Source organism: Augochlora pura, chromosome 2, assembly GCF_028453695.1.
Source record: "Augochlora pura isolate Apur16 chromosome 2, APUR_v2.2.1, whole genome shotgun sequence".
Classification (NCBI taxonomy): Eukaryota; Metazoa; Arthropoda; class Insecta; order Hymenoptera; family Halictidae; genus Augochlora; species Augochlora pura.
Window position 1 is genome coordinate 5,310,921 of NC_135773.1, and position 144,179 is coordinate 5,455,099.

A 144,179-nucleotide genomic window follows, 5' to 3' on the forward strand; every position below is an offset into this window, starting at 1 on the left:
AGGTGCAATAACTAGCAAGAAATACCTTTCCTCGTGTACGTGTTCCGTGCATTTCGGTGAACGCTCCAACAAATTTGAACAACTGCCCCTAGCTCGCCTATATCGCCTATCTCGCCGCGTCTCGACGAATTCGCACGTACCGGCTCGTTCCGGATTATCCGCAGGAAATGTTAATCTATCGGCCGGTCGTTCCCGGAAATATAATTTCACTCGGAATATCTAGTTTCGCGGCGTATCGCGTCGCAATCGCGAATTGGAGTGTTTAAGAAATCAAACTAAGTGGAAGACCATTTTCTCGTGGAATGGAGATGTAACCGGAGAACGAGCCCCCTTTGCCAAGACGCTCCCGTCAATTTCCTAAATTGTAGGTTCGCGTACACAGTTTTATGCACGATGACGGGGAAATATTCTATGTACCAAGAGGCAACACGTTTATTAATTTTTTAAAGTACGATTTCAAAAGTCGGACACCCGATCGATAATACGTACGGACGCAGCAGATATTTTGTTTGTTTGTTCACGCAGCAGATCTTTTGCGCAATATAAGAATTTTCTATCCAGGTGCAATAAAAAGGAGAAAATTGAAAAATTGAAAATAATCGAGCAGTGTCGTATCATTTGTTCATAGACGTTTTTATTGTTTTGCCAATTCACTTTTGTTACAAATTTTGTTACAATGATTTGAAGTTTAACACGTTGAGTGCCGCGTCAGTCATCGGTGACTGACACTGAACACTCTGTACAGGCCGCGTCAGTCGCCGGCGACTGACAATGGGAAATATGATATAAAACTAAAAAATTTACATTGCTTTAAGTTGTTACTTAAAATTTATTTAAAGTCCTCTTAATTTTTATTTAATACTGGATTCTATTACTAATGTATTATTTTAGAAAATTTTAATGGATTTAATGCATCGAGTAAATTCTAATTGGCAAGTATGTAGTTAATAGTAATAATATTTAATAATAAGTAGGCTGAGGATTCTATTAACCCTTCGCGGTCGAATGGCGACTCTCAGGCGCCTCTAAAAATGATCATGCCGCGTTTTAAAATAATCTTTATCAAATCTACTAATATTTAAAAAATTGTTAAGAGCTATTATCTGTTACATAAGTCACAAAATTCAATTTTACAATGTATATAATGCTCCAGGTTATTTAAAATGGAAACACTGTAAGTCTGAAGAAATATTTTGGATTTCCAATTAAAATGGCCCCGACTGCAAGGGTTAATTCATGCGAAAATTAGATAGTCGCAATTACAAATAGGAACAAAATTAAAACAATTTAAAAGTGCTAATGTATTATATTCAGGCTATCCTAGTTCCCCGAGGAAGAGAGAACAACGCGCCATTTATTTTGAACTCGCGTAAAAATCCGCGAGGCTGGTAATAACATTCCCAGACGAGACAGGAGGACTACATCTCGTCCGGACAAAGGAGCAAACCCGAAATCCGTGGGAAGGTTAAAGCGCAGAGTCACGGGCGACAAGAGGCCTTTTTCCACGCGCGTCGAAACATCCGCTGCTTTATCACTCGCCGGTGGCAACAGGGCACTAACAATGACCTCGCGAAGAACCGCGCGAAGTGGCGTGCCTGAGGATGTCAAGGACAAATGAGGCGACCAGAGGTATATGTATAGAGAGGGAGATAGAGAGATAGAGAGAGAGAGAGGCTGGGGATAATCTCGAAACCACCACGTATGAATAGAGAAAGAAAGAAAGAGTCGGAGTTATCGGCGAGACACCGAGCAAGAGCGAGACGAAAATAATAGAGCGGAATGCTAGCTAGGCAGAGAGGCTGCCGGAGTCGGACAGAGACGCGTACAGAGTAACATGACTGGATGGCGGAGAATAGTAGCGGGATAAGGGATGCAGGGATGGGTCGGAAGGGAGGGAGGCACGTTGCCGCGTTTATTAGTGTCCAATTGTGACGAGAGAGGCGCGGGGCAACACGAAAGCGAGCGCGTGAACTCGCTCATTTGCGTGCCTGTTAATTTGCCACGTTTGTGTGAGCACCGTGCCGCGCCGCGCCGCGCGTACCTAGGGTCGCCGACGGACAGAGAGAAAATTAGCGCTTTGAGTGTGGGTGCCTGACCGCCTGCCTGCCTGCCTGCCTCTATCTCTCTCTCTCTCTATCTCTCTCTCTATGCCTACCTCTGCCTCCGACTGCCAGCACACGCTGCCTCTATGCCTCGCAACTCGCAGCGCGCGGACGCGTGTACGGCGGGGTACGTGCGTGTCGGCCCGCGCGTATCAACGCCTGGGTGGTCTCTCTGTACCAGAGGCCCCCGATAAAAATCGACCGGCATTCGAAGCATCGTTTTTCCCGCCGCGACGAAAGCATAAGTAGAGTGCTGCACGCAGCCTCTCGTCGGGCTAATCGATGTTCCCCGCGCGCGGGGCCCCGGCGAACGCGGCGGCCACCGACGAATTAGGATCTTCGACGGACAGTCGTTCGCAGGCTACTCGTAAAACTGAACTACCCCGAGGGTGCTCGTTGGCGAAGAGATAAGGCCCGACAAGGACCCCGTGCCGCGCGCGCACCTCCGTACAGCTCGCTTGTTCCGACGGATTTGAAATTATAGAGCGTTCCGCGGCGATTTCGCCGATGCGACTCGTCCATTATCTCGAGTTGCGCGATACTACGGACGGTTCGCGTTCGCGTAAAATTTTAAACCCCTTTGCCGTATTTTCACGAGTCTGGCTCGTCATACAGGTTTCTACTAATATCATGTTAAGTGGAAATGTTTTTCCGTTTTCTTAAAAAAATTCTGTCCTCATTGGTATTTAACCATTTCAGTAAATGTAGACAAACGCAATAAATATTAGGTAAGTGAATATATGAAACTGTATATCTTTCATCAGAAGTTGTTGATTTAATGAAAATATACCCCGTTTGCTTTGTTACACCTTTTTCTCAACGAAATTTCAATACAGAAATGCCTGTCTTAAACAAATTCTGGTCGGTTGGCGAAAGAGATCTGTATTTTATAAAATTTTATATTTTGCTTCGTTTAATTTCGCAATTGTTTTTGTACGACGTATGCATAGTTTTATAGGCTAAACTGTATCTAAATGGGGACAGTCTGAAAAATTCCGTATTATAGTTTATTGATCCGAAAAATCAGAATTTCTTAAAAACAGACATCTATGAATTAAACTCGCGTTGGGAAAATTGTATTGAAACAAATGGGCAGGTATAGCAGGTAATATCGAGTTCAATTCTGTGCGCTCGCGCACACGCGTTTTAAGAATATCCACCGAAGCTATCGGATTAATTCTCGGAAGTATTAGTTATTCAAATCGGGTAAGATGAATCCACGGCTGCCACTTTCCTTATTAATAACACTTTAATAAATGAGGACCGCCGAGTAAAACTTCCACAGCGGTGTTCAGACATTCAGAGTGATCACTTTGTGGCATTTTAAAGAATTAAGAAGACCGTCCCAATTAGCAATTGATAGATTTAATATATTTTCGACGAGATTCGCTGGATCGAAGGCGAAACTGCAATGACGTTATTAGAGGATTTTGAGAGTATTTCTGTATCATCTTACGTTGTTATATCATAACTCTATTGGTAACATAAATCCATAGTAAAAAAAGGTACATAATTCTTAAAGTCTGTAAGCAGTCGACGAATTTTATCAGAAATTATTATAATTATTATTCGTGAGTCTACTCGAGCGCGAAATGTTAAACCAATTAAAGAGAAAAAGGCGTTTTGCTTTACACAAAAATCTACCGTCTTGTGACGAATTGCCGCGGAGACGTTTGTCGGAAACGCGAGCCAGCCCCGCGTGTTGTAACTGCACCGTCCCGCAAGAGTAACACCCAACGAGGTATCGCGTCGACGGTAACGCAGCGTCGCGGGGCAGAAGCTCGTTTTCTCGGTTACCCTTCATAAATGAGTTCCAGGTAGTAGCCGGGGCAGGCCTCGAACGGGTCCCGATTCGTCGCGCGCGGAGTCTCTGAAAATATCCGAAACGGTTGCAACTCACGCGTCCGTGTTTCGTTACACGGTTGGATAGCTTGTCGGGAACGGTGATAGAAAGCGCGAGGAACAGGACGGGGAGGCGAGGGGAGAGGAGCGAGGAGCGAGGAGCGAGGAGCGAGGAGGGCACGAACGATGGAACGCGTGACCAACATACGACACGGTACACGGCCCGTAAAAGGTACACGGCTCTCCGCGAAATTGGACATCGGCCGCGCGGCGGCGTAATAGGCTCGCGGAACGGAAAGTTCAAGTTACCGTCTCCCCGCTAACGATCCCGAATGATAGCGCTACGCTTCGCTTATTACGCCGTTACGTATTTTTACGCGCGAAATGGAAATTACACGGTGTCAGGGCTTGATCACGATCGATCAAACACGGCTCGCCGCATCCGCTCGCGGCGACGATGGAAAACGGGGGACGGAGGGGGGTGCGCCCCGCGCCGACACGGTCGGCTCGCGGACGGAACGCGCGAGCCTCGCGCGGAAAACGTTGCTCCTAATGAAATAAAACGCTACCGGCCGCGAAGGAGAGGCAGGGCCGCCGTTCGCCGTTCGCCGGGCCCGACCCGACCCGGATCGGATCGGATCGGATCGCGGGCCGGACCGGCCCGCCCCGGCCCGATTAAGTCGTTGCGCCGCGTTCGCCGATCGAACCGGACGCGGAGAGACTCCGCTCGTTAATCCTCTTACCGCAGAACAAACTACGCCGGTGTAAACGATTAAAGCGATGACGCAAAGAACCAGCTGACCGACGGCGCTGATCACCGAGCAAGGACATGTCTCGGCGCGGCGTTGCGGAGACTCCCTGCTGCGACTGGTTAACAAAAATCGATCACTTTTTGCGGTTTTAAGTAGCACCGCGCGGCTCCGGCCAGTTCCCCGACATTTTTCCGAACCGATTCGTCCGTCGGTGTCACCGAAACGTCGTAAACAATCGACTATGGTGATTCGTTTTTTTTTTTTTTTCGAAACGGACAACTAATTGCCTGAAATTATTCGACCTTTGTCGGTAGCTCGTAGGAACGCCGCTGACGCGATTCCTTCGACGGAGACGTCCGGTTTGATGACTCAACTTTGAATGGGTCCCGAGGCCCGTTCCTCGTCTTTTACGACTCGTAACTTTCGTTATAAATGTTACTTATTTGGGCGGATTAAATGGGATCTCTGGTGTAACGGTTTCGGAACGACACGCGCGCTTCGATGTAACCACACGGAGGCGTTCTACTAATTTTGTATCGCTCTTTGCGTGATGAAATCGTTCCGTTGCGTTTCTGTTCTTCAATTCGTTTATAGTGCTTCGAGGTTACGTAACACAGTCTTGTAATAAGTTTTTATAAGTTTATTAATTATCACCTGATTGAAGTCACGATCGACTGTCGTTTACGAGTTATTAATCCTTTGTACTCGAGTGGCGACTCTGAGGCACCACTGCAATTGTTACATCGCGTTCCAAAATAATATTTTTTTACGAAAATTTATATTTATAAAATTATTAAACGGGTAACTGTTCTTGCATCAATGACAAGATTCAATTTCAATTACACACAATATACTTTGCCATATAAAATGGAAATGCTGCATGTCAGAAATGTTACAGTTAAAATTGCACCGAGTGCAAAGGGTTAACAAAATATTCTGACCAATAAGAGGCGAGAAATGCTGACGCTAGGCAGGCGAGTCGAGTGGTTGCAGCCCACTCCCGCTCATTGGCTCGCTCGCTGCGCGCCAGCTGATCTCGCCCCTCATTGGTCACTGCTTTTCATTAATAACTCGTAAACGAAGCCGCGGATTGCAATTGCACTAAGGAAGAAGTTACTTCAAATGACTTCAGAAAGCCCTCAATTCACGGAAACAACAATTTTGAAACATTCTGTAGTATATTGTTACTAATTTTAACTTTCAAACTTAATTCCCTATAAAATGACTTGTTGATGATATTTATTATATTTAGTAATATCATTTTACTTTCTAAAATACGAAAATTTATAATTATAATTTATTTTTCTAAATATTCTAGTCAACCGTTTGTTAATTAACAAAAGTATCTTATGTAAAGTATGGAATAAAAGTATATAATATGGTATGATATACAAGTACTTATATAAATGGTCATTCGTCGAGGGATGTATACATACGCCCCACGGAGCGAAAGGGTTAAAGTTCATCGAGCGCGCGTTCGCCGCGAAAGGCTCCGCCGTCGTTCCATTTGTCGTTCCGACGGAAGGCTCGCGCTGGTCCGAATAAAACCTCGGCGCGGCAAACAGGTGCGCTAAGATAAATAAAGCCGCGGAACCGGCTGTTCGCTTTTCCGCCGACTGAATTAACCAGTAATAACCGATGCATTTAGCCGCGACATTCAAAACTTGTGCGTGAAATACCGTCGGCGTTCCGCTGGCCACCCCCCTCGGGCCAATTCCCCCGGCCCGTTCGTTTTACCAGCGCCGCCCGCCCCGTTCCACCGGGCCTGCCGCGTCGCATATCATTACCATGCAAATACGCGCGGCGTGCGGCGAAGCCCCGTGTAAAATCGTCCGGCGCACACCCCCTGCGCGCTTCCGCGGCCCCCTTCCTCTACCGCAGCGTTCGTCTTCTCCCAGCACGAGAGCGGCCCGGGTTCTCTGTCCGCCTCCTGCCACGCCGATGTCCACTCGTCCACCCTCTCCCCCGCGGCCTCCGCCGTCCTCTCTCTCTCTCTCTCTCTCTCTCCTCCACCATCCTCCCCCACCTTCTCCGCCTCTATAAACCCCCATCGTCCACCCACCCACCACTTTGCACCCGCGCTACCCAGTCACATATGCAAAACGCGCCACTATTATAATAACATTACGCCGATGAACCTTCCATTGAATATGCGCTCCGCAAGCGTGGATTGCATCGCTAATTACGTACCGGGTGGTGCGATTCGCACGGGGCCTAGGTCCGCACGGATTCATCCGGCTCACGGATGTACGCGGGGCGGTTCTCCGGCGCACCGGTGAACAGGTGTAAAAAGACGGTGTCCGCGCGAGTTATGCTTCCGTTTTGCGCGAGCCGTAATTGCCCCGCCCCCGAAGAACTGATATTTAGCATTTTGCTAATTCGCGGCCGGGCTTTTTTGCCGGTCGCTCGCGCCCGGCCGCCGCGGCTTCGACGTTAACGTCTTCGGAGTTTTATGCGGCCGGCTTCGAATTTATGTTTCGACGAATCCCTGTAAATTTTAATTGCTTCCCGCGGCGAGGACGGTTTTTGTCAAACGCCGCGCGAAAACACTCGGCCGCGTTGCTTTTGTTTCTTGGAATGGCACTTTCCAATTGGAATTTTCTTTCTTTTCCGGGACGCGTGGGTCTCCGGAAACGCGCGCTTTGTCTTTTGTCTGTAGATTATTTGTTTGAAGGATATGTATGCCTGTTTATTATATTCTGATAGATATTTGTTGTGATATATCGCGATATATATCGTAAAAGTCGTATATCTATCGAAAAATCATACATCTATCGAATATATGATTTTTATGAAGTCACTATAATGTCATGGAAAGACAACTTTTGTTTATTTAATAACGAGTATACTGTCAAAGAATACTTCAAGACGAGGAAAAGATAATCTACAAGGCACATGTTCACAACCTGCTCTTAGCATGCACTGTACAGTATACTTTATTGAGTATATGAAAAGAAATTAACGCTGCATAGTCAGACATTTTTCTATAAGTTAAAAATAATTACTGCAACATGAAACTCTTTGGATATATATTAACAACGAATTTACAATTTCTATAAAAAGAAATATGTATTTAATGTGTAATAGGATGTTCCTTATCGGACTCTATGGAGGAAAAGTTAGATGAAAATGTGATCCTTCTTCGATAATTCTGATGAAGTATAACTAGTGTGACGGTATTCTTAAAATCCTCTTAAATCTTCGCTATTCTTTCTCTAAAAAGTCTAAAAAGATCGAAATCAAATTTTATTCCCTTCTTTACCAATATTTAAACATTGAAGTAGATATACAAAATAAATATAGAGTATCTTTTTCTTTCAAGAAATTATTGCGACCGAAGAAAATTCTAATATTAATTGTAAAGAAAATAGTACAGCAAAGGGTTGAATCAGTATGGAACTTCAAAATCGCACTTAGAGGACTGCGCGCAGAAATGGACGGCCTCAAAATAAAATAGAAAATTCCCAGTGTCGAAGCACAAAGCGTCGAGCGAAATTAACCGCCGGCGGTGCACCGGCGTCAAATAAATGAATTCGATTTGGTGGAATTTTTCTGGTCGACGCTCCACCCGGCCAACGCGTGTCGTAGGTTAAATATTGGCCTGAAAGTTTAAGGCGCCGGGGACGCCCAGTTTCGTGCGACTCTCGGTCTCGCCACTTTTTTTCACCTGTTCCCGCTGGTAAGCTGTTTCGGGTACACCGGCATTTGCACGACACCGCCGTCATCGCGTTCGCCGCAATTTGTTTCCGGTGGGAATCGCATGCGTCGCGCGCGGCGTCCGACACGTAGTCCGCGGTTTTTTTTTTTTTTTTTATTGTCGGAACGGTGTCGTGATTTTCGTGACACGATCCCCCTAGCGCCCGGGACTAAATATTGTCGACCCTCCCTCCCTCTCCCCCCGTATCTTTTTCCCACTGACGGCCGGGCGCGGGCTCGCGTCGCTCCGTCGCTCGGAACGCTGACACGTTTATGGGACGCCGGCAGCTAACGCGGATGGGGTGACGCCCTTGTTTTATAGTTTTGGTGACGGGCCGCGGCGGTCACCGCGTTCGAATTTCTGCGGCGCGAAATGCTCACCGCTGTTCATCGGTTTTTATGTTACTACAGCGGCGGGATAATATTTGCCCGCGGTCTCCTTTTTTTTTTTTCCACGTCGACGAGCACAGCTGAACTACCCGTCCGGCCGCGCGCGCGCTTCGTCTTTTCGACCGGGATACTGTATTACACGCTGTGACGCCGCGCGTTCAACCCTTTGCGCTCGCGGAACTTTTTCGGATCGCCTGCCAACGCGTTTAATCGCGGTCCCGTGGCCGACGCTTTGTAGAAAATAATTATTCTATTTGACGCGTCCACCGACTTGTCAGCCGCGTGTGTCGGCGACGTAATCGTTTGTTAAAAGTGTATTTATTTTTGGTAAATTTGGATTTGCTTGGACGGTAGAAGTTTTAAGTAAAATTTGGTATTTAGTCGTATCGAAAAGAATTTTAAATTTAGAGTACAGGAAATCTGATTATACCTGAGAAGTCTTTAAAATAATTTTCGAATACAGTTGTATTATTTCCGATATTTTTGATATCAATATTAAATGAAGAAATACAGTTTTTATCACTTCTTATTTTAATAATATTTTATCTTGCGTTTTTGATGCTTCATTTGAAATTTCTCAAGTTGATTATATTTGCATCTACTTTTTCATTTTAATAAATATTTTTGCCGCGAAAATTGAACAAGACAAGTTGTCTTAGACAAAGCTAAATAAAAATATAAAACCGCAAACTTCTATATAAAACCGCAAAATATAAGTTGAACACTTTTATTTCATTTAGTATTCCTTTCACGATTTTTTAAATGTGAAAACGAGTTTCTCAATTTTATGATTATAAAACCAGAAACTCCATCTTTAACCATCGTTCCATTAACTGTATCAATATAATATTTTCTTGATATATTTACAGATATATATTGTTTAACACTAGGTTTACGTAGTAATAAAAGCAACCGTTTCATATTTGTTTATGAAAGTAACGATCTATTCTAATCGTTAATGTAATCGATAAATAAATAAATATAAATAATTATAGTAAATATAATCGATAAATAAGCAATAAATGTATCTTTAAAATCTGAATAATAGTACGTTAACAAATCAGTGACCCGTCATTTTGACGGATTCCGGAAATCTAGTGTTAATATAATAAACTAGAATAAATAAATATTCTTACCTTTGTCGTGGCTGGTCCTCTTTCACCTGAACGAAAGGAGACTCTCGCCGTAGAAAGTCATTGAGTTACACGCAATTAGGACGTAGGTTCCGGATAGTAGAACGAATCAACACCGCTGCTTAATCTCGAGTATCACTTTTTATTTAATCTTCTCTCGCCTCGATTCTCTTATATCTTCTAAGCCTGACAATATTTACACGATTCATTTCATTAGCTCGCCTCTCGTCTCACTTTTAGGGGACGTAGAAAAATATGACGGTATGCTTAAAGACTGAAATATAATATTTATATATACATATAATATGTATACGTATATACAAAATGTACACAAGGGTTTGTGGGGCCTGAGGGGAGGGGAGGGGGAGGTGGGGATTCGAGGGGCGGGGTGGAGGGGGATACGCGATTACGAATGCCAGCGTTTATTCTAATTAACACGCGGTCTCGCCGCCGAGAGGAAATTTATGCGGGCAACGAGCGGAACGAAACAGATTTCCCAGACTGCCGGCGAGAAAAAAAATATTTCATCTTGGGGGGGGGGGGGGAAAAACTCGATCGGTCCCGGCATATTAAGAGATCAATTCGGACAGGAAAGAGAACGGATTCCCCCACTTCGTCGCCGGTCGCCGGTTGTTGCTCAACGTCGAATTAACAAACGATTTATTCGACCGAGCGTGTTCGACGATTTCTCGCGTCGCGCGGTTTTCCGACTAACGCCCCGGCCGCGGCGACGCGTTCGCTCGGCGTTTATCACCGGTTTGAAACGCAACAGTGAAAACGCTTCCGGGTTCGTTCGGCTCGTTCGCTCGCGTCGATCATTGCCTCGCCAAGAGTAACAACAACAACAATAACAAGAACAACGGCAACAAACGTCTCTCATAATGTTGTATAAGAACTATGTACACCCACGCTGCGGAGAGCCATCTCGAGCGAGTCAGTCTTCCGTCTTCCGGTCGCGGCGACGGCCGCGTTCAGTACATCACCTCGTAGACGGTCGCCTTCTTATCGCCGGAGCCTGTCACGATGTACCTGTCGTCCGCGGATATGTCGCAGCTGAGCACCGACGAGGATTCCTTCGACTGCGAACAACAAACAACACAGGGCCGTGTGAACGATCTGTCGCCACTGCGCGCGCCGAAAAACGTGATCGACGAAACTTTCGTTGGTCGTGTTCTCGTCTGATGGATTTCATCTTGGATGCAAACATACGGTGGGATATTTAGTTTAAGCGATAAAGGGGGAGCGAATTTTTGTAGATAATTTGTGATCTTTGATGGTCGACATTTTTTGTTCTAATTCTGATGAAATCTGATAGCGCGGAACGTATTCCATTGTCAGGTGGAGAGATTGATTTCTATTTGCAGAGCGAGAGGTTTAGGTATGAATATTCTAACGATAATTTAATTTTCTTAAATAATCTATAGACAATTATTAGAGAGAAAAAGGAATCCAATAAGTTATCTGAGATAATATTGATACGGTTATACATTTTTTCAAAAATTACAGAATTATCGTCATCGCGTGTCGTTAAAAACATAATAACGTTTCATAATTTTAAAAAACTGTCATTGTAAGTGTATTTCTAATTTCAATCCATTTGTATTTTATTCTTCGAATAGTTAAGAAATTTAAATTTAATCATCCATCTTAAATTATAAATGTGTGCTTTTTAAAATCTGGATCTTAATTACGTGTATTTAAAAATAGATCTGTCATATCATAGTTAATAATTATACTTGTCCAATTTTTGTCAGCCCTGAAATATTAACAAAACCCTCCGCCATGCTCGATATAATTCAAGATAGGGTACATGATGGGACAGTGACTTTAATTATACAGAATCCTTATCTGCAAAGACCGAGATATAAACCTCGCCGAAGATGTAACACTGTTTCCGCTTATTATAACCTTTCGAAACTCTTAATATAAGAAAATTGAATTTCCGTCCCGATCGTTTCACTGTTCCCATTCGTTTCTTTCTAAATCCGTGGCAAGTTAGAGAAACCAATATCCGACGTCGAATAATTAACATCTAGCCTCTCTCTGATTGATGCATTTAACTGTTATCTCCGTGTCGGGTATCTTCAAGAATTTCTGGCTTCCGGCTAATATTGGACACACTAAAAATAGTAAGAGGCTAATGGAATACGAAATAGACTCGCGAGAGGATTGTTAAGTTGCCGGGGTACACTTGCACAAGATATGTACCGCGTATACTTCCGTAGACGAGAGAACTCTAAGGAGGCTCGTGCAATTACCGGAGTAAAAAAAAACTGCGATGCAAAGTAGCAAACTTTCTACAATCGCATCTTTTAGCGCGCGCCGCGGATATCCTACGATTTACGAACGAAAGTCGATAACGTAGATATTTAAGACCAAATTAATCCGCGAGATAAGTGTAACATACATTCACTGGGAAGCACGATGGTTCTCAAAGATATTTTGTTATAATATTATTGTGATATCTAATGTGGGATATAGAATTTAGAATATAGAATGTAGAATGTAAAATTTAGAATGTAGAATATAAAATATAGAATGTAGAATGTGAAGAATAGAATGTGGAATATACAATGTAAAATACAGAATGTCGAATACAGAATGAGGAATACAAAATGTGAAATACAGAATGTGTAATATACAATGTGAAATACAGAATGTGAAATATACAATGTGAAATACAGAATGTGGAATATCGAATGAGGAATACAAAATGTGGAATACAAAATGAGGAATATAAATTGTGGAATACAAAATGTGGAATATAGAATGTGGAATACAAAATGTGAAATATAGAATGTGGAATACAGAATGTGGAATGCAGAATGTGGAATTTGAAATATAGAATGTGGAATATGGAATGTAGAATGTGTAATATGGAATATAGAATGTGGAATATGAAATGCAAAATGTGGAATATAGAATGTTGAATATAAAATATAGAATATAGCATGTGGAATATGGAGTATAGAATGTGGAATCTGGAATATAAAGTGGGGAATATAGAATATAGAACATGAAATATAGAACATAGAATGCAGAATACAGTGTCACGCAAGAAAATCGAACAATTTCGATTTCACGAAAAAGATCAATTCTTACCTGGAATATCGATGCTCCGTAAGGTGTGCGCCACGCGTTCAGCAGGTTGTCCTTGCCGGTGGAGACGAACCACTTGCCGCAGGACGCGAATCTCAGCGACAGGACGCAGGACTCGTGCAAGTGTAGCTGATACTTGTCCGGCTTGGTGGCGTGCAGGACCTCGACGTTCGAGTTCTCCATGCCGACCGCGAGCCACTCCCCTGTGGGACAGTAGCCGAGGGAGAATATCTGCGAGGTGAAGTCGTGTTGCTGGAGCTGCCTGCCTTCCCGGAGGTCCCACGAGCGGACCGTGTTGTCCAGCCCGCCGGTCCAGAGCTTCGACCCGTCCGCGGAGATGTCGATGCAAGACGCGCCGTCCGTGTGACCTTGGAACTGTCTGACCAGAGACTGATTCTGCAGATCCCAGACAGCGATGTTGCCGTCGCTGCAGCAGCTGAAGCAGACTTTCGAGTCCGGCGAGATGGCCAGCGCGTAACAGGCGGGGGCAGAAGAGATTAGCTCGGCCTTGATCCTCGGCGTTGGACTGGCCAGATCCCAGATGCTCAGCCGACTGGCCTCACCGCCGACTATCAGGGTCCTGCCGTCCGGTAGCAGCTTCACCGACCTGGACATACGACGTTTCAAGACTTTTGTTAGACTTACTTTTGTCTTCGATCAATTTTGTCTTCGCTTCGTCTACTGCGTCGTCGCTATGCGAATAACAGAATTATTTGCTCATATCTGGAAATTAATTTTTACCAGGATCCTTTACATAAACGTCTCAGAAACCAATCCGGATAAATACTTTAATCTTAAAATTGAATTAAAAATTTTGTAAATTTGCTATACAAAAATGACAACGCTGCAATGGTTATTGCAAGATGACATACAAATGAACTTATTCGGAAGGGAAACAGAACGTTTTATAGGAAAGAATAATCCTATCTGAACAATTTTGTTTTATCGTTCCACGATCAATAGAACTACCGTTATCTAATGTTTATTCGCGAAGAAATCGACTACATTGATTTATCGGCCGAAAGATTCTGCGATAAAGACGTGTTTGCACTGCGTCACTCATTTTCAAACACGATAACTAGATTGGTTCCCGAGCCGCGTCCATCTGTATTCGAAACAACGTTGAAGGCGTAATTAATGTCGTACAAGTTTGCTCTTCACTTTTAATTCGATTAGATAAAGACCTTCGATCCGATGAAATTCTTTCAGCCAGTCGAAGTGACACTACGAAGTCTCGGAGGCATCACGTGATTCTTGAGCCTAGGCGCGTATCTCAACATCGTTCTTATAAACGATCATTTCCTATTATTAGTGATTCTATCCGAACCTAATACATCAAAGTTATCGAAACGTCCGATTGAAATTTATCGTCGAACCCCTCGAACGGTTCGAAAACTGTACGCGTAACATGGTGTATATCTTTATTTAAACGAACCGCTCTTAGGAACAGGTAATATAAAACGGCGTACAAAGTATTCGATTTGCATACGATTAAATTTTTCTTAATAAACGTTATTAGGCAACGCAACAGAACCGTCACGGTCTAGTCACTTAAAGGGTTAAATGTAAATCGTCGCGACACCGGTCGGCAGAACGATATCCCGGCGGGAATTTACGATATTTTCGCGGCAGCGCAAAAAGCAGCCCGGTTGTCCACGTAACGTTAATTAACCCGAGGCTACTACTATGTTCCTGTGTTTTTGTGCCACGGTATATCGCCGCGAGGATCTTAAGAACGAGAGTTCAACAAACACGTAAAAGGAAAGAATAAAAAAAAGAACTCGCATCCTTTTTGTTTAAAACTTAACGACCGAGACGCTCCGAAATCGCCTCGGTTTTTTTTATACATTGTAAAGACGGTTTCCTCCTTTAATTTTCTGTTCTTAACTGCGAGATCCTGGCGCGCGCGCGCGTGTTTCTACGGTAGAGAACGGAACCCCGTCCACGTTTTAATGTTCGCCGTCTGTGTTTCGGCGATCGGAACCGCTTTTAAAAAAGCAATTAGAGATCGAAGACGATTTCTACACGGCAGGGAACAGCGCGTTCGGTAGTTGGAGAGGATTCGAGTGAGCCGTAATTCGCCGGGAACGGTCGGTCGCCGTTCGCGTGTTACAAAACCCGAGATAAACAAAGAATTTCACGATCCTCGTTTAATATGCAACGGTGCGTCATAAAATCGAGAGAGGCCCGTTCGCTCGGTTTCACCGGTTATAAAAATGATAATTATTTTTGCGCATCCGCGCGTGGCTAGATCGAGCGTGATCGCGATCGCGAGAGCGCGAGCACCGGCCGTGATTAGCAACTGTGACTGATGGATGGATCATAAAGTACCTTTTAATGCGGGGAAGCGTGCATTACCGGAGGGGGGAGAAATGTATTGAATTTGCCGGTGGACTGGACACGCCGGTGTTCAAAAAACCCGCTGGAGGTTCAATTACCGGCCGTATCGGCGGGGCATTAACAGTCATACGAGACCGATATTATTCCGTTCCCGCGACGGTGAAACGTGCAACGCTCGCAAATGCATCGTAAAAATGCCGAACATCCCGTTTATTCTATCACCGACACTTCCACGTGATTTTTCAACGTTCCACACACCACGGTGCGCGCGCGCGCCCCCGGAATACCGAAATACTCTCGAATACGCGCGATCGCGATGTTTCACGCGCGGCCGCACGCTTTCTGCTCATAACCCCGTTTCACCCTTGCGCTTTCGAAAATAAAAGGAAATTGGCAAAAAAACGTTGTGAATATTGTCGACTCGAAAATATCACGTAATACCTCGCCGCTCCGCGAAATTCAATTTGCAATTCATTGCTTCTTCGTAATGTTTAACATCGAAAGCGCGCGCGCGCTTGTGCGCTGCTTTTATTTATGTTGCCCTGCAACCGTTGCGATTTTTATCGAACCGATACCAAACTACGATGAGTAATCAACTATTGCGTCGTCGCCTCGGCGGGTATCGCGCGGCGATTTTGCAAGACAAATTTCTCAGACGTTGTTGCGTCAATATTTGGCGACGAATTTTTTCTGTATCGTTTGCTCGTTGTTTTGGTGGCTATAGAGACCCGTTAACACATTAAAGGCGGGAATCGTAGTAATACGATTTATTAGTTTTTAGTTCCTTTTTAATATTTCTTGTAGTTTTGAGAGTTTAAATAAACTTTTGTAAGACTAAATTGATGATTACACAAAATAGCGTCCGCTCTAGGACGAAAAACGAGTCAAGATCCCCCGCCTTTATTATGTTAACATGATTCAAACGGGCGAGATAATAAAGATCGAACGTTTCTAACAAAATGTTAACTTCGACCGGGCTACGAAATAAATCATCGTCGCAGCGTGCCATAATTGTTACATTGCGAATTTTTCTATATTTATAAGAAACATTTAAAGGAACACAGAGACTAAAAATGTATACAAAGGTAAACGAAAGCGATTCAGACGTTGAAACATCTCTAAACAATTAGACAAGATTTTAACGAAACTCCTAAACGCTTCCGTTTCGCTAATCTCGGACACGGGAATGTAAATTTGTACAAACTTGCTAAACCCGAACGCGATAAGATCGCGCGTACGAGCGTCGAACTGAACGACGACGGCGGCGGCTGGAAAACCCTCGCGTTTCGCATCAAGATTCGTTTATGAAAATCTCGCTCAATTATCTGCGCCACCAACTCGAAAAGATGCGACTCAATGATACGCGTTCGGCTCTAGGTAGGATACGGACGCGCGTAACGCGCGTATTCCGCGCGGAAGAATCGACGAGGCGGGGAGGGGGGGACGACTTCGTGCTCAGGTGTATCACGAGTAAACACACTCCGGGGTCTCCCTAGCGTTAAATTGAGTAATGAGAGAACCGTCGGTACTGCGAACCGAATTACCATTGCGCAGACAGGATCTGTCGTTATCGCGAATGAATAATATATGAGCGTCGACGCGGGTTCGAAAGTTTGCCAGTCCCGACCCCCTTTGTCTCATAATATGGGGATCTGAAGGGGGGAGGGGGAGGGGGGGGGGGCAGGCAGCCGCCGTTTTCATTTCGACTCGACTTCGTACACATATAGAAATTTTGCTTCGTTCGAAGCCGCGAACGCGCGCGATCCTGTTTCTGCTCTAGTAAACTCTTCGTCGCTTCTTTTTTTTTCTCTCTCTCTCGATAAGCTGCTGAAATCGTTTCACTTTCAATCGTTTACCCAGTTTTCTCTTTAAACACATTTAACACCGCCGTATCATAAAACGGACACGACTGATAATAAAATATTGGAGCGTGTCCACATCGCGGGCATTTCTAATTTATGTTTGCTTCGCAATATACCATTTCGAAAGCGAACACGCCGCTCTTTCGTTCGTAACTTGCGACACGGCGAAACAGATTCGTATTATTTGTAAAACGGTATGAACCGCGATCGGCTTTGAACCACAAAGGAGAAGCAATTTGTTGTACGAGAAAAAAATTGCTCGCGACACACGTAGATTTATTTTTAGTATAATTACTGATATCTTTTATATTCGAATGATATTTAGAGAAAACAGATGGTTAAATTTTAACACCTGTTTTGATACAGCGCTACGAGCGTGCTCGAAAACCGATAAAAATGTATTATAACCGAACAGTTGGTTTTCAGCATTTATAACAAAATTAATACATTAAATGCATATTAAGAGACACGTCAATTTCAATTTCATATAATAAAATATTTTAATTTAACCCTTTGCACTCGATGCCATTTTAGTTGTAAATCTGAGACAATTTTTCTGGTACACGGTATTTCCATTTTAAGCGACAAAATGCATTTTATATATACCAAATTAAATCTCGCGATTCATGCCAACAGTTTCACGTTCCACAACTTTTTAAAAATTGATCTTTGTTGCTATAAAAATGATTTCAGAAGGTGACAGAATAATTTTAGTGGTGCCTCAGAGTCACCAATCGATTGATTGGTAAAAAATTGTGAAACGTGAAATAATATATAAAATGCACTCGCAAAGGGTGAAAATATATTATAAATATATAACATGATTCTAAGAACAAATGATTTTGCAGAGACAGTTTAAGAAACACGAGATCGCTGAAACGTTCTTTTCCTTTCCCACCACCGTTGCGAGCCTCGCACTTGACAAATTGCAGACTCCGTAGCATCTTATCGATGCATAAAGATTCGAAGGGGTTGACGAATCAAGATAGCAGCGAAAAAGGGGCGACGGTGCTGAGAAAGGAGAGAAAAAAAAAAAGAGAAGCGAGAAGAAATCCGGAAAGGAGAGAACCACTGACCTGATGTAGTTATCAGGCTGCAGACAGTCGAGCTGCGATACCGACTTGGTGCTTCCTGTGCCGCCCTGCCCGATGTCCCAGACCTTGACGCATCCTTTGCCGCCGGTGTACACGTACTTGGTCGGATTCGAGATCGTGACGGCGCACACGACCTCCCCGTGACTGAGGGTATTAATTTGCCGCGCATGACGCGGTATCCCCTGCGCGATCAGCGCGTCCGGTGGGAAGGGCACCGGCTGCATCTGGCCCTCGCTCGACACGTGGAAGCTGTACGCACTGGAACACAGATCGGGAGAAAAAAATGCGACTCGTGCGGCGAACAGGCGTGTTTACCACCGGCGAATAGGCTGGCTTCCCCACAAGGCAGATCGCTAGCTGGCAAGCTAGTCGCGCGCGGCCCCGCATAACTCGATGGCTTGTTCGGTAATGAATCGTGAACTTCCTTATGGGGTTACGCCTACCCAGAAACTGAAAAATTTCAGATCTTTCGGTATTCACATTTCCTCGGACAGCATCAGTCAGTTGTCAAACATTCATTGAGAGAGGGTAGCCTGGTTTCGACATGGATCTCTAATCGTAGTAGTCGAATATATTTCACATGGAGATTGTACAGTCGTCTGTATAGATCGGTAAAGATCTAGCACTGAAATTAATTAACACTGAAACTAGCAAAGCAGTCAATATGTGATTGGTATCTATAATCTCGCAGAGTTATTAATATTGCAGGCTATGAATCATGAGTCGCCAAGCTAGATGCTAGTCCAAACCAGGCTACCCTCTCGCGCACATGCGAGAAATCTCAAACATTTGATACAAAAAGAACAAGAACCCGCTGAACGCACCATAAATAAAATTTATCCGATTATCGTTTCGTGCAATCATTTCAACGAGAATTGATCGACTAGTTCGGTGACCGAGTTCTTGTTGCTTTTTAATAAAACGTTGATCAACCCGAAACCAGGGAAGAGCCGACCCGCGTGTCTAGTATTGTCTTTGAAATTACAATGATTACAAATACGTTTCTATCGAGCCAGCTCGTATTAATCGTGAATCATAAATGACAAGGTGGACGCGGATTCAACGGTGCAATAATGATAACGTAACAAACAGAATAATATTCCCTCCCTATGATCGCATCGTCCTGTATGATAACGCGATTTCAAAGAGCAGCCAGCGCGCGATATTCTCAACCGTTTATCGATGTTCCATTGTGCCGCGGGGTCCGAGGATGAGCCACGCGTTATAACCAGCTTTATAAAATCATAACCTGGCAGGGCGGGGATCATTAAAAAGGGACGACGACTGGACCGGGCCAGCATTATGCTACGTACATCCGCGCGTCTCCGCGATTTATTTAAAATCCTTGCCCTCGGTCCGCGAATAACTGCGAAAGGTTTGACGACCGCGCGCGGGTCGTGCAGCCCCCGGTGGTCCCGTTCCCCGATACCGGAAGTCGGAATCCATTATTCACTCGATCAGCTCGCTAAAATATCGCTTACACATCGGGCGACATCGTAACGAAAATATATCCGGATAGCCGGAATAAATAATGGGCTGATTAATTGGCGGGCATCGATCGAAACGCGAGCGCGCGCGTGTCCCCCCGTTTTCCTATCGCGTCCATCTATGCAGTTTTCGAAGTCGTATATTATCTTGTACATTAATGGACGTCCAGGAAAAAAAAAGTGAACGAGGGGAAGGGGGAGAGGGGAAAAAAAAAGGTGAGAGAGACGCTGTTACACGCATCCGTTGTGTGCAACATTTCATGCCGGCTATCGCTCTTTATCTTGACCGTTAATCTCGTCGCGCAGACATTTGCTTTAAACTAAAAAATATTGATAACGCCGCGAGCGCGCGCGCGCCCGCTCTGACCGCTCGCAGCCACAATAAACAATAGAGACGCGGAATTTTCATAGTAAACGGAAATCCCGGATAAATCGTGGCTCGGCCCGCTCGCCGGGCATTAACAAAAATATTATTGAACCGGTCCGCCGGAACATTTTATGATCCTGTACGAGAGAGCACAGAGCGCGGCGGCGGCGTTTCAGGTTTTCCATCCTTTCTTCTCGGTTTTCTGCGCGCCGTTTCCGTTCGCGATACCCTTTTTGTTAGTTATGGTTCGGTTTCGCGAAAGTGGATATCTGAAGATATATTAATAGATACACGCTCGCGCTGTTACTTTGGATTTTGATCGTATACGAGCAACTGGTATGACGTATTTTCTTTTGATATACGGTTATTCAGTTATTTTTTTATTTTACTTTTACGATTCGCGAAGACAGAAGGAAGGATCTTAAGAAATATGTCTATTATATGATAAATCGTATATTGTGTGATAGATTTGAACAATCGAAGTAATTTTTGTTCGAAGATTTTAAGGAAATAAAATCGAAAACAGCGAGGGTTAATTTCCACCCCATAAAGTGAATTTGCTATCCGAGTAAAAGAAATGTAAATTAGCAGATAGATTAAATAAATATGTTATTTAAAATCCGTTAAAGTTAATAGCAGTAAAAAGATGTCGGTATATCTATCTCTCGTCACTGATGCAAATGATTTTAATTTTACATACCGACGGTATAATCATTGTTACGTACAAGCTCGTCGAATATGATTTCTATAGTTAACTAATTATTATCGTGATCGCGTAGAGAAACAAGTCTATTAATAGTTCATAGTTTTCGTACTTTCCAACAATAAATCGGTAATCTTTTTGCGTGAAACGCGACCGCTCGAATCGACGCAGAAAAACCTGGAAAACCTATGTAAACGTTCCCGCTTCTTTGGACAACAGAAAAACCGCGAAAAAAAAGAAGAACGATCGAATCCGTATGAATATGCGATTTCGTCCCTGAGAGCGCGAAATATTCTTCCATCTACTGGAATCTTCCACACGGTCTGCGTAGAGAGAGAGAGAGAGATTCGCGGGAGACGACGATTCATTCGGTTCGGTTTCGGTCGCGTCTATAAACGCGCTAAATATATTTAATATCCTTCGTCCAATATTATACGACGCGCAGTCGAAAGGTCTTATCTTAAGGCACCGACGCATTTTCGATCTACAGGAAAGCAAACAGCTTGTAGTTACTTAGCCTTCGTTCAATTTAGATTTGTTTGGAGAACTGGTTACGAGTCTCGGGACGCGCACGTCACTTGCCAAACCCGAGAGATATCGTCCGCATTGAACGACAAGGTAAACGGAACACCTTCGCGTGTATGTATAGCCGAGGAAAATGATCTACATTCTCGCGTAGAGAAGCGTTCGGTCGCGGGACTTGAAATAGACGACGAACGGCTACCGTTGTCCGATCGGCAACCGTGCCGCTACTTGCGAATTGCGACGCGCGGATCGAGCTTGAAAAGCTGCGAAATTTCGTTCGCGACAATCAATTATTAAATTCCCTGCGCGAACGTGTATCTCGGTATAATCTTACATCGATCATCTCTACCATTTATAAGAATTACTAAGCATCAAGTCAACGCTTTATCGACCGATAGCCTCTAAATCGACTTCCCCCCCGATCGGTAGCCTGTGAATCGGTTGCCATAGTAACCCTTAATTTGTTATCTATTATTGAGATAAATATGTTAAATAGGACTACAAGCTTCAATATTATTACATAAATTTTTAAATATCAAATACCTTTCGCGATTAATAAGATAAATAAAATCAAAATAGAAACGAAAATTTTTACGACCGGTCGATAAAGTGTTAAAAATAAACGGCAGATCTTTGCGTAAAATGAAAAGCGCGTAATCGAAAGTCGAACAATAGAGATAGAAGTTAAATAAAAGCGTATTTTTCAATTTTTAACGAAGAGCGACAATTTTGCACTTTGCCACCTGACTTTTCCCACTAAGCTACGCAGTTATAAATATTGTATATACTAAACGCGATATACGCGAAGGAAAGTACGAGGCTGGTGTCTCGTCGAGATCGAAATAGACGTCGATTATACGACGGGAAACGTGGCTCACCGTCGTCGCGCGTTACACGACCGACACCGAAAGACGGCCGCACAGAGAGGGAATACTATCCGCGACTTCGCCGACGCGCTTATCAAATCCAACACCGGCGAAGCCCACGGCAAATAACGCGAAGATCGCACACAATGTTTCACAATGCGCGAGCTTGTGGCTGAGAGCCCGACGACGAATCGGGTGGCTATTATTGCAGTAGGCAACACGGATCGTTTAACAACGACACTTTTTTTCGCGCAGCTATTTGAGACGTACAGAGCGCGCACGAGAGAATCTCATCGTCGCCGTCTGGTATCGAAGGGGTTTCGCTCGGAATCAGGCTGGCCGAACGGACCGGCGACGAGAGCCGAGTTTGAATCCGAAGGATGACGGGGGTTCTAAAGAGCGTGTCGAGGATGTGTACTCACGGTTTGCCTCCGGGTACTCCGACGGATCCCATGGGAGTCCTCATGGCCACGTGGGGATCGTAGAGCTGCGAAGGTGGTGCTCTAGGCGCCACGTAGCCGTTATAGCCCATCATGTCGACATGAGGATGTTGGCCACCTGGTGCCAGATGGTGGGACGGTGGCCCGGGAGGATAGTGCTGGAGATAGGCGCTCGGCACACCGGGAGGCGGCGGCCCCTGAAGCAGTTTCCCCGAACCGGAGGGTTTCAGACCGGCTCCGCCGATCGCCGAGCCAGAAGTCGGCGTCAAAGGCTTCGAGATCGGCGTGGTCGGCTTCTCGCGCTCCTCCATCTTCTTCGCCGACGGTGTGCTCGCGTTGCTGCTCGTTCCGCTCCTAGGCGAATGGGGCGGCACGTCTTTTTTCGTTTGAATGCTGGCGCTCATCGCGGGCACCTTGTCCAGCCCGTTCTCCCGGGGCGACGTCGTGCCGTTTACCACCGGGCTGGTTGGTCCCTCGCTCGCGTCGTCCACCACCAGGTCCTGATCACTTTTTTCGCCGTCGCTCTAGGATGGAAACGACAATTTATTAACATTTCTGGAGGATAGCTAGAAGATTTAGTAATAACTCTACCGTTGCCGTTCAAGTGACCAGTTCAACGATTCTTATTCACCGTTTAATAAATTTATTCGTCGCAATAGATACAGATATAAGAATTGGAAAATATCTAAATAAATTCGATACTGTAATTTGGATAACGTAACATAGTTTGGTCACTTTTAACCGACCGGTATGTTAATCTTAACCCTAAATTTATCATAAAGCTCAGAATGACTCGTATCACAGTTTCTATTTTAAAGTCGCTGATATTTTTTAATTTTCTTAATATATTTTATGATTCAAATACAATATATATTGTAATAAACAGACGGAAAGTTTATATAAATTAGACGATCGTATGGCGTAAGTTGTGTTATTATTATAATACTCGGTAGGTTTAGTGTGAAGACCAAATGCACCCCTTGTCGCATCAACTAATAATCACTCGTACGTTTTAACCTTTTCCTTCGAGGAGTCTGACACCTGATCGAGGTTATAATATTAACTAGTAATAAAATTTCTGATACTTAATTTCTAATTATTAATAATAATTTCTAGTACAAATGTTGCTCCGCTCTTTTGAGTTGGAATTCAAGTAAACGTAAGTACACGATAAATATAAATATAATTAATTGTTTCTATTACAGGTAGGAGCAAATCTCATTGCACAAATTTGCAATATTATAAAGCCGTATCGTGCAACATAATTTAATATTTTTAGAGTAATAAGAATTAACAGTTTAATCGGTGTTTCATAGTATGCTTGTTTATGGACACTTTTCGATTTCTGTTTTCATATTTGCATCACATATCATAAACATGTAAAAAATATTGTTATAAATAGATTTCATCTCATGTCTAATCTCGCGAGTCTTTTTACCAATGTATACACAGATAAATATACAAGCACGACAGCACATACAGATAAGGTGAGATTACGGTACACAAGAGTACATTGTGTTTTCTGCATTCATATTTCTAGCGTAAAATATCACAATCTGCCGGACAATATTGAATCGTGCAGCACTGGAGAAATTATCTTCGCTTTTCCCGAATCGCGGGAGATAAAGCGCGCACCGTGCTCGATGGCGATGTTGGCATAACTTGCGATAATTTTTGCAGATAGCGCCGCTTCCCACTCGAAAACCTTGGTCTAATAGCACGCCTTTTCAATATTTCTGATTACATGTTTTCGGTAATCCCGGGCGGAGTTCTTGAAAATTAATCGAATAGATTCTACGAAATGCTCTACGATTCTAACTGAAGGGTATCGAATCATAGTCATTTCTATATGTTTGTAATACGGATAATCAGAAATTGCGTTCGAATGCTTTACGTAAATCGAAATTAATTTCGGTGTTTAAGGTCAATTTAAGTTTATTTTACTTTAATGCAATGAATAATATAAATTTTATTTAATATAGTGAATAATATAAATTTAATTTAATGTAGTGAATAATATAAATTTAATTTAATATAGTGAATAATATGAATTTAATTTTATGTAATGGATAATATAAATTTAATTTAATGTAATGGATAACAGAAATTTAATTTAATATAATGAATAATACAAGTTTAATTTTAAATAATGAATAATATTGATTTAATTCAATATAATTAATATTATAAATTTAAGTCAATGTAATGAATAATTTAAATTTAATTTAAATAATGAATAATGTATATTTAATTCAATATAATGGTTAATATAAATTTAGTTAATGATAAATTTATGATATACAGATATATAATATTGCATTAAAGAACGAAGAACAAATTACAAGTTACCGGTATGTTCTTAGTTTTTTATTCACTTTTATTGAGTTTCGAGTATCCAGAAATCTTCGATTGTTTCAGCGTCGTCCGACAGCGAATAAAACGCGAAGAGCGATCGATTTCATCGTCCAACGCGTAAATTTCTAAAATCTGCACCGAGTTTTCTGATTCCCGAAGCCCGATTGCGTTAGCATAGACTTAACGGAACGAAGGATTTACTACCGCCGGAGAATGTTTGTCGAATACACATCGCGGGGTTTGCATATCAAAGTTACATATTGGTTAAGCTAATCAGCGTTATCTTATTTAACGTCTCGGATACAGTTCAACGCTTCTTTCGCGTTAGTGTTCTATCAAAATAATGATAATTACATCATCGTTGTTGTACGATAGTGGTTTAATTAAAACACCTTGTCAGTCGTTATCTACGGTAAACACGAACGGCTCAAGAGGAGAATGGAGGCGACGACATCCGAGGGAAATTCGTTACAATTTACGTCTTACTGCGCGCGCGGCTCACGATCCTTCGGTGTCTCCGCGTCGTTCGCGACGATTCCGCTGAAACATTGTTCCGAACGCTGTAATCTCGCTCCGATAATCGAGAGACCTATTCACACGAACAGAAATTAGAATCGCGCTGGGAAGAAAAGCTGCCTGTCCGGCAAACAAACCTACACTTATAGTTTCTGATAAAAATTGCGGCAGCTTGTTGTGTTAACGATTTCTGACGTTAACGCGAGTCCTGTGACTTTAGCGTGACACAGCTCTCGATTAAATTAATCGACCGTCCGCACAAGGGTTATCAGCCGACTATCTTTGGCCAAGTTTGAAAAATTAATTCTTACAGATACGCGTTCGAGTGAATGGCATTTGATTGAAACTTGCGAGATGCATTTTATCGTTTCAGATACGATCCCGGTACGTTGATTTCATTTAACCGGTTAACTGTTTCCGACGAGTATGCTCGTCGCGAAGACATGGCAATATTTTGTGTTATTGCACGTGTAATTTTCATTATGCAACTTGTTGTTGCGATTTTATCGAAGACGAAAATTTATTCCTAAATTTTAAATTGTTTCGAGTGTTTCGAAGGTCAAAAAGACATGAAACGAATCGAAATAATAGTGAGACAAAAATGTACACCTTGTTCTATAACCTATGGTATTCGCTTCAGGAATAGATTTCGCAAATATAAATAAAAAAAAAATTGTGCAAACACGCGTTCTATTCGACTTTGTTTTCGAGTTATGACGAGTTGTTTTGAACGCGAGCAAATACAACGCGTTCAGAATGAAACTGGCTCTAACTGGAAAAAAAAACAAGGTCAAATAAGGCATATGTTTATACTTTTTTTCATTGTTTCCATGTGCAGAAAATATACTCCTGATGTGGGTCCCGCATGCTACGGGCACCCTGTATAGCGTCGGGGTTAGATAATATGCTCGTTATCGCTTACTTTTTGCGATAATAATAATAATAATTATTATTATTATTAACGACAGCCAGAGGTAAGCGAAATAAAATTCAGATCTTCGATAATGGTCGGTCGTAATCAGTTGCATAATTCTGGTTCTCCGTAATGGTCATTCATAAACAAAAACTGTTTTCGACGAATTATAATGGTCATCCGCGACGAAAGTTAACATTCTCATCTTGGATAATCGGTATTTGTAATAAAAAAAAAAAATAAGAATTTTCGTTATTGATAACAGTTATTTGTAATAAAAAATTACTACTGTTATTTATAGTATAATAGTTATTGATAAGTAATGATGATTTTAGTCATTTCTAATGGTCATTGATAACCGCAGCACATAGAAGTCTAGTTCTTCTGGTTATATCAGTTTTAAAAAATTCCTTTTTTTAATGACGACTACCCTTTGTATCGATAAAAATAAAATTTCTGTCGATGGTGTTTTTTTTTTCAATTTTTGGCGCAATCGTTAGTCTCGGTCTCTGGATGAATGAAAGGAAGCCAGCGAGTACTCACGTGGCCGATGTCTTTATCCTGTTCCTTTTTCATTTTCTTGATGTGCATGGGGTGGTCGTGGTGATTCTGTGAGTGATGGGAATGGTGGGTCTCCTGCGGTGTTCGCGGCCGACTGTATTTATCACCGGGCGATATCGAACTCCTCTGTAACGTGACGAAAATTACGTTTCGCGCGAAGCCGTAGACACGAACCGCGAAGCGGATAGATCGCGGCTGATCGGCTCCGGCTCCGACCCGGCTTGGCACGGCGCGCGCGCCTCGATCGTATCGGGCCCGCCGGGAAAATACGTTCCGCCGGGGTACACACACACGCATACACATACACAGAGAGAGGCGGCCGTCGGGAAACGAGTTTTTGATTTATACGGGCGATTAAACGCGGGGCCCCGCGCGGCCCGACGAAGAAGCGTGCTAACGACGGCCGAGCAAGAAGACACGCGTTTGCCCGAACGGCGCGCAACAACCGCCGCCGCTCGCAAGCCTCGTTAATCTCTAGTTAAATAACAGAGAACCAGCGCGGACCGAAACAACGGGTTACCCGTGTGTTTCCTGCGGTCCGATCAACGTGACAAAACCGTAATTACCTGCGTCGACGGTTATTATCAATTGTCACGCGAGCCCGTTCGCGATAATCGATTTCGACTTCGCTGCGCGCCCCGCGCCGAGCCGAGCCGCGCCCGTTTCAATGCCACCGGAACAGGATTTTCAGCGTTTCGCGTTCTTGAATGGCGTATCGACGAGACGAAGCCACTGAATACGACCGCGATCATTTCGAAACCGGCTATAACGATGCTCGATGGTTTAACCGTTGCTTTAGCCGCGGTTAATTTAATTAACCCGAGGAACACTCGGCAAAACCGGACGAATATTTTCCGAAAAACATTTCCATGCCTGTTTCGTATTGAATTACTTATCGCGCGTTCAACCCCCCTGTCGCAACACTCGCATTGCGGTTACAACGACTGCACCGTTTTCCATTCTAATAATTTCTTAGACGAAACAGAAAATTTATAATTTTCCGCGTAATCAAATTTACCCGAATGCTTAACCTTTTCCTATATGCTCGTGGACGTATAGTTTAAACAGATGGTATATATTGTCTTGTATGCATTTACGAATAATTTCATCGATTTTTATAAATAAAAATTAATCATTTACAACTCCACTTTGTTCGTATCAAAATAACGTAACCACGTTTATGAAATAAATTTAAATAAGAACGTAGACATTTTTTCAACCCTTTGACTACTGTTGGCGCCTATTGGCGTCCGAAACGTGTTGGCTTCCCGGTACTGTAGGCGCCGATAGGCGTCAAGATCAAATTTCGCCCCCGTTTATTATTAAATCTGATTAATTATATATTGTGTAATGTTTATGTTATATATTGTAAAGAAAATGCTTACAATTATTGTTCACTTCAACTAATATTGGTTTAATGTAATAGAAAACAATATTTTGAATATTTCAATATACTTCCTCGAAAATGCATGTCTAACGAAAAACTACGGCCGTGGCAAAGTCTGCCGTAGCCAAAGGGTTAACCGATTTCGTTACACTTGCAGAATTTGCAAGGGGTTGAATATCGATGACAAAATGAAAAAGAACGAGGTTAAAATTGAACCTTAACAGACTACTAGAGATCATCGCGGCGAATTATATTCATCAAAGTACGACAAGTGATTGTAATCGCTGAACAAGAATATCATTAAAATAAGTAAAATCTCGTTCTGAACTAAATCTTTCGCCTGATATAACGAAGCCTCTACCGTCGCAAGGAATTTACAAACTCGACCGTTTGTCTCTTCGCTACGCTTCTCGTCATCGTGCCAATTCCACGGCAAAGAGCGAATTAAATAGCCGGCGTCGCAGCGTCACAAGTTTCAAAGCCAATAAATCTGAACTTATCGCCCGTAAACCCGTCAACCGAGCATCGATCTCGAAAGCAAGACGAACCAATCGAAACGCGCGCACACGAATCGACATCCTTGGAATCGAATCGCGAACGGGCTATTTCGAAAACGCGCTGCCGTCGAACAACCGAACTCGGACAAGGCCGTGCGCGTCCGATCGAGGGGGAGGACCGGACCGAGTACCGAACAGAATCTCGCGGGGCATCTCCGGGTCGCGCGGAGAATCGTTTGTCGTTTATCCGGGAGCGAGGCTCGCGTGAATCGGTCGTTTCGCCGTTCGAACCCGGGACTCGCGCTGAAATTTGCATTTTTATGCGACCGGCACGCGACGTTTACCGGGGCGCGCACCGTTCGATTCCCGGGGGTCGCGCGGCGAATGTAATCAGCGGTGGACAACAGCTTGTCACGACTGCGAGAGGCGCAGAGCCCGGGAGAACGGGGGATATGGCATTAGAGGGTTGGCCCGAGGCGTCCACGGGAATACCACGCGCGGCGCGTAGAGAGAGAATTAAAGGAAGCGTGATACCGAGGAGGAGGCGGTGGAACGGTCGGACGAAAAAAGGGAGGGACGGAAAAGAAAAGAAAAGAAAAGAAGAGAAAAGAAGAGAAGAGAGATGAGAGGAGGGAAGAGGATAGAAGAAGAAAGGAGAAGAGAGAAGAGAGAAGGGACAGGAGGTGGATGCTTTGAGAAGAGGTCGATAATGATTATAGAGTCGGCGGAGCGCGGGAGAGAACGAAACGAGGAGACACGCTTCTATACACGTACACACACACGCGCGCGCGGGAGAGGCTCGGCCCGGCAAACACACAAAGAGCGAACAGAGGGACGAGAAAGAACCGAGGAAACTGCCCGAGGATAGGTCGAATAAGGAGAGAGGAAAATAGAATGGCGAGAGGTAGAATGAGAGGGCGTCGATGGGCGTTTCGCGGTCCCGCGATGATTACAGGCTCGGCAAACCTATAATACACGCTGCTATCTTCCCCTCCTCCCCCGTTTCCACCACCCCTTCTTTATGGCTGCTCGGGTCTTTCCATTATTTTTTTCTGCCTACCACTCCTCTCGTCGGGTCCCTCTGTCCGTCGTCTTCGTTCGCAACCGGGCCGCTCCGTTCCTCCCGGCCGCGCGAGACCCGGAGCCTCGCAAGAAGATCGTTACTTGCATTTTCTACGGGCGAGAGAGCCGTGCCCCTTCCCCCCCACCGACGGCCACGAGAAAACTTTCTGAACGAGGATCGTCCGAGGTGGACCGGGACCCCGCCGACACGCGGACCTTATCCCCGCTAGCCCGATACCATCGAGAGTCTAGCATTCGCCCGTAATTACTTTCCTAACTTTATTGCTGTCCGATCCCGATCTGCCTTCCATCCCTATCCACCCCTCCCCCTTTTGCCATCGCTGCGCTACGATTTACCGGCTGGCTTTTTAATTGACCAACAAGCGATCCAGTATTTTACCGGCGGAGTTTCCCTCTGTAACGTCGCGCGAGACGGGAGACGCTCCGGAGGATTGGGTACGGTGATTTTTGAACTTGCGTGGTACGGCCGCTGATCACTGAGAAGGGTTCGACAGAGCTACGGCTCGTTCGTGTTCGATCGTTTCTTTTCTTTTGTAGATTGTAGAGATTTTTTATTCCGTTGAAAAATTAATTATTAACAACTCCAAGAAAATAGCGAAAGAATAAAACAAGGCGACGAAAAATGTGAAGCGGAAAGAGAGAACGTATTTGTAAGTAATAAGATGGTGATCGTTTGTGGGGTGTTCCTGTGCGCGCATAATTCTGGCAAAAATGCATTCCAAAATAAAATGCAAATATATTTCAAAAATAAAATAGTATAGAAATAATAAATTCTAGTTTAATAGACACATGTTTGTGAAATTCATTTCCGTTTTATATCACCGAATTATTCAGCGGCCACCCTCCCCGCCCCTGTAATTTCTACGATTCTTTGTTCTAATTATTATGCTCCCGCCGCTTCGTCGTTTCAAAATGTTATTTTTTCCGGCGCGGGGGATGGAGAAGCTAAACCGTGCCGGCGTTTCCCCGGGGAAAGGAAGAGCGCCGTAGGTGTTCTTAGCGGCGGTTAGGGTTTTTTCCTCGCTGCCCTCTTTTCCCGTCGCCACTTTATGCTATTCTCTCTCTCTCTCTCTGTCTCTCTCTCTCTCCCCGCGTTCGTCGAAAACATAATTGCGCGTACATAGTAGACACTCGCGAGCGAAGCACGCTGAAGCACTCGTTGTACCCTTCACGCGCACGAAAAGTTACACGCGTGTAACGTACCTGTAATACACGGGGCGCGGGAGGGGGTGGGGGGGGAGAGAGAGGTCACGTCGCGAGTACTCGTGCCGGCGTCGAGCACCTTGTACGTGCGTTAAGTTGCGTTACGCGCGGCTCCACCGTACATACGCGAGCCGCGACCGGGATTAGGAATAGTTACGAGTGGACGATTTGGAGCGAACCGAGCCGGGGGGAAAGAATAATTTTCTACGCTGAACCAAGCGGGATATCGTGCTTCGCGAGAGCGTGTAGCCTGCTCACGGAACGAGCACCGAGCTTCGGACTCGACGGGCACCGCCGCTCGAAAATGTTGCAACGGGGGTCTGTTGGGATCGCTGGGAAGTAATATTGCTTCTCGCGGCTGTACTTCACCTATGGGATAGTCGCGTTTGGTTCTTTTGTAATAGATTGTGGATCCGATGCATTTATGACAGAAATAGGATGGTGATGTTTTAAATATTTATATGTTATTATCTAATAATATTAGGGACTCGCTGAAGCGATTGAACAAAGAACGAAGATTACAAGTTTTTCCATTTTACAATTTATGATATAATCGTTATATCGAAATGAAAATATAAATTGTTGACGGTTTGTTTGTAGCACAGTGGTGTGAATAATTATAAACTCGATGTAATTTATATTTTGTGTAATATTTAAATAAAGGGACTATACACTTCTGTCTATCTGGACATATGAAAAGCTGAACACGTTTTTGAATATTTAGGGCAATATTAGGCCCGCCAATAACGATTGCTAACAAAGATTTGGAAACTATTTTAATCTCTTTCGTTCAAAAGTCCCAAAATTGTGCCTGAATGGACTCGGAAAATTAATTTATAGACGAGAGAACGAGAATTAAAAACGATGGTCGGATAGATCAGCGATGATCGTACGATTGCAAAAAACTATTAAAAAATCATTTACGATCGGCTCGGCGGATTTACGTTTTTGCTTGGCGTAATACGAGCTCGGTTATTGATAGTCTGTTAAGGCACTAGAGATCGAGGCACTGCGTCCGTATCGGAAACGAACGGCCGGCGCGCATTGTTTTTGCGTAATTTCGCGTGGCCGTGATACCGGCGAGACGGTTTTTGTATCTCGTCGATTCGATGCGATTGGATTATTTATCTACGTCATTAAATCCTTCGAAATCCCCGCGGGGGGGGGGAAACGGGCCAGCGGAAACGGATAAACGGCGAAAAAATGCCCATCCGCGTTCATTTGTTTATTTATACCGATAGATTGCGCGTAGAAGTTCGACGGATAATCCGATTGTTAACTCGACATTTCGATAAATGATTTGTCTGCGCTCCCAGCGGAGAAATATTTACCGGCGCGCAAAATACGAGAACCATAAATCGCGGCGCGTATTATTGTTTCATCCGTGATAAAACAGCGCCGCGCTGACATAATTTCATTTGCGTAGTAAACCTTAATTACGACACGCGAAAAATAACAGCAGGCGACCGGGCGCCCCCCCCCCCCCCCCCCCTTCTCTCTCTCGCCCCGCGCCGCCAGCCCGCGTCCACCGAACGAGAGAACACCCTCGACACGCTCTCGCCGAGCCACGGCTGCACACCCTCTCGCCACCCCTCCCGGCCATCCCCGCGGCAACGTCGATTAATAATTTAATCCGAGCCGACGATGTCATCGTCGAGCGCGATTACCGCGCGGCCGCGCCTCCGGAAAGGCTTCAATTATTCGTTCAAAGCGAAAGAACAACGCGGAAAAACGACGGGCGAACGGGACGCGCACCGTGGCCGGCTACAAAACTCTCATTAACGTCCCCCGATCCCGGAATACCGGAATCCCCACGGCGAGCCGGGCAAATCGGTTTTCATAACTCCGGGACTCCCCCGCCTCCGTTCCACTCAAAATCGCTAAAACTATCCGCTTCGAAAACACTGCCACCCGGGGACCAACAAACAAAACGAAACGAAAAAAAAAGAATAGGAAGGAAGAAACAAGAGAGAGAGAGAGAGAGAGAGAGAGAGAGAGAAAAGAGAGAGCGGAAAAAAATCACAACAAAATATTTCTACTCACGTGTCTCTCCTCGGTGGAGCTGAGACCTGTAACGAGACAAATGCAAACAGTCGTCAGTCAAAAGCCCATCCGGTGTCCGCGAGTAGAGGGTTGCGCGGGTGAGAGGCCCGACGGGGGGGGGGGCAGCTTTGGGGTGGGACGAAAATGATTTTCATGCATGAGGTCACGGTGCGTGCAGTCGGGGCGCGTCGACGGAGGACAGAGAGGACAGGGCGAGAGCGGAGGAAAAATTGTCAAAATTCCGGCCACCGCGCGTCGATAAAATGTTAATAACGTGCACATAAAAGGGAGAGAGACGTGGGGAGGGGGCGGGGGCGGGGATGGACGAGCGCGCGGCCGAGGGCGCGGAGGGCGTGGATGGCGAAAGAGCGAGCTGCGCCCGTATAAATGATCTTCATGCATATTTATGCGCTTTTCGCTCAAAACCGCCGGTGTCCGCTAACAGGGTGACGCAAACACGCTCACCCCTGCCGAAAGCGGATACCCGAAAAGCGCTTTGAAAATTTCCAGTCGAGCGAGTTCCGAACCGCACGCTCACGCCACGTCGGCTACATATTTTTTTTCCACCCTCGCTGCCCCCCCTCCCATCGTCGGTCCACACCTAGCCAACCCCCTCCGATTCCGCTCTCGGACAGCATTTTCGGTGGCGCGCGCGCGCACACACACACACCACCACCCTCTTTCTCTCGCGCTCTCTGTGCGCGCTGCTTTTTTCCCCGCGGCCGGGCCAGGTCGGGGGTGTCGGGTCGGATCGGGCCGGGTCGGGCCGAGCCCGACCGAGTCGAGCCCCCGGTATCACAAAAGCAGGATCAAACGGATGACGGTGACAAAAAGAGGGAAATCCAGGCCGATGGTCGGCGTTCGCGCGCTCTCTCGCAGGTGAGATTCGTTATATCGTGTCGCTTGTGGAATGGGGGGAGAGGTCGGCCGGGGTCGCGCTGGAACAGTGGCGGCCGCGGGGACCGGGAACGCAGGACGGGGGGCACTCGACGTGACCAAAGGCCGGAATTTCGTTAATTTCTTTTCCGGCCGCGCTCGCCGCAGCGGTGGCAATTAAAATCGTGTGAAAGGGCGAAAGATATGCGTATAACGAGTACCGCGAGGTTTTACGATTCTCGTGGAGCCGGCTTCTCCCCCGGTCTCTCTTTATCTTCCCCTCTCCCTCTATCTCCCTTTCCATCTCTATCTTTCTCTTTCTATCTCTATCTCATTCTATCTGTATCTCTCTCTTTCAACCTCTGTCTTCCTCTCTCTTTCTCTTTCTATCTCTATTCTCCCCTCTCTTTCTCTCTCCATCTCTATCTCTACCGCTTTCCCTCCCTCGCCCTCCTTCACCCTTTTTTCTCGTCCTCTTTCTCCCGTTGGAGGAATTCGACCGTGAAGGGAAGGGGGCGCGTAGGGCTTCTGCGGTTTTTCGAATGGCCGTCGGGGAGACGGGAGGGAGGAGGGGTGGGAGGGGGGGGGGGGTTTGGGGGGCGGTGGGGCGTGGGATGATAACGCGATACCAAAGGAAGCGTGGAAATTAACAGGCAGCGGTAATTTGAATTGATGTCGGCCCGAGCTTAAATGGAATTTGAACGAGACCCGGAGATCTGATTTTTATTCGGCGATGCGCGCGGTTTTTCACCGCGGGGATTATTACGCGCCGAGTTTTCATGCGCCGCGAGTGCCGCGTGCGGCGGTTCGCCGTAGACTGATAAAAATTGATTATGTTTTCGCTACGAATTATAATGAAGCTGAAATTTATGCGGCGAGGCTCGAAATCGTTGGCTCGGAGGTGTGGTCGAATCGGTGGACGTATCATTTGTTCATCGCGCATAGTATCGTTCGTTTGCGATGTTTGGTTATCTTAAAATGTGATTTGGGTTAGCAAATAGGTATCGGAGGTGCGTCATTTCGTGTAGCCCTATTGTCGACGAGTGTATCTTGTAAATTTCGGGGAATTTGATGTCGAGGAATTGTTGTTCCTCGTTTTATAGTTGACGCAAGTTTATTGTATTTTCTATTGACCTAGGAAATCGTGTAATTTCGTGAGGCATAAAAGATCTATAGTGTACGAAAACAGCTTGATTTATGAAACCAGGAGAACTCAGCGATTACATGACAGACTTTACTTGTACGTTTATGTAATCCTAATTAGGTTAATTGATTTTCTAAATCCTTCTCTTAACCCTTGCACGGCCTTCGTTTCAAGTGGCCACGAAAGTCTTCGTTGTTACGTATGCCAACTTATGTGTGCCATTTATTAATATATCTTAATATGAGTTAATTAATGTGTATTAATACGTATTAATTATTATGTATTTATTAGTCGATGCGCAAGGGTGCATTAGTATCTCATAACAGGTTACATAAGTATTTTATTCCGAATTATTAGTGCCTCACTTTTTAACTGTGCTTTGAAATTAATTTTGATTACAATATACATTATGGAAAACTGGGCATTAATAGAATTATTTAGACTAGGAAATAATTAATCTAGCGTTTGTTATAGTAAATTTCAACTTTATAGTTTCAGTTTTATCAATTATACGATTATGTACGATATTTAATAAAGTTTTTATTCAGCGTTTATTCAGAAAGGAAAACCGATAATTGTCTTCCAGTTTCTAGTCATTTAAGGCTTAAGGTTTCTCGAGAACTAATTTCACAGAAAAAAAAAGTAACGGTTGGCCAGGAACGACCATAAGACCGTAAGACCGTAAGAGGGTTTAGTCGAGTGTAAATAAAACAAAGAAAAGAAAAACAATCACTCACCGCCATTGCTCTTTAAATCATCGGGCTGACCGCGATGCAGTTCCGGTTTACCGAGCATCGAAAGCGGATGTGCCGCCGTTGTACCGGGTGCTGTGGCAGCTCCCGGCGTCAGACCAAGGCCAAGGAGAGCCGTCGAAGCGGAAGTCGGCACCGGAAGTCCAGCACCTGGCCCTAGTCCCGGAAGTCCGGGTAGTCCGGGATGAGCACCTAACGGTGTCCCTGCTGGCAGTTGTTGAGCATGCATTTGCTGCAATAATCTCGATATGTCGGGTCTCTGTTGCTGGAAACAGAAAACATGGTTCTCAACGTCACTGGACCTGGATGATTCGCATCGAATGCAATTACGATCGCAGATAGACGCAAACTATGAGACCAATATCGTGACCGGCTACCTGCTGAACTGATACTCAAACTTATCTCGCTCTTCTGTCGCAAAGATCATATTCGAATGATTTCTATCTGGGCAAGCACAGTTCGACCCTAAATCGACGACATGTTCACCAGCACGCAAACTAACACGCAATTTAAGTATTTATGGGACCGGCGTCGAGTTCATAGACTTTTTATTTGTGGCGACAATTAATTAATTTGCCACTCGTTTTAATCGAGAATAAGAAGAAGAAAGAAGATAAAAATTGTAATTACACCTGCGGACCTTTCTTGTACGATTAAACAACCTCCACATGATATACCACTCTCGCATTCTCTATTAACCCTTTGACATAGGAATGGAACGAAATATAAATAAAAATGCTATTAACTTCTCATTATTTCCGTAAACTTATGACAGTGAGAAATCGAGACAATAAAAGTTTTATTTCTGTCGAAACGAAAACAAGAAGACAGGTAAAAGATGTCAAAGGGTAAACCTCGATTTTCATTTCCGTTGCCATCGTCGTTTGTAAAACGAACTGATATTTTCGACAACTGCTGCATCGTTTTCGAACGCTTCTACGACAAAGTTCGTAACATCTCTGATCCGTGAGAACTAGAACTGTCCCAGGAATCATCAAGGAGGCGTGCAGTCAACGTCGCCGTGATCGCAGCCTCGATTTCAGGCGCACTCCGCCCATGCGACTTCCCGATTCGTCATCGGAGAGAAGAACCGTCTCGTCGTCCCCAAAGAAAATCGGCGGTTGGAAGCGCGGTTCTAACGAGGGTGGAAGGGAAGCTGGGCGTTCAAGGACCCTCGCAAACCACTAGCGATAGCCAGGCGGTGTGCTGGCGGCTCGAAAAGCCGCACAAGGAGCGACGGGAGAGTAATGGGGACGAATAGAGCCGCGAGAAGTCGGGGAGAGATGGAAGACTGGGCTCAGGAAACGATAACACTGACCAACAATTTTTAAGTATTTTCAGATCTTGTAATATCCAATGGGTGACTCTTTTAGAACATCACTTCGTACAAGTATAGACGAATATAAAAATGGTAATGTTGCCTATCACTTTTTATGAATTTTGTAGAAGCTTTCTCAAAGTTTGAAAATTAACACTTTAGTATAATATTCTACTAAAGCTAAAAAATTCTTATCAAAATGAAGTGATAACTAAGATGTGTTACAAATATGCTATATGGAATGTATTGTACGTATATAAATATGTAAATATGGAAGTTGAGAAATTGACGTTTGACCAGAAATGACCGCTTCCCGGGCTGCCCCGCCGTGGGGGATGAGAGCGAAAGGGAAATATCGAATGTAAGATCAAGAGGGGATAACAGAGGCGGTAAACTCGTTACGTGCGCGAATCATGCTTATCGTGGATTTCACTTAGGTATTTAGGGTGCGGACGGAGCATGGGGAGGAGGCGAAAGTAACACACTGCTCGGCGAACGAGGGGTCGCGGTCTCGTCTCCGAGGGGTGGATTATGCGAAATAACCCCTCTCGGGCTACGCGCCGCCGATTGTGTACGATAGTTATTTTCCTGTACTGTCGCTGAATGGGGCAACACGACGGCGACGGGGCCCGAGAGGGGGGAAAGAAAGGAGGGCGTAGCGTGTGCATACGGCTCGTATGGTCTTCCCGCAGCACAGTTTACCCCCCGGGGACGTATTTGCGGCGCCGTACGCACGTGCACGTACTCCACGGATGTAGCTTGCAATTTGCCTTGCGGCCACTCGACTTCCGGCGAGGGGCTTTTGACGCGCTACAATTTTTTCCGTCGCGAGACCGCTCGGCGAAATGGAAGGTTTCGAGGCGCGTCGTCGACGGCGGCAGCGGCGGCGGTTCTTTTCTCTTTCAGGCACGCATCGATTTTTTTTTTTATCCTACGCAACTCTTTCTGGGACGGGGCTGAATCTGCTGGCGAATCTTTTCACATTTTAATAACGTCCGATGAATTTTTCTGTGGAAACACGAGTTGACTTTGTGATATTGGGTTTAGGGTAGTGGAACCGGAATATACGAAATATAGACGGAATAAAAGAATAAGTAAAAATAATTTAATATAAGTTAACTAGGATGTATATTTGTTTTATTTTTATGTCAAAAAAAATCTGCGAACGTTTAGCATTAAATCCACTACCAATACGGATATTTTAATATTAATTAATGTACTTATATATGCATAATCAGCGATCTTTACTTAAATTATAAAAAATTTGGTGAATTAGGTAAGCAATTTATAAAAATATAAAACTAATATCATTCTATATTCTATATTTTCAACCTATCAAGATTACGTTAACATAAATTCCCTTTCCCTCTTCGCGGCGAACAAGTCTATCCGGCGAAGCAACGAAAGAAACACCATGAAAAGAAACCAAGCAAAGCGCGAGCAAAATTTAACCCTTTGCGCTCGAGCGGTGACTTTGAGGCACCACTCAAAATTTTCTATCACGTTCTAAAATAATCCTTGTACTAATAGAGTTTGGATTTGAAATATTGTTATAGGTCGAACTGTTAGCATGAATCACAAGAATCAATTACGTATGCATGAAATACGCTTTGTTATATAAAATGGAAATATTAGAAGCCAGAGAAATTATTTTACATTTGCTGTTCAAATGACTTCGAGTGCAAAGGGTTGAACTTTCCCCGAAAAAATTTAGATAACCGGAGATACGCACAAATCGTTGCAACGGAGCCGCGGCCGCCCTTTCGGCGTCAACAAATTCACTTCAAGCCCGGTCAACACAGTGGAAGTCCGTTCTCGCCGGTCGCCGAACAATGGCCTCCAGACTTCATGCAATTTCCTCTGTCGAATTTTCCGGCGCAGTTTTTCGCGCGATACGCGGCATTTTTTATCTCCGGCATTACAAAACAACGTTATCGTTTCCGCGCGATACCGCCGCCGCCGCCGCCGCGCATTTCGCTCGCGGTGGCAAAAAAAAAAAAAAGAAAAAAAGAAAATAAAAAAGCAGTCTGATTATAATTCGCCGCGTGGGTTCAACGACGCCCCTTTGCCGGCGCCGGCAAACAAGCGACGAGCCGTGAATACGGTTTTTTTTTCGTTGTGCGCTGCGTGTATCTCTGCAGGCAGAGAGAAAGAGAGGGGTAAAGAGAGAGAGAGAGAGAGAGAGAGAGAACATTCACGGTTCGGGCGTCGAGCGAGCAATAATTGTATAATGTACCAATGGCGAGCGGAAAATGCATCGCACGGTTATTTTCGTCGGAAATCGCGTTTCACCGGGAACAATTACTCGAGTCCACCCCACCCCCCGTCCCCCCGGGCCGCCGCTACCCGAGCTCTGCCCTCCTCCGGCTCGCGGGGGCTGAAACCCGGCTGGAAAAAAGCCAGGCGAAGTACGTAAGCGAGGCATCGATAAATACAATAGATACAAAGCGAAAATCGTCGCTGACCGGCTGAACGGACGCGATTCGGCGCGACGCGACGCGACGCGACGCGACGCGACGGTCCCCGACGGTATTCAATTCGTATTCGAAGCAACGAGCGGGTCCGCCGTCATTCGTGCAGTGCCAAACGAAACGTAATAGTCCCAAACGAGGTTTAACGCGCCGTGAATAATACGCGGGAACAGGGTGGAGAAAGAGCGCGAGAGCGAGAAAGAGAAACAGAGAGAGAGAGAGAGAGAGAGAGTGAGAGAGGGGGAGAGGGTGCGCTGCCGGGTCGTGTCCGAGGGGTGGATTGGTCCGGGGTGGCATCGGCGTTGCCCCGAGGTGCGACTCGTCCATACCTGTGCGTTTAAATACGTGTCAGGGAATATAGCCCACGCGGCTCTACAAACGCACCCCCCGCGATGCGTGCACGGTATAACGAGGGGTGGAAAGAAGAGGAAAAGAGGGGCGGCAGCAGCGGAACGACGGGGATATAACAGAGAGGTCCAATCAGGAGACCAGCCGTGGGGACATCGAGCGAGAGAAGGGACGTGCCCACGTTCCATCGTTCCACACAGTGTTATTAAACGAAATATTGATTCAACCCCTGTTTACCGAGTAATACATATTCATGGGGGTTGGCGCTTATGTCTATTTGCCTCCGTCGGTCCCTTCAGCCTTTGGCCCCTCGCTCCGCTATTTATATTTCGCCCTCTCCGTTCCGCCAACGGACTCTCTCCGGCCGTACCCTCTATCTCCATCTGGCTGACTCTTTGTTAACCTCCCCCCACCGTCTTACTCTATTTAGTGTTTCCAGCGCTACGGGGAGAGAACCGGAATCCTCCCGACGCCCCTGTTTTTGTGCCCTTCGCCCCCCCCCCCCCCCCCCCCCCCCCCCTCCCCCGTGTTTCGAGCTCATCCTGCGACGACGGAGTGTGTGCGAGCACGAGCGAGGAGTTGCGGTGCATGTGCACGTGTCGCGCACCCGGCTTCACCTTGTACCCTACTATTCGGTGCGCGGAGTGCACGCACTGATTATGTCCCCGCATGCCGATGACGCGTATTACGCAACTGCAGATTGCGGTACGTGTCGCGACCTCGATCGGACGATTTGCAGCGGTCAGGATTGCGCGCGCTCGTTAAATCGAGGGCACGCACGACGGGGACCTCTGGTTCCGTCTAGACCGATCGAAAGCCGCTTCTTAGTCTCTGCGTGCCACGGATTGTCGCTCTCTTTTGTCATTGTCGCGGTTGTCTCCGCGACGGGGGTAACGGAACGGTGAGCTACCGTCCCTGTTTATAACCAGTTTGCTGTCGCGACCTCTTTAGAAAGTGTGCACCTAGAATGTGCCGCGAAACGTAAGCGACGTAACGGTGACGACCGAGGTACTATTACACTTTCTTCACAGTATATATGTAAGGAAATCATCCTAACTTATATTAAATTCACCGCGTAAATAGGTCGATAAGTTAGATCTTCAATAGTATTAAAATAATTGAACGAATAGACATGTGACGTCAGTGCGACAATATAAACCGAAGTAGAAAGAACTGAAATTAAATATAAGAAAGCTAATACAGAAAGATAGTGTGAATAATAACATTGAATGTTGTTTCTTTGTTATTACAGGTAGGATAAGTAATTAGTATTGTATATCCAATTTTTTTAGAATGATTATATCTATTCTTTTACTTATTCCTATTAAAAAGTGTATCGGATAAAAAATGATGAAAAAGTTTCAGACAAAACCGAAAATTGTTATTACAAGTAAAATACGAATAACGTTTCATTTTGTATATTTTCGTGTTCAAATATTGGTATAATACTACGAATTTTCGTGCATCGTTAACCTAAACGCCTGCAAAGCCGAAACCTCGAAGATCTGCCTACGGCAAAGAAAACTTTGCAGCCACGTAAGAATAAAATTGCGCAAAGATGTTTCCACCATTTAGCGTTGGTTAACAGAACGAATCCGTGTACACTGTGGACAAGACGTTGGATCCCGGTTTAGCAAAGTCTCGGATCCATCCTGAATAGAAATCGTCGAAAAATGCGAGGCTACACAGTGACGTTCGAATATCAATGGGTGTAACTGTTCGGCTAAGAGTAATCGAAGCACGCCTTTAACCCAGTGACGAGCACACACACCGTGGCTTTTGTTTAGGCCGCAGGATCGTCGCCCGTTGGAATTATTCAAGTCGCGCCTACGAGGAACCAACTTGGAACTCAGCAATACGGGTCGCGACGGTCGAATACCAATATCGTCCGCACCCATCCAGCCCCCCGGGCGGCGATCGTGCCGCAGAATACGGCGGCCATAAGTATGAGAAAAACGTTTTCCGCCGGAAGTCCGTCGCAGGCGACACCCGATCGAAGAAAAGAAAGGATGTAGCCCGTCTAACCCGACGGGACAGCTACAGCCGACGTCCGTTTTCGAAGTCTGTTATGCAAATCGGAATTTCGCTCGACGCCCGTCGCTCGACACCGGCGAAAAGGAAAAAAAAAACTGTCCATCGAAAACGCTTCGACGACGCTTGTAAGATTCGTCTTTGTTGTCACCGGCGAATCGTTTCTCGCATTACAGCGGTTCTCTGTACGCGACGCGCGGCAATTAATGTTTTTTTTTTTTTTTTGTAGATCATGTTTTAAAGATGCGCCGACATTCGGTTTCTCGGATAATCGTGTACTTCGCGAAACATCGAGCGAGGCATCGAATACGAGGAGGAGAAGAACAAGCGGATGACAAATGAGATGCAAAGTGGAAGTGAGTCATCGGATCGTTGGAACATTCGATTCGGTTTCAGACGCGCGCGCGTTTAGGCGTACCCGATGCAACGATGTTTTCAAGCACGTGGAATATCTATCCTAGCCAAGAGGCGTACAGATCGCTCGGGAACTGGAGCCGTTGTGTCCGTCGAAGACGATTTATAAAGTCGTTAAACCGCATTCGAAGCACACGACGACTTTTTTCCCGACGACTGTTATTACCAACTGGCAAATGACTTGCAGCGGCTCCTTATAATACGCGGCATCGGCGGTGTTATGTAAATGTTTAAGTATCAATTAGTGATTAGCGGCAGTACACGGAATCGCGTCGCGTCGCGTCGCGTCGTATGCGAACATGGATGTCGGTAATCGTTCTGATTGTTGACAAAAAACATCCGTGCGGTTCCGCGGTGCCGCGGGGGAATAAGTTGATTTTATCACGTTACGTGCACTTACCCCTATTATGGAGTTCAACTCCGTCATTGTGACCTGTTTGGCTCTGTCGACGGCGCTCGCGACTTGCTGTTGATGTTCTTGTGATAGAAATGGCAGGATTTGGCCGATGATGGCGTTCAGTCTCTTCGAAATTTCAGCCTGAAAAAGAAACGGACGATCGACCTTAGTGCTGTTCGAATGCTTGGTCGAACGGAATACTAATTAAAATTACGTTCAAGCCTATACAAAAATCCGTTCATTCTTATTATAAATATTCTATGTATAAAAAGTATGCTTCACAAAATGTTCACACTAAAAAATGAATTTACAAAGACGTTCTATCCACTTTTTTGTCGCGTTATTTCTGCTAGCGTTCCAAGAAGGGATTATAATTCTGGCGGTGTTTCACGATAGGTCGTCTCTCACCTAAATCGCAAATCTATATGTAACAATTATACGTATTAAAATCCTATCGAATTCTCTAGCTTCGCGTAAAATCGCGTTTAATTCCCGGAAATAATTCGATGAATTTCCTCGTTACCGTGGGACGCCTTCGCTCGTTAAATCGGCGGCGAGCGCGCAGCGGAATCGTAAACGTGTACGGGACAAAGATGAAAATTAATCAGAGAGAAACCGAACGCGATTAAAAAGTTTGTTGAAACCGAAACGTACGCGCTTGAAAACAAGCGTCGCGAATGACCGTTTAAACGCTTCCTCCGGTCGTAATTCCTTGTTCGAATAATAGCTTGCCTATTTCTACCCACGAGTGGCATTCCGGGGTTAACACGGTGGGTGATCGGTCGACGCGTGAGAGCCCGCGTAGTAAAACGTTTCGTTAACAAAGTGCATAACACGGGAGAGGGAAGAGATGGTTTTATTTCGTTTTCGGTGGCACGCACATGCCTCCCAGCTGGCCCGAGATCGAAAATATTTTCGGCCCCTTTCCGTGAGCGAAATATTTAAGCGAGAACACTTTTAACGGACATCCGGCTAAATTTAGCCGCGCGAAAGAAACTGAACAGGGCCGCCGCCGCCGCCGCCCGCCGGTCGAATTACTTTTAAACGTACTACCATTTATCATGCGCCGCCGTCCGCCGTGCCCGAGTAATTGTTGAGTAATTCATGGGGGACGGTATTAATGGACGAAGTTACCGAAACTGTATATATAATCGAATCGCGCCGCTTGTTCGTAGATAATAACGGTAAAACCCGAGTTAGATGCCGCTTCCATTCGGTATTAACCTGTTAGCTGTTTCCGACGAGTGTACTCGTCATGGATGTATTGCGATATTTTATGTAATGACTTTGTACAATATAAAAACTGTCTGCGTCGATTGCAAGATGTAAAGACTAATCGCGTTTCTCTTTTAAATAATTCTAATTAATTGAAATGAATGTATTAATATTCTTGACCAAGAAAAATTCATCTGTGCAAAACTTTCGACTCTGTAACTTGTGATAGAAATAAGTAATAATAAGTAAATAAAAATAAATAAAAATAAATAATCCATGGTACGAACAACAACGATTTCTCTCGTTCTTGCGGACTACGAGCGCACCTTCCTTAAAAATTGCATTCAAACAATTTTCAATGCTAATACAGAAAAGCTACCGTAACAACAAAAAGAGAAGCGCATTTGCGATGAATCGAGATGGAAAAATGGATATTCGATTGCGCAACGTTACGAAGTACAAGGACGTGATTAAATGCTAAACTTTTGCCAGCGCCGAGAGCTAATTTCCAGTGAAAAAACCGAGTCGCGCGGCAATCGGCGGGATGCGAGTTATTTGTGAAAAGAGCGCGCGCTCGCCGGTTCGAGGATCACAGAAAGGCATCGGTCTGGTGAACGCGAAAACTTTTCGCCGGGCGCCGCGGCGGCAACAGCCGGCGAACAAATTGCGGGGGAGGGAAAAATGTAGCCCGTCGACGCGACGGAACAAAATACACAAGCAGCCCCAGAAATCCCCAGGCCTCGCCGGCGCGAGTTCTCCTCCGTATTTCTAGCGTGGATCCCTCGTCGACGCGGCGCGTCTCTATTTTTGTCGCACCTCGTAAGAATCCCGGAGCGCCGCGGAAATAAGTGACGCGAGCGGACATAAGGTGGATGATTAACGAGACACGGAGGGATAAAGCGGTGCCACGGCCTACGTTCCGCCGGTTTAACGAGCGATCTCGAAAAGGTCCCCGCCGTCCGCGCCGCGCCGCGCCTTGCCTCGCCTCGCCGACGAGATCGCGGAAACGACGCGGAGCGGGAACGGCGAGGCGAGGCGAGGCGAGGCGAGAACGACGAGCAGCAGCTCTCCCGCGCGTGGAACGGTGTGTATTTTCGAGCCCGGCCGCGCGGATAATAACTCGAAAAAGTTTACGAGCCGGCGAATTCGCCGCGTGAGACGACACCTTTGACCGAACACATTGTGCGCAGACGTTTCTTATTGCTCGGTTCATTACGCGGAATAGCAACGACGCACCGATCCTCCTGACGTACACGTCCGGCTAACTTGCGAGCACCGCGAGCGTATTTGACACTCTGCTTGTTTACCGCGACGTCCGCGTTTCAGGAACGAAATTGATAACCGGCGTGGGACCGAGGAATTACGATAGCTCGAATGATTTAACGGTCCGCGGCTTTGGCTACTTTCGTTTCAAACCGCGGTCTGACGTGAGCTGCTGTTGCAGGTTTTCTTTGAACGGTTCCGCTATTCTTCGCCCAACATTGAAAAGCTCGCGTGTTAAACCTGCCGTGGTATTTCTATCCATTTATCAGAACGATCTTGAATCGGTTGCGCACCAAGATGGAAAAGTTTTAAAGCAATCCGTAATCGCATTGATCTCGGGTAGAATAAGTAATAACATCGCGGGATTGCGAGTGAACCAAGTCATACAAATTCAGATATTATTCATCATTTTCGAAATAAGATAAAACGAAAAATTCAATGCAAGGAATCTTTTTTTACGTAAGCAAAATTTGCTACAAGTGCTAACTCGAATCTCCGGATCTGCTCTACTAACTTCCGAATGAATCATGTGACTCGGTGTAAAATAAAATCTCTCCTTGCTGAATGATCGCGATTGAAATCCGTCAATCTCGGAACGGATTGTTCGGAATTCGTCTGGCCCGCATAGTCCGGGATCGAGTACTCGAATTAGCAGCTAACAGCAGCTCGTACACCGTCGACCATAGTATCCTGGGCTCTCCCATTCTTTCGCAAGCTCGCCCCGTCTGTCAAGCGTTTCCCGCGCGGCCGCCGCTCCTAAATACGAGAAAATTACGCTAACCGAACCGCGAATCGCTGACAGGTGCTGTATATATGCACACACGGCTACCGGTTTATCGAACAGACAGAGAACGCCGTCTTCTCGGAACACGGCGTTTCTCGGCGGCGTCGAAAGTGCCAGCTCCTCTCGCGCGGCTGTGGATTTTCTCGGAGCCTCGTTCCGTGTCGGCGAGTCATCGTGGCAAATGTTTATTCGTCCGTGTACACGGGACAAACTTATCCTCTCCTTAATGACTTCGGCAAACACGAGACGTTAACCGACGCGCGCGTCTCGCGCCGAGCGAAGAAAGAGTGTTGAACGAGGAGATCGCCGGACGAGGAGGAGGAGGAGGAGCGGGAAATTGTTCGGCCGAGGGGAGAGACGGGGAGGGGAGGATCGCGCGCGCGGGCGCGGGCGCGGGCGCGGGCGCGGGCGCGTTCCTCTCTCGTTCTGCGTGCGAAATTGGCGCACGAAAATTGGCAGAACAATGTTGCCCGGCGCGAGAGACAGCTGCGACGAGAGGCTCGCTCGCTCGCTCGCTCGCGCGCCGTTAGATTCTACGTCTGTACGAGGATTTGAAACTTACCTGTTTGTGCATCTCCACGTTTAGGCCGTAGGACATCTCGTAGTACTGCAACAGAGAAATTAAACTTTGTTGGAGTGGAAACGGGCGCGCGAGTTCGTGTGCGCATAGTTGCAACACGTGAGTGGAAACTGGGTTGGTTAGGGTGTAGAACGATTGCGTGATTTTAGATGGCACACAGCTGCGGGCGTTCCGGACCGTTGCTGCGTGAAGGAATCTTGAGCCACGAACATTGTTTTCTCGGGTTTGAGCAAAGTAAACGTCGCTTGTACAATTTTTCAGAAATTTATATATACATTATTATATTACACTTGAAAAGAATTTGAAAAATCAAAGTAGAATGGCAATAGACTTTCACGCAACGTCTACCGACGTGGATGAATTTATTTATAACTAAGTAATTTTTATTAATCAAATCCGGATAGCTTGCCTGGTAGATTTAGTGTTAATTAGAAGGGCGCGGTGGAAAAATAAAATGTTACACCAAGTTCTAATGACGTATGACTTTCAAAAAGCAAGCGATAGCACAAGATAAACGCCAACACTTGTTCGTCTTTTCTCGAGACGTGTCAAAACGAGGAACAAGCGAATGCTTTAAAGATACACAGCATAATAGAGGGTGGAATGAGACAGAGCTATTGAAGAAGTACGCTTAGGATAATTTCGAAAGATTGGAACAGCAACAACGTTAGTTGTTCAAGGAGGAACTGACGCATCCGATAGTACTACGGAGGAGTCTTACTATACGGGCTGAGCATCTTTGCAAGCCTTACCTTTCGAAGAATGAGAACCGACATCGTCCGAAGACGATAATACGCGAACGAACGAAGAGGAAGAAACGATCGAGCGTTTGAAACGCCGCGTAGTTTGCCGTTTGCCGTTGCAGCCTGGAGATGGAAACTCGGAAAGTTCCCGATGCCTTCCATTGGCTATTATCAACGGCCGGTCGTTAGCCAGACCGCGAGGATGCGGTTATAATTGCGGTAAACGATCATTTTACCGAAGAGACCGTTTTGTAGCGTCATTACTTAACAGTCAACTTCTCCGGCCTCGCCGGTGGTCATTTAGCATCGCGGCGCCCTCGAGCCGCTCTCGGCGTCTCTGTTCACCGACGCGCCGCGGCAATTTACCATCATTTGCCAGATTTGTCCGTGTCTTGCTTCGTTATTCCGGCATTTTTTCTTCCTGTCCGGCCCTTCCGCCGCCGACGTCGCGTCATTAACATTCCGGCTACCATTAATCCTCGGAACGAGGCGCCGCGCGCACGAACGGACGGACGAACGGACGAACGGTGAGAGACCGAACGAACGAACGGCCGAGTCTGTTGCCCCCCTCTCGCACTGTCGGCACGCAGCTCTGCACTTTCCGCGGTAACGCGTTATTAATTATCGTTAATCGCGATAAAGTTAATCGAGTCTGTTCGAGTACACTCGAGAGACAAGAGCGAGCCGGAGGCTGGCGTGTAACGGTGGCAACTCGAGGGAACGAGCGAAAGGAGACCAGACGACGAAGGCTCCGGAGAAAGCAGGTGTAAGGGCGAGGAAGGTCGAGGGATCGAGGAAAGGGAGGGACGAGGAGGGAAGAGGAGAGCGATGAGATAGTGAAGGCGGAGGAGGAAGATGAGGAGGAGGAGGAGAAGGAGGAGGGGGAGGAGATGAAGGTGAAGAAGAAGGAGGAGGAACAGGAAGGGTAGTAGAACGCGTGCAACACGCTCGAGAGCCAGGTACAGGTTCTTAATTTTACGGGCCATTAGCCCCGTAATTACACGGGCGAATTAATTGCGTCGTAAGTAAGTTATTCCACCCGTGGGAGAAGGAGGCAGAAGCGAGCCAACAACGGGAAGGAAGGGGAGAAAGAGCCGGAGGAGGAGGAGAGCGACGCGACGAGGAGGCGGAGAGGGCAGGAGGCAGAGGTTGTTAAGATCAACTGTACCAGCAGGAACCGGCAGCGGTGATCACCGGCACTGCCAGCAGAGCCGGGAACAGCAACTGCAACGGCAACGGCGGCGGCGGCACCAGAAAGCAGCCCTTAGCAGTAGCACACTCTGGACCAACTTCTGCGACTCATTATGGCTTGCACAACAAATTAACGTGGCGGGCCTCGACCCCTGTGCACCAGCGTCCTTAACGTGGCGCTTGTTAATGAACTCGACAAAGAGAACGAGAAAAAGCACGCGATCTCCCTCGATTCACCGCCAGCATCGCTGCTACCACCACCACCACCACCACCGCCTCCTCCTCCTCCTCCTCCTCCTCCTTCTCTTCCTCATCCTTATCCACATCCTTCTCTTGCCTCGCCTTTCGCTCCGGCTTGACTCTGACACCCCACCGCGATGTACTCTGTACACGTCGTTTAAGCGAGTTAACAAGCGGTCTTTTGTTAGAGACCTGGCCTTTTTTACTGCCGCCGGGTACTATTGCTCGAACAGCTCCGGGAAAGATCTTGTTATGAGAGGAAGGGATAAATGATCGGGAGGGGGCCGGAGCCGGACCGGAGTGTAATTCGGTCCGACAAATTTTTATTGACCGACCAAATACTAGCGTGCCTCGGTTATCGATGGCCGTCCATTGTCGTGAAATACGTACGTACACGACGACGGCCGGCAGCGCGCCGATCCCTCTGGAACCGTACACACCGAAACCTTTGTGCCCGAGAGATGCCGAGACAAATAGAAACTGACCGAGAGAGCTCCGTGGCTCCGGAAGGCTATCAAAGCACTTCCAAAGCCCTCCAAAAACAATCGATAGCTCGGACCGACCGCTAAGAACTGCCTAAGGACCCTGAGGGCCATCCTCTCGCGCTGCCTAAAACGTTTCCAGCCAAGTTCCAAAGATCACCCAGCGTCTTCGACGCGCGGCAAGATCGGTCTCTGCCAACCACCGACGGTTGTCGAAGACCTTCGAAAGCTTCCCGCGGCTACGAAGAATAGGGCCGCGCCGTTGTCGAGGAACTTCGTGAAGATCAACCGAAGATACTCGGGGCTGTTATAACGGTACGTCTCGTGACGGAGATTTCGAACAGAAACCCAGTAACTGTGAACAATTTATTCCACCGTTGCCATTATTCGACCGTTGCTGCGATTCTACTAGAAAATTGTTAACACCGAACAGGTTCGGTCAATCTAGCTGCGAAGCTACAATGTACTGATACTTTAAGACAGTAATAATAATTAAATAAAATACAATAACATAAAATGTAATAAAATAAAATACTGAACCAGGAATCGCGTGTTTCCCAGGCAAGAACTCCGCTCGATTTCCCGCGACTAATAAATTATTCAGAGCTTGTATATTCGAGCGGCAAAAATATTTGTCTCTAGCGGGAACAATTTGCGTTCGAAAAACGCGGCAAGTTCGCGAAGATGTTGCGCGGCGAGCGAGGAAATAAATGTAACAGTGCGGCTCCATTTACCCGGTCGTTCGCTGAACCGAGTATCGTTTAACGGGCAACAATGCGTTTAGCTCAGGCTACACGCAATAATAACGTCCCGGGGGACAACGAAATCTACATTCCACGGGAACAGAAATTATGAGACAGGACGCGTCGGGAGGGACTTGCTAGCAGCGTGGCCCCGTGTCGATAAATCTCCGGAGTCTCTCCACCGGCAACTTCCTACGGCGCAGCGGCGGCGGCGGCGGCGGCGGCGGCCGTGTCGGCTCGTTCGCTTGATTAATCGTGTTTAAACTAGTCGCCTCCGCGCCAATTAAGACTGTACAACGCACGGCGCAAGAAGAGCAAGAACGGCCGGGGCCGGAGAGACGCTCTCCCCCTCGTATCCGAGAGCCCAGCCAGAGAAAACCGGGAACGTCCCCAACGGCATAACCGAGGCAACGCGTGCTGCCAAACCACTCGACGGACAACGGTGAATTGGTATGGGACCGATGCCCGATTCGAACAAGACACGCTGGCACTCTTTGACTGATTGGCAGCTTGTTAATTCGGGGAACCGTGGCTTAATCCACTCGTAAATAACCCGCTACTTATAAATTAAGCGGCGAACATTCTACGAAATGATTAACAATCGAGGCAGGCCGCCTTTTCCACGAAAATATAACGGAGCCTGGCCCAAGACCGTTTATCATTTTATTTATCAATCTTTTGCATTCCATCATAGAAACGGCAGCTCTCCTGTAGCTGAAGATCAATGTATTAATATTAACGGAGCCTCGTCGTACAAGCGTTTAAAGAATATCGAAGTAACGATAAACACTGGCATTTTCTTACCGAAAGAAGACGGTACAAATGAACGTCGCGCGAACTGCACGAACAGATTGAAACCGCAACAACAATTTGCCATGTTTCATTTGAACGAATCCGTTTAAAAAAAAGAAGTTTAAGAATCCGTTTAAGAAGATCGTGCAGCAAATAACAGAGTGACGAAGAGGTTCGCGCGGAACAAGCGAGCGTCGCATACACCCGTGTGTACACACCGACACAGCCGCCGGCAAGGCGCGCGACTCGATGCAAGCTTTTAGCATAAAATGGTAGTCGTCCCCCCGATCATCGCGAGATTCAGGCGCGGATGAAAAAGAAACGGAGGATCGGGTAACAAGAACCGGGCCGAACGATCCCCGGAGCGCCGCGTTTTCGCAACTGTCCAAGTAAACGATAGCCCCCGTGTATCGGAGTCAATTAATTATGTCACCGGGTTCGCGATAAACTGTTCCCCGTGCAGCCTCGCCTGCCTTGCCCTGCCCCCCCCTTTCTCCCTTCCACCGCCGGTTCCCACCGTTTCTCCCGCAGTCCAATTTTGCGAGGGTTAACTGCGGGGCATTTACCATGAAAACACCCGGCAGTAAATCGCATCTTGCGTGCGGCGGGGCAACGCGGTTCGGATTTCCTCGCGGGACACGCGGATCGGTATAATTAGACTGGTTTACGGCGGTCGATCGTCGACGGGCATTCGGTGTACAAGCCAACGAGGGCAGCTGGCTGCATTATCCTTCGGCGTTGCTCGCGTTACGGCCGTGTTACTTTGTCGTTAGGTTGTACGAAGACGCCGGCCGCGGCTACGGGGATCGTAACCAGGCATCGTAACCACCGCCTTGCGCCCGGGTCAGAACCCAATTTAACCTGGATTCTCTGCTCGGCCGATGAAACGGCCCGGGTTGCTAACCGCCGTCAAAATACTCCCCGATAGGTCTTGCATGCTGATCTTCGCAAGAATGTTTCATCGGAGGCTAACGATCGACCGCAACCGACTGATAGTTAGAAGCAGCCCCCCCCCCCCCCCCCCACGGCGGAGAAACCTCGCCACGACCCGTAACAACCGCGAATCGCGGGCACTTCAACTTAGCTATGAGCGTTATCACGGATCGCTATTACGCGGGTTCAACGGCGGATTTCGTTCACGTTGTTTCGTTATTACGGTGGGAATTGATGGCTACGGTAGATGTCCTAATTGTCGTGTCACGGATTAGAAACTTATAAAGAGAATAGATATAGCTTCATGAATTTTAACAGATTGATAGGTACACATAATAAAAGGATAAAGATCGTCGATTTATACGTGTCAGAAAATCGTGCGTTCTATAGTTGAAAGTGACGCGTTCGAGTTGTCGTCGATTTAATTCTGTCTTTTTCTCGTGACGTTTTGTCCGTTGTCGACTCCGTTGATTCTTGATTTATTACCAATGAAACTTGGTAGAGGACTCTCGCATTTTCTAAATCAACAGGGGTGTGTCTTTAGAAATTTAAGCCGACGAGTTGGAAGCTCTAAAGATCTTCTTACTATTGTTTCGGTCGTTAATGGCGCGATTTGTGCCTATTATTCATTTTATTGGTCACATCTGTTGTCTGTCCGTCGAAGTCGTCCTGGTCATAAAGTAATTAAATACTTAGAGGTGTGTCCCGGATTTCCAGGTATATCGTCTAATATGTTAACTACCGAATATTTCAATATACAACCGTGTAGTATTCGTATTAAAACATTGTTCTATACATTGCACGTATATTTCTAAGCCACGTGAAACGGTTACCTCCAATTTAACCAAATGCGAGACCCTTCGGCCAGCTACCTGCGCCCTTCCTGTTCTTAATTCAGGGACGATTATTCTCGGAACGACTTCCACGATGAGAATAGGATCTCCAGCTTGTTAGACGCCAGTTTCAATGAAGCGGCGATCCTCCGCCGTGTTCATACACCGGCCAATAACTCGGGATCGTTACCCAGACCTAACAAAGGCCAACGACAGTCGTAAAAGACAGAAACCTCGACGACTCTTGCGTTCGCTGCGTGCCACGCGATGGCGTCCCGGTTTCCTAGACAACCGTGGCAGTGGTGGTGGTGGTGGTGTATAGCACCCTGCTAGCTAAGCTTGACTCGCCGGTGAATCGAAATTGTCCCTACCTCTGTCCTCGTCGTCAAGGAAACTCGGACGACAGAGCTCGAAGCCGTCTACTGTCATCCGTGCCGACCGCGGGAATTCTCTTTTGTTGTTACCGCTGTCCTTCGTTAGCGGCGACGGAGCGAGAGCCCCGAGGGCCTGGACCGTGAGCAAACCCGATTTGCCCGCGGGCAGGGCGCGGAGGGGGGGACACCGCTGCACCGCATCCAAGAGGAACATTAATCTTCGGTTGCCGCGGTGTCGACATAAATAGTGTGAAATTACACAGGTCGAAGCACACCCGCTCGTATTTCCGAAGCGAGAGAGAGAGAGAGAGAGAGGTGGTCAACAACTCCGGCCGGGAAAGCGAGCGCAACCGGTCGATTCTTTCGGCCAGATTGCGGGCAAAGCAAGAAGCAAATCTGGTTCGGGTTACGACAGCGCAATCCTGTACGGGCGTGGAACGCGGCGTACGCTTTCTGTGACCAAAATTATTTCACCGTTGCGTCGAAGTTTAAGGTTATCGTGTAATAGGTAGGTGTTTAATTCGTCAGGATATCGGCTGGGATATTATATACACATTTCGATGTGTATTAACCCTTTGTACTCGAGTAATGATTCTGAGATACCAGTAAAATTTCTCTACCAATTCGTCTCAAAATAATTTTTATTATCAATGGTATAAATAATTTCTATACCAACGAAGAACTTTTTGTACCAAGAAACGTCCCAGATTGAAGATATTAAATTGTTAAGCTTGTCTACATTTTTTCCAAGCGAAATAAAAAATGCTTTTCAGACGTAGAAACAGTCGAAATATAGACGCTTCGATGCATGAGAACGCATCAAATCGCATTCTTATATGTTCTATCGAATAATCGAAAGAATTAGTTGCAAGCTCAAATTTATACTGTTACTTTCACATCGCAGTATCGAATCACAAAGACTGTTAATATTCTCGATTTCTGCGTCCACGCATAAGAGAATAGTGTTCATGCACGGATTTTGAAGAAACGAGTTTCGACCACAGATTATTGTTCCCAGAATCCACAGTGCGCGCTGCGCGACAATCGAGTCGATGAGAACCGCTGTGCTCTTAGAGCCATTAGCTATGCACAGTAGGTGCGCAAGATAAATATACGGATACACGTGCATCGGCTGCGGTCGCCTGTGTACGTGAAGGACGTATACAGGTGCACGGGCGGCCGCGCGAGCGCGGGGTAACAGGCCAATGTAAAGTCGGTGCGGCGAGGATGCAATTAATGCTAAGAAGCCAAGCTGGTTTAGCGGTCGAGCGAGCATGATTATCCTGGATGGGGAAAACGAGGGACTGGGGCGGCAGCCGGAGGAAGACGGCGAACGAACCGTGCGGACGGAGACATAGGCAGAGAGAAAGAGAGAGAGAGAGAGAGAGAGAGAGGCTGTACGGCGAATAGAGAAAGGGAGGGCACGGACTTAACCGGAATTAGTGTTACGGAATGGTGATTCCTTACCATCACGTAATGTCGTTGAATCTCGATCTTCTCCGTGGCCAGTTTCTCGCACTCAAGTTTCAACCTGCGAACAGAGGCAAAAAAGCAGCTCGGATTAAATGATTTCCCACTGGATACCTGTGCGCACGATAGACGTCCCGATGCGCACGGTTCTTTATCGGTCCCGAACGTTAAGCCGATGTGTACAGTTAGGCGAAACACGTTAAATTCGTGCGGTAGGTTTACGACGACCTTTACGTACGCCGCGTTGGTATAATGTTAATATTAATTATCGACGCCTGCGCGTACATAATCGCGAGCAACCGCGCCGACCGTTTATGCCGTATTCTAACCGCTTCGCAATCGTTTAAATTGTGTGCACTTTATCCAGCCATGGATGGATGGCTTCCGGAGTAGCGATGGCATCGAACCGATCGCGCGCGTCCCTTCTACGAGACGCGCACAAAGTTTTCGCTCGATTTCTTCGGTTTTTATATTCGATAAATGTCTGTTAAGTAGGACACTCGTGACGGAAATTCGGAAAGAAACTTACTGAATTGTTTAAAGGAACAGCGAGGTTGACATCATCATATTAAGTAAATAATCTAAAATGTGTGAGAAAGTTATTTAATTTTCATTTAGTTAATTTTTAGTTTTAAAAAAGTGAACTTTGAAACAGAATAATAATAACGTGAAAAATAATAATAACATGAATATGGTTATTAAAAGAATAATTTGAGCGTTGATTACGAGACACATTATTGATTATGTATGATAGTACAGTGAACGATGTTCAGAAAAACAGATTAACGTTCTCGACGTTCTATCAAATATCCAAAGAAACGCATTATCTGTCGTTGTATATGCGTTATAAAGTAATTGTAACAGCAATACAGAGCTTTAGATGAGTTAGTAATATATTCGATGATGGTAATGGAGACCGCCAAAGAATTTTCCATAACAATTAGGAACGATTACGTTGCACCTTAGTGCGTACGTATAAACAAGCGTATTCGCTTTTACGTAATAAATGTACGCTATTTAACTTCAATCTGCCGCTGTCGTTTATATTTATAACAAAAGTTTCGATCGTATTCGCCGCAGTAGTGTTCCATCATTTATTTTTAATTCCAGTAATTTTATCTTACGATTACATGAAATAAAGCTTTATATCATGAACCTTGAAATTTGCGGACAAAAAAATAATTATTAACAGAAAATTTTCTGTTCGATAAATTGATTCGAATAATAATTCTCTGTTCGATAAATTGATTCGAATAATAATTCTCTGTTCGACAAATTGATTTGAATAATAATTCTCTATTCAACAAATTTATTCGAATAACAATTCCTTATTCGAATAAATATTTAGAATAACTTATAACGAATAACGAACAAATTATTCGACGAAAACGAGTGCACTCGGATAATACTCTTGTAACCATCTATGTATATTCATTCGAAAGAATTCGATCAGTGACATAGGTTTAAGTGCACAGCTTCGTGATCGTAATAATAAGTGGAAATAGTAACCGATACGAAGCAAGTATAATTTCCAGGTGGGAGTTTCGAACGTTCGGAGCGCAACTCGCCCCTAAATCGTTCCCCGAGCTAATATCGAGGAATCGGGGCCGGATCTCGCTTTCCACGGTGCCCTGAATGGTCGCGAGCGTTTCCATCGTCTGAACTTTTAAATCATCGACTGGGAGAACTATAGGCTCCCACGTCTGGGAACTTCAAAGGGGGCAGGGAACCTGCGGAGGAAAAAAACGGAAGACGGGGGGTGGGAGGGCGCGAGACGCGACGACGGTGGCAGGCGTAAAAGGAAAGAGCTTGAAACTTCCGGTAGGGGTCTGACGTACAAGTTCCACGTAGAAGCAATGAAAGTTTCGATCCGCGGGACGTTGAAAAATGCAGCCACCGCGCGGGGGCTCTTTCTTAATTCCGTATTCGCGTTGGTTACGGGCGCACGGGTGTCATTACGCGTCTGCCAATAGCCCGCGCTGTCGTAAATCACTTATGGCTTTTGCAGATCGCGTGCAGCCGAGGGAACCAGCTGCGTCGGTTCCCAGGCTATTCCGATCCGCGGCTTCTATCACGGTTACGTATGCAGGTCCGAGACAAAAGACGCGGTAAGCCGCGACGATCGTGCAGGTGATGCGCTCAATCGTGTTTCACCGAGAGATGCTTTTCACCTTGACGCCGACGCGAGTGCCAATTTTTCGCGTCCGTCGCCTTTTCAACGCTCTTCACAGACACGTCGCGGGCCGGCATCACACTTTGATTGCGGGGTTTGTTCACGAACTTGTCGATGATTTTTCAAGGCACGACGCTTCAATGAGCTATCTTGAAAATATGTTTACTTTATAATATTGTTGTGAATTACGCGGTCATTTCAGAATCTTGACATAAGCGGTTGATCGAAGAATTAACTTTTCAACTCGTTTCACAACAGGGATTCTGTTTTGCGAAGTGAGAAGCTTCATCGTCGTGCTTCAAATAATGTATTATTTACTTTGAGGAAATATTATAAGATACATTCTTTAAGACGTCCCTTGGAAATATGATTTATACATTTTAAAATATATTCACATTTCAATATTAATCGAATGTGTACATGTATATTCAAATGCTACTTTATATATTTGCGATTTATTTGTTTTAATAATCTACAATCAACAAGAATTATTTCCTCCTTCAGGATGAAAATACTTTTATTAACATCTATAATAAATATAAATTTATCATATAATATCGCCGACAGAGAAACATTCAACAAACTGCATTGCAAGGGATGATATGTCCTCCTTCTCAATGTATCGCAGTTTGTTCATCTCGTTCCCCATACACAGCCATCGAATTCTTTTCTTACTCTTATTAGCTGGTCTTATTGCCGGCTATTCAGATCGTTTGATCAGGGACGCTTGAATTTTAATTCGCCCAAGGTGTATGTTTTGCTCTCTTTGTTTGGAACACCTTGCATATAATCGATCCTGTAAACCTATACCACGGATAGCTTCGTTGGGATTAGCTGCACGCGGCACTCCGCCTCTTTAAATATTAATTCCAGAAGGGGACGTTCGAGACTACTAAAGGGAACGACGACTCCGTTCAACTTGAAACCTCTAAGGGCGACGTCGGTTTTTATGCGTCGTTTCTCAGCCCTTTGGCAGCTCGCCGTCACAGGTGCGCGCGATTTTTAAATCGATTTCGTTGGAATTTTATCCAAGAACCGTTTGGGATGCACAGGGTGTTCATCTTAGCTTTTTATACCATATCGTGTCGAACTCCTCTCGAAGATTTCGGACAAGATTTGCGAAGTTTCGCGTGCTAACCAAGAGTGTAAATAGTTTATATCTCGATTGTAATAAACGCGAGTTAAATAGAAATTTAATTTCATTAACACTTTATCTACTGGCAGTTTTCTAGAAGCCCTTCTCGAACTGTGGAACAACAGTTGACGTTGTAACAATATTCTAACGTTGTTCTATTAACGCGATGATAAATTTCATACTACAATGTAAAATAAGTAGCGACGTAAATATATATTAAAATAAATAATATTAAATTACGAACTTTACAAAGTATATAAAATATTTTAAAATACTCTAGAAAGTATCTTCGTAGAGATTTGAAAACCGTTTTACGATTACCGATTGGTAAAAAAATTGTCTTATACTTACGCGTGACATTGATTCTGTAGAAAATTGAACTCCTCTTTGATCCTGTCGCAGGACTCGCCGACAGTGAATTTAATTTGTTGTCCCGGTTGTGGTGGACCCTGCAACAGACAATCGAAATTCACGTTAACAAAATAGACATTTCCCTTCCAACGATGATCGCGCATTGTTAAAAAGTCGCGCGTGCTATCGACAACAGTTACGACATATATGAAAGAAACATAAAGTCTCCTCCAATACCAAATTCATTGAAATTCCCTTTGGCGGAGTATTCCCCCGCCAACATTTGATCTTCGTAATACGCTCCGGACGTAATTTAAGTTTCCACCATCCCTTTTCTCTTCGCATCGCAGGAACCGCGTTTAAATATTCGAATTACGTTTTTTTTCTCCACTTCGAATTCCTTCATTAACAAGAATACGCGCGCTTCGCTCTCGGGGGTTTCTTTATTAATCCTTCTACGGGTCTTGTTGTAATTAGCGCTACGTGCTTCCATGTCGGGAACATTAAAACGTCGTATCGCCAGATATTGCGCTTCGTTCAACTTAATCGCGTATAAACGCGCACGATAAGGAAATAATAGAACGTTAAATAACACGGAGGAGTTCGGATAATGAGGGGCTCGGTGAGAACGGCTCATCGGTGTAATAATATTTGAGCTACCATAATACGCGGCGTTACCCGGGCCGAAATAAAAATTCACGTGTTTCCGTGATAAACAATTTAATAAGGGAGCGCGCGCGGTGTTTCGACGACGAACAGTCTTCTACGCGCGAAAGAAACATTGCGCCGCTTATTTCGCACAGATTTGTTTAATGGCATACATCAGCCACCGCCCGTTACCAAATTACAGCTTACGAGCCGGAAAACAGTGGGTGTGCGGCGGCAGCTCGACTGTCTAACTACGCCGTGCATGATATCACGTTGTGACGCAGCAGCCTGTGAACCCCGCCGACAAACTTTTCGATCTAAACTCTGTTCTATTTATCGAAGCATGTGGCCACACGGAAACTGTCGACAGAAGATAATAAATACATCATTATCTTTTTACTCGGGCCGCTCGATGATAGGACGTTATCAATACACAACGGGGAGAGGCGCGCATTATAGTCTTCTCTAAACATCAATTTCGCTGAAATCACACTTCTACCCACACACACACACACCGACGACGGTATTTATTCCGACGTTTCCCCGAAATTCTGTAAACCTCGACAACCCTCCTCGAAATAATTTCATCGAATCCGGTTGTTTTTTCTTCGTATTTCTCCGGGTACATATTGGCCAGTTTTAATTATACGAAAATGTTGGCGCCAAGCGACGATATTTATAAATAAAAATAGACGAGGAAGCGTCGACGATCGACAGATTAAATTTCTGAATAGATATACATATGTGTTAACAACCAATCGATGTCGCCGGTGTCAGTGCAAAATACTATATTTCGTTGCGTTTCATTTGAACTTTTTGTGTAGGATCGGTATAAGAAATCGTATCAGAAATATCGAGCCATTACCGTATTTAAATTCAATAGAAATAATTTAGCGTACAGATTTTTGTATAAATCTATAATAAATGTAGATACATTTATATTATAATGCTTCGTTAAGAATTTGTGACAAAAATAGAAAATATAATTTAAACGCTGTTATAGATAGCTATAGTCCTCACGCGACAAGAAGACACCTTTGCGCATACATTCCCCCCCCTCTACCGCTTCGTCGACGGTAGCAGGGCAGCTAGTAAGAGGGGGAACAGAAAGGTGCTGTTTTGTCGCGCGCGGACTGTACATCTCCATTTGAGTCGACTTCTAAAATTAATTCGTCTCTTTTACCGTAGCCTTATCATATCTCCCACATTTCCCAGAAAACCCGGTATATATAAAATTAATTATCCCAGATCATCCCTAAACGTTCATACAAGAGTATACGTTTTTTGACACGTAGTGTACGATTTCGGCAATGACCGTATCTTATCAATATCTATTCGTAGTACAGTCGATAATTAAAATATTCCATCGCGGCCGTGCAATAAGATTCGTCATTGTTCCGCGCAGCGGGGTTGGGTCGGAGACGATCAGACAGTAACTCGGACTAAATAAAACAATGTCGAAGTTTCGAGGAACGAGGAACGCCTCCAACAAATCCACGCCCGTCGAGAACAAGAAAAGAGACCGCGGGAGAGCGCGAGCGCGCGTCAAATCTCGCCGCGCTCTAAGTATTGTAATTAATTTCGCGCAGCTGTTCGCCGTGATGGAGAGGAATGGATGCAGGAAGTAATGCGTTAGTCGATTCGCGGCTCGACGATGAAAAGGGAATGAGGAGGAAGAGGAGGAGGAGGGGGAGGAGGATGATGGGTAGAAGAGGAAGAGAGGTGGAGCAGGAGGAGGCGGAGAAGAGCAATGGTCGTCGACGGCGCGGAGGCGTTCGCAAGCCGCGCGCGAGCAGCCGGTAAACAGTAAAAGACATTTAAACGCCATCGGCAATCGTGCACGCGTGGATGAACACACAATGTAACGCGTAACATAACGCGATAACAAGATTGCTGCTGGCAGGTGGATCCCGGCAGCCTCCGGCGCGGCTCGAGGATTCCGAGCGAATCATTCCGCTCGGCGAAATTCTAGTCTTTCGAGAGGTTGACGATTCGCGCTGCTGCTGCCGCCCCTCAATCAATCCGCAAGCTGCATTGTACGGATCAAGTTACGAACGCGTTCACTTCGAATTCCACAAACCCTGCGCTCCCCGAACTGACGCAAAATTAACACTTGCAGGGGGCCGAATAACTGTTAAACTCCTTCCTTTCCCCACCCCACCACCAACTCGCTATTTTCAAGTTTCGGAATATACTATTTTGCTACGCTTTCAAGAAAATTAATCTCAGACTTTATAACCCTTTTATTTGCTCAATATCATCGATATAGCATCAGTTTAACATACGTTAACCCCTTATCATACATTGACAAGTCTGACACGTGACGGAGATTTTTAGTAACAATCCGTTCAGTTTTTTTTAGTCTGAATAAAATTATGATTTCTTACCGTCAATATTTAAATATTTTAGTAAACGACGACACACAAGTAATATAGATCGTCTCTTTTATTCTTTGAAATGATTGCAACCAAGAAACTTCTAATCGTAGTAACTATGAAGATAATGATACAGCAAAGGGTTAATTTCACCGATATGTTACTCACATAGCCGTTTCAATTGAAGTGATTTTTTGTTTTTAATAACTATATGTCCGATTAAATATCTTTGTAAATAATGCCCATTCACGCAAGCGATCGAACACGACTCGAACGATTTCCAACCTCGATTTGTCGACAAAAATTTCATTGAAATCGATGACTCTTCTCTAGCCATTTCATGTACACATGTATCGGCGGATACAACCGCCGTGACGTCGCTTATATAAAACTGTGCCTATCTACTGAACCGCCGACAATAGACGACCGCAGGTACACGCCACGCGAGAAATGATTCCTTACGCTCGGCGATGGTTACACGTAAAGAACATTCCGCCCTCGAAGGGTCGGACAGATCTGCTCCGAGAGATTTTTGATGGGCCACCGGCTGGTCTGACGACGCCGCGTCGGTGGTGTCGTCTGACGAATTTATCAGGCCGTAACTTTCACGGTGCTGTCCTTTTGACGTCGATCGATTTCCGTGAGAGTTCAACAGAGATACAGGCCGGTTAACGCGGTCTCGGTTGTAGGGAGCGTATCCGACACGATCTACAGGTCGGTCGAAGGACGAGGCTTGCGTAGGCAGGGCTGCGAACGTAGTTAACAGTGCCCTCCTCCTCCTCCTCCTCCTCCTCCTCCTCCTCCTCCTCCCGCGTCCTCTCTGCCCGTGTGCACACGTGCACACCGATCGGCGGTGCTCACGTGCATTTGCACGCCCACGTTCGAGGGCGAGAGAGGGCGAGGGCGAGGGCGTGTGCGTGTGAGCGCCGCTCGCAAGTTCATAGTTTCGGTTGTAGCGTGTAATCCTCGCGGACACCGCAAACATGTAATTAACACTTGCTCTCTCTCTACGAGCCGTTCCAGTCAGTCGAGATCGTGTTGACTGTACCCTGGCCCTGACTGTATGCCCCGTGCAAACGTGTGCGTTCGCTCGTGCGCGCGCGCGCACGCGCTCGCTCGCTCGCCCGATGTAACGAACGAGAGACCATTGGCACCGAGGTGTCTAGGGACGCAATGCAAATGTTTTCGCCGGCAAAATTTTGTATTGATTTTCCGCCGAATTAATGCGGAGATACGTGGACGACGACGACGCGCGGGAACTCGCGGAGAAGAATTTTCTCCGGCCGCGAATAAACTATTCCGCGTTCGCGGTGTCGGCCGGCTGCGAGTCTTCGCGCGGTTATGGTAGGCCGCGAATTTACGAGATCAACGAAGTCTTGTATTTTTAACAGGTGGAGCCGCGCGTTGCCTCGGCTAAATCAATTTCTGGCTTCGTTTTATTCCGGCGAACCGACCGGCGTAAACAGGAATACGCGCGAAGTGCCCCGCTAACTAATTGTTGTTTACGTGATTTATCAAGCTCCGCTTGTTTGCTCTGGCGCGTATTTTTCAATGATATTTTTTTTTTTTTCGTTTTAACTTAGTCAACTTTATTATTGCCAGCTCTTAAATTCCACGCGCACGATATTATAGGCAGACGTACGATAAAGATACGAGCGATTTTTCCGCCGGGAAATTATTGACGAGGCGGTTCGAATCGCGATAGCTGCGACCGCGATAACACGGCAGGGGGTTAACGCTAATAAACATCTGTATTGTGCAACCATTCTGCACAGCGATAAGTACGGAGACCGGCGCTCGCGCTGTCCTCAGTTGAGTCATAACTAATTAGCACCAGTGACGCGAAGGAGATGCGATTTGCTTGAAACAAACTGTGCGACTCGTTTGAGATCAATGAATGTATGGGTCGTGAAGATTTTAAATAAAAATATTAGTGGTTCGTGCGCAGTTGAGAATAACAAGTGTGTGCGTGCGTGTATGTAGCAATCTCGAGACTAGTGGAATAACATCGTCGATGGAAGAAGTACACGATCGTTCGCAATAAAGTCATTATTCTCTTCTAGCTAAAGCCCAAGTGCCGAAATTTCAGAATCGTGACAATCTCGGGAAATTTTCCAGGTACGACTCCCTAATTGCTTTACAGACGAGAAAGTAGTAATTCCTCGGATATCGGCAAAAAATTTAAATGACATTTATAGATGATTATCCTGATTATGCTTCGTTATTAAAATTTGCAGTCATTTATAACGTATTATGTATTAAATATAAGTGTATATAAATAAATAAATTATATATGCCATTCCTTTCAGTTTTCAATATTCTTCTATTTATTCCTTTCGATTATACTAATTTATACGCTAAAAACCAGCTTTACTATTTTATAACCGATGCGCGTCGATGAAAGTTAGTTTAATCGAGAGCAGTAATCTCGAAATTCAATTTTCTGAGAAAAAATATATTTCTCGCAATTTAAAAGTTAACCAAAAAAATTAATTCGGCCCTAAATTCATGATCATTAACCTCCGGCAACCGTAATATAAATCGTTTCGAGCGGCATTTTTAACAGTCGGAAAACGGACGGTCGAAAGGCGAGTCACGTCCGACCCAAGCTAAATTAGCCTACCTCGGGCATTATTAAAAGAAAAAGGGGAAAAAGGTTTTATTGCCCGGAGTGACGCGACCCGGCACCGCCGACGAACCGTTAAAACATTTCTGATATTTCCAATGCTTGTCCAGCGGTTCCCGGCCGTCTCGGCTCGCGGCAACGTCCTATATTTCCGTCGGCGCTACACATTCGCATTGTGCAACAAATTCACGTGAACGGAGTGAATTATCTCGGCGAAGAACCGGCCGAGAGAGAAGAAGAAAAAAAAAACAGGAACGCTGACGAAACACGGTTATTTTCGGTGGTGGTTCTCCGTCGGCGACCGGATTCCGGGGCATCCCAGCGCGCGGGCATTATAATCCACGATTCTTCCGCGGCCGTTTTAACAAACATAAATCAGATTTCTCCGAGCAGATACTCTTCCGTTCGTGGAAGCCAGCGGGAAACGAACGCGGCTTAATCGCGTCAATTATTCCGCGAAGCTCGACGCCGGCTCATAAATCTCGCCGAGCTGCTGGAACGTTCGAACCCGAGCGGATCGCTCGCTAGCTCGCTCGCTCGTTCGCTAGCTCGCGCCACGACCCGATAATTTGCGAAACTCGGTTGATTACTTCTCCGATGAAGACGGCCGGGGTCGGAGGGATGGGCGCCGGAGAGTGGGGAGGGAACAAAAAGGTTGCTGATTAATCAACCGCCGCGCGAGTTCCTTGGGCTCGAGCGTGTATTCACGGGTAAGGAGCATCATCGATGAGCAAGAACGAAGAAGGCCAACAGGCACCGAGTTATCTCGGGTTAAGTTGTAAGTGCGCCGGCTACCTCCTGACCTCGATCACAATCGAGCCGTTGTAATCGAATGAACCGGCGGAGAGTCCCTCGCGTCGGCTCCGCCACCGACCGATCGGAATCGATCCCGGAATCCGTTCGGATCCCCCACCGTGAAACGTCCTCGCGCGATCTCCGTATTATATATATATATATATCAACCGATCGCAGACGTCGTCCGTTCAATATCTGCATTTTTTATTCTTTTCTTAACGCTTTGTCTACTGGCAGTTTTCTAATAGTTCGTTTTAAAAACAAGAAATTGTTCGAAAATTGTAATAGTCTCATTCGTGATTTGTCGATTCAATATAGATCGCTCGAAGTGATCTGCTTTTTATATTGAAAATATAAACAATATCTAAAAATCATAGGACACAATTTTTGCATAGCCACGGAAGTTACTTGTCAATATTTATACTTATCTCTCGACGTTAAGTGCTAATATTGAAAATATTTAAGTATAAATGTTGACAAGTAACTTCCGTGGCTAGGCAAAAATTGTGTCCTATGATTTTTAGATATCGTTTAGTCGAAGCTATAACAACTGAACAGCCGATTTTGTGTATTATGACAGAATTAACTGTAGCACAAAAAAAAACGAAATTTTAAAGGTATTAAAAGAATTTTTGAATATTCTTTTTCTAAATTTTTGCAAGAAAAGGGTTATTGCCATCTGACTTAGGTTTTTCACAGTCTAGTCACGATCTGAAATGTAAACTTGTTTTTGGTATTTTAGAGGAGATTTTTAAAAGCGATGTGTACTATTTCATCACTATTCTGCACTTTTTGTGTAACGGAGTGAACCGATTTGGAAAATGAGCGGCTCATTTCACGTTTCGCTTAAGCAATTAGGTGGGTCGTGTAACCCTCGTCGATGAAAAAATTGCGAACGTCAAGAATGAAACTACCATACGATTTTAATTGCAGGTCGGTCATTTTATTTTTTAAATTTATGTTGCCATCACTCGTGAAACGAAATTCTCTACTTTATTTCCTGGCATTTCCATCCTTAAATTTGTAGAAAATTGCTGTATTATACAAGAAAATATTTCAAATGAACGAACAATGCATCGCAACGGTAGAGATTTCACGATTAATTTACCAAGTTTGAAAACTAGTTTCTGACAAATAATTCCACATGCTTCATTAAAAATTCTACAAAAATACTAACGCGTAGAGAAAGAATATACATGTTAAAAAGAACATGAAATAAAATTATAAACACTCTAAAGAATCCTAAGCGTACTCAGAACTACTTTTATTAGAAAGTAACTTCAATATTAACCCGTTCAGTCCTACTAAAAAAGAGTAAAATTTGTTCTCAAGCCAACAGAATATCGTAATTTGATTAATATAGCATGCTTAAAAAGTTACAAAAGTTTTCTAAAATCTACTAGTTTGAATATTTAAAATAATACATAAATAAAGAAATAAAGACTAGAATATATAAAAAGAAATCTTTAAAGAAGGGAATTTTAGACAAAATAAAAGTTTATCGTTGCTCGATTTTTCTTCACGAGATCAGAACAATTTGAATATCAACCGTTCACTCGAGAATAAGAAATCTTTTAATCCAAGCGGTGAATAGAAGGCTTTTCGAGAGTGCCGACGTTGGTAAGACCGAGGAGTAATCGAAAGGAAACAATGACGCGGGTAGAAACGCGTCAATAGAATAAATTGAATCCGGCGTGCAGCAGCAGCAACAGCAGCAACAGCAGCAGCGGCAGCGGCGGCGGCGGACGTCTAATTTACTCCGGGTGGATTTCTCGTCGGTGCTCGCGAGCTCGCGGTCGGTGATCGCGGAATTTCTAATTTCGGTGGACGGCGTGCGAATGCGGAACGAGAGGAACGCCGACCATCCCAAAGGCGAAATCGGCGCAAAGAGGCGAGAGAGTGGGCGTGTGCTCGCGGCGCGTAACGCAAGCGGCACTTTGCGGCTGTTAGAGCGTTTCGGCTAATGCGCTAAAATGCACTTCGTTACGCCGTGCACCGCAATGCAAACCGGCCGGCACACGGTGCATTCACTCCGCGCCCGCTGCGGTGGAAATAACGTATAGTTACCGGCACCGGGGATTTTCGCAATCCGCCGGCAAATTCGTCGTCCGGCAATCCGGCACCGCGATAAGTTTACAAACAGATGTCCGCGATCGATTCGGGCCGATTCAAGAACGCGCGCCCCGCAGTCATATTTCAGCCGCCGCGGTTCCACCGTTTTACGCGCCGTGATTTGTGAATTTGCTCTCTCTCTCTCTTCGCGCAAAGTCGAAATCGACAACTTTGTCGAGCATCGAAACGGCACGAAAGTTGTAATTCTTTCTTCTCTTTTTTTGCGTACAGCAGTTTTATACGTTGTGCAACGCACGGAAAAAAATGATCGCGCTTTTTTTACGCAAAATTCGGTAGCTTCCGTTTCTGTTTACCACAAAGGCGTGAAACGAAGCGGCGGATGTTATTCATGCCGAAAACAAATCTCGGCATCGTTGCGAACGTGGCCGTGTATTAAGCTGGACAATATTATATTTACGAAGAAATTATTGATTTAGTGCGGTTTTTCGGTAGAATATACGATTTGCGTAATTGATAATTGCGAATTACAAAGTGCAGAGAGAGAGAGAGAGTTCGGTCGAGCGGCGTAATGAAATTATGAAAAATATCATTCTCGATGTTGACAATGTCGTCGAAAATTGGGATATCGTTTGATGGACAATGAACTGCAGTTATCAATTATCTCTTCGTGCGTAATTAATTGAGTCAATCGATAACCGACACGATAGCGAAATGCTTTTTAATACATTTAATACGTTGCAAAATCAATGCACTCGACATCATCGATCAGTTAAGACGGTTGTCAAGAGCGACCACCGCTACGCGACGATTAATTTCTCGCAGACGATGGAATTAAAAATTGCCGGGGAAAAATACAAATGTGCACTGAATCGTAAAGAATGATTTACGAATTTTATTGTTTGTTAATAAAAAGTATTACGATAATGCAATCGTGCTATCGAAGACCAGAATAAGTGATCGATCGAAGCATAAGAAAACATTCTTCCATCGAAATTACAGGATTTCTATTCTGCTCCGATTTTCTAAAAATTCCTTTCGACAATGGGGACATCGAGATTCAGTTTTAACCAATGCAAATAAGGTTTCGACCTTAAATTCAAATCGGCGAACTGATATCTTCGGCTCCAAATAGGTCAAACGCGAGTTTGACAACTGATATTTAAATAGCTCGCGATCCGTGGTGAAACTAATTCGTTGAAACTAGAATTTCATCGTTGAATTACATCCGCGAACGTATGGATATTGATGCCGATTAACAAAATTCCAGCACGCATGGAAGAAACGAATGCGATAATTCTGCTCCAAACAAATACGATAATTTCGTTGCGAAATAAACGCGCGAATGACAACCGATTGATCCGCGTATCATTATAATATCTTTATAGCAATTCGAGAGCGGGATCAGTTCCCGATGAAACCGACGTTCGATTTTCGATTACCGGCGCGTCGCCCACCTTTTATCGGAATCAAAACACACTTTTCGCTCGACTACCTTTCCCGCGGCACGGCATAAATCGGTTTTACGCGAGCCATGCTTCCCAAAATTTGACGATACCTTTGCGGTAAACATCCGCTCGCTCTCGAACGGAATGCATTCTGCTCGCGGCGAAATGTAGGATTATCGCTCCTTCTGCACACCGCGAATCGCGTTCATCGCGGCAAAGGTGTCTGCAAACTCTTAGGATAGATGTCCCTGTGTTATCGCGTTCCCGGACTAAAAACGTTTAGAAAGATTAAAAAAATTAAAATCTTATGTATAAATCGATGATCTATCTTTTTCTTACTATATTTATTCAATATACTAATATATAAGCAAATGATATTACCTATTAACGTAATAAAAAAAAAATAGGTATAAAATAGCTGGTAAGTAGTATATTAAAATATTAGATAAAAATAATTTCAAAAATCAGATCGTCAATTTATATATAAGACTTTTTCATACGTTTTTAACTCGGGTGTACTATAATAGGGACACATCTACCCTGATATGAATTCTCTCGATTTTAAAATTGTTGCCAGACTGCGGATTTTTGCATACGCGAAATAACTAAATTAATATTAATGAAGAACCGAAGGATAAACATTTTCGTACTGTTTCTCGTAATTGTGGCAGAACGTTCTTTAGTATACTTATCATAGTCGACCATGTTCACCTTGTGCTTTGTATTCCATTCTGGATTGATATCGATATCAGTACCGTCCGTCAGCAGACTGTGGATTTTACGCACTTGTGGCTAGACCGTAGATTTTATCCATTTAGGGCGAAATTGGATAGTCGTCTTTCGAAATGGAACAAAGGTTGACCGAATTTAAAAATGCCAATTATATTTTAACCAATTCGCTGCCAAGCCTAAATTATACGAAGTCATTCCCATTGCCATTTATATTTCATCATTTATATTTTATCCATTCTCTATAAGAAATAAAGTATTATTTTTGTAAAAAATTTTATTTCTAGTATTTTTTCAAGTTTTTTACATATTTATATTTATGTTTGTGGCCACAAAAAATTTGCAAAAACGAGTATACTCGTCCTTGGCAGCGAATGGGTTAATCCATTAAAATTACTAGAAAAAGAACGAATTTGCCGAAATGTATCTGCAACGAGAATAAATAGGGAAAATATAAAATAGCAGAAGCATCTAGCTTAAAGTACAGTTAAAGAAATTTCACTCGCCACTTAATTTCCATCTTCGTCGTTCAAAGAATTAAAATGCGTTCTATCGATTGTCACTGTTCTCTGAATACTTTTCAAACACCATTAAACAACCCTACACAACTACACGTACTTTCTACGATTAGCATACCAAATAATTCTTTCGACGATCACATTCCAACCACGAGCGGCTACTTTCATCCGAAGCAAGTAGTACACCCGCATCTCTCTACCTAAATCGTCGCCGCGTAGATCGCCGCGTAGATCGTCGATCACTCGAGAATGCAACTCTCCAAAAACTCTTTCACTCTCTCTCTCTCTCTCTCTTTCTCTGCCGGCCAGCGAACATCGGCTTTGTCACCGACCGTGGAACACGCTTTTCCCAGTCGCGTTACTCATCGCGTGGCAATCACGCGGCACTAACAATCTCGGCGGAGTCCATCAGAAAAGTGGGTCTCCGCTGATTACAGATCTTAGAGGTAGCCGGTGAGCGCGGCATCAGAAACCAATTTCCACGGGGGGGATCACCGAAATCATCATGCCAGCAAAGTCGAAAGCCGAGACGAGACCGAGGCCGAGTCGAGTCGAGTCAATCGCAGGAAAAAGAATGCGATTGCTGCTTTGTCTAGCAATTCCAGACGCAATCATACGTTTCCCTGGCCAGGGCGAAGAGCGTGTGCGGTCGCGCCGGGGCCGACCCTCGGCGGAATCTCGAGCACGTTGGACAGTGTCTCCTCGCCTATGGTATCATTAAAATCGCTCGACCTTAGGGGACAAAGTACACAGGCGGTGTCGTTCTCTCGGGCGCGAAGGTCTGCGGTCAAAGGTTACGCCGTCGGAGAGAGACTGGTAGTTGCTAAATTCTCGAGATGGTGCACCTGAGAGCGGCCGCGAGAGAGGGGGAGGGGGGAGGGGGGAATGTCGGGCGGTGGAAGCGAGAGAGAGAGAGAGAGAGGAGAGACGACGATGAAAGAGAATACGACGACGGCGCGCGAGCGAGACCCGCTGAAATTGCGGAGGAAAGAGGGGCAAAGGTGGCCACGGACGAGGGAAGCTGCGGTTCCCGCGGTCACCGCGGTTGCGGCTTAGGCAAATTGAGATAGTTCGCAAACCGCCGACCAGCTGACCTAACCGTCACGCCAGGTTGCAGCGAGCCGGGACGACGCCGTTGCTTCTGGGAGTGAATTTCGCAGTTCGAAACGAAACGGTGAATGCGAGCGCAGCTTGAGTTCTCTCTCTCTCTCTCTCTCTCTCTTGCTCTGTCTCTTCTCTTTTCCTCTTTATCTCTTCATGCGCTCGGGCATGCGGTTTTGCGGCAAAAAATATGGGCGAGCTTGTTCACGCGGAATCATCTGATTCGCAGAGATGTTTCCCCACCTTTGAATCGGACGGAACGGTTTCCGAAACGATTCGCGGAACCAGTCTTTGTCTTGCTGATCGAGTGGCTCCCTGGAAAATGATCATGGTTTTTCCGTAGCGCTGTTGCAATGGAATGTTTCGCTTTGAACCAGTCGGACGGCTTTGTAAATAAAAGTATAGTTCATTGAACGTGATTTCACATTTTCTAATTAAAAATTGTTGGTAACGCATAGAGACACAATGTCGTATAAAATGATTCGATACAAATTTTATATTAGATTTAAGTACGTTATTCACTTTTATCAATCGGTAGGTTTAGTGGTAATTAGTTCCGCGATTAGTATTATTGGAATACCACGAGTATTAGTACTCAATATAATATCTTTTCATTGTGATAAGTAGCTACATCGGACTCAAAGCTTAATCCTTAATTAATACTATCGAGCAAGATAAGATCATAGGTTTCACGTTGTTTGTTTCATAGCTGCTGGAATTGAAATGTATATTATAATAAAAAAAATTCCGTAATTTTCCGTTCGCGCATGGCATTAAATAGTAACGCTGCAAAGAATATTCAGAAGCATAACAGGAATTACTGTTACAACTACAGCAGTCTTCGAAGAGTTTCCGATTCCTAGAATCGAAATCGACGCAAAGATTTTTTCGCATATTCAATGTTCTAGCTGTTGGCTCTGTCTCTTCGCCTATCTGTTGTTCTGGTTGTACAAACAACATAAGCCTCGTGTTTTCACTTTCAAGATATTCGGGATTAAAGCGTGAAGTATGCATCGATAACCGTTCGTTTCGCCGTTGACGCTGCACAAATTCTTCGTGCTTAGCTCTTGAACTCTACTTTCATCGTACATCGCCAGATTTCTTTGCAAAGTTATGCAAGTCTGATCTGTATCCCCATAAATCTTCGATTTAATATAATGTCAGTCCTTTCTAATTCTTCAAAAGTGTCGTAGATTTTTCGAAATATTCCCAAAGTAAACTCGTCGACCGTTACCGACAAGGAAGAATGATTAAAGTGTCGCCGGAGAAAGATCAATTGCACCGCGCGTAGCGATGATTTGTTGCTGCCGGATCCTGGTTACACGATAAACAACGAATAAATTTTCGTTACGTTCGCTGTATTTGTTTTGCATTACCAGCGCGCGCCAGGCAATCTCGCCGTTCATTGTATTCCAAGGAATCCGTTCCTCTCGGTCAACATACATAGCCGGCCTATTGTTCGGACTTCGTAATACACTCCGTTAATGCGTTTCTGGCAGTTTGTCAACGACCGCGAAAATAACCGAAGTCTCCCTCTCCCTCTCTCTCTCTCTCTCTCTCTTGAAGAGTTTATTCAGGAGTTTGCTCGGTGACTATTTTAAGCGAACGCTGAATTAGCATGCATGGAAAAATTCTTAATATACAAATCGATACGGTTATCGGTGAGCTACACACTTCGAAAAACATGTTAACACAAAACCGCGGACACTCAACGTTTATCGTTATCGCAAATGCCGAGTCTCCTCTCGATATTCTATACAAAATGAACGTTATCGATGTTAACGTTGATCAGCGTCATCAGCCGGTGTTAAATTCACCGAGTCATCGAACATACACACAGAGACAGACACACACGCGTACATAAATACGTACATACGTATCGACGCGATAACGCCACTACAAAAATCATGACCGGAAAACGCTTTATCGTAGCATCGATATCGCGATAATGCTTGTTCTACAAATACCGAAAATCGATCTTGATCGCCTATCGCTTATCTTGAGTACGTCCTTTCGGCGGCCGTGTCGATAAGAGAGAGACTCGGTTCGCCGACTAGACGTTGGAAGCTCGGTTACACGAGCACACTTCGTACTCCTATCGATGTACGATTTCCCGTTGTAATTCAACCGATAACAACGCGGACTGAAGGACAATTAATAATCGTGCCGGCACGACGAAAATAATATGTTAAATGCCGGGAATCTTGTACGTGGATTTCGATCGTCTGCGGCTGAAGTGTGACAATCGAGTGACATGGTCTTATCGTATTGTTCTAAGAGTTTGAACGAAAGTCTTCTGCTGGACAAATACGTGTACGTACTGGGGCCCGGTATCAGCCGCGATCGCACGATCGATATTACAAATGATCGAAATACTTGGCAGCTCGCACGTACAGCACCCGAAATTTCCATATAGCCGCCCGATATCTTCATCGGATCTTATAATTATTTCATATCAATGAAGAAAAAAATTGTGCGCGGATAGGATTTCAGATATAAGATACAAGACGCGTTATGAAAAAATTGTTAACTAAAACTAGAAACGTTCTTAAAGGTGAGAATGATAACGGAACAGCGAAAATAGCCAGATGATTCATTCATAATCAATTACGTTAAACTGCATAATAGCCGCAAAGAAATAAACGCTACATCGAAGAATTGTATGTACGAGAGAACGTGGCTTATAAATTTGAATGTTATATCATTCGTATAATTCTGCATCGCAATGAGCATGAATGCCACAACGTTCACTTGTATTCATGTATGAACTCACGTTCACCCGCTTAATATTGTGATAATTTCTGGAATTAATACGTTCACCAACAATTGAATATTCCTTAAGACAGAACTTAATATGACCAATCGATGAATCGACGAACATGCAAAATATGACCGACCGTCTTCCAGAATCCTTCCCAGTCCGCCATGATAGCAAACCTAGCAAAGCAGGAGGTGGCTTGAGCAAAAGACTGGATCGATCGTCGGCGACACACGCGGTTTCCGTTTCGAATCGACGTCGAACGGCGAAACGTTGGTCTCGGTTGAGGAGAGAGGGAGAGGGCGTGGGTGAGAGGAGAGGAGATGAGAGGAGAGAGAGAGAGAGAGAGAGAGAGAGCCAAAGCAATTGCAAACGGGCCGGTAGTATCTCGGCGTCGATCAAAACCGAGTGAGCGCCACTGGCGGTAGGTAAACAGAACTGTATTGTATTTGTGTGCTTAGCCCGGCAAATATTAGCCACCATATCGCTTATGGTGCTTGTTGAGCGAGGGTGATGGTCGATAGTTTCCGTGGTGGGAGCGGTGAAGAGGCTCGGTTCCGTGAGCGAGCGAGCAAGCGGGTTGCGCGCGTGTACGCGTCGCGGACGGCTCCGCAGGCTTAGCCGTGTCCATGGAGAGCGCGATGGTGTGCGATGGTGTACGCATGTCGGCGAGGGTGGTGGTGCGCGGTGTGTGATTCGTGGCTGAGTGTGCTTGTCCATCCGTCCATATAGGACTGTTTGTCCTTGCTCTCCTTGTTTGAAGAACGTCGGGATCCCAGTCTGTGCAAACTCCTCATTATTGCGAACAATGTACACACACCGTTCGAAACGCGTGCATGCGTGCGTGAGTGCGTGCTTGCGTGCGTGCGTGCGTGCTCGAGTGCGTGAGCTGTACGTTTCCGCGCGCGCTGTCACGGCATCACATGCGCGATGCGTTCCGCGCGTGTGAACGCTACACGTGTTGCGAACCGCGTGAACATCGCGTGCGTGTTGTCGTCGTGGCTCCAACGAATTCTCGTTTTTTTTTCCTGCGCGGCGAGAATGATGGACACGTTCACGGACGGTAAAACGTTCCGAGAGGAAAGCGTGAAAATGAGCACCATCCACCGTGAAACTATACTTCATGTTTTCTAGAAAAAGAAGAACGGTTTAATGAGAACCATTTTTCAAAGTTCCCGCCGAAGAGCGACCAGGTCCGTCTTCCTCGAATATATTTCGCTCAGACGCGAACCGGAGAGTTGTCCCTGCGAGCCAATTCGCGAGGCTTCGTTGCAGTTCGGGGCGACGAAACCACGCCTAGGGGCACTCGAAGCGGAGAGAGCAAGATACATACGTATTAGGTGGTTGGAAAGGTAATTTGAATTTTCGAAACGTCGAAGACAATTTAATAGCTCTTGAATATAGTCCTGTTACCTTTTTTTCTTTTTCGTTGACGAGTAGGATCCATTTCATTGTCAAGGCAGTATTTTCCCAACAATTTATTAGTACACTTTTTTTATTTTCAACTACCTATCTTTGTAGATAGTTTTCTTTCTTTAGTTTAACATAGGCATCGTGCAAGAAATAATCTAATCAGTGGTTAGCGATTCTAACTCTGCAGCTATTATAAATAATTACAGATTAGTTACAATTCCTAACGAGGTATAATAGACAATCATTAATCGATCCAATCTTTTCCCCAAGTTTGGCCTGAGAGCCGATCGAGCCACATTCCTCGCGATCGCGTCAACAAACCGACACACGGTTTTAAAAGAAGAACAAGCTACACGCATCGAATAACAGAAACTTAATGCAAAAGTACGCGTGAAAAATCTTGCTTGATTTTAAGCCGGCGATAATCACGAGCTAGCGACACGACCTTAAACTTCTGTTAAAATCTTAGGCACGATTGCGGTCGAGAGGAGGAGGACACGACGCTGGAAATTCCTCGATTTTCTACTACGTTTATGCCGGGCACGATTTTAATTTATAATCAGCGATTCCCTTACGAAACAAGCAATCGATACGGGTTAGAGAAACCATGAGGAGAGTCGAGGTGGCGAGGAGGGAGACGGAGAAAGAAAATGGAAAGGGAGAAGACAGCCAAAAGGGAGAAGACAAGCGAAAGGGAGGGTAAAGGCTCCTTGCAAAATGGAGTCGGTTACTTTCCGGCGTTCCACGGGCAGGATACCCATACGAAGACGTTTTAATGGTGACGAGGGTCCAAGTACCATTTCCCAAATTCGGTCATTAACACGGAAATTGACGGCAGTTTTAGGGCGGTCCGTTCCAAATTGCCCGGAGCCCTTCAATTTCGTAGTCGATTCCGTCCCCTCGCAATAATCCACACCGGCCGGCATAGGAAATTCGCCGGCGAGAGAGAGGCGTAGAGGCTACTCAGGACGGGAACCCTGTTGTTCTCACCTACCCGCCGACCTGCTTAAAACTTCTTCCATACCTTCTTCCCTAATTACACAACCGGGCCCCTCGAAGAGCCCCGCATGGTGAATCACGTCGTCCGCTAACGAAGATCCTCCAGCGGAGACCAAAGTTTAGGTATGGCATGGCGCATTATTAAATATATTTGCACTGGACTTCTCAACAGTAGTTAATCGTTGACCGTGGCGACCGAATGTGTGCGCGAAAGCTGAAGTGCGTAACGCGTTTCCCGTGGACAGTCGTCTTAAGAAAAGAATACGCATCGAAAACGGTTTTGCGGTATCCATGGAAGAACGTGAAACATTATATTTCGATAATAATTCACAAACAGAGTTACGAATCGATTGCGTTTGCGCTAAATAAAGATACTTCGAACGACTTGAGAAATTCCTTATTTCCCGATTGCGAGTGGAGCTTCACATATAATTAATATACGTCCGGTAAATGAATTTCTAAAACTCTTTCCGAATCCATCGCACACGATTTTCAACCTTGTTCACATTATTTTCCACAAGATTACGGAACGTCCCAGGCGCGCAAACAAGCAGTCTAGTTGCAGGAACGTACCCGGAACGGTCGTTTAATCACAATTTACACTGGTTTATCGCGTAGCTTCGCTCTCCCCGGGGTCTTTCGATCGCTCGGTAACTCCGTTCGCAAGCATCTCGAAATATTTGTAACAATTTCATCGAGTGTACACCTGGAACACGTCGCCGATAAGATATAGTCGGAACCGTTCGTTATCGGCATCGTCGGCCGGACGATCCTCGCCGACCAGAACTTCGCCAGGTTCGTCGACCAACCTCGCCCAGAAACGACTTCCGCAAATATTGACAAAGTGGGTCGCAAACAATACAACGCTTTTTTGCCAGTCTCGAGTAGAGCAAGGCACAGGCGGCAGGCCGCGTCGAGAGCATAATATCGTCGGTTTCGTAGGAAACCAGCGACGCTCTATGAGCCGCGGAAAGAGGATCTCGACGGTTCTATGAACAATGAAACGATCTTAAGGACTTCGCTCGCGAGCAGCTTTGTCCGACATGTTCCCGCGAAGGACTTCGAGGCGACAATGGTGTTCTTGATTTTCATCGGTGGCCGCCCTTTACAAATTAGTCGGTATTATCGCGGACACAATGCCGACGGCATCTCCTCCTCGTTTTTCTCGCTTCGCTTCTAAAAGGATTCACGGTGTCCGATTGACGCCAGAACAGAAAAAGGACGCGCGACTAACACTTACCCTAGCCTGGTTAACCCCTTGCTGCGCCATTATCTTCATACTTGTAACGATTACAACGTTCTCGATTGCTATCGTTTCTTGGAATGAAGAAGATAATCTATGCTTATCGTGTTCTAACTCTTTTACTTGAATGATTAAGTATTTGCGGAATAACATTTATAATTGACAAGGTTGTTGCTAGAAATTTCATCGCGAATCTCACTGGTCAAAATAAGCAAGGAGTATGGAAGGGTTGAGAAACGTTCATAGATGTTTGAACATGTACTTTCGTTCTAAGAGTATTCTTTCATAAATGGTGAATATTTTAGTTTACATCTAAATGTGTGATTCAACTAAAATAATATTTATAGCACTTTTTCTTACGTGAATATAAAATGACCCAGTCTTAAACAGACCTTAGCCATTCTGATTAATATAATTCTAATTAATATGTTAAGTCGCAAGCATCCCACAATTTTTATACGAACAACTCGTTACGAGGAATCGTATAATTTTTAATAAGTGGATTAGATCAATGGCTGTAGAAAACAACGTAATCTTATAGCCAATTACAAGTACTTGAAGATTGCAAAGAAAATTGATTACGTATAAATTTCATTCAATTTTTACAGACGAAGCAATATCTCCGTTAAGAATTGTTAATGTAACAGTAATACCATTCAAATCCACATTATAATTCCCAATTGCTTCGAAAAAAAAAATTATCGACTCGCAAATAAATCGTTGACACGTAGGTAGCGAAACGTTTCCATAAACGTACAAATCCGCAAATATGTTTTGTATATTTCCGAATATCTGTCGCACATTGCGATTAAAATTTACGACTTTTGTTAACGATTAATGTATTTATAAAACACCGATTAAGCATCACTTTGATCCACAATTTTCTATCAAAATAATCTAACGGCGCCGTCGTCGATATTACTTTTTTTTTCGCGAGGCTATCTGCCAATGTCAATTAATAAGAACGTAAGGGGGGGTTGGTGCGCGCGCGGTTTCTGCCGCGCACCGTAAATAGAAATCGCCGCAGGATTTCACGATCCATTTACACCGTCAGAGTCAACACCAGAGTGTTTTGATTGAGAATCACGCGAGGACGAGTCGCTTGACGAATTTTTCCACGGAGATGGATCGTTGTTGCATCATGCTCGACGGCCGCGATAACGTTCGCTGGAACGAGCGATTCCTTAGGTGAATCGCGGGTCAAAGGGGAATCGGTTTAATCACGGCGAAACAAAGTCTAGCGGCTAACCGTACGCGAAGATATATGGCAATAAACTAATGACTGACCCGAGATTGCGCGCAACGACGTAATTTGCCCCGGCTCCGAGAGCACGTTATTCCACGATCCAAGCGTCGTTAGAAATCACGTATGCCGAACGATCCGCCTCTCTTCGGCGAATAAAACCTCGCGCCGATTACCGAAGACAAATTGCTGTATAATCAAAAAAGAAAATGAAACGCTTCGAGTCGCTTTGGAAAACATTTGTTACCCTTGCAACAATGTCCCATTGACAAACAGCAAAAATTACACTCGTCCTGTTATTATAAGAGAATGATCTCATTGGACATTACGGATAATTTTTCGTCACTGTCATAAATAAATATAAACATGTATCTATAGTTGAAATAAATGAGAAATAAAAAGTATGTAACATAAGTAAATTTAAATATTATTACTTCGTTGTCAACTAGCCGGAATCATTATCGCCGGAAAGCGAAATCATTGAACGAATTGAGAATTATTGTTCTGAAAATGTTCGTGCAACTTTCGAGAAGCAGATTACGAACAATAATTGCCGAGAGAAAACGTGATCGATCTTCTCGAGCGTTGGCGTCACAACGAGGCGGGTTCGATAAAGCGCGATTCTAGATAACACGGATAATTTGTTGGATTTTGCAACTGCCGTTCCCCAGATTCCTCGGTGGACCTGTCCCACGTGGACCGCAACCGCCGATTAACAACGAATTTTTCTCCGTTAAAATTACGTCCAAAATTACCGTCACGGGATTCGCCGGTCGCGGTCGATCTGTGGGAACGGCTTCGCAAAGTTTTTAACGCTTTTACGACGGTGATTCACGCCCGTCAAACGTCGAGCTGCACTTTCATTTAACGCGAACACAATGATGTAACGTATAAATAAGAATGGTATACAGCACGATTAATGCAAACAAAAATATAGTTGTAACTGAGAAACTATCGCTGGATCTAATGAAAATTGATGGATCTAAGCTGTTCTACTTAGTAACAAAAATTACGTAAAGATATACAACGATGACACATTAAGAAAATGGAGAAAGAAAATATGGAGAACGTTGAACGAATGTTGGAATAAACTTAATGAAAACGCAAGTCTGTGGAAAATTATAATCTGGAAAAGAACTGCTATATACTTTGGAAAATATTGTTTGCAAAAATGTTCTTCGCGGCTTCGTTAACGAGTTATTAACGAGAAACATGGACCAATTGGAAATCAAGTACAACGGACGAACGGAGGCGCGATAGCGAATTCGACACGGCAATGTGGTCGGAAGGGCGGGACAACGGTCGTACTCGCGCTCTAATTGGTCAATGTTTCCCGTTAATAACTCGTTAACGAGACCGCGGGGAACATTCTCGCTAAGGAAAATGTTGCTTCGAATCGCCTCGCGAGTCGGCTTTTTCAACGGCAATTCTGCAACACACTCCGTACACGGCAAATAATAAATCATCGAGCGCGTTTGCTTTCTACGTAGACGGGCTTCGCGTCGAGTGAGTCACGGTCTTCTTGAACGCCTTTATCGAGCGCCACATCATCGACGGAACCGATTACCCGCGATACGGATGCTCCGTTACAGATTCCGCTGGAAAACCGCGCGTGGATCCATCGAACCGCGTAGAGATCGCGAGAGAGCCGGCGTTGCGTCGGAGGCGCATTTCGCTGGAACACCGGAATGACCGAATGCCTGACTGCGGCGACGAGTGTGTGCTCATCGATAAGTCGACCGTGCCAATTGCACGCTTATCGGCCGATATCACGACACAGGCTCGTTGCTCTTATAAATAACGCGACGCGCGCGTGTGTGCTCGTCGTTGACGTGTTCCGGGGAATATCTCGAGTGGCTCTTTTCATGACTCGCCTCGAAATTGATTCGAGATCGGCCGCCGGAATCGAATGTGTACTGCGCGCTACATGGGCACCGAGATATCGTTCTACTTTGCCAGCCGGTCGGGCTTTTTTCTCGACTCCGAATCTCTGCGCCCGTCGCTCCGTAAACGTGACACGTGCGAGCGAAACCCCTGGCGAAGGTGTTCGGATTGCAAATAACTTTGATTTATTTCACGCACGTACTGTAATCTCTACAACTTATCCTTCTATTCTTATCACGATTTTCTAGCTACTCTCAATTACAGACACCTTTTCGAAGTTCCTCCTTCGGTTGATATGTTCATTCAAAACAATCCGTATCTGTTATAAAATTTTTCGAATCTCATAATAACTTTCTGATCGCAACTCGTTTACACTGAACGTGTAAATAATTTCAACGCTTTCTTTACCGATTATATAGCAATTAATTTGTACGAAAATTTTTCACAAGACATATACTAGTGATATAAAAGAAAGCGTAATATCTCTACGTAAATCTTATATGTGATATGTAAACGTTGAAAGAAGAATCATTAATTCGTACATAAAACTTTCCTTGTTATATACGTTTTTAAATGCGAAGACTCAGAAATTGGGTGTATGCGCAAGAATTTCTGCACCTGCCCTATAATTTGTAAAAAAAAGAGAAAAAGAAAGAAAAAAGAACGATTAAATACTGAAATTACGGGTCCCGCGAGGATCGGTCGACGAAAACGTAGGTTTCGCGAGAGATTTCCTCGTCTCGAGCGTTTCGAGAGCTCGGTCAGCTCGAGTGTGGAACGTTAATTCGTCGTGGCACGAAATCATCCGGCCGCGGTGGAGTGGTCGGGCCAGGGAACACCGTCGATACAGTATAACAATCGGGTCGCCGGGAAGTTTAAAGTATCGTCTGGAGGGTCGAGGCGGAAGTGGGTGGCGAGGAGTAGGAGGAGGAGAAGGAGGAAGAGGAGGAGGGGTAGGGTCCCTGTTAAAACTTTCCGCCTGGAGTTTCGTAATGATCGGCGAGCCAGTTTGCCCGGAAATAATATTTGTACAGCTTGTACGTAAACAACCCTGGCGGCCCTCCAGAGTGCCAATAACACCGCCTGTGTCAACTCGGTCAAGCAGCGGACCGCTTAACTGAGTCACGACGCGCGAGCGAGAAGAAAGGTGCAACTCTTCTTTGGAGGCGGGCGAGCGCGCGCGCTCGGAGAGTCGCCTAACTGCGGATTCGAAGTTCGACCGGTGCGACGAAGCGGTTGACGACCCCGCGATTTCGGTCGACGCGATCCGCTCGAGTGCCGAGCAAATTAACGAAACCCGGCAACGTTCTCCGAGAACTCGCGTCCCGGGTCGCGAGAAAGAAACGATGAAAAATGTATTTGACCAACTTCGAGTGTACTCGGGGAAAGAAACGGCGACTTCGAGAACCTAGGGCCCCGAGTGTCGTCGGCGATCGAAGGATAACCATTTGTTGTTCGACGCGCGGAGGTGTCGTATCCGGCAATCGAGAGAGAATTCATATTACATACTTCCAGGTTTCGTCAATTGTGTTCAATTGTACTGCGCTCTGAAATTTATGTTGAAATTCTTAAAAGTTTCGCGAACCTCGCATAAAATTAAATTAATATTATACGATTGAATTAATATCGCAAAGCAAAATTATACGACAACAGTTGCTTTAGCAATATTTCTACAGCTTGCAAATCCTAATATGGAGAAACTATAAACTACTTCTTAACCCAAAGTGTTAAGAAACGAAATTGTTTTAATTCTTAAAATCAGTTAACAAGGTACGGTAAATCGGGCATCTATAGATCGTCGCAGAAATTTACGCCGAGCGTCGCAGGGGTGAAAACGTTACCGTTATTCGTCTGATGGTAGATTAACGGGCCATGAACACCGCGAAAGGGTAGCTAATTTTGACAGAACGAAAATGGTGGATGCCTCGCCAAAAAAGGACGGCTAGGCCGGGACATCGATTCGCGGAACGATCCGTGGGAGTGTAGCCGTCCGCGTAGCAGCTATTTGCACGTCGCGAGATTTATAATGCGCGTCAATTACACGTAACACGCTTCGCTCATTCCGCGGTGTAATTCATCCCGTGTAATTACCAATGCATATTGCGGTCTCTGCGGAAGCTCGCAAGCGTGCGGACCACGAATTTCGTGCAATCGTACTTCGAACCCCTTTATTCGTCGCCATCCCCAGCCAGTCCGCCGCCGCCCCCCTCCCTCCCTCCCTCCATCCCCCCCTCCGCCCACCCCTAATCGTCGTCCTCCTCGTCTCGATTTCAATTTCACTCTGATCCTGCTGAATATATCCCGGCGACCCCCACGAACCCCTCCGGCACCATCGTTACGGTCTCCGGTCCCCGCGAGTTGCGCCACTCCATTCCTCTCTCCCTCTTACCATCATCTACACGCCAGACGACAATTATGTGACGAACAATCGTTGTCGCCGTACTCTTTGCACGTATCGCGATTTTGTAATTAAGGATAAGGCTTTGTTTGATCGCCGTCGCGATTTCAATTCGTCGGAACCCCGGTGAACCGGTTCCCCCCAATCTGGCCCGAGCCGATATTTTAATTTTCCCCCAGGAATTTTTTTTGCGGCACAAAAGAACGGGATTACGAATTGTACAGGGTGTACCCGCGGAATGTATGGTTGGCCAAAAATGTCCTCGAGCCGTCTTCCGAAACTGAATGACTTTTTTTTCTAGTTCGAAACGCTTCGACATTTTTCGATGCTCCAGCGATTGATTAGTTTACCAGCTGGAATGTACAAAAAATCTTCGTTGCGTACATTTCGCGAATTGATGTCGTAAAATCGGTTGCTGCGAGAACGATAGGCAGATGGTGTAAATTTTCAAGCTAAAACCCCTTCTATTTTTCTTGCGTAAGTGACGTTGCGAACGTTGAATAGGGTGATCTATAAATCACGGTATTTTCACACGATCGAATTTAACTATGGGTTGTTGTACAGCATATTGCCACACTCTCGGAGATTTCTGGAAATCGAATGGCGCGCAAACAGCCGAAGATTGCGGGGAGGGACCCGGTAATCAAGTCACCGAAAAAGCTTTTATCGGTACGCCCCTTATCGAAAGTCGTCGATCGAACAGGAATTACGAAAGTAGCACAGGAGCAATTCCGAAATAAGAATTCCGGTCTCGATTTTAAGAAGGATTAACCAGACTATAAGAACCGATATCGGTGTGCAAACATATCGCGCGCTCGAGTAACGGGAGAAAAGATAAACCGTGCAACAAGGCTGAACGGCGTCGCACGATTTCACCAGAAATCATCGTTTACTTTTGCCTTCGTCGTCGCTGATAAACCGAGCGTTCCGAACTACTCGAATCAAAGTCCTCATGCCGTATCGATTTTATTCGACCGCGCGCGCGATAAACGGTGCTAACTAAAATATTATTCGAAACTGCGAGCGATTGATAAAAGTGCGAGGAGAAGTCCGGGTAACAAGCCGGACAAACAATCGAGAACGACGATCGAAGGTAAACAGGATCGTCGGTGACGATCACGAGGGACACAGGTAACATCTTTTTCCCCCGTTCCCTCGCCATTACTTTGCCAGAGACCCGCGCCCCCGTTCTTCCTTTCGCTCGTTACCAGGCCGGTACACCTGTATTGACAGTGCAAGCAGTTGCCAACAATCAATTGTCTTCTCTGTGAATTGTAGCCTGGCCTGCAAGGGGAAAGTTCAGCCTCGAATTTTACGAGCCGGCCGCGTTAATAAGGATTACAGGATTAGACCCGTGGATAGGGAAAAGATGCTCCCCGGAGTTACGACCGACCCGCCCGGGGATGGTCGCACACCGACCGTGACGACGATGCGAATTTTTATATTAGCCCTATCGATTACGGAAACCCATCGGCGACAAGCGCTGCCGCGATAAAACTGAAAGCGTTAACTTCCGCCGACCCACCGATCTTCCTAGCGCTTAAACGGTTTCCCTCGTGATACGATAACCGAGACCCACGTGCGCGATCGTTTCGGCCGCAAACGCGACTGTACCAGGTGTGGCACGAGTAACGAGCTTAGATCGGTGGAGTTGAATACGCAACTCGGGAAGTATTTTAATGTAAATCTGAGAAAATCGATATTTTCTAATCTCTTGAAGAATATAACAAGGGTTGAAACGGCACTGAAAATAGCTGTCTCTATTGACATAATAATATCTACCGAAATAATATTATAATTGTTACAGATATAGTGTTATTACAATATTTGTTAAAATAATAATAATATATAAGACGCGATAAATTTGGACTCTTTAGTTTGAGTTTCACTAACTAAATCACCTTGATTTCGTGGCAATCGATTTTCGGCACTTAACACGTTAACACCCTTCGGAGATTCCAGGGTATTCCAGGATCGGCTGAGCACCCCGTCCGAGAATTAGGGACGACAGGAATAAAATAAAGGGAGGATCGGCCGACAGGATAAAGTAAAAATGGATCGCCGAAACCGGACTTTCAAAGTGAGGAAATCTGTTCCACTTTCAATACAGTATTGGAAGCGTTCCAGCAGTTCCAGGTAATTCTGAACGACAGAGACGTCCCTCCTTATCTGGGATTTACTCCTCCCACCCGATCCCCCTTGGCCGTTTTCCCTTCTCCCTGGCCTTTGCCGGGTCGGTAATCGTCGATACCACCACGTGTCATCTATACGGAACGACGCCACATACGGACGTAATGTAATCGTGGATATTGGCCGACGGTGGCGGTCACGGGTACACGGATTTATTTTCGTCGTTCCGAACGAGCTTTTCCGCGTCAGCTAGCGGCCTGTTTACGGCCGAATGAAAATTTGCTCGCCGGCCAAATATTATTCCGTCGGCGACCCCCCGTTTACGAACGCTTTTGCCCTCCGTTCGTTCCTTCGCTCCTTTTCTTCGCCCCGCCTGTCTGCCGCAAACGTAGCGCGCGCACCCACCAAACACCAGGTATAAAACGGATCCGACGATGTAAATTTTTATAGCGTGTTTGCGGAGTCTCGTTGACTTTCTGTTTACCCTCCGTCGACGAAACGAATATAGACAAACCCGCCATCGTCTCGCTCGCCTCGAGAGACGTTTATTGTTAAAAATGTTTATATCAAACTTTTAACACGTTCGCTGACCGCGTCGCATATTACTTGGAACGTGTGCGCCGCATTTCGATTCAACAGAAACTTTAATCCTCGCATTGAATCGGCCATGCTCTTGTTATTTTTTTTTTTTAAGTACATTGTACTTTCGAGTGGACACGAAGACTGTACCTAGAAATATTCTTCGGTAGTCTTTAATCTTTCTGGAAATACGTCGTTGAAGAATTTTTATCGAACTTATGAAAAATTAATGACTTACAACGAGTTACTTTTTCATGAATAATTTTAATTCAATCTTTCTTAAAAATAACTTTCATTTAATAGTATTTAATTAATATGTGAATTTCTACTTTAGAAGAGCGGTTAAGTAAATTGTTTCAATTAAATCTAATAAATAAGAATTATGATTTTATATAACGTTTTGTTCGCGTCGTTTTAAAAATCATCGATGTTAGCAACGTAGAATGTACTATGACAGTTTTGTGTGCAACGAGTACTGTACAACTTCGTCTCTTCGATAGTTTCCACAACCACTCTATTGAATTTTTATGACAAGCGCGAATTGCAAATGCTTCCACAATTGTTGCCCAAGTTCAAACAGCTTAGGCACGTGCTGTGTGTCAAGTACGTAGTTCTGTTATGCGCTTACTTCTGCGGAAACGTAAAAAAAAAAACGATCAAACGCTTTTAGATAGTAGTTTTCAAGTTAAAAGTCAACTGTCTTCGGGTAACGTGACTATTAGCTTATTTACAACTTGGAGAGTTGAACGCTTATTTATAGAAGAACCGTAATGTATTTTTAGCAATGCGACGGAGAAGACTTTCTTCTAAAATGCCCGCGATATTGGATTTATAATGACTTCAAGATGAATTGTGCAAGCGCGATTTGTTATTCCGAACTACGTTTCAACTATCTATACGTGTCGGCATCAAATTTTCAAGACTCACGTGTTCCAATTAATTTTTCACGTTCTTGCCTATTCCTAGATCTTCGATTTATATTCTGGTGCTCCGCATTCGTAGCTTTCTGTGTACACACATATACGTACGATGGCGTAGGTTGCAAACAGCCTCTATCGATAAATACAGACGCATGCTGAGTTTTAATTAATCAAGCCCACGCAGTCGATACTATTTGATTTACAAAGCCTTAATATTTCGTCGAATATACAGACATTTCAATCCGACCCAGAATATTTTACAAAACAATTTAAATTATGTGTAGAGACATTCGTCAAACTTGCTAGAAAAGTTTTTTATTCCCAACGTTGAAAACACAATGTACAATATTTTACAGAGGTAAGTTTATCAGTCCGGCGCAAACAAATAATTCCAAAATCGGAAACCGCGACGGCAAAATCCGCCGGGACAGTCTTATTAGCAACGAATAACGTATAATTAACAGAGATACAGATGTCGTCCAACTTTAGACGAGTCCGAGACCAGCGTGCGACGGCGCAGCGGAGCCATTATCATTGCCATTAACGTTATAAATTGACTGTGGGTCGTGAGGCAAGTTAGCACGCGCAATATGGGTCTAAATAAGACCCGCGATCCGACGTCCAATTAAATTGAATATTCGAGCCGACGGAACGGGGCGAACGGTCTAGCGCGTGATGAAGTTTCGGGGCCGTGTGTGTTCCGGCGAAGAACGGAGGAGAGGAGCGAAAAGAGAGTTCGGGGATCTGCAGGGTCGAAAAACCGGGGAAAGGACGGGGGGTGCGAAGGGGGCGCGGTACGTGGGTAAACTATCGAGAGAAAATAAATACGGGACCCGGGATTCGTTCGACTAACGATCTGAAAGAGAGTCCGTCTGGCAGCGGGTACGCGCGACTCGCCGTCGCTGCCGTTCGAACCGTGGAGCCCGTCGAAAAAAAAAAGCTCTGACAGTACTTTCCAGGTCTGCCTTTCTATTCCGTTCGAGTGACGCCAATGATAAAAAAACACACACATATATACACACACACACACACACAGAGACACACACACACACACACACACGGACCAAAGAGATAGAAAGAGGACGGGAGACCATGGGCTACGAATCTATCCGTCGGGAGGCTCTACAGCCGGCTGCCCGGTCGATATCGGTAACTCGAATTAGCATGGGTAGAGGAGCTCGGGATCGGTATACTGCAACGAACGCGATACTTATCGAAAGTACGCTCACAATTGAAAGGATTTTCGAGCACGGGGGCATCGCGCGGATGCGTATTCGATACCCGAGGCGGTGAGCTGCGAGGAAAATCGACGGGAATTGAAAAAAGTAGAGGAAGATAGCGACAGAGAGAGTCCGAGTAACGGAGAAGAGACATATATGTGAAAAAGAATCGCGCCGGCGACGGGTTACCAGGTGCAATTTTCGCAACCTTATTTCTTACGGGCGTGCCCGATTTAAATTGGTAGCGAGCCCCGGCAAGGTTGGATTTCATTTCGTCGAGTTTGTATTGTGCCCGAGTGGACGCACGCTCTCGCTCTCTTTCGCGCCCGAGAGCACGACAATGTCGGGAGGGGGGAAACGCCGCGGCGCAACGTTAATGCATATCTCGCGGGCGATCTGAATATTTTCACGGTTACTTTATACCAGTAATGACCGGCTATTGACAGCGAGATGCGGCAAGGGCAGCCGGTCATGTTAAACGGCCTTCTCGCGACACGTATAATTTCCCGATAAGTAGAAACGTGCCCGATAAGCGGTTCGATCGGTAACAACAATAAGCGGTGCCTTGCGCGTGATTCATTGCAAACTGCGGTTTTCGTTGCGTGTGATTAACTCTCTGAGAACGAATGTATCGGACGATTGTACGGTTGCCGACCTTGCGCGCGATTACATTCTCATTTGGAAGGCGTCGGAATTTCTCTGGAGAAAGAGAGAATCGTGTATCAATGCGAAATCATTTACAAAACTTTAAATAATAAATTCGAGACAGATTTATATAGTTGACTGGATCACGAGTGCAGATTGCCTGTTATTTTTTTGATAATTTTTTAAGAAATTTTAATTCTGTAAAAGTTCGATGCTTTTTACACCGGTGCGGTCCGAATTTGTTTAATCGATTCGCTCGGCTCTGTGAACCTTGTGAAGTTTGTTCCCCGATTCAGGTTCACCGAAATCGCTTCATCGCAGTAATAACATTTATGAACGAGCGATACACTCTTAAACGCGGCCGAATAACGTGAATACAGATGGCGTGTATGTATTTCCATTTAATTTGTAGAATATTATTGATATTGCCGAAATAGTCAATTCTTTGTCACTGTCAGATTTATTTTGGACAAATTTCAATGCTTCGTCCACGAGCAAAATATAATTTCAAATTTTCTTCCACAGGTTCCGTCTTTAAATTGAAATCAAACTACGCACGTCTTATCTTTTTGATTTATCAATCTCGTTTAATGTCATAAGTTGTTCAGTTAAATAAAATCTTTTCGCAAATATAGACAATATCGCAACTTTGTTCTACATTCAACAAATATGATTGTGTGCGCTAAACATCGGCTGTGATCTTCAGCTCGAGCCGAAATCGGTATTTTAAGGTGAGAGTTTGAATCTGATTCGCCGCATTAGAAACTCTAGGTGTTGCAATAGCGCGGTATACTCGCTCGTATCAGCCGTGTCGAATCGAATTATACGGTCGACCGCGATTAAACGGTGGGAAACTAAAAACTCTCTCGCCCGGAAATGTCTCAATATCGGCGATCATTTTCGATATTTTCATCGGAAGACCGTGCCAGTCATTCCTGTCAAACGTGCACGCAGAACATCGGAACAGTAATGTACAAGTTCGAACATCAATTGTACATCCGAAACACATAACGTTGTAACACGAAAACTTAACGAGTAGAACGGAAAATTCTCAATCGATTCAAATCGACGGACCTCTAAATTATACCAAATATTTCTCACTGTCGCGCATTATTTTCACACTACAATACTCTTATTTTTGGATTGTAATAAATTAAAAATATTTCTTGTTGAAAATGTATTCGATCGTGTTTCATCGTTTTTGAAATTTTCATAAAAATAAATAGATTTCCGAGCATACTATTACGTAAGAACATACACTAGGAACTGACACCTCCAAAACGTTGATTCATTCGAATAGTTCCTAACGCGGAACATTCAAATACGAATTTATCGAACCGACGGAACAATGAGCGCGGGTTGGAGTCGGTCGAGTAACAAATTCGTATTCAAAGTTCAAACAGTTCGAGCATTATTTACAGGTCTGCAGAGCAGAGAGAAAGGTGCAGAGAGAACGAAAAAGAAGAACGCTCGGAGAGGTGGGGTGAGAAGGACGATCGAGCAAGAGAAAAAGAAATAAAACCACTTACCGGGTGCCGTGCCGCAGCTGCCACAGCCACAGCTGCCGCCGCGTTTATACCGGCACTGGGGTACATCTTATCGTCAGAGTCCTTCGAAGAGGTTATGTTGGCTCCCTTCCGTCACGACGAAGTCCTGCCAGGAGTAATGGATATGTCCTCCGTTATCCTCAGGTATATCCAACGGTATCCCAGGTCATAGCCTGTACGCACTGTTATTCACTGGTCTCGAGGAAAGAACAATCAAAACCGAGGGAGAAAAAACAAGACAACAAAAAAATTGTCGTGAAGCAGGGGGTGGCGTCGAGCCAAGAACAAGTTGAGAGAACGCGTAAGCAAGCGAGAAAGAGAGAGAAAGAAACAAGAAACCGAAAACACAAGGGAACCCAAGTATAGTCGACGTCGCACACACCACTTTTGCACACTGGTCACTTTCCTCCTCTCGAGAGTCGTCCAACACACACGCTGTTTCGTGGGCTCGTTTACACAAAAAAGGTGGGCGAGAACACAGGGAGGAGAAACGAGGCACGGTTCACCGGGTACAATGAGAACGCTCGACGGTGTTCAGAAGCACAGTAGAAGTGTACACGATACGAATACGCAGCGTAGAAACACACATAGGAGACGACGCAGCTCGCAACGATCTACCCTCGGCAACGGACGGGTATCAACTAATCAACCGCAGAGCCGAGGGGAAGCTCTTCCCTCCCGTTCCCCTGCATCCGCGCCCGTTACGCCCTCCCACTGCTCGCCGCGACACCACGTGGTCTCCCCTCGCTCGGTCTCGCTCGGGCCTCGTCGCGCTTGCGGCGCCGCTCGTTTCTCGTTTCCCGTGTTACCCCCACTGCTGCTTGGTCGCTGCCTCTCGCTTTATCCCGTTGCGGCGCACACCTTCGACAATCGGGCTCTTAGCTCGTTCGTCTCTTCTCCGTCCGCGCCGCGTGTATATGCGAGCTGGTACTAGTGCTTATACGTTTCAGCGAGACCGGGAATCCGTTCTCGTCGCGATCCGCTTTGCATTTTTCTTCTCTTCGTCTGTCTGTCTACTTCCCTCTATTCCTCCCTCTTCCTCACCTCTCTTACTCTTTCTTCCTCTCTCTCTCTCTATCTCTCTCTTCTACTCTCTGTCTCTTTCTTGCTCGTTTTTTTCCTTCTTTTACTTGAGTAAAAACGAGATTTGCGCGGTAGATCTTGCGGCAGAGTTTGTAGCTGCGTTACCGGCCGAGTATTAAATTATTACTACGGGACACGATGAACATCGCTAACGCGCGCGCTGGGAAACCCGTGTTCGCCTTCCTCTTTATTACACGCGAATTTGATCGCTTCATAACGAACGCCGGCGAATGCCACTGCCATCGTCGCCACCGCCGACGAGCCGCGACTCCTTCCAATCTGTTATTAAATTGAATCGCGCCGCGAGGGGGCTCCCGGACGATTTTAAAATAATTATCCCTTCGTTCGAACGATTACGCGAAATTTCGCGTTCCGATAATGGCGAACGGAACGAGAGTCGAGTCATTAACGACCACGCCGACATATTGCACTCGAGCACTCGTAAATATTATAATAAATATAGTCGAGTCACACCTGCATTCGAATTTAATGAGACTAAAGTGTTCGCCTACGACAATTTTTGGGCAATAGCGTTCGACGATTTAGGTAATTGCTTTTTTGACAATGGATTGGATTTTGTTCTTTGTAGGCGATATATCTTAAAACGTGAATAAATGTTTTTTTTTCAATTTGAATAGTAGCTAAAAAATGTCCAGAAAATTCAATTGAATTTGAAGACTCGATTTAAAGATTAAATTAAATTTAATGATTATCGAATAGGAATTACAGAGACTTTAGACACAAAGAATTTTTTCAAACAATAGATAGGGACTTGTTTAATTCGGTAAAAATACGAAGAGAGTATTTTTCTAAAATGTAACAATCTTTTCATAAATAAATTTATAAAATTTCTAGGCGAGTTATTATAGTTTTGCTTGCGAATTCTTCTAGTGAAACTGTTTGCTACAAAAGCAAACGAAAACCTTACCTAGACCGTTCAGACCGAATCGAGGAACCGATACCTGAGGAACCTCGTTCCAGACAAGATTTCCATCAGGCCCATCTACAGGGTGGCCATAAAGTTGGTTACAAGTCTGTAAAAGTCATACTTCCCTTCATAAAATATTGCTTCTGGTTATAAATTGTATAGAACAAAAAACCTGTTGGCCCTTGCAATTCACAAAAAATTTCTCAGAACATAAAATCGAAACAATACTGAACAATTTCTATTTCAACTTTTCGATGCAACTATACATAAAAGAAAGCGAACAAAATCTTTGTGAGAAACCATAATCCGTTTGCTAAGTAACTGAAGCTTTATAAATTGTATACGTTGATTCATTTGCGTTATTTTATATTCTACAATTGTAGCATGTATCCATAGGAAATATAATAAATTTCATATGAAATATGATAAATTAAAATTTTCCATTTCCCGTAGAAAATTCCGAGCAAAGAAAATTACGTCAGGGTAAACTTCTTCAAAAAATCGTATGACGCGGAATTTTAGGAGACAAAGGGTATTGTTACGCCGGCTCGTAGAATTTACTTTGAAAAAAGTATCCACATTTTGCACACCCTGTAGACTATTTCCTTGTTATTTCTGGCCCCTGCCGTTCGGAGTCCTTCCGCCACAATCCTACAATCTTCTCTCACGAACCAACACTTTTTGGTCGGTTTACTTTCGTTCCGTTCGCCGACACGAATCTTTCGGATTGGAGTTCAGTCTCCTCGGTCATCTGTCATCCTTGTCACGCTTGTTTAGTTTCTCTCATTTTCGTCCTCGCTATCTCTGCGGACCGTCCGTTTCATCCTCGACCTCCTGGTTCCCGTGTACCTTGCCCTTCTCGCTCTTTCGACAACATATTGGGCGAGTTCTCTGTTCCCCCCCTCCCCTATGTCCGAAACCTCTTTCCCCGCCGCCTAACTGGGTATACTTAAAGCCTGTATATATTCTACGTGCACCGGTTACCGTCATGCACATCCCCTTTCGGTCGGGACGACATCCATCGACGACCTTTCCACCTCAACTCCCCGAAAACAATTATTATCGTTTTACCCTCGCTGCACTCGGTGACATTTGATCTTGGGCGTTGTTGTTTAGCGAGAGAGAGAGAGAGAGAGAGAGAGAGAGAGAGGACGAAAGAAGCGGGGTGCAGACAGCTTCTGGGATCCGTGGAACGAAGACTTGTTCGGTCGCCGAGCGAGGTTTTTAATGACCGGCGACACGCGAGGTATGTTCGTCACGAAATTTCGCGGCTGCCAGGCAAATGGAAGAAGAAATTACGGAGGCACGCTAATGACACCGTGGCCGGGCTCGAACGGGCACGGTTTAGCGATCGCAACTCAAGGAAATCGCGACGCTGTGAATTCTGCAGCATTTTTCGCCTACTTCTCTTTCTCTTTACGGCGAAACGATGTTTTAATCATTTAAAAAGTTGTCCATTCGGTTTTCGAGGAATTGCACGCTGTTTCGACATTGTACGTAGGGCTGTTTAGGTATCCACCAAACTATTACTCATGTGGTTCCAAATATTTTAGCTGTTTCACGAGTATCGTGTTGATTTCTGGTAGCGTTACTCCGTTTTTTCAGATCTATCAGTTTAATCTTGATTAACGATATGACCGCAATGACACCGCAATTTTCAACTTTCTAGGTGTATCTCAAAAAAATGCTACATCTAGAAAAACTGATGAGTTCCTCATAAAGATCATTTACCAAAAGTTGTATAACCCGATGGTTCGTTAATTTTATTAAAACAATCACGTTCACCAAGATGGAAACGCCTGGCAGGACCGAATAATATATCTCTCGATAAAATCTGCGCCTTGTATCCGTGAACTTTGTCGCCTGTTTTAACATTGACACAGCGACAACACGTTTCAAAGTGAACCTTTTTTTTTCTATAAAATAAATTCAATCGCCGTTGATGAAATTCAATGAAATTTCGCAAGAATCGTGTTAACACGGGCCTCTCTCTCTCTCTCTCTCTCTCTCTCTTACACGTTTTTCCGATCGAATTCATTAATACGGAATTTTATGAACATCAAGAGAGCGGAATAATTGTTCGAAAACGTAACAATGTAACTTTCGTGGGACTTTATTTATAATACTTGGACGTTTCATAACAGAAAATCGTGCAATCGTCCTCGCAATAACCGTATAATTATTACGTGCGGAATTAATTACCGTTTCGGAGCAAATATTTAAGAGCCGGCTGACACGGGTTTCGCCCGGAACGTGTAAAGCACGGAACGATTTGCTGTAATACATGACGCAGAAATCGGTGCCGCATAAATTCGAGCCGCGAAAGCTGGAAAGGAACACGTCATCGCTTGTCATCGAAGTGGAACGCTCGATACGAATTCCTTGCTCGCTATCTCCTGACATATCGACGACGCATTTAACCGGATAAGCCCCTCGCAAAAATAGGACGCTTCACCGAATATTATGCTCCCGTCGAAGCATCGAGCGACAGATAATTCGTGTTTTTTCTCTCCCTTTTTCTCTCTCTCTCTCTCTCTCTTCCCTCTCCCCTCCGTTTCTTTCTTTCTCTCTGCCTCCCCCCTCCTCTCTCTCTCTCTCTTTTTCTCCCTATCTGCCGGTTCTCATCGTGCAGGAATGTAACGTAAATCGCGTAAAAACCGGTTGCTATCCGACGCAAACAATACGGAGTTAACGCTGAATTTTACAGAGTCGAGTGTGACGAACGTTGACGTTCCTCAAACAACTCCCCCGCCGAGCCCCTTGCCCACCCCTTTATCTTATTTGCTCAAAACTTTAACGGCTCATATTTTTTCACCGGGGTGGGGGAGGCGGGAGGGCGGGTGGGGGAAGGCAAGTATTTCCCTCAAACCGTACGATGGACTACGACTCCATAATTTCACCGACAACCATCGATATTCCGACGCCTCGTTCTTCTCTCCCTCGTTTCGCAGGAAAATCGCGGAGCAACAAATCGATCGCGTGCTGTCATCTGTTCGCATACTTATTTAAACAGTCGCGACGGATCCACCCGTTTATCAATGACGACACGCGGAACATTTAGGATCATCGATGTTTATAGTTTGCGTAGCGCGTGCGCGCGCGTTCGCAGCGCGCACGGTTTATTAATGCCTCCATTTATTTGCGTCGCTCTATTGTCCGGTCGGTTTTCCCGACAGAAACTGATCGGCGAACATCAAAACGATTCCGCCCGTTGCACGTAATAATTCCGCCGTCGATCGAGTGATATAAGATTACAAGCGACATTATATCGCATGACCCGGCGCATGCAACTCTATCGATTACGGAAAGAAAACCGGCGCTGCCAGCCGTTTCTCACGTACGCACCGGCGAACTCTTTTATTTTTTGACTCGCGTCGACGATCATCGGACTGATCGAGCGAGACTAGTGTTTATTTATTACGACGCGTATACCGGGGAAAAAAGTGACGCGCAATCGTAACGGCACGCCGTGCACCGCGATTGCTAAAAAAAATTACGATTTCATTTCCTCGCAAGTTCACGGTGTCGTCCAACGACCTTTTCACGGATCCGGCGAATTTTTCATGCGCACACTTGGAGCATCCGTCCGCGAAATTATTGCGAATGCAACGAGTCAATTTGCAGACGGCTGTTGTACGTACCGCACAATAATCTCCGTTCTCGCGTACAGTTTTACATCGAATTTAATTTTACAACGTTATCCGAATTTAATTGGAGCCCAATAATTCTTATCGTAGCTGATCAGTTTGCCCAGCGAACACATCATTACAATTGGTGATTTTTCGTAACGCGTCAATAACGCGATGTTCGACAAGTGCGAAAAATGTTTGCGCGCGTGTACACCGATAAAAGTGTTACACACGCGCATGCCGCCGTTGTAAACTTCGGAAAGAGAAATATTAAGCTTTTATGAAATCTCTGCCTTTACCATGTTGTCTCTAAAAATGCGAATTGATATGTATACGAAACATAGGAGGAACTAATATTTGAAAAGTGCGGACAGCGTCACCATCGGATAACCCCAGTGGAAAATTTCGTACAATTGGAATAACTTAGACGAGGTTGTCATTATTATATTATTAACGCAAACTAATAATTGCAACTATGAAGAAAATGGTACGGCAAAGGAATACATAATACCTTGTGTGACAACCATAGGTGACGCAAGTCCATCGGAGACTACGCGCCAGCGCAAATTGGAAGAATTTTGTTCAAGGTGTTCGTCGACTTTGCCAAAAGTACATCTTTCGAATGAACGCAACAAGATCGAGTATGAAATCGCGATCATGCATGGCAGACAATCGTGCAGCACTAGAGCGGAGCGTGGAACGTGACTTCTCGCGGCGATGCGTGCGTTCTGAACGAGCCGGTCGGCGTACGGTGGCTCTCGTGAATTGTACGTACAGTTGCCTCGCTGGAAAACGTGTTTATTGGTTAATTGCATCATTGTTGCCAAGTGCCCGGCTGCCAATTGGCTCGGCCATCAATCGCCGCGCGGTGGCTACACGTCCGCTCGATATCCGGCGAAAAACGTTTCGCGTGTCGATCGAGCTTCCTGCGGTGCCCGATTCGCCTCCGCGATATCCTTTTTTTCGAGGCCGGGCGTCTTTTCGTGACAGACCGGTGCTGCTCTCCGTTGTGCCCGATAACGATTAAACGGCGACCGAACCGATCATTGTCAACGTCGGTTTATGAAACGACGCGATTTTGGCAGCTGCCTCTGTAAGCGCTGCAGCAAGATTAATCGAAGCGATATTTATTCGGGCAATTTGACTAATTGACGACGCGGCCCGATCGGACGTGCAAATCTATGGACAGGTAAATTCGATTTGCGGCAAATACGCTGGCGAGTAAGGACCGTCTCGTAAGCGGTTTACGTTTCGGAGAGATAAAGAGCATCGAGGTCGAGTTCAAGAAAGGCTTTTTTGTCGCGGCGTCGAAGCCGAAACAGAATCAGTTTGGTCTGACGAATGATTGGTTTGATCAGTCGTAACTCCAGTGATTTCTCCAGCCAGGAATAGTGGCGTTAGTTTGTAACAATAAAATATTAGATACACCGCCATTGATAAGTGTTATCAAGATACCCGGCACGCGCACACGAATATCGTGTTAATGCTACAATAATGCAATAAATAAAAATTAGCGTCGATTGAACGTTTCGTGGGCAGGCCGTAATTGGTTTCCGTACAGTGCATATATCCCACCATTTAAAACCTCGAACTATTCTATCTTGTTGTTTATCAGTTGTAATGATATACTGTACAGACCTCTTCAAACGGACACATTCAATCACAGATAACCATATCGAATACCTTGCTGCGTGACATTTTTCGTATCATCGCTATTTCTCATTATGTTTCGTTAACGTTATCTGTTCTCAAGTAATGCCGAACATAGATTTTATACCTTTGGATAATAAGCTAACAAACGTATATAAATATCTAAATACTAAATATTTTTGGACATTTTGGTGTACAACTATACTGATCGGTGTTCGGATGTACGGACGATACGCTTCCAAGATGGCGGGATCTTAAATTACGGTTGCGCGCGCTGTTAGGTTAACGGTGAAAAATTTCATGAATCCGAAACAACGGGGAAAGCACGCGTAATCTTCCCTATTTATCATCGATGCGATTCGACCGCGCGCAATCGTCCTCAGAATCACGAAATCCAATTTCGGATCAAAATATTAAGCCAGGTCACCGTGAAATGTACGTGCGCGCGTATCCGCGAGTGGTTTCAGTTTGGTAAAACGATCAAAAAATGATTTTCCGCGAAAACACCTATGACGCCTGTGATCCGGTGTTCCCAGTGACCGTCACTATTTCCACGCTTCCTGATAACGGACACACGAGCGCGCTGATATCAGCCGGCCGCGCGCGAGAATTAATTGCCGAAGCGGCAATGGATTAGGCGAAAAGTTTTATCGACGCGGTGGCCGCAACCGCTCACGGATGGACGAGCAACGCCGGCCCGGACGGAAAACTTTCCGCGACGCTGCAGGGGATCTTTGGACCTGGACCGGGGACTCCGAAGCATGAAAAGTCATTAGAATCCTATCTGAAGTCGTTCTTGCGGAACAAAGCGGCCTTGCTCGTTCCCCGTTGCAGCAACGCGAACCGTTCCGATAAACCGGGCGAAAAATAATTCTGGCCCGCGTCGATAACGCGCTCGCTGACGAGACGAACAGAGTAACTGTAAAAAACAGAAAAGACCGCTCCTTTGGTCGGTAGAAAATGCTTTTTATCGTGCACGCTCCACCTGCGTTCCCGTCGACGAACGAAACAAAAGGGGGCGGCAGAAAGAGAGAAGCTCCCGGAAAAAGAAGCAGACTATTACTTTTTAATATATTGTCGCTTTTTATTGCGCTCGAATCGTTTCCCTTTGTCAGGCCACGTCGGCGACGAGCACGATAAATGCGGTCGCGGCTCATACGCGGCCAGATACCGTACGCCGGAATCGGAAGAACCGCGATCTTCTACGAGGTAACCCCTTAACAGAGCACTCTGACATTGCGGTAAGTGCAAAATAAAAAAAAAAAAAGAAATGCGGCCGACAGAGAACGAGAAAGTCGACAGAGAGGCTGGGAGAGGGAGCGAGAGGTAAAGAGGGCGACGCCGGGGTGGAAAGAAAGAGGGTAGACCGTATACGAGCGCGATATTAAAAAAGGGGGAAGGAACGACGACGGGAGAAATCGGGAGGAGTGTTTTCGTCACAGCACCGAGGCGAAGAGAAATGACATTACATAGCATGAAGGCGCGATGCAGAAAAAGCTCTCGAGCTTCGAGCAACGCTTCGCGCCCGTCGACGACTGCAAAAAACCGCTTAAAAAGCTCCGCCGCGCTGCCTAGCTCGAATGATCGCCTGGATTCAAGCGCGCCGATTATACGCGTACCCATTGACGTGTGCAGGAACGTTTACGCGTTCAGAAGTGCTTCCCTACTCCACAGCTTTACGGAGACGGCGAACAACGGCGTCGAACTTGTCTTTCAATTCGATAATTCGAAGCTGGCGACGACTCGCTGCTAGATCACGCCCTCTTCGATTACTCGCCCAAAAAACTCTTCCACGGTCTACGCCGAATATTTCTTTCGCGGAAAAATATGCAAAATATTGGAACAAAGCTACGAAACCTTTTTGTAAGCAATTTTCTTAAACATCTCACGTAGCAGTCAATAGCAAAATATCGACCGGCACAGAAGAGTGCCGCGAATATGATGGAAATTCAATCGCCTTTTCTTCGATAACAGCAATATATTTCGTACATACTATTGAGATTTAAGTTCGCCGTGATTCCGGACCGATCGATACGCGAGCAGGATTTTCATCGGAAATATTATCGCAGGGTCGTTTTTGAAAAATGTGCAACCTTAAAACAAGGCTGCAACGTCGAAGAACAGCCGAGTTTACAAAAAGCGAGCGATTAAACGATCCCGTGTTTAAATTCAACGAAACGCTGAGCCCAATCTTTTCTACGCCACTGGTTATTCGCAACGAATATACATACGCGGTCTCGTGTACCTACATACTTGCCCGTGGGGACTGACTGCGGCTAGCAAAGAGGGTGGTTCTCTGAAGGCTTGTGAACACGCGACGGTAAAGTGTACACGCGCTCAGCGAAACGTTACAGAAAACCGCCGGCGCGGCTCGGCTCGGCTCGGCTCGGCGCAGCACAGCGCGGCACGGCGTATAGTCCATGGAAAATCATGAAGCACGCTCCTGTCTCATCGTTGAATCAAATAGCAGACAATAGTTTCCCCGATGCGGTATATCTATTTACGACGAGGCCGTAAAGTTCCGTGGCTGCGTCTACGTGGCACCCTATACTCGGTTAATGACAAACACCGCGAATTGCTGCCCCCCCACTCGGCTCCGCTCCCCCAATAAAAACCGATCGTCGAAGTCGGCGAAGACGCGAAGCGACGTGTTCTTCGCAGTGCGTAAAGTACCGCAGATAACGTGCGTGCTAAAAGGTCGGAAAGTCCCTGAAGAGAGGAAGAGTGGAAGCGCGGAGTCTCGAGTTCTACCGCAGCAGCGAAGAGGGACAACGCACCGGATTCGTCTTTTGGCGGGCCGATGATCGTCGAGACGCGTCGGCCGCCGCAAAACCATAATTCCCCATCGGCGAGCAGAAACCGCGGTCGTTTCCGACGACCTCCGTTACTTTTCATCCGTCAAAATTCAACCGGCGCGGCGGGGCGCGGTGCGGTGCGGCACGGTGCGGCGCAGAGACAGCGGTATGTAAAGACGCTCGAAGAAGGAGGAACAAGAGACACGCCGCGCCGCCGATAGTAGGACAAGGACGAGAAGAGGAAAGGGGGATCAGCGTATCGAGTGCGAGACGAGGACAGACGGTAGAACACGGTACACGGCGCGAAATGCTCTTCACTGATTTCCTTCTCTAAATATGGCCGCCTTCGAACATCCTCTCCTCCTCTACACACCGAGGGACTCGGTGGTGCACCCCCTTTCCGATAACCACCCATAACCGCCCCTGCTTGCCCGAGGTTCTACTTGATTGCCAAGGCGTCTTAACCTCGGCCTCGGCGCAGTCCGCGCGGACTCCGGGATCCGTCGGCATTGGAAAAACCGTCGAAACGGCCTATGACCGACGGGGACTTGCACCAACAGCCAACCTGAGCACGGAAAAATCCCCGGCGACGCCCAGTGGGCGAATAAAGAGGCGTAATCGAGAACGAAAAAGGCCAATCCTGCCAGAAGACCGCAGTCACTCCGACCAACTGGCTTCCACGTGGTGCACCGCTGACAGCCGACCGTTAAGTCCGCGCGGACTGCTTCCCCGACCTTTATTATGCCTTTCTACGTGCCAGTATACGTGTGTATAGACACGGCTACACTGCGCGGCCTATACTCTCCCTCCCTCTCTCTCTCTCTCTCTTCTTCTCCCTCTCTCTGTCCCTCTCTCCTTCTCACTCTCCCTTTCTCCATCTCTCTCTCCTCTCCTCGAGTTTCGAACTCGTGGTAGGGGCTCGAAGAAAGAAGAGGGTACGACCCCGGGGGTCGCGGAAGAAAGAAGAAAGAGAAGGCAGTACGGTCACCAAATGAACGAACATTTCCGTGGCACGAACCACGGAAAACGTTCGAACCGGAGAATAACGTTGCCGGCGGTAGTGGCGGTGATAGTTCCGATGCTGGTAGTGGTAGCATTCGCGTTCTCGGGCCACTCCACACGGACTGGTCCAGCCAATTAATACCAACGCCTTTCGCTCCCAGACTCCGAAAAATCCTCTTGTTCCTAGCCACGACAATGGGCAGCCGCGGGTCCATTCGACGATATCGTTCCTGGTAGCCCAACCGTTTCGTTGACAACTGCAACGAAGGTGTTATCCCCGCCGTGAAAAAGTTTTGTCAAATCGGACTCGACTGCCACGGACTGTACAGTCCTCGACCGTTCGCTTCGTTCTACGTCTATGCGCTACTTTATCTTGCCTTCTCTCTCTCTCTTTCTGTTTCACGTCTCGAACGGGAGAATAAGTATCCGCCCGCGTCGGCGATGTCCTTATTGCAACGCAAAGCGCCGTTATACACCTGTCATTTTCCTCGAGTGGAAAGAATTCGAGGATAGCGGCCTGAACGGGGTGGAGTGAACAGGGAAAGACAGAGGGCGAAAAGAATCCAGTTACTTGCAAATGAAATTACTCTTGCCCCATTCCGTTAAGCCATTCGAATCGATCTCCGACGATCGGCCGATTACGTGCACGATCCTCGGCGATCGGCTTGCGTTCCGTGATCGTTCAGACCGTTCAACCGCGGGCTTGTTTAATCACGTCGAAAAACAATATTAATAAAGCTCGAGGACGTTCGCGACGCGCCGGCGCTCGATCTAACGAATTCACCGACAGAGGCTATTATATCGTTACGAGTGTATTTACGAATGCGGCGACTCGCGGATGGCTCGGTTTTAGCGAGAACCCGGGTTTCATTGACGAAATCCTCAAAAATTCACCACACGGTATGTACATATGTACAGCGCAGACGGCCAGGGCTGGGCGCACCATCTGCGAAACCCTGCGCCGTGCACGTTGAACAAACAAGATATTCGGATAGACATATTTTAGAAAAACAGAGCAACCCTCGATTCCGAGAATTGTCATCTTCACGTTTTTTCTACGTCCTCCCCAATTTTAAAATAATTCTACTCAAACGAAACTCGTAATGTTTCGGAATTAGAGTCGGACTCGTGGTAAATTGTAAAGAGTTATTGACCGAATCGTGTACGCTCTACGAAATGGAAATAGCGTCTGGAAAATCGTGTGCTTGTCAGTAAATTTTGTTCGGTAATGGCTGCGGGAACCGGAAATGTACAAGTTATAAAAATCGCGTTGGAAGTAACATACAATCGCAAAAAGTTTACGCTGATTTTTGCGAACGAGACCTCGACGAAAGAAAATTCAATGTTTGCGCCGTGAAAATGTGAGTTAATTTTTGGCCCAGCCTTTCCATTATGGCAGCTGCTGGTGCACGCTCTGCGGCCGCGGTCGCCGGTTCTGCACGTGGTGACGTACCGGTCGAAATAAACCGGAAAAGAAAAACTGAAACACACCGACGCGCGTCATTATTTTGGGGAACGGCGAACGCCGGCCGACCGGATATATATTCAACGTATCAATAAATTATAATGAATTTTGGCACACGGAATGTTAACAGGGGCGTGTGTTCATAAAATTCCGCGTGCGCTTATGACGGCGCGTTCATAACAACCTATGTCAATGCGCATCGTTTTCCTGCGGAGATTTTCGGGAATTCCAATATATATTCCGTCAAAACGTCCGGATTAAATTAATAATCGATTTTACAACCGACACGGTGGAAGGGGAAAAGCGGCGATTTATTAGCGTACCGGTGTTGTACATAAAATTGCACTTCACTTTCTCTCTTTTTCTTGTTTCGTAACCAACCCCCTTACCGTCGCCGCCACCCTCCCGCGTCGTCCCCTACCGGTTACCTTCCCGCATACTTTCCATCTCTCCTCTCCCCCCCCCCTCCCCCCGCCCACGCGCTCCTCCTGCCCCCGCCGTACGGAAATTCAGCCCCCTTCTCCGACGCGGCGAGCTCTTTCGCCAGAGATTTCGATCGATCGTTTTCAATGCGGTGTCATTTCAACGAGAGCCACGGCAAGCGAACACTCTCGACGCTTAACGATCGTTTTATAAAATGACGTGACCCTCGTAATTTCATTATACCTTAATCCGACGAACGTTGGCGTTGCGGCGGGGGAGAAAGGGAAACCGCGCCGCGCAGAGAGAGAGAGAGAGAGAGAGAGAGAGAGAGAGAGAGAAAGAGGGAGAAGTCAGGCAGTAGAAGCGAGAGGAAACTGAACGGACGAAACGCTGAAAAAAGGGAGGGAAGGTAGAAACCTCTCTTCGATATTCAAGAGTGGCACTCGCAATATTAACGAGCGCCTATTAGCGAGTGGCAACTGGTAGAGGAAGGGAAATCCGTTTTGCTTTCTTTCGTTCTTCTTTTTTTTTTTTCTAAATACAAGAAGGGTTGGCGCGAATCTCCCGCCCACCCTGCCATTAAATCATCCGCCCCTCCTTTCTTCTCTTTTTACGAGACCGTTTTTAATTCGTTCCTCCGCCATGCGCGAGCTGAATTTTATCGCGCAACGGACGAGCTATAGCCGGTGCCGATGGAAGTATCGACTTAGGCGACGCGGCGAGGGTAGTTTCCTGCACGTGAGAGACTGCCGGTGAAACGTTCGAAATATTTTTCGTACCGTACAATCGATTTCTATCGAGTACGGTGCGATATACGGCTTCAACACCATCTAGATTTTCAAATGTCTAGACTCTTTGAGTTAGAACTGCGATTTATGAAATACCTAGGTTATCCATAAAACACACGTCATACGAAAGTCATTCGGACACACGGTTATCTCACGAGATAGCCGGCTGACCGTGTACTCGGTTACCTGTTTAAAGAATTCAATTGCAGACAATAGTCTCGTCTGCAGACTCTAGAAGATACAGGTTTTGTGTACTTCTGATTTCTTTGAAAATAGAAAACATATCCGAATCGTGTTCTCTAATTTTTTAAAATATCAGATGATTAACGGTTTAGTAACTAATTGTATTTAAATTTATTATTTCTATTATCATAACTAGATTCATGCTTGGACTCGGTATACTCGCAGAACATTAATTACAAATAAAAGAGATTTATAATAAGTGCTAAATTGAATAGTAGCTCTTGTAAACAGATGTAAGACCTTATTTATTAGATACTCGACTAATCGGCTGTCTCATAGGTACTCGAGTACCCGAGCTTCTCGTATACCTGAGTAAAAATACTCGGAAAATCGGATATGAAATTTTAACACCGCAGTTCATTCGACAGTATGACACAGAGGCCTCATGATCGTGTAGGTTGTAAGGTGGTATACTTCTACCCGGCTTAGACTGAGCTAATCAAAGGTTCATTGCGTGACGAGACGCGCTATCATTGCTACTACGACGAGATCCATCTTTAACGTGAACAAGCGGCAGATAATCTGTATTGCGATCTTGTTGGCTGTCGAACAGAAGATCTTCAATCAACTAACCTTGTTGAAAGTACAGCAAAAAAAAATGGGAAAAACTAAAGGTGAAGAGCGAAGAAGAATTATAATGCAGATATCACGAAAAAGTAACGGCGTACTTGTTATTTGACTTTGAATTCCAAATGGTAAACATACTGCAACCGATACATGTCTGAATAAACATTCGAAACGCAACGCAACGTTGTTATCGGTTTAGAGAGAACTCGTGTCTCCGAAGAGCAACAATGCACCTGTTACATACACGTATACGGATTCAGTGCCATGCAAGGCTCGTTGAAAACAGAAGGAGAAAAAGTGAAATGTGCCGATCGCTTATGAGCGATGCCAGATGCTCGACTCAATTTCGTAACGTGTCGACCAAGTGCCAACTTCTTTATCAACATTTACACAATGCCTACGCAATAACTGATTTATCGAGTCTTCACGTCGAATGTCTACACCTGATACCATGGACAAACGATCAGCATTGGTAAACAATCTAATGTGTTGTTACGCCGATAAGCCCTCTTGATCCCCTCTTCTCTCCCTCTGTTCTACCCTCCCCACCGAAACGAAATCGAAAATAATACTTGAATACACGGAACGTGTTTCTGTTCCAACTCGATGGCTTCGAATTTTGAAACGCTTCGGTAACTTAGCGTCGATATGGAAGTTTACACCCGCCGTGTTTACAAACGTTTGTTTGAAAGATGCTCGCCCGATGTTTTACATAAATTCTAGGCAAATATTCTTCACACACCGGCAACGTGCCGCTGTCATCAACTGTTTGGTCTGTGCATACAATGCCCCGATGATTCTTGCCATTTGGATCGTATGCAGCTGTGCCATTAAACGGTAAGAATCGTTGGAGCACAATGTCAACGGTGTTGCGCATCTTCGAATGTCGCAAGGCCTTCGAATTTGATCTCAGGTGTCGCTTGACTCTAGTCGAACGGTGTCGGGTTCGTTTGTACCTGACCCTAAAACGTTGGATCGTCTACACGTTTGCCGAAACAAAAATCATGCGTGCCTTTATTATCCAAGTTTCTATGACAATAGCGTTCCCGCAGACTGGTATAAACTGAGTGTCAGTAGTCGCTTATCAATCCGCTTCCAAGTATATTTCAACCAATCAACGCGCCGTGATCCTTTTTCTCGGTCCTTCTCGCGCTAAACAGAAAATATACGCTGACGGTTTCGGGGCGCGCGAAATAAAAGCTCGTTCGTTCACAGTTACCTCGTAAATTGCGAAGTCGCTGACTAATCGTGTCGTAAATATTCAACGAAACGGGAACGCGCGAAAATGGCGTGGAAACATGTGTGTACGGTAAACGAGAATGTAAAAGCGGGCACTTCAAAACGACGAGAAAGAATATCAACGAAATCTGGAGATGGCGACAGCTACAAAAGAAGACAAATGGCCAATGAATTTATGAGCTCAAAGGAACGAACTTGTATATGTATATTACTCGGAATCCCGAGGGTTCTGTATTGAGATATCTCGCAATCCGTTGAAATTCCGACCAAATACGAAGAACTTAAACGGCGATCATTGCAATTTACATAAATTCATTATCGGGTATCAGAATATGATTAACGATTGTCGTGTCGACCATAAAGAGCAATTAAACATGCTCGTATGTTAAAACTAAAACATTATGTAATGCATTTAATTGTATCATCGATATATACATTATTGTTTGTATAGAGGGTGTCCCAAGATAAGTTCCGTTTGATATAACTATGGTACGTGATAGGGTAAAGATGTACACGAACATTTTTTCTGTCGTTTTCTATGTAGACTGTCACTACGCAACAAAAATTTTCTAACTTACTTTTCAAGGTTATTTCAAGTCTATTTCGCAATTCTGAAACGGGATGCCATGTCCGTCTTCATATTTGGAAAATTCAGAAGAAAGCAAGTTCGATATCGGTATTTAATAAGACCTGGGGATAATCCAAGGATGTACAAATAAACTAAACGGTAATTAGCTGGGGGACACCATGTATAATTAGTTTACTTATTAGGAGGTTAGCTTTTAACTTATACGAGACATGAAAATAAATTCAACATTTGACTATAGATCTTCACGTTTTCGCGACCAGGCATAACTTTTGTACAGAAATAGTTTTGTAAAGGAGAAACAATGTGGAAATGTAGACGAAAGTTAATATAAAATTATCTTCTATTTCAGAGGATGAGAAGTGCTTTATTGACAATGTTGCATGTGAGATGAAAAAGTGTTGTTGCATTGCCGTGTGATGAGATCGAAAACCATTCTGTACATAGTAGATTGAATTTTAGGCAATATTATGTGTATGTTGAATTACGATTTATATTTTTTTCGATTAACAGTAGCCTTTACTTCTTCCCGTACTTTTCTTTCTACCGGTAAAAAAGATGGAGATCTTCAGCTCAGTGTTGATACGTCGATGATTCATTTCGGCTGCGAAGCTTGACGACGATATTGTTTAGAGGGAGGTGGAAACCCGCCAAAATTTACAATGTACTTGCGATGGAAATGTGTAGGTGTTCTTATACAATGGAACAGTAGAAGGAGCTGATTATACCGTAATTTTTAATAACGTACAAGTACAGCATTAATTATTTAACATATTTTTACACCGAAATATTAGAAGTACGTCACAAGACTACAAGCTATGTCGTTGAACGAAAAGTTTTACATAATATTCCATTGTATGACATAATCTTAAAATGTTTCAGATTTATCAAAGTCATTGTGTCTTTAATTAAACTCGCGTATACAGTTACAATTATTAATAATATTTGTGGTTATACGTTGTGAATATATCTTATGTTTTCCTTGGTCGCTGCAATTTTTCACTTCTTTAAAGCTACCTGGTGTCTTCTTTATAATTACTCTAAGTTATAATAAACTGATTTGTGCTTAGAATGAATTATTGTTTAGGTGTACTATCTTGATCTGCAAAATATTTAGTAGCGTCAGGAAAACGTAAGGGATCTGGAAAATCTGGTGATTCGTATCTGCGTGGATTTAAGCAGTCTCTAATCGCTTGACCAAATGCACGTCTGACACCAGGATCTACTGCGACCGCAACTGCAGCGCCAGCAACTTCTTCAACACCTGCACGGGTTACACCTTCTCTGACTAAAAGTTCTATGGATGCTGATATTGCAGAATGATTAGGCGTGGGACTAAGCAATAACCGTGGTTTTTGTTGTTCAATTAATTTACGACGTTTAGTAGGTAGTGTGCCTAAATAGGCATCGCTGAATGCCCCTACGCCTCCGTTTGTCATGCCTTGTATTTGCAACTGACGACGTTGCCTTACGCCATCCCGAGCTATGATTGGTACCCAATCCTATAATGCAAAAGTATTTTTTTATTTCAAATGATTCCAATGTAAATATGTGTAAAGCAGAGATAGCAACAAACAGACTTACTGAAGGTAATTGTTCATGATTTAGGAACGTTTCTGGAATTTCTTCTCCATCTTCTGGCGGTGGTAGTACTAAAGTAGTTTTTTCTTCCGTAACTTTAGTATCCATAGGCTATAGTGACATACATTTATTTACTGTTTCCAAATCTTACTTTTAATTAGCAAAATTTATCTATATAATTTACCTCTGTTTCTTGTTCTGTATCAGAGTCTGGCTCTTTGTATCTCAAGAAGGAAACAAGATCAGCCGTAGGTTGTGGAGGATATACCTTAACCAAAGATACGGGTAACACTAGTTCTCGTACCAAATGTTGGAAAATTGGTTCATAGCCTTGTAACGTCTCAGTCTAAGCGAAACATAAATGTAGTATTACGTACTTAAAAAAAAAAGTATACAGGATTAATATATTAAATGAATGACGTAACTCACCAGAAAATATCTTACAATACGTCTCACCTTCCATACAGCTTCCTTAGAACGATAAAGTCCGAGTATTGTTTGGTATTGTCTTCTCAAAGTCTGTAGAATACTGATAGCTTGTTGCGCAAAAACAATATTGCTAACGCCTTCAAGAAAAAATTTGTATTACAATACTGTTAGGTAAAACTTGCTGTAATATAAGAAATTTATAAATAAGTATACGAACTATCATCCAATAGTAATTCTACTATATGTTTGAGATGGTATTGAAGCAAACATTCTGTGGTTGCGCACATATCTAAATGGTTATGTTCAATATTACTATCGAACTTTGCCGATAGACTTTGCAAATGTGGTCTAAGTTGTGTTAACAACCGGTTCACAGCCCGTTCTTCAACTTCTGTTGCAGTAATATCGGGGAAAGTACGGAATAAATATGCCATTAATGCCATTCTATGATGACAAATTGGTCTCCAATCTCCCTGTTGCAAGCTTTCGAAATCTGGTATTGTCATGTTTTGTACCTAATTGTTTAACAAAATCAAATTATTCTTGTCATCATTATACAAGGCAGTATAAAATATTGAATATAAATAATATGTTTGCTAATTACCACTAATAAGGCTAGAGTCAGAAGGAAGTTTTCTTCATTAACCTCTGGATCCTGTGAACCAAACAGTATTGTGGATAGTGTTACTACAGATCCTGCATTTTGTGGACGTGCTCCTGCAGCCTGTCTCTGACCATAATTCAAGGCCCTGATAAGTGAGATAATGTTAATGGTACTTGCATTTTACATAATTAATTGTTATATTAACAACGTTATGTAATTCAAAGAAGCAACGAACATCATGTCTACTACCGGTCCTAAATCTGGCATACAGTAAGAATACCTAAAATTAATTTCGTCGGTATCAGGATCTACAATTTAACAAGAAGATATACATTAATACTTTATATTGTAGTGTTTCATTTATGTTATTGCAATGGTTACGCACTTGTCTCATCCATCGCTCCTCCTAGTATCTGATGCACTAAATTAATAACGGGATTTGCATGTGATGATGATGTAGATGGCGATGACGAAGAAGACGACGACGATGTAGAAGATGATGCGGTCGGCGTCGATGTTGTATTAGTAGTTGTGGTGGTATTTGCAGAATTAGTAGTTGAAGTACTATTTGTAGTAGTTGTGTTATTGGTAACAGTTGTTGAAACCGTATTTGTAGTGCTAGTGTTACTGGTGGTAATTAAAGTTGTTGCTGAAAATAGTTTTAATATTAATTTTACCTTATTTAAACTCAACAGTCTATAATTACTTATTAATAGTTATTCTAATTATATACCAGTCTGAGGTTGAGGCTGAACTTCAGTTATAGGCGATTGATTTGCTCGAGCTCTTTGCAACATTGAGGTAATTGTATTGGACGTTCCAGATGGTGCTCGTCGGATATGATGTGAATTACAAGGAAGAAACGGGTCAAATTCAAACCCTTGGCCTACACTCATTCCAACATTTAACGGATGTGCTTGCTGCCGCGACGTACTTCTGGTTTGCGTTGATGTGGTAGGATGAGTACCAACGTTACTTCTGAAATCGATAACACCAATTGAACTTGATTAGGAGTCTAATTACAATAATGCTTCGTAAATAGAATATATTATGAACATACCGTGCTTGCGTACTTTGTCCAGCATTTGTATTTCCATCGTGCGATGAAACTGTTTGTTGCGCTCCAGTTGGTAGACTTTGAGTCGTAATTGTGGAAGGACCAATGCCACCATGGATCACATGACCAGCGACAGCTTGTATCACGTTTCGTATAAAGTCAGGTGGTGGCGTTGAACTCCAAGCAAACGCACCGGCAGGACCACTTATTCTTCCTACAAGGATAACGTAATAATTTTGTACAAATTAGATTATTCTAATTCATAAATTGTAAAAATTATAGCAAGAAACATTTTTCATTCAGAACTTACCAGGATTATTGTTGTTGTTGTTGTTATTAGTTTCACCAGACTGAGTCTGTTCACTTCCAGATGCAGTATCCATGTTACTTTCAGGGCTAACCTCCATCACTACCATATCGTTCGGTAAGTTGAAAACTGCACCTGAGGAATAATTTTATTATTCCATGCGACACTTTGTTTATTTTTTAACAAAATTATAATTTACCAAATGGTGATTGCGGTTGTTCTTGTTGTTGATTATTTCCTTCGGGATTAGTTTCATTTGTTTCTGTCTGGGCAGTTGTAGTTGCACTTTGACTACTCTCCTCATTAGTATTATTGTTATTTGCATTTTGACCATATATACTAAAATGTGTCTGCAAATATTATCATTATACATAAGTCGATAGTTAATAACTTCAATATAAACATTGAAATATATAAATCTATTTAGCTGTACCTCTACCTGAATGGGGACTCCAGGCTGTAAAATCGTCGATTGTTGAATAATAATCGGTCTACATCTCAGATTTCTGGGTGGTTCTTGACTCATATCAACACTTATGTCACTTAATGCATGGCAAGCATGAGACAAATAATGTAAGCTTTCACTAACAACATTCACTATCCTTTGACTTTCTTCAACACTTCCTGGTCCTCCCTACATATATTGATAATATTTTATTAGACAAGATTGGTAAATATCTAATAATTTGTTTGCAAGATTTACTGGAGAACTTGATATACTTACTCCTCGAGGTAATACTCGATCCTCTACCATAAGCTGGCGATAACGGTCAACGTAAGTTCGCAAATTATGTTGAGTATCCATTAATTGCGTCAGTAATTGTGCCATCATTGGAGGTCGCGGCAGTCTAGAAATATAATATAAATAATATGAACAAATATGTAACTGTCACATACTAAAGGGACTTAACATCCTCATAAAAATTATTACTGAGATGGAGCTGCTTGTTGTTCAGCAGATTGTGATGGTTGTGGCTGTTGTATATCCGGTTGTGGCTGGTTTTCTTCACTGGCATCATTTGCTGGTGTTGCCTCCACATTGTCTTCACTACCTCCTGTTTTTTTATTTTACAATTACATATATAAATAAATATGTAACATCATTATATGCAGTTCCTGGTTGTATACATACCTCCATATAATGTAACATTACTTGCTCCAGCTGCAGATAATGCAACTGCAATTGCTGCAGCAATAGTTTCTGGTAATCTGGTGCCACTAATTCCTCTACCATCAGTACTACTAAAAGGACTGAATAATATATGAATTTATTTTTTGTATTTTTTTTACAATTGGTAGAGAAGTTTCTTTGTACTCACAAATGTTCTGTTTCTATTTGTTGTACATGCATTTGCTGAGCTAAGGTTGGTGGTTGGCTAGTTTCAGGCATAGCAGAAGTAGAAGAAGAAGAAGACGAAGAAGAAGTATTTTCTGCACCGTTCTGATCTGGAAGTCTGTCTATGAGAGCATTTGCACGTTGTAGCATTCTTTCTGCCAACAGCAGGCGGCAACGTGATAGATTGTTGCTCAACTGAGGTACTCCTAGAAAAATTCAATATAAATTAGTAGAAATAACGTACTTCTGTATACTTTTTATGGATTATACTGTTCAAAAAACCAAACAATCATACCAGGTCCTTCAACCATCTCTGCTGGTACAGCCATTGCACCCACATACATGGCATTACCATGCATTTGCGTTCTTGTAACTCTGTAGTGTGTTCTTTGTTGATTTTGCCAACCTGGTCCCCCAGCACTTTGGCCTTGGCCTTGAGCCCCATCGTTTCTTCTTTGACCAGGTTGTGGCGGTGCACGTTGCACCAAATGTATAACTTTTCCATTGACATCTATATAACAATTATTCAAATCACTGCGTAGCTCAAAATATTTTTTATCTTCACAATTGCAACAAAATTGTTTTTTTACCATAATCAATTAACTTCTTGTCATCTTGAAGGACTCTACCGCAATAAATAAGTCTTTGAGAGTCTGCTGGTAATGAAACTGATTCTGCTATGTGTTCCTTGAAGCCTCGTACAGTAATTTGCTTTGAAAAATACGAATAGAAACAATTTTTATACATTATAGAAATATCTATTTATTTACAGTATATTATAAAACATGTTTGACTACATATTCTATCTTCTTTGGTTTTACCACAAGGTATCGACCATCGAATAATTAATTATTTTGTTTGATACATCATTCTATAATTATGTAAAATTGATACAACTAGATTTTATGTTGTTGTGTGAACTAATTAATTAATACATCAGAGATTGATGTCTTTTGTCAAATATGAAACAGTTAAAACTTGAATAAATCTGCCCGATGATATATAGATTATGTGCATTACTGAAATTCATCTCCATATGTTATTAACGATATGTTAAAACAAGGATCAATTAAAATGAAGCAGAAATCCATATAATAGGTTAAAAGTGACGAACATTTGGACTTAAACATTATAAATTACTTAAGAGTATGATATATACGATCAGGAAACGTTACTGTTTGCATAGTAACAGTTTCTAAATGCGCGAGTTATACCATAAAAGGCAGTAATATCAAATTCCGAGAATCTTGCAGCTAGCAATATCGTTAAAAAGTCATAACATGCAGAGATGGAAATTCGTTGGCTTGAAAAATGCAAAGGAGTAAGTAGTACTTACGTCGTCTTCCAAAGAAAATGCATGATTTTGTGAATCCAAAGTCTTTACTGTTAGGTCAATCATGTTTGATCGGCCTTAACTGAAACTGCAAGATGAAAATTTTGGAAAACTAATAACAATATTAAGACGGTGGCTACGCGTAAAACGGAATTGTCTTGCAACACTCATGCAAGCACGCAGGTACAAGAACTGCAAACGACAATTAGTCACTAACAAGCTAGTAAAAAGAAACGTGTAATACTCAAAGCACGAAAAACTGTGTTTTTCTTTTTGAATAGATCGAGCTTTACAATGAAATTACGTAATAAAATTCTATCGCGTCGATTTTTATCCTTTTTTTTTTTAAGGAACTCAACGTCGAAATTTCACAGCGACAGTCGACACGATACACGTTATTTTACCCAGAATTCGCTTTACCAGCGACACTATGGGCGTTGCCAATACATTGGCAAAATTATTCCCTAGACGTAGCGCGCCCACGGAGTATCCTGTGACGCGTCTAAAAATTGATCTGAATCATTATGATTCTGCAATACCGACAAATATTATCCACGATGGAATTTGTCAACATCCAGAAATATATTTCTAATACTCTACAATGTTTCCGTCGCACTAAATTATTAGTGCAACCATTACGTAACATAGTGTTTAAATTTTTTTAGTTATTAATGCAGAAAACATGATATATAATTCTTTCTTTGCGCATTTTCAATTCTATAAATAAGTCTTCTATTACATCGTGACACTCCGTCAATTTGAATAATTTCAAACGGAGGAGGAAATCTGTACATTAGAGTAACATACCTCGCTAAGTTCCGTCAAATAGAAAATTAAAGTGCGCACGGTCTACGGCCGGGTTCGCGAAGCGTTTGTAACGAATGGAGATATTGTAAATTTCTATTTTATTTAATATTATTAGTTATCCATTTTACCGACAATTATTATTATTGACAGACTATACCTCGCCTGTGACAGAAGTATCTGAAGTTGATACGACAGAATGATCCAAATCATTGCTATGTTGTACGTTAGATGACGCCACATTTCGTTATTAGTCTGTGTCAAATACCTTATTAACCTACGATTTGAACATCCAATAATTTTGATCTATTCTTTAATACGATATTGTATTCTCATTCAACTAATAAATTTTATCGTAATTTTCACATTACAAGCAAGCAGTAATGAATTCGAACACTGCGTTCAGGCATAATGGAAACAAAAAGGAAAGGATATAATTTACCGAATTCTGGGCACCTAGGATACAATGGCACAAAACTTCAAAATCTAATTGTTATCGCAGACATGACGAGTAAGTAGTGCATCCATTTTCTCCCAAAGAAGACGAAGCAAGAAATCATGCTTTCTTGTTCGTTTCTTTCTTCCACGATTTTATTCTTACTTTTATTTCATATTTAGATACCGTAGTATTACCACATTCGTGCATGTAATAAATAAATACATTAAGTCAAGTCGTAAATCATTTTTGTTTCTGGGAAATGGACTTGTCAGACCCGAGCTACCTGATAAGTAGCAACGATTCTCTTCGAATAATAACGCATACATAAATAATTAAATGACAAAAAATATTTATTTTATTATTGATAAATAACGTTGAAATGTTACCATTGAATATTATAATACCTACGCAATGCCTAGGTATTTCATAAATTATTGGTAGATAACCGATAGAATATTTACAGTATTTTGGCTAGAGTTATTTCATGCACAACTAATTATTATGTAAAATAACGTGACTCGGGTGTAGCTTGGCCGTTGTTGTATGAAATAATAGAACGAAATAATTAAGTCGTTTCATAAGATGACGGATTACACATACTTTCGTGGTAATAGATCTATTAAAGTGATTTATAACTCGATTTAATATATAAATTATTGTCGACGATAGGGGTACACCTCGTGCGATTTCGTTTCGAAATTATCTTTGCGTTCGATTTCTTTCTGTTGGTATTGTCCACAGGCGAGGATTGATCGGTAAACATGGATCGTAATCAGGGACGAATAGTTCTCGATGATCGTTTTTGGTGGACGACCAGGAGCTACCGTTGAACGCAACGAAATCCAGAGATCGGGCCTCGACGGGCATCGCGTGATCCACGCCGCGGATGAAAAAGAGAAGCGGTGGAAGATTCATGGCAGGTCGATCGCATTATTCAGATTAGGGCATCGACTGAGCCACACGAATATGCGAGAGTACACGCGTTCCTTTGTATGCGTATGCACGTGTACATACTTATATCGGTGGAAGATAATACGGCCGATCGTGCACCACAGAAGAATGTTAATGGTGCTTCAGTTTTGTATGCAGGAAGTGACGGCGCGTCTCGCCTCATACCGTAGCGGGCCCCGGCGCCCCGGCGTCCGAGCAGAAAAAGGCCCAATAAGACCGATAGAACTGAAAAACCGAGAAATTCACCCGTAGCCGTGTCGGACGAAGATAAGAAAGATGCTTCTTTTAAATCCCATCATAAACATACTGAGCCAGGGGCTCTCAACATTCCAAAAAAATATATTCATTCCACGCGGTTCTCGGTCAGCTCTTTTTTACAATTATATCGTCGATCTTCGCCGAGTTTCGGTCTTGTTTCGCGCCGGTGCTGCCCGCGACCATTTTACAATCGGCCATCTCTTCATCTACAATTACCGAAACCATAATATATTTGTCGTAGGGAAATTTTCGAATGGCTTCGATGATCGGCGATACTTAAAATTGCCCTAGAAAATTTGGAGTTCTCTTTTTTATACCAGTTTTGGCTGTGCTAGTCGTAATTGTAGCTTCCTAATTGCGCGTAGTTGCAGCTATCTCGATTTAGCGTGTTTCGTTGGTTTTACCAGCCGTAACTTTGCTCGCGTGGCCTCTTTTACAGTTCGTCGATAATCATTGTCTGTAGATAAAATATGAAACAAATAGAACGTTGATCTCTTGGTTTTCCTTTTGTAAAGGTATCATCGAGTTTACTGCGTTTGATACGCGAACAGGGGAACATGTGACGCCTGGCACGCGAATTAATCAACATTTGATTTACCCATCTCACACTTTCGTGCTCGAGACTGCGAGTTGAATAATTCTTTATTATGAATTTTTTTTTTATATATTATCTCCATATTGTAACCTTCGTTTCGTTGCTAAAATAATTGACGGTTCATAAGAAGCGATTGGTATACTATAGTGGTAGTGAAAAGTCCTTTTGCCTACCGATGCGTTTTATATACCTAGAATTATAACGAATCGTAGAAGTGTATAATTAACATGTGATTTACATGCCGATGTACAGCAACAACCAACAGTGTTCTTACGGGTAAAGTAGACGATCGAGTGCATCTAAATTCAAAGTTATCATCATTCGACCGCGAACGATCGCGAACGAAAATCGTTTCGGTACTTATCGCGTTACCCAGAATAGGTCTGAAACGTAAATTTCATAGCTTCGACTCGTTGCTATCTCACGTCTCGTCACGCCTGTCTCTGGTTCGCGCGCTTGCGAACACGGTTCAATCATCTTGCGAAGAAGCGCAGATGATAACGAGCGCAGCTTCGATACCTTGGAGTCCTGCCGGCCGCAGCCTGGTTTCTCTTCGGTAGCTACGTGATTGCATAAGAAACGAACGATTAAACGATAGATCGAAGGCGATCCGTGAAAGAATTCGAAACAGTGAGCAGAACTTTGACTATCTTCGCGCCACCTTAATGTCTCTACTTACTCGAAACAGCTACTGGCTACCGCCACCTTTTCTCGTCCTCTTCCCTCTTCGCTTTCGCCGTTCGCTCTTTTCACGGCGAAAGAAAACGAGGAGTTCGCGTGCGTGCCTTGAAGCTATCCAACAGGGAGGAGTACCCAGGGAAGCTGGGGAGAAGGGATAAACCAATATACCGAGGCCGGTAGCGAAGACTGCGTGACACGCCGGACGCGTGCGTGTGCGTTGGCGCCAGGCCGCATTCTCGCATTCGTTAACTAACACACATCGAGTTAGCTCGCCCCGCAGCTCGTGCCTTCTCCTCCCTCGTGCCACCCGATCGGACCCCCTTTCCTCGGACCCCCCCGCGATATTAAGAGCGGTCACGGATCCCAAATTTGCCATCCGCGGAGGAGGGCGGGACACATCGATTTGTCCTCGTCCCGTTTGCACGCCACCGGTACGTGGTAAGATGACCGGTTTCTACCGGCGCGAATCGGTCGGCAAATCGTCTTTCGGTACGAAGCAGTTCTCGAGAAAAGAATCGTCATCGGGCCTGTCGAATCGATACGCATTGTCCTCATCATCGGCGGTGATGTAATTTCCGTTCACCGGGCTCGGTATCGAGCCGCGGCGTGTTCCCCCCCGCCGCCGACGTTTGTCGAACCGTTCGGCATCATGATACCGTGTCCGCGTACAGTTCGGTATCGGCATCGGTATCGGGGGATTCTTGATAGCAGAGGCCAAATGTAACGGTCACGTCGCAGATTTCTATGAAAAAAATATTGGCGCGTCGTCGCCGCGGCGGGTTCAGCGTTTGGCCTCGAGAGCCGGTCGAAATGATTTTACTCGTTTCTGCGAGAACGAAAGTACGTACATTGGGAACTGAAATCGCGCCGTTACATACATCCGATTACACGAAGATGAAGGATAAAGAATTTATTATTAACGTTACAGGATTTAGAATATTATATGTTTGTAAGTGTAAAGTATTCATTATCTTATTCTTCGTTCGACTTATCCATTTCTGAGTCGAGCGGCCGTGTGTCTTTATTTGTATTATATCCCTCCGAATTTCATCTAATCAAGAACGTTAAGAAATTCTTATTCAGATATGTACACGCTTGCTTGAAAGACCTCCATGAAGAAAAACGTTTCATATATGATTGATTATAGAAAGTGTCGCGTCAAATTAAATAATGTTACGATTGCTATTTTTTCCGATAGATCGAATCTGGGATATGCAGATATCGTATCGCTTACAGGCCCATGTAAAGAATCAAAGAGAAGGGGTGACAGCACGGACTACGTATTATGATCTGTACTATGACCTTGACCCATCCACTGAAAGGAAAATGATTTTATCGGAAACATTGCTTTGTAAAATACAATCCTTCCATGATAATTTCCAATTCTTCGAGCCGTCAGCTTCGGCACTATTTAACGAACAATGGGGCTGTTTTATTTGAAAAAGAATCACGGAGATCGGAATCATCGGGAAAAAAATACTGATCATAGATTTTCCCGCTCGATTTATTTTCCGTTCTGCACGGTTCCGTCCTGCGTACGCGCGTAATTTCTTGAAACGTTCGCGTCCGTCTTTGTGGTCAAGGCGAGATCCATTTAATGTCTTCGGCCGATAGAACGCGAGACGACGCTGCCACGGAATCCACGGAACATTAATGATACGAGCCGAGCGTAAAGCACTCTAAGTCCTCGCCACCGACGACGACGACGATGATGATACACGCTGTTTGGAATTCATAGAGGTGAAACGCCCGTGGCAGAGCGCGAACGTTGCGCGTAAATGCGACGCGCGTATAATACACGCGTGTATATTGTAAAATATTTGCTTTCGCCTCAATGAACCAAGAAGAAACGTCCGCCCGTCGAGGCCGGTTATTAATCGGTATCAGTTTACAATGAGCGAAAGGGAGCGTTGAGAGGGTACTTGTCACGATCCCGTAATTAATATCGGCCACGGGGTTAATGAGCGAATCGCGTCAACTAAATTTCTCGTTGCTTGCTGGGGCTTCTCAATCGAACTGAACGCAAAAATTGAATGATCGATGATATCGGCGTAGAAGCGCGTCAAATAAATACAAATCCTGTGCGATGCATTCTTTTCTTTCGATTTAATTTGCGAAGATAATCGTCGGTCTCGGGAGCCGTTCGCATGTGTGCGAGAGGAATTATCATTTCACCGACAAACGTATAGATCTTACACATCTTTAATAAGCTTTTCAGATCAGATACGCAACATTAACAAACTTTTATCCTCTGCGATATATTCTTTTGGTACAGTCAACTTGGTTATTATATTTAATTTCTGTTTTTAGATTTCTTTGCAGTCTTTTCGTAAATATAAAGTGATACTATTACAGGCGCCGATATAATCATTTGAAAGTCTGCGCATGTTCCGTGAAACATCTCGCGTACGCGCCAGCTTCTTCAACACCTACCCAAATCTTCAGCTTCGCTCTTAATAGTCGCGTCCGTTTCCCTGTTGCATGTTCAATCCCGGTGAAGACTGGCAAGACCAGCGAGTATCTGCAGCGATGGCGGAATTGCAATAATCAGAACAATAGCGGCTGCTACAATCATTTCACGATCACGTATACCGATTGTAACCGTAAGAATTTCATTCGAAAAAAGAAAAGACATCTACGACTTTCGACTTATAAAACTTGTCAAAGAGGGTGAAGAATTTATCTTCGAATCGTGTTCGTTGCGATCAATGATCCAACACGGTGTACTGTTAATCTGTCCACTACGTCTTTGATCGAATTCCACCACGTACTGAAATTAAAGAAACATTTTTTTTCACGCGTAGAATACGATATTTAGCATTTACCAGTGTTCTCAACAAAGTTTTCCGCGACGATTGATTTTGAAGAACTATGAAATAATTGGCGGTGGATGACGCGTTAACGGGACCGAGCCTCGTAATGCCACGGTGCATTCAAGTTCGCGACGCGTGTGTAGGTCGTGCAAATATAGTTGATTAACGGAGCGTAGAGGAAAAGCTTCGTCGCGCTGACATTCCGACGGAGCGTTCTCGACGGTTCGCGTCCACTTTCAGAAATCCGTCGTCTATCCCCCTGTGCGGCACTGTCCCGCCCAAAAACTGGCGTTCCGAGATGAGGATCGCGATAATGCGAACGCTGCGTGGCGTGGGGTTCGACGGGCGAAAAGAGAAAAGATGTCTGGTGACGATAAAGGTGTGACACGACGACGACGACGACGACGACAACAATCGTCCGTCGCGGCTTGTGCGCCCGGGACGAACCCGTGTGCACATGCACATCATTATTAATAAATATACGTGGTATACGCTCCGAGAGCATTCTGCATTGAGCGCGCTGAGCGTCGCAGACGCGCGGACTTAACGTAGTCGCTCTGGCATGGTCCGATAATCGGGATTAAGACGAGCTTCTCTATATCAAGCGGAGTCGCACGTGAACTGCTAATATTATTATATTAATAGATTTTATAAATTAATCGGCAGAATGCGGGATCGCTCGCGTTGACACGTTTGGACATATTTTTGAGTTCTCTTCGATTTTCGTGGTAACAGTTTTGTACAAGGTGTCCTCCGAAGCGATTTCAGAGACACATTTCAGAAATTCTCAAATTCCATACGTCCTAAAAGGGGCTACGACTGAGAAACTGTACTGTTGAATTCTTTGTGGGTAAAGGGGATGCCTCTCCCATTTTTTAAATATGATATTAACATTTCATAGAATGTCAACACCTTAAAGAATATATAAATCTTATATAGCTTACTTACCGCTTAATTAGAACTGCAATGGAAAAGCTTTATACGCAAAATGATCGAGCATTGGCATCATGAAATAAAATATTAATAGAACTCTGTATTCATCTGTATTTTAACAAACAATGTTGTTCAAAAATATCATCGATCTACCACACTCATTTTCATAATAGTATTTTCCAATCGTTTGAAAATAGGAACAAACGTTCGCTGGCGCTGCTCAGAAAATTTGCTGATCGAAGCAAAGACTTTCCGCGACTGTTCCATGAACCGTGAGCGATATCCGTGCAGTTTCCAAGCCCAGATTCGAAACAACAAGCCGGCATCCCAAGGTATTGGTCCGAGTGTCACTTGGTTACGCGTTTACTAGCGGCTGGAGCAAGAGAGGCAGCTTCACGATTCTGTAAAGAGACGGGGACGAGTTAGGGGAAGGCGCGAGAGAGAAGGCGCGAAGTGATCGCGAGCGATGAAGAAAGAGAGAGAGACGAACCGGCGAGCGAATTATCTGGTATTTTCTTTTCAGCTTGCGGAGAGCCCGGAGCGGCTAAGCAAAGGTCAAAAGTTGAGCAATGCTCTCGTTATCGGTGCAAACACTGCCTTCGCACATGCAGTGCGCCGGCACCGAGCGTTCGGTGCTGTCGTCGAGGAAACGCTCGATCGCGAATCTTCGCCACCTCTTTCTTTCTCATTTCTGCCCGACGATCCTTCGTCCCGTGGTACGGCGGTCGTTCTAAGATTCTGGTGATCGTTGCGGTGCCCGCTCGCAGATTATCGGCTGTCGCTTGCCACGGTTCTCGCGCGAAACGGTCCACGGACGTTTGCGATCTGTTGCGCGTCGAACCGCAAGGCCGTGTTGTCCTGGCGCGTTACATTTTTTAACGGTACGCCGCGACTCCGTTCTCTGGCGACCGAGCATCTCGAGCACGCTTTTTCGGACGATTATTATCGTTATTTGAAATAAATCGGTACTCGTAACGTCTGCGCGAGTACTATCCTCGTCGAGGAAACACGCCTACGCTGGGAAACGCTTTGGCACTTTTAATCCAGCAGCCTCAGAAATTAAGATAATTTGTCCAATGAAACGACAATTGCATGTTGTAGATCTTAGCACCTTGTTTACCTTGTTCTTTTCCAAGATTTGTAAATTTTCCTAACAGAATTCAATTTTGCTTCGATTTAAAAGAAAAGAGTTTTCAATCATTGTAATATACTAAACGGAGAATCTCAGAAATATCTTTTTATATGACAATTATAATATTAAATTATCACTTTTTCTGGGAACTACTTATTGATAAACGCTTAGGATTACCGTTACCAGTCAAACGGTTCGTCGATCGAGCGAAATCATTTCCGGGGATAGATAATGCGTAATTCTGAATGCACTGGAGAAAAAAATTCGTTTTTTAAGGAGAAATCGTTCCGTCTTTCATTTTAGGGAGACAGAGCACCCAGAGTGTCGACGAGCGCTCTTTGCGATCGCCGTCGGTGGTGCAAGACCTTCCGTCTTGCTGCAATGGAAAACCTGAATCATCGCGGAATTCTAATCTGTCGCGTTGTACTACCAACAGACAAGTTGACCATGCGACGCCGATTTCCGGTAAACAAGTGTATCGAACAAAGTTGCGCAACTTGTTCGACGATAAACCGTGGTACTTGATTATATCATACAACGATTTTTATTCCTAGGATTGTATTGGGCGAAAGATGTTTGTTACGTTTTTCTTTTTTATCGGTGTCTGAATGATCGTTTCCTGAGTCATCGTTCATGGCTCCTCGAGTACGTCCAATACTAAATTCTTGGCGATTCGTTGTTGTAACACGGCTCGCCGTGAAGCACAGTTATGCATCGTTTGTCGTTTCGAAGTCTGACACGTGTGACCCGAAACATCGAAAATTTATAGCTATATAATAAAGTATAAAAAGTATGTATTAAAGTATAAAATTAAATTTTATATTTATTATAATTTTATATTAAATATATATAATTTTAAAATTATATTAATTTTATATTTATTATAAAGTAAATATTTAATTTATAAAATTAAAGTATAAAAGTATGTATAGCTATATACTTACAGCTATTTACTTATTGCTACTGGATTCGGTTCTTCTCTCCCTGAATTGTTCACTTGCGAAATTGTTCGTATAAACGAAATTAATAATTATAAACTAGAACTATAAACCATAGTTCCCAGGTGCTGAACAATTAGATGATGACTTTGAAATACAGTTACCGGTGTCCATGAACAATGAAAATTTGTTGACTCTGCAGCGCGCGAGCGAGCGCGTAGAGCGTCAGGCGGAAATAAAACGGTAGAACAAAATAACAAGACAAAGGGTTAATTATACCGCGGTAGAAATTAACTTCGCGGAAGATATTAGCATGAAACTTGAATTCGGCATTGCGAATATGCAAGGCTGTAGATAAGTTAACGACAAACTGTATCATTATTGTTATATACCTTATATTAACTATTTATCAACCATAAAGCTTGGGGATCTAACGTTGGATAAAGCAGATGACTGAGTGTCTATGACGTGCTTCCTCATCCTACTCGGAATGTTACCCCAATGGTAACAATGCTTGTCTTATAATGTCATCCGTAGATTTCTTTTCTATGACGATGAAATTATTTACATGAAATATATATGTATAACAAGAGTCTCGATCGATGAAAAATTATTTTGCCGTCTATATTGCAGGAGAACTCGAAAGATATCCTTCATCGTAAATATTCTTATGGATCTTTTACATTTCTCTCGGCAACCGCGCTCCGAATCTATTTTATGTAACAATAATTAACAGCGAGGTACAATCTAAAATGTAAAATGAAACCAGCCGAGATGCTACGAAGAAGAAAGGTAATTTCATCGCGGCAGAGACATCGTTTTCCCGACGGTTGACAATTTCTGTCAAACGTTAAATTTCGCCGACGTTTTATTATATGTTCTGCGTATTCAGAAATCGGGACCGGTGTGGCAGTAGTCGGCGCGTAATGTTGCCTTTTTTTGGCGGAATGGTATCTAATGGGGACCGATGCGCGGCGGCGGCGCCGTGGTCCGTGTGCTGGTTTCGCGCGACAAAGCTTCCGGCTGGCTGTCTAACGAGAGATAAACGGATCACCGATAAAAAGAGGCATCCGTGTAGGATGGAAAACGAGAGGGAACGGGCAAAAGAAGAGAGGCACCAGTTACGCACATAATGTACGAGTCCTGAGGAGGAGCCGGAGAGTCCCTTCCGGAGGCGCGGCGCCGCGCCGCGCCACGGCACGACGTTGTGACTATAAGTAAGTCTCGCGCGGCGCGCCGCGGTTTAATGCCGCTGCCGCGTTCGTGGCGCCAAGAGGAGGGCCCATTGGCGACGATAAGCCTCGTTCGTGTCCGGCACGAACGGGAGAAAAAGAAACCAACAAACAGAGAAACAGAGGGAGAAGCGAGAGCGGGAAAGGGACAGAGATAGAAACACGGAGAGATAGACGCACAGCAGCCAGCTTTCACCCGCGTTTCAGCAGTGAGCATACGTATGTACACATATATACCCCGTTCGGGGTGTGGATCGCGACAGTGTAGATAATACGTAGCTGTCAGTCGTGTCCGACCAGTGTCAGTCTAGAGTTAGTTAGTGACGGTGAACGAGTGGCTCGAGTGCGACTATTCCGAGATCGGAGTTTCAACCCTCTATCGACCTAGCGTTTCACGCGCGCACATTCCTCATCCCTTCTCGCTCGCTTGGAAAAGAACGATCGGCAGCCCTTGTCGTTGACATTGCGACAATCAGAATCGGGCCGAATCGAAGGGGTTTTGCAAGCAGGGCTCGGTCTTTTGTTTTTTTTTTATTTTTCGTTAACGTCGCCGTCGGTCGCCAGTGTCCGGAAAGGGGTAGAAGAAGACGGTCGTTCCGGGCGACGGGTGTTCGACTGTACGGTGCTCCGTGGTCGACGGACCGGTAGCCGAGGGTACGGTGGCAAAGTGTTAGTGATCGAGAGAGACTGCAACCAGCAAGAGGTGGTTGGGATCGCAGGGGGTGCGCATGGTCCGTGCGGCCTGTACCGAGATCAGGCCAGTTGACCAGCGCGGACCTTTCTACTGCCGGTTTGGATGTTGATCGTCGCGGTTCAGTCTACACGCTCCTAGAACGACCATGTCCGGGCTGTTTTACACGCTTCTAGGGCTGGCGGCCAGCACGAGCCTCCATTGCGCCGTCCGCCGCGAGATAAGCCCGTGCACCTGCCGACAGGAGGGGTTCTCCAGCCCCGCTATCAACCCGGCAGCGGCCGCCGCAGCCGCTGTCAATACCGCCAACAATGCCGGCCACCACGGCCACGGGGAACGGATCGAGGTGGTGTGCGAGCGCATGGACTCGTTCGAGCAACTCGCCGGAGCACTCAGGGGAAAATTCACCGCGGAGCAACAGATCACGCTGAGGGTGTCGCATTCGAACCTGCGGGACATATCTCGGCACGACTTCAAGGAGCTGCGGATGTCCATCACGAAGCTCGAGCTGAACCACGATCATCTGGGGTGAGTGAGAATCCTTCTCGTGACGCTACAGGCTCGTCTTGTGTAACATGACGTACCCAGGGCTGAAGAAAATAGATCTTTTAAATAGTAAATGGTCTGTAAACATTCCCTTGTAATACGGAATGGCAGATAAAGCTTTTTTCGAAATAGCAATTACATTTGAATATTACGTAGTTAAATACCTATATATTTGACAATGTTATTTCCATGTGTAATTACTATTTCGAGAAACGTTTATTTGCCCAAATTTTGTGTCACACGAGAAGATAGAGACTATACCAAAAAGTCTATTTTTCCCTGCTCTAGGCGCACCTTTAACGTTAAACGTAATGAATCTTCAAATTAGTCGACTTACGCTGTTTTATAACGACGAAAAGGTTTTATTCATTCGCAAACGAATTTAGTCTATGAAAGAATCTTTATTATTTCAATAACTCTGATAGGGAAAAAAATGTGAAATTTGACTTAGTAGTAGCCTTAACCCCTTGCTCTTCCTTTTGTACCTTTGTCAGCGACTTCGCACCTTTTTTTTTTGAAACGACCGAGTATCGATGACAGAAAGCTAGTGTCTCGTTTCGTTTTTAAAAATGTTAACGACACGCGTGGCCAGCAGATGCCGTTTGAAATCTCTATCGCTGTACCATGGATCCCTGCGCAAAATGAATGTAGCAATTTGTAAACTTTTACTGCAGACAAACGTGTTTACAGTATCACGCTCGACTCGATCAATTTTTTCCACAACGGTCTCGCAGTTTGTTTATCCACGAATCTGACCCGATGTTTATGAGGAAAAGACTGCGGGCCGGCTTTCGTATTTTTCTTCGCGCGGATTCGATAACGCCGATCATAACCTTGATACGATAAGGGTTGACCGTGGCGGGCTCGGATGCTACTTTCCATAGACTTGGACTGGCGTCCAACGCGTGGAAATTTCAGGTGGCAGATATCGTTTAAGCGTGGTAATTTTCGTCGTGGTTACGCGCGCACAAAGGGAAATGCGTTTTACGTTGATTCACAGCCGTCCGTTATCAATTCCGCTGGGCGATTCTGCCGGTTCGATGAATTAAAATAGTAAGAATGAATGTGATAGCGATTAGAAGTGCGCATTATTTTCTGGAACATGTCGAGAGATAGGAAGCAGCGCTTATTAAGTCGTTCGGCAGCTAAGTGCCCGACGAAGTGTCGAGAACGATGGTGTTTACGTTGAACGGAGTCGCAGCTTTCACGTGCTTCGCCCAAGTGGAAGCCTCGTTCGTTCGTTCGTTCGTTCGTTCGTTCGTCGTCGTCGTTTCATTGCTCCGAAAGTGTTTATCTCCTGCAGTATTCGTGGTTCTAATGACCGCGCGGACGCCTGTACAAACAGCTCGACCAAGTTTTTGCTATTCGCCGGGACGATTAGCTTTCGTTATCGTTCGGGGCAGGATTTCGCCTAGAAGATAATTCCCTGCGTCGAATAATAAATTATGTGTGGCATCTCTCGCGTCTATTTGGTCGGTATTAGGTGAAAGGTTGACGCTCCGTCGCATCTATTATCCGACGAATTTAATCTGGACAGCTCCGATTATCTCCGTAAAGAATAACGCGCGTCACGCCTGTGTCAATGGTCAGGGCTCGAAGGGAAGCGCGATTTTGTTTAAATAATCGACGAGCAACGCGAGAACTTTCATATCGGGGGGAGGGGTTCGTGCAAGTACGCGAATACTCGGAAATGGAATATTATCTTGCTGCGAAAAACAACATTCGCGGTGTCTGTTTCGTAACATGCGAGCGACATTCGAGTAATTCGAGACGTAATGTCAGAATTGGGCGGTGGTTTTTTTACGGGGGGACCCCCCGAACAAAAACTAGGATATTCAAAATAGCAGGGAACGTTAAAGGAGGTTCAAGAACGTCGATGTATAATACCGTATATACGATTCATTGGAACGATCGATCTTCTCGATTTCTGTTCGTTGCAATTGACGCGGAAAATTTTTATTTCGCATGAACGATAATATTGTAACGATTGCTACGAGCTGATCGGTTTCGCGAAACGGTCGACGCGTATACAGTGTTCTCGCGTAAAACCATCCGTTTCAAGCCGAGTACATAAAGAGTCTTTTATTAATCATCGTAAAAGTACATGTTCGTTCGACGAGTCTTTCCCGAGTCGGAGTAAACAGCATTCCCGATACACACTGTACTATTTGAAAATGAAGAACCAGCACGGACCGCGACGGCACCGCGCGCGGCCCGACTTTAAATAAACTTTCAACCTTTTCTCTCCGAATTCTTCCGTCCAACGATCCGAACAACCAAAATACACTACGATCTGCAAACGAACGGTCCCCGGCTCACAAGAGAACTTCACTATTGGACTCGGATCGGCGCGCACTCGCCCCCGGAGTTTTCAGCTCCCGGGGACCGTTCCGATTAGTTTCTGTTTTCTCGCGATGGAAACCGTATATATGTATATGTATCTGGCCGTTGGTGTTGTGTCGCGACATCCGTGTATCGCCCGTTCTTTTTCTGTGTTTGTCGAACGCGCCGCGTGCCCGAGCCACCGTGTACGGTACACAGCCTTTATTTTCTTTACTCCTTTATGTTTTACCGGCCCTCTTCTGTGTCCGGTGCTCGACCGGCAATTGAAAAGGTCGGGCGCGAACGTGCGCGCGCGGTCCGCTCGATCTTTTTTTTGTCTCGCCTCCGGCGACAGTTCGCGGCGGTGGCGGTGAGGCGCGCGCGCGCGCGCGGAAACGTTTTTTCCCTTTCGATCGTGCAGAAAAAGGAAGGCGCACGGATCTCGAGCGAGTCTCGGGACTCGGCTCCGCTCGGCACAGCGGAGACAAAGCCTGTCCCCCCGGCTCGATGTTCCGGAGAGCGGATACTTTCGCTCGCGACCGGCCTCGCGGCTTCAAGGAATCTTCCTCGATCAATTCGTGGAAGACAGGCGCGGGGCCGAGGAAATTGTTCGCGCGATGAAGAAAATCGTGTGTAGCCGATAGCGGCGGGCCGCGGATAAGTGATATCAGCCACGCTCGGCTCGAGACCACGCGCGCACCACACGACCGACGAAACGCGTATATAGCGCGTTTCTACGAGCTCCCGGGCCCCACCGACGCTCCACATTTTCGTTTTACAGCTTATCACCACGGTGGAGGCGCTCCCTGCCACGTGAACAATCCCTCGGATCGACACCGCCCGATCGTGCGTGGACCCGTCGCTCGCTCGCTCGCTCGCTGGATTATCTTCGGTCAAACGGAGACCGTCGATTCCGGGAACGCTGAAGCCGACAGTCGAAACCTTTGCTACCGGTATCGATTTAGATTCTCGCCACTTTCCGGTGGTCGTTGTTCCCATCCAACGTCAACGCTTCACATTTCTCTGCTTATCATGTCCTGGAAGTTGTAGATACAACAGGCTTGCTGGCGTTCGAACTTCGCGTACAACTTTCTTACGCGTTTTTCTATCGAACAGCATCAGTCTAATTAATTTAAAATCATCTTCGAAACATATTGGGTTGTTCGGAAAGTAATTTCGTTTTTCCCAAGGAAAGACTTAATTTTTTCACAGCCAACTTCACGCTTAAGCTGCATAATCGTTATATATTTGGACAACTGATATAGTAAGTCTTGTTTGCTAAAAATTTTGTTCGATTCTTTGCAATAGTTTTTGTTTAGTAATCTATTGTGTTTCATTTCCACCAAGAAAAAAAACGAAACGACTTTCCGAACGACCTAATGTAATAAGTTTTCGGAACAAATCGTCGAAGCTTCCAAAAGAATTCTTCAAAGCGAAATCGTTGAAATTTTCTTGCAAGTATGCGACTCGTTGTAATGTACTGTTCGAAACACGGTAGACGTATCGAGTTGAAATCGAGATTACAGAGATGCCGCGCTATTTTTCTCGAGGAAGTGTCGCTGCTCGTTTTATAATGTTGGTCACGCGTCTCGCGCGTCTGACCATGAAATTCTTTAATCACTTAGAAACCGTGCGCAGCGGTAGGCGAATCGAGAATAACGAAGGACCGTGACCAGCGACGAAAAAAAAAGAATGAAGATAAGCGTCTCTGTGAAGCGGTTATGCCAGGTACTTTCGAGAAAATGTCCCGCGGGCGAGAACTTCTGCACGGGCACGCGGTCGAACGCACCACATTATGCATTGATACCAGCGACAATATCATCGTGAAAGGTCATCGTCTGATGTAGCGAGCATTGAGCAAAGATGGTTCTATATAACAGCGAGCCGGCTCCAATTAGTATAATTATTCACCAACGAGATCGCCGGCTGTCCGAAACCGTTTTCGAACGTTCGGGGGCGAGTCGGGCACCGCGACCGCGGGAAATTTCGAAAAAGGGAAACGCACCGATTGCGAAGAACGCGAAGATTTGCGAAGCTTTGCGAAGCTGATCGTTGTCTTCGCGTTTATCGTCGCGCGCATCGTTCGTTACATTCGCGTGTCCTTTCACCGTGTACGACAGCGTATTGGATAATACACAGATAACGAGGCGAGGAATTTTTCAGTTCTGAATGGCCGCCGCGTCGTGGACGCTTCCTCCGAAAATTACGACGAACGAAAGCGTGCCTGCGTAAAGCGGGTGTCCCGTTAAAAAAATAGTTCGAACGTTGGGACCGCGTGGGACAACACCGATCGTCAAACGTCTGTTCGATGATCGGGACGGGACGATCGTTACGGATGCCACGAATTTCACCGTTTCTAGATAAAACGATCGGGTGCTCCGGCGTTTGGGGGGCGAGGGGGGGACGGCACAAAGGACGAATACTGGTCTTCCTTGATTATCCTGATGGGCCGCGTACCTCGCAGCTGATGAGAGAAAACGAAAGTCCTTGAGGGAGCGCGGACGACGACGATCGGGAATGCGTCTTCACACGAAAGCAAGAAAAAGAGAGGAGAGGAGAGCGCGAGAATGAAATCTTAATCGCGACTGACCTCTTCCAACGAGTTATCAAGCGGGCCCTGCGCGCTTATCGTTTCGGAATAATTAAATAACGAAATGCTGTGAGCCAACATTATGTGAATAATCGAACGATAATGACCGTGGCCAGCCACGGTTTGTACGTTCCATTGTTTTCAGCGGTGTTGCGGGATCGGAATTGAACAGGAATATATTTCTCATGTAAATGAACAATATAAACAGAAAACTAATTACGTAACCGAGACAGATTGAATAATTTGAGAACGACGGAACGACAGATACGACGTGTCAACTCGGCACTCGGCGACCGACTGATAGTATCGTCGACTTTCGCAATTAAAAACGTGCTCCGCCTTCGGAACGCTCGGTAACAAAATCATAATTTATTCTCTCTCTCTCTCTCTCTCTCTCTTTCTCTTTCTCTGCTTGCCACACTTTCTTGATCTCCTAGGTCCTATGCTACCACACTCGGCCATTCAGCTCTAGCATCTGTCCTCAGATGTTGCCACCATGCTCGGCGATCCTGCTGTAGCATCTGCTCTCAGGGCTACAGATACTGCGACTGCATCTTCATCCGAATCGTCATCTCCCCACATCTAATAACTTACATAGTTAGTGCATACGATGTACAAGAATCTGTAAAACGCATTTCTTAAATTTTCGTTACAGATTCAGATAACAAAGTTAAGAAGGGGAAGTCTTTTTATCTCTTTTTTTATGTCGTTCCAAGCAACAGCAAAATTGAAAAGAAGAAAATGCGGAAAATTATGCCAACTCAAATGTTCGTCGCACCTTTTCGTCACCTTTCCGCGCGTCGAATTGATCTTTCACGGTCGGTAGAGGACATCAATCTTTAACAATCTTTTTGTTAACTTCTCTATTATCTATGCGAAGACCCGTCGCAACGTTCACCTCTTTTGCAAAGACGATGCCACTGATATATTCGGAGAGCGACGGTTGTATAACGTCGTCTTGCAATCGCATCGCGTTTTTTTGCGTGCTCACAATTTCTTTTTCCAACGAAGTCGAACGAGGTGCCTCCCGATGAATAGACCTGTCACCTTTCAACATTCCACTTTATTCTCGTGCTTTTCCGGGAACATAATATTCGAGCAATTGACGGCCATTTTGTCTAATGGCGGTTATCATCGATACGCGGCAAAGCGACATCGTCAGAAGTCTAATGGTTGTTTAATTCTCAGGAGAGAGCTCTTCTTACATTTTTTTGAACAGACACGATGCCTTTATTTATGGCTATCCTTAACCTTCTAGTGGCGGCCAATTTTTTTTGTAGCTTGTTTTGCAGCGCGACGAAACGTCGAATTGACATAGGCTACCAGGTGTATCTTAAGTATATAATACTTCAATAACACGTCAGAAACTGTGTCTACTGTAATCGAATAAAAGTTCTCTTCGACAGAGTCGTTTATTTTACATGATAAATGATAAAGTACAATAATTTAATTCGGGCGCGAGATTTCTTTTCAATCGTGTTTTTATTTATCGTGTTTAATTTTACGAATCGTGTTCACGACAATGCGCGACTAGCCTTCATAACCTTCTCGCGTTTGTTGTTTCTAAAACGTTCGCGCAACAAAACCGTGCTCGACAGACGACAAAACGTTGCTTAAAATTCTGTCAACCGCCCGCCGCACCATTTTCATACAGTTACTAATAATTCCTCGAAGGAAACAGAAAATTTACATTCGCCGTGTGCCTGCTTTTACCCGACCCGCTTAAATATTTATACCGAAGGAACAGGATTTTTTTGCGAATTCAACGAACGATAAATATTCATAATCGGCGGGTTATTACTGGAAATGCCCGTCGCGAGTCGGACTCGTCAAAGTACGGCGAGGGGTTAAAGATACTTGGGCAGGAATTTCTAAAAAATTCGAACGCGTCCAGTCGAATTTTCCGCGCAGTCTTGTTCGCGTAGAAATCTTCTCCTCATCGTCATCGTCATCCACCAGCACTGTAAATAACCTGTAAATTCAGCAATACTTCAACATTATGCGAAATCGATATTAAGTACTACATTAAGTAATACATTTAATGTAAACCACTGTGGCATGGCCTCAGAATTAATTACGTAACAAAAAGCAACGCGGAATATATTCAATAACGCGAACACATCGAAACGACAAGTACGACAATGTGACTTTTATAATATACACTTATCACATGAACTTTCGAGATTGAAAACGTTCAATGCCTCGATCATGTTTCTTTCGATCTACTAAAATCATCATTGCACGACGATCTCTTAAACAACGCTGGTCGTTGTCATCCATCTTATCAATATTATCTTTCACAATCGAAAAAATATTTTATATTAAAAATAAATATTTTCGCGCGCTGATTTAGATTATGGTTGCCTCATTCCAACGTCGGCTTTAGCGAGAAGCTATTTTCCTCGAACGCGAATTCGTTCGCGAACGGAAACGGTTCGATCCTTTTCCGTTCCTAGTTATCAGATAGGAGCCCGTGTTTTCATCTTCGACGCGTGACTAGGACAACGAGCGATAATTTCGTTTCTCCGCTGAGATTATTAGGAATCGATTGCGTATCGCTTGCCGGCCATGTGTTTACAACGGTCATATGTTGCTCGTCGCGCGATTGCTCGCGGCCGTAGATAGCGCGTCCATTATCGGGCGGATTCCGTTCGAAGTTTTTTTCGGTCGCGGGACAATCCGGACCGTACCCGTTTTCGGGGATTATCTCGCGAGATCCTTTCGAGATCTTTATCGCTCGCGACGATTCCGCGCTTTCGAGGAAATTCGCGTGGCGAGCGAACGACGACGCCGGCAACGAACGAACAAGCAGAAAGTTTGTTTTGGAGAAAGCGACGAGATTAAATATTACGACGTGTCCGTTTTTACACGGTTCTCTTTTTTGTTTTGTAACGGCGTAAGGTCAAATAATTTGCCGCGCGATATTTATTGAAACTTGTTCGAAACTTTATTGAGTTCGACCGCTTTTCTGAACTTGTTCCAAAGTGCAGGAAATTATTGTCACGAAGATGGATGTAATTAAGTTAGGGCGGACGAGGTAATTTAAGAATACAGATACGTTTTATCACGAAGTACCTTGTAATTAGTGAAATACATAAATAAATATACGAACAAATAGCTTTGTCCACTCGGCGGACCAATTTCTAATGCATGTAAATAATTAATTAACTAACGTGATTGGTCGAACACGAGAAGCGACAAAGGACGCTATTATGTGCATGTACATACTACGATGTCCTCCGTTTTTGTTGTACGTGTGTTCGAAACTGAGAATAATCGCAATGCGATATGAATGCCGTAACGAAAATTGAAAAGGAGCTTTTCGTGTTTTAGGTTCGTGGACGGTGACGTTTTCGCGGGTCTAGGAAGAACGCAATACCTCAGTCTCGCTGATAACGAAGTGCCATCAATACCGAGGCACATTCTGTCGCATCTCGCGTTACTGAGGACCCTAGATCTCAGCAGAAATCGGATAAATCGCATAGACTCGGATGACTTCAAGGTACGTGTCTTTCTCATAATTTCAGACTAATTTTCACCAATAATCCTCCACAAATGTGTACACATAAATACCTATTATGGTGTCCTCCATAAAACATTTTCGTAATGTTTGTGAAATGGCTTGGAAGCTTTTTCAAGAAAAATCGTTGAACGTTGTATAATTTTTTTAAACATTATTTCGTACGAGATGTTAAACGTTGTTTTGGCTCGGACAGTGTTCGCACAGTGTTCGATTAACTATGAAACGGATATTGCGCTGAACGGCTCGAGACGCCACGAGAGCTGCAGCGAAGAAAATAATGCAATAAAAAGAAGGGCAACAAGATTAACTGGCAACGGTTAATAACTTCGATGTGGAGCACCTTATAAACAGGAAGAATACAGGCTCGCCATTAATGACTATCAATTACGAGCGTCGATGTAACCTTTCCTGACCGCTTGCCCGTTTTAAAGTAGGATGCACTGTGCGCTTATCGTGCCGGTCGAATCTAATCTCGTTTCAACTGACTTCTGGAATATACGTATTGTCTTTCCGCTTGTTGCGTTTACGTCTTCGGCACAGCTGCGCTCTGTACGTGAACGAGTCTCGATGCACTGATCTAGAATTAGTTTACGAGTACGAGGCACGATTATACAGGAAACAATTTGCAGTAGACTGGATCGTTTATACGCTATGTGCCAGAATTAAAAGCAAAATTTTATTCGGATAGATAAATTTGATTCGACGCTATTGAATAAATATTCAGTCGAATAACAATTTGGCTGGATTACAATTTATCCGAATAAAACTTTAGTCGAATAAGAATTCGTTTGAATAATAGTTTGTTCGTACAGTGATTTATATGAAAAATAACAGCTTCTTCGTACAGTGATTTATACGTAAAATAATAGCTTATTCGTACAGTGATTTATACATAAAATAATAGCTTATTCGTACAGTGATTTATATGAAAAATAATTAATTTCATTACTTTTTCGTATTATTCGGGTGAAAGAATCATTCGAATTATTTGAATAAAATATTCGTCTAAAGGAAATTCATTCTATCTTCGATGGATGCTTTAAATAATAGATTTTTCCGAGTACAATCTTCTCATACGATGAATCTATCAATCTATTCTCTTTCCAATAAACATTCGACGCTACTACCAACCAAAAGTTATCACCTTTTACGAAGCTCCCCGCTTTGAAATATCTTGTCTAATAACCGTTGTTTCTCTGCTGAACGACCGCGTCCGTTCTCGCCGTCCATGAACAAAGCACAGCGGTAATCGTCGTTGAATGTCCGTCCAATCGGCAAGAATAAGAAAAAAAAAATGTGTTGGTAAACGAACGTATTTTCCGCCGGTCACGATTCGCAACGTTGCACGCGTGACTTTGTAGTTAGTGCATACATTGTGGGCCGGTGTACGTACACGTACGACCGAACAATTCATCTCGTGGAGAGGAAGACAGCAACTAAGCTAGCCTGGTGGGGTTTCCCTGGCGCTTGTGCCGCACGTGACCGGCCACGTGCAGAGTATAATCCGCCAATCGTTCTCCAGACGATACGTGCTACTTACGAGATTTTTTTTATTCACGCCTGCCTCGTGTTGTTTATCGCACGTTTTCGCGCGAAACAAAAAATTCGATGGAGGCGCGGGAAGATTTTTCCGGAGGGCGGGCTTCGTAACCGACCTCGACTCCCGGCGATTGGCCGATTTGTTGGCAATCATTTTCACCGAAAAGACGAAATACGATCGCGGTTGAACGGACTTCGGATCGGGCCTGAACGACCGACGAGCGTGTATTTTCGAAGCTGCTTTCGGTACGGTCGGTCGAGAGTCCGGCGTAATTTCCAACGGATTACGCGTCTCCCCGTGCATTTACATGCGACGAGAAAAAAATGTACCGGATAACTATGATGTAAGAACGCGATGTGTTGCGATTTATCTAGCGGAAAAAAGGCCGCTCAACAGGCGGCGGTAAACAGCCCGGGGAAGAAGAAGAAGCTGTTGATTCGATCGATTTCTGCGCGGCTAGAGACGGGACTTCGGTTCCGATCCGTGTCTCGAATCTCCTTCGCGCGCGGTTGCAACACTCGTGCTGCGTAACAATGCTGCTTCAATATTATTCACACTCGCCTGACGTGCCGCCACGATCCTCGTTTAAATGTTGCGCGGCCTCGGTATTAATCGCCGGCTGCCGACGTTGCTAAATACGATCTCCGCGAACTGCTGTCGAAAATATTCGAATGTATCGTTTTCGCCGGGCACCGTTCCTCGCCTCTCTTTTAAAACTGGCGGTACACGGTCGATAGATTACGGTTTATCGGTCACGTTTTCAATAATAAAACGACGAATTTTCGCGTGTACAACCGGGCACACGAGATACACGGCCGGCTCAGATAATTATTCGATGCATTCGGCCGTTCGAGAGACGAACGAAACGACGAGTTCTGTCACGGTTTTTTCTTTTCTTCTTTTTTCTTCTTTAAGCAGATGCATATTTTTAAATCGACTTTACGAGTTTAAAAAAAAAAGAAAAAGAAAGAACGAAGATTTAGAACGGAAGTGACGGATCACGCGAAATTGCTTTTCGTTCATTTACAATGTAGAACATAAAAATAACGTCAGTGGAATCAAAATGAACGGAATGACGTTCGCGGAAATGTCAAAATGTCAGTATCGCGCGAAATTTGCAAAACAGAATGAGACGAGATTTTTCAGGTTCGTTAGGCCGGTATTTTTAGCTCGTATTAGCCAGGTGAAAAATAGTGGCTACAACGGAAATAACAGATCGTGCAAAACTAGTTTTTCCTCGTCAACATTGTAGAACATGGTAAAGACGTCAGAGGAATCGAAATTAGCAGGATGAAGTAGCACAGACAATTAGAGCGCTCGTGTTTATGGATTCGTTGTTCGTGAGAACATTGAAAAGCCTGTACAATACAATGTTTTACATGATTCGACAGATTTTCTATTAACGTACACGATTACAGCTTATGCATACTGGTTTTAATTTCTACAGAGGAATATGCAGAATATTATTTAACCATTATTTATCCATATTTATTTATCCATTATTTATCCATGAAACGCGTCGAAATCGAAAGATCATGCGCACGATAACTGGAAAAAAATTTCTAGAAAACTAATTGTTTCGATCGTTGATCGATGGCTGTACGAATGGAGTTTTATGGGACACTTTTGCGAGACGTTTGTCCAACGATATTCGAAGAAATACATTTGTCTGTCTGATTTTCAGTATAATCCGACGCTGCAGCATCTGTCGATGGCCGGGAACGCGATTTCGGAAATGGTGCCGGGATCGCTGCCGCCATTGGTGAAACACCTGCACGTCGGTCGTAACCACTTGCAGAGCTTGAATCGGACATTGCGGTACGTTAGTTTCTTGGCTACTGAAAATTTTCGTCGGCTCGCGAACCGTCCAGAACGAATCGGACATCCTGTTTATCGTTCTGCCGGTGCCTCTTATTTAATTGACTCTATTCAGCGTTGATGCAACCGGCCGTTCTTCGGATGACCGAACGATCGAGCGAACGCGCACGCAGATTATATCCGGAGGATAGAACAATTAAACGAGATCTGGTCACGTGTTTGCTACTTGAAAGTTCGATTTACGTTCGAGTCGTTCGAAAGAAATGTTTACGCCGGATCGTCTCGTAAATAAAATCGATTCCTATCGCTTGCACGTTATTAAGAATTAATTAATTAATTGTAATCGAACAATTTTCGTTTCGAAGAAAAGTTTACGGCCTAGTCGTTATCATTTATTCTATGTTTTAATATTCACTATCGTTTTCTCACTGTTTTGACGTAAATATAAACTACGATAAACAAGGATAAACGACGTTGCCGTTTTATTACTATAATGAATTCCCCTCTGCTACAATAATAGCAATTTTGCACGCGCGCAATAATGATCGTCTTATGTTTTTCTCGTGTAATCGAGTAATAAACTAGCCACCTGCTAGTAAACGATCAACTAGCGAACATTCGTATGATTTAAATTTTGTTTGCCCGCGAGACACGTGACTGGCTAGAATATAGCTGCATAGTAATTTCGCGTTCTATGTCCCAGGGATTTGAATCAGCTGGAGTGGCTTCTAATTAACGCCAACGAACTGACATCCTTGGATGGTGAACTGCCGTCCTCCGGTCACAACTTGAAGATGCTCTATGCGGTAGACAACAAACTGACTCATTTGCCGGCGGAATTTCGCTATCTGCATCGCTTGGAGTCTCTGTTCCTGCAGCACAATAAAATTCGCAGTTTGGACGGCACGCTGCAGAAGGCACGGCGACTGATATTCCTCGAGCTTTCGTACAACGATCTGCAGGAGGTAATTACTTTCATAATCGATCCATTTATTCGCTCGTTTATTATTAACTAAATATCATATTAATTAAAAATGGTACACGTATTATTAATTATTAAGCGTCATTAATTTACATTCATTCATCGGCGCATTAAACTTAACTCGTTTGGTTCGGATGCCACGGGAAATATTGTCAATAACGTCAATTGTTTTTTAAAGTTCATCATTGTTCGTGATAATTCATTCTTGTTGCTATAAAATAACGATCCGATCGAGGACGTCTCATTATCAGCAAAATACAAGAAACAATATATTAATAATATGTTATCAAGCATATTCTTTATTATTTGTTGAGCATTCAAAGGATGCCATTTGTTTGCTAAACTGTCGTGAATTCACGTAGCGTTTGTTAAAGAATGTATTCTGTGACCTGAAAGGCGGAGATCACGAACACAGTTTCTCAACGTTATCTGATTAAAGAAATAAAAAAAGTCGGGAATACATTATCGACAATAATATCTTGCGCATGGAATTATGCAGAATCGCGGGAAGCACGGACTCGCTTGTGGCACTTTTATTTGCCAAAGATTATTTGCGATCCGGCACACCAGCTTTCGCAAGGAAACGCGCGTAATGTGCAGGCGCGCACGATCGCGGTGCATGATAACACGTGGAGGCGTTCGTTCACTGTTCCGTGTATTAAGTCAATTACTGCATCCTAACGTAATTATTATGTCGTGCGTTTCCGTCCTGCGGATTAAATTTTTATTGAAGCGGACGCGTGTGCGGCAGTCTTCGCCCGTAATCCGTTCGCATCGACTGACTTCTTCCGTGCGATCTGAAAGGTTTCTCGTTTAACGCGTCGAGCTATTAACCCCTTGCACTGCGACTCCTTTCACGTTGCGTTTATTAACACTTATTCGTTCTTAATATTTTCCTTAATATAATAGCACCAGATAAGTTTCGTTTCTTGTATTGTCTTTATTTATTTCTGTTTCTAGACTTTGATAACAGAAAAACTCGTTTCGATTTCGATTCAAAAGAAACGAATAATATTCATATTTAATAGATCCTACACGGTATCTTTGTCACGAGCCTGACTCGTTATTATAGTGCAAAGGGTTGAAACTCTTTTCGTGCGTAAAAAATATATAGTAACTTTTTTGATGGAGCAATAGGTAGTAGCGGGTGGTATGCGTTTATGACAACGATGTCTGTCATTTGCATCTTACTCACGTTTCTTGCAATCAGCTCGGAGAACTTTTATTTTGCACAAAGATCCACGGGTTCAGCGATGAGAATCGATCTTCCCCGATCGAAGGATCAAAGGCGATACTCGCAGACATTCGACTTCCGGGCAAATGTATTATTCGTGTATTGTTCACAAACGAACGCCCGTTTTCCGCCGATGCCGATAACATTCTGCTACCCAGAAGTTCTGTTACTCGCAAGAAAACTAATTGCACGGTAACCGAATGCCGGTCGACGGTAAAAGTACCGCACAAAGTTCCGCATACTGCCGCCTTTACTTTATCGTTACTAAATGGTCTAACCTTTTAGAAAGTCTAGATTGTATATAAAACGAGAGAAAAAAAAGAAGATCACGCGATAGCCTAGATTTAGAAAATTCAAACGGCGGAAGGTGGTGCACGAGAAACTGCTCCCGTGATTTCCTCGCGCTTCGAGACGTGAAATTTCGAGCGAAGCGCGACCATGTACGTTAAACGAGCACGTCGAGTAAACCTAATCGTACGGAAATGGTAAAGGGAATGTAACGTGAATCGACGATAGGCCAGGAAAGTTTTCGTTTATCGGCGAGAACGCGGTGTTTTGCAATCCCTTCGTCAAATGTGATGTTTTCCGCTAGTTGACAGAGGAGGATTTCCTAGAAGCGGAGATGCTGGAAGACCTCGAGCTCGGCCACAACTCTTTGAAATCGTTGGGCGGCCCGGTTGGCGGCAACGGCGACGGAAACGGGGGCAACAGTGTTCTTTACCCTCTCAGGTCTTTGAGGAGCTTAAACTTGACGCACAACGAGCTCCGCGACTTCTCGTTCGCGTCGCTACGTGGTCTGCGCGAGCTGCGGATGCTTGATCTGTCGAACAACAGAATCGCGCGGCTTCACAGAGGACGGACACCCTCCGAGGTACTTACCTATGCAACTATAATCCTGTAATGTCAAAATGGACACTGAGGCCGCTTATCGAGAGTCTAGTCGCTTGTACAGAGTCCCGAGTCGGAATTGTTTCATTTATGTTCCACTTCTTATTTTACATAAAAATCCGCAGTCATTAACACTTTGCGATCGTATGTCTATTCTCAGCCATCAAAGCTACGTATTTTTTGTTTTATTTTAACATAAAATTGAAACACATTATTGTGTTATATGAATCTAAACTTTAAAAAAGAATTAATAAATATTCTTTTCCTATTTAATCTTGTATGTGTTCGTTCAACGAAAGATTAATACCGATCAGCACGAGACCTATGCATGAACTTAATACGACCGCAAAGTCTTAAAGTGTATTGTAAAATCGGGTTACTTTTTACACAAGATTCGTTTTATGGAATATTTTCAATTTTATGGACTCATTTTATGGAATAACGACCTGTGGTGTCAATCGATGATCCCTTGAAATATTTCGAGTACACGCCGGTAACGCGTTTCGCGTCCATTTCAATCGTGTTCGCAGAACCTGGTGGAGGAAGAAGGGGAGGAAACGGCAGGGAGCAACATACAGGACATGCGTCTACAGCACAACGAATTGCGGAGCTTGGACGGCTCGCTGTTTTTGGGGATGAAGGAGCTGCAGAGGCTGAACCTCAGCCACAATTTATTAGGACCGACGATCGGGCCGCGGGATCTACGTGGTCTCGACGGGCTCAAAGTCCTCGATCTCTCTCATAATGAACTCACCACTCTCGAGGACACGTCGGAGGTACGAGCGAAAGCGATTACCGACCAGCGAATTAACCCTCGCGTTCCGGTTCAACGAAGAATTTCACTTCTGTCTCTTACAACTGGCAATTTTTATTTTGAAGAATCCAAAGTCCGACTGTAACAAATATTTCGTCTAGTCTTGTATTAGAAGATAGATTGTCCTGCGTGTTTTATGGAAAGTGGTGTGTATAGTCAACCGTACGTAGTGAACAAAGTTTCTTCAACAACGCAAGAGATGCGATAGATTGTTAGATGAAAAATCTAGATCTTCGTTTATTTTTATTCCTAGGCTCTGGTAACGGAATAATCAGATCTCATCTCGTGTTTTAGAGAGCGAGTAAAAATCGTATTTAACGGACGTTGCGCGAACCTATGAGTTTACGAATGATCTTCTACGAAATCTTAAAGTGGCCAGCTCGATTGGCCAGTTCGAAGGGATTAATCAATGATACGAGTACCGTATGATTTGCAGACATGGCTACCGTCCCTGGAGGAGCTAAACGCATCGCACAATCGGTTGGTGACGCTGTCCGAGAGGGACTTCCGCGGTTTTCCAGCTCTCTGTTGGGCGGATGTCAGCACGAATCGGATACGCAGCCTGACTCCCGAGCTGGTAATGAACACACGTTGCACCGTTCACGGAGTTCAGGACGTACTGCGCATATATCTTCAAGGTAAGTGCGATCCGACGTGTGAATGATGAAACCTCGAGCGACCTTCTTCCAATTACCGCAATGTTTGCCATCGATAAGAGTTCGAGAGCAGATTCCAGAAGCCCGCGATTGCTTGTCATCTGTGACGCACGTCAAACAACGGTTGGTAACCGTTTAGCATATCCTCGGCATTGTGCCAGTGGAAAATTAACACCGGCAAACACAGGTGTATTCGGCTCAAGGATGAAGAGAGTCGGCAAATACAAATTAGGAAACTTCCAAATAATTTTAACGTCATAATGTTTCACTCCGTTATCCAACATTTTCAAAAGTACTCGAAAAATTGATTTTCTTCTCGAACAATACTTGCGCAATGGGTTCAATTTTCTAAGCCGACAAAACGCGGCGATTGAATAAACAAAAGCTCAGGAGGAAGTCGAACGTTAACAAAAAGTTACTTCACGGTTTATAACTTTGCCACGGTTATAGTTCGTTCATAAAATCATTTTATAAATTCGTCAGCCACGGTCGAATAGTTAACGGCGTCTGACTGGAACAAAGTTATCGATCCGTTCTCGAAGAAAATGTTCATTGAGATTTTTAAATGTTACAATTTATACAGATTATTTTGATTAGAAACGTGTCTTTTTCGTTTAGGGATCAAAATCGTGGGTGATCGGCCATAGAGATTTTTATAAGCGTTCGAAGCTTTTATACGAGTACATTGCAATGGTAAACGTTCGATTTCCCTGATCGTGCGCTTCGTGTATCGGGGACTGCGATATAGAAAAAGAAAAGCGCGTAACGCGTTTTAATCCGGAATTTGATTTATTGTCTGGAAACCTCGTTCGACGTGCGGTGCGTCGCGGCGCGTCAACACGCGTGGTCGCTCGACAAGATCGAGGAGAGCAGCGAAAAACAGATCGTACTTGCGAGCGTGATGCGCATATGCCCGCAATCGTGCTGGCCGTTGTAAACGAGCAAATCGATGGAGCGATATGTGCACGTGGGCCGTGATTTCGCCCTCCACCCTCGCAAGAATAACGAGACCGTCGCCCGACGTAGACGCGCTGAATGGGCGCCAACTTGTAATTAATAAACGCGTCGTTAAGTGTCGCGAGGACGGTCTCCGTGCGTAAGATGGACTGGGACGGCAAATAAACGGGTCATGAGAGTGGCCGGTGTCGGCGGACAATAAATTACTGGCTGATAATCACTGTGGCTCCGTTCAGCTCCAGACCCGCATTTTATTTTGTTACAAGAGTTACATTTCTCGCGATAACCCCCGTACTGGCGCCATCTCGTATTATTTATTGTATATACCGGCGACGGCCAATCGGTTCGCGGCTCGCTGTTGTTATTGTTAATGCACTAGTTTTTCGTGGCGGCGACCACTCGCGTTATCGCGGCGAATCCCCCGTTATCGTCGCGGCTTCGTTATTCCGCTGGCTAACGCTTGTTCCTCGTTCCCGAGCATCAACCAACAACCCCATCCTTGATTCACGATCATCGTTCCTGATCCACGGCGTTGTTGTTGCGTCCACGATCTTTTCAATCCCAACGATACGAATAACGCGGTCAAGATTTAGCGGTAGTTTCATAGATAAAACGAAACTCGTAGACGCAAACAGTGAAAATTATTGGAAACACGCCGCGGGAAGATGTACGTACCAATGGTATTTCGTGCGTGTCGTCTAAATGGACCATTTTCAAAATAAACGGTTGAAATATGTCCGACGTTTCGACATGGTTCAAAAGTTCCATTAACAGAATTGTTATGTTAAAGAACGTGGTAAATCTATAAAATAGTCATTTCTTAAGATATTCGCTCCGTTTCAGTTGTTGCTTGCATTATTGTTAGTATTTTTCGTTACATCATACGCTTATGAATTTATGTTCAAACTAAGATGTTGTCTTTTTCGGTAGTTACAGTTAGCGAATCAAACACGTATTGCACTTATAATTAGCTGCCTTATAAATTAATTTGGTGTTAACCAATATCTCTGCTGTGCACAGTCGCGTTTTTATCAATAATTCAACGATCATCGAATGCACTCGATATTATATATTTTACTGTTTTTGATTGATAACACTCATATGTATGAAGTGGTCGATAGGCATCTACCTCCTTAACAGAAACGAAAGAAAAGAAATTGTTTGTCTCCTACGTTTTTAATATAAGTATGGGAAATTCGAACATTTTCTACGCGGGATTCAAAGCTGATCTGTTCTCAGAAACTGAGTTATTCCATTGGTTCAATCTGTATCGTGTTACATATCCAGTTATTTCTTAACACTTTATCTACCGGATGCCTATTAATCGTATTTTTAATTACTATGCTCTACTGAGAGAAATACGAAGAACTTTTTCCTAGAAAAATAAATCATTAGATAATATTACTGAGGGTGACTTGTCAGTGTCAGTAAACATTAGATTATAGACTTTTGGAAATTATAATATAATTTCCAATTATATATGATCGCCGGTAAATCACGTCTTAAGAATTACAGATTATATTTGCAAAGTCTTGGATAGAAATTCATGAAATTTCTTCTGTGAACCTTTTCACGATGGATCTTCCTAGCCACACAATTATAACTGAATACACTTAGGATTTGTAACTTTATTTTTAAACGTAAGAAAATTTCATTTGCCAGAAACTAAATAATCGAATAATAACATTTATACTGGGGGTCGAAACGTGCCCGTGCCCCGTCATCGAACTGTTAAGGGAGGGACAAGGTGATAGAGACTTCTCTCCTCTTCCCGCTTAAATAGATCCGATATTTTAACTTTGCAGACAATCCGGTGCTATGCGATCCTGGACTGGCCGACTTGACCGTCGCTTTAGAGGTGAATCACGCGAAGGTCTACGGAGTTGCAAACGATTGCCCGACGACCGCCTCGACGCCGAACGAGCAGACATCGTCTCTTCCGCCATTGCCGGCGACGTTGCTGCTGGCTGCGGCGGCGGCGGCCGCTTCCGGCGGTAACGTCTCCTTCGCCGCAACCCTCGAGTAGACGCGTCCCAGAATCCGCGAAGGATCGTAATCGATCAACCGGCAAACGATGTTGGAAAAGACGGAAGAAGCGTGCGAGAAGAACCGCGTGGGAGTTCGTTCGACCGTGCAACGAAGAAAAATGCCACAAACTCATGGCGTAGCCGAGCGTGGACCGGAAGTGCGCGCGACTCG

At 44.6% G+C, this 144,179-nt stretch overlaps 3 protein-coding genes across 10 annotated transcripts in view; 1 reads left to right on the forward strand and 2 right to left on the reverse strand.

Moving 5' to 3' along the window:
• Positions 1 to 10,048: 10,048 nt before the first annotated feature.
• LOC144476219 (protein groucho) lies at positions 10,049 to 90,226 on the reverse strand. The gene is made up of 12 exons (XM_078192899.1): positions 89,581 to 90,226; positions 58,310 to 58,407; positions 54,648 to 54,711; positions 46,832 to 46,876; positions 43,011 to 43,148; positions 36,014 to 36,293; positions 33,257 to 33,282; positions 27,026 to 27,169; positions 22,681 to 23,222; positions 18,293 to 18,568; positions 13,018 to 13,621; positions 10,049 to 10,994 (listed from the first exon to the last, which is right to left on the reverse strand). The coding sequence occupies exons 1-12, from the start codon at positions 89,644 to 89,646 to the stop codon at positions 10,887 to 10,889; spliced, it is 2,391 nt and encodes a 796-aa protein (XP_078049025.1). The 5' UTR covers positions 89,647 to 90,226; the 3' UTR covers positions 10,049 to 10,886.
• A 16,489-nt stretch (positions 90,227 to 106,715) lies between these two features.
• Positions 106,716 to 113,463, reverse strand: LOC144477769 (uncharacterized). Of its 8 annotated transcripts, none has more exons than XM_078195517.1 (21): positions 113,451 to 113,463; positions 112,647 to 112,731; positions 111,901 to 112,021; positions 111,606 to 111,821; positions 111,294 to 111,516; positions 111,107 to 111,225; positions 110,906 to 111,029; positions 110,699 to 110,822; positions 110,408 to 110,608; positions 110,174 to 110,324; positions 109,978 to 110,109; positions 109,671 to 109,881; positions 109,344 to 109,588; positions 108,996 to 109,259; positions 108,846 to 108,918; positions 108,611 to 108,755; positions 108,224 to 108,521; positions 108,007 to 108,143; positions 107,762 to 107,923; positions 107,581 to 107,688; positions 106,716 to 107,498 (listed from the first exon to the last, which is right to left on the reverse strand). In XM_078195517.1, exons 2-21 carry the CDS (start codon positions 112,707 to 112,709, stop codon positions 107,073 to 107,075), a joined length of 3,543 nt encoding a protein of 1,180 aa, XP_078051643.1. In that variant the 5' UTR covers positions 112,710 to 112,731; positions 113,451 to 113,463; the 3' UTR covers positions 106,716 to 107,072. The 8 variants fall into 8 exon arrangements, with proteins under 8 accessions (XP_078051643.1, XP_078051637.1, XP_078051650.1 ...); XM_078195511.1 differs by lacking the exon at positions 113,451 to 113,463 and adding an exon at positions 112,948 to 113,030; XM_078195524.1 differs by lacking the exon at positions 113,451 to 113,463 and having other exon boundaries at positions 111,107 to 111,216; positions 112,647 to 113,071.
• A 9,957-nt stretch (positions 113,464 to 123,420) lies between these two features.
• Positions 123,421 to 144,179, forward strand: part of Ltl (leucine-rich repeat-containing larval translucida) — a 23,590-nt gene continuing 2,831 nt past the window's right edge. The window contains exons 1-8 of the mRNA XM_078187510.1: positions 123,421 to 124,638; positions 132,902 to 133,070; positions 136,316 to 136,449; positions 137,153 to 137,414; positions 139,258 to 139,536; positions 140,084 to 140,329; positions 140,804 to 141,005; positions 143,786 to 144,179. The exon at positions 143,786 to 144,179 is cut by the window's right edge and continues 2,831 nt beyond it. Coding sequence (XP_078043636.1) covers positions 124,259 to 124,638; positions 132,902 to 133,070; positions 136,316 to 136,449; positions 137,153 to 137,414; positions 139,258 to 139,536; positions 140,084 to 140,329; positions 140,804 to 141,005; positions 143,786 to 144,006 — 1,893 coding nt within the window. The 5' untranslated portion in view covers positions 123,421 to 124,258 and the 3' untranslated portion in view covers positions 144,007 to 144,179. The remainder of the gene's footprint in view (positions 124,639 to 132,901; positions 133,071 to 136,315; positions 136,450 to 137,152; positions 137,415 to 139,257; positions 139,537 to 140,083; positions 140,330 to 140,803; positions 141,006 to 143,785) is intronic.

Excerpts from the sequence above, each read along its gene's own strand:
- LOC144477769 (XM_078195517.1), bottom strand. The coding sequence starts at position 112,709 with ATGATTGACCTAACAGTAAAGACTTTGGATTCACAAAATCATGCATTT. Across the intron at positions 111,226-111,293 it reads CAAATAGAAACAGAACATTT|TCCTTTTAGTAGTACTGATG; the intron begins GTGAGTACAAAG and ends TATATTATTCAG. Across the intron at positions 108,144-108,223 it reads AGAATTACTATTGGATGATA|GCGTTAGCAATATTGTTTTT; the intron begins GTTCGTATACTT and ends TTTTTCTTGAAG.
- LOC144476219 (XM_078192899.1), bottom strand. The coding sequence starts at position 89,646 with ATGTACCCCAGTGCCGGTATAAACGCGGCGGCAGCTGTGGCTGTGGCA. Across the intron at positions 36,294-43,010 it reads AGTTGAACTCCATAATAGGG|CAACAGAGACCCGACATATC; the intron begins GTAAGTGCACGT and ends TTCTGTTTCCAG. Across the intron at positions 10,995-13,017 it reads ACGGAGCATCGATATTCCAG|TCGAAGGAATCCTCGTCGGT; the intron begins GTAAGAATTGAT and ends TGTTGTTCGCAG.